General features: G+C 33.0%; 1 long non-coding RNA gene across 1 annotated transcript; it reads right to left on the reverse strand.

Annotated features, from left to right (window-relative positions):
* Positions 1–9,591: 9,591 nt before the first annotated feature.
* Positions 9,592–88,160, reverse strand: LOC116420565. Its single transcript, XR_004230921.1, has 3 exons — positions 87,825–88,160; positions 59,063–59,192; positions 9,592–9,967 (listed from the first exon to the last, which is right to left on the reverse strand). It is a non-coding gene; the product is annotated as an uncharacterized LOC116420565 (long non-coding RNA).
* Between the last annotated feature and the right edge of the window lie 56,019 nt (positions 88,161–144,179).

A 144,179-nucleotide genomic window follows, 5' to 3' on the forward strand; every position in this document is an offset into this window, starting at 1 on the left:
AGACCAGAACAATGAATTCATGGCCCTCAACTAAGGGAAGTTTGGGTAATAGGACCTGAGGAAGACAAACACTGACTGAATATAATCAAATAAGATGGACACTTAGAATTTATAGACAAACCTTACCTCAGAACTCACAAATAAATGTCTCTGAGCAAATCTGAATCACAAAAAATTTCTCTTGCTATTTCTACACTAAAATTTTAGGCATGGGATAAACTAGGGAAAGAACTGGATAGGTGGATAGGATGCTGATACAGGCACTGGACTGATGTAAAGTTATTTTTTTAGTTGTTCAGTACCCTATCTATAGTAGATGAATTTCTTTGTATATTAAATTGCTAATTTAGAATATGTGATCTCACCAATTTTTCCACAGTGACAATGGTTCCAAAAAGGGGGGAGGGAGGACATCACTACTTACCGAATATCCTCACTTTTAGTCTGTAGAATATTTAGGAATTAGAGGCTGGTTGCTTTTGCAACATCCCTAGCACACATACACTTGCATGCATGCTTACATACATAAAGAGAGATACATAAACATACATTTGTATGCAGACTAGAAAAAAAGCATAGTCAATAAGTAGAGATACCACCTTCCCCCCTTCCTTAAACTATTTTTCCTAGGGAAAAATGATGTCATATGTTACAAATTAGTAACTCAATACACAAAAAACACATCTACTCTAGAAAAGGTGCTGAGAATTTTTTTAAAAGCTTTACAAAAGCTCATGGGTATGAGTCCTCTATACACACACATACACACACACACATATATATACATACATATATTTCTGAAGAAGGGGTATGAAAAATGGGCTAAAGGAGAAGTGTGAGCTACAACAGAAATAAGCTGAAGCTAGATTGTATAGAATCTTGAATGATAAAGGAAATCTCTATTTCATTAGATAGGCAATGGAAAATCTCTAGAGAATTTTGAACAGTATTGTACCAGTATCAGATGTGTACTAACATTAACTAGGAAGCAACATGTTGAATGAATCCAAAGAGGAAAAGAGTGAAGAAAGAGATCCATTAGATACCTGCTTTAAGATATAGTACACATGAAAAGTGACATTAAGAAAAATAAGGAGGAAAAAAATTAGAGATATAAGGAAAGACTGATACCTTGTTATTACCGAGTTGTTCACTTAACTCAGTCAACTAGCCTATGTATTAGGCACTGTACTAAGCACAATTATACTTCATGTAATAAATCCAATTTTATCACTCCTTAATCTTACTTTTTATGTTTCATGATACAGTGACTGTATTTGGGAAGAGTCATTTTCTTTAGTGTTTTTTAAATATTTTACTATTAAAGTGAAACTCAAAATCACAAAAAGAAAACTTCTACCAATGAAGATCAATTTCTTCTCTTCAACTTAGAATAATAGTCTTCTGGAGGGCTGAGAGATGTTACTTGATTAGTGTAACACAACTTCTATATGTCAAAGATAGGACTCAAACCCAGCTCTTCCTGACTTCAAAGTCACTGTACCAAGATACTTCAAATGAAAGCAATTTCCAAAATTGGAGAGAGGAAAAAAAAATACTATCCATGACAAAATTGACAAGTAATTCCATTTTAATACACTCATTCCATGTCTGTATAAATACTAATAACCTAAACAATTAGTCAGATGGTGACAGAAAGAAGGAAGCTCTGACCATTTTAAATCACAGTTATCAATCATGAATTTAGTACATATTCAAGACTTATAATAATAATAATATGTATTATTATTATCTCAATATTCAGTAAGAAATCTATCATACTGGGTCACTCAACTAAATGAAATCTTTACACCTAAGACTATATGAGATTAATATAATCAGGTATTATCTTGATTTCCCCTTATCCCAGGAAAAAATATTCTGAAACATCTATCTATATCTGGAACTGTAGTATCACACCAACACCACTTTTCTTAAGCCCTACAACCCTAGAAGTACTGGGTTTCATGAACTGAGAGGTAGGAATTGAATTTGTCATATATGGGACTTTTGAACTACACTGAAGCAGACAAGAGAAGAATTATTTTGGTTTTCCAATTTAGAGAGAGAGAGACAGTTAAAAAGGCAGATTCTGATAAAGAAGAAAGCAAGTCAAATGGGCAGAAGACATATTGTTTTGAATCAGGATCAAGATACATCATTAGAGTAGCAATTTCAAGAACCAAAACGCATTTGCCTAGTTAACTTCCTGATTAAGAAATATAACAATTGCTTTCTCCATGAGAAAGAGAGAAATACTGAAGTGTTTCAATGTTTTAACTGCCTTTCTCTCTAGTTGAGAAAAAATGCAATTAGTCAAAAGTTTGTCTAATAAAAGCTGTTTTCTTCTGATTTGTTTCTTGAAAACTATGACATAACTATGCTTATAACATGAAACTATGATTAATTGAAATTGTCTTGCAAGGTATATAAGAATATTAATTATGCGTGGTGTTTGATGGAGTAAGAGGAGGATGTGAAATAAATACTGGAAATATACAGAAGTAGGACAAGGGGGAGGGAGAGGGAACAAGTACTTATTAAGTACCAATTATGTGTCTGGCACAGTACTGAATAAGCATTTTGCAAATATCTCCTTTGATCCTCACAACCCACTGGAGTGAGTACCATTGTGATCTCCATTTTACAATTGATAAAACTGAAGCAGAATCACGTGACTTGCCTGGTCACACAAGTTAGTAAGGATATGGGCTCATTTTTGACTTCAGATCTTCCTAACTACAGATTCTATTTATTTTTCTACAAACAACCTTTCCCAAGAATAGCAGTTACTACAAATCCCTAGGCTAATGAAGTCACTATTAAACCAAGTTCTAAGACAGCCTATATAGCTTTTAGGAAATCTCTAGATCTTGAGGATGGGAGGAAATAGAAAAGTGGAACAAAGAAGGTTATATCTCCTGCCAGGGCCTGGTAGGAGGAGAAAGGTAGCCTGAAGAAAATCTCCCTTACCCATTTGCCAAATGGGAGGGTTAAAATCAGAAAAGTGAGTATATTACCTTTGGTTTTACTTTCATTTCTAAATGTTTAAACATGTTCCAGATGGAAATACCTGCTGGCTGCATTACCAAAACTTTTTCTTACTATTTAATTTATTTTGCAAAGGACTATCTCCTTGAGAATTAAAAGGCATATCTTTTGACCAGTGCTATTTTCTGAACAATGAAGTGTCTTTACAAATGGTTATGAAATATTATTTGATAACACAAATATGGAAGAAAATTAAGTGACAGAAACCGATTTTATCTGAAAGGGAAATGGTCATCTGCACTGGTTAAGTATGGCAAAACAGTTCTATTGAACTGCAGCTGTGTGACCTCCCATTTTATATGCTAGAACTGTGTATTCCAATATACACAAGCTAAGAAAAAATGGGATTTTCACTTTGGGCATTTGGAAACTTCACCCTCAACATAGTGATTACAAACAGCATTAGAATATATAGATGGTAAGACAGGTAAGAACCAATATTATTGGCTTTCTTTCCCTTTGTAGTCTATGGTTAACAAAAAGAATACTCTCTTGTAAGCAGACACTTTTCTTTACACCTTCCAATTCTTTAAAACTGGATATATTCATGACTCATTAACACAGCTAATCCCGAAACCATTAGTAGAGTCATAAAATGAAAGAACAAGAGCAAAATAATGATAACCCTGCATGTTGATTTAGTTGTGAAACTTAAATGAGAGACCTTTGAACCTCCTCATATCTGGAACCAGAGAGTAACCACTTAGTGCCTGTGTGTCAATGATTGCATGTGTGGGTACATGCATGCCCCCATACACATCTTTTACCTTTAAAAAAAGAATGGAATAAGTGAAGAGGAGAGAGAGAAGTAAAATGGTGTAAAAGGACTAACAGACAGACATTACATTGTTATAAAAGCTTTTCCTCAAAGAGCTACATAGTAGGGTAGGTGATTTTTCCTCTTTTCTTTGGCAAGAGGCTTTCTTTAGGAAGTAGTTTTTTAAAGATTCAAACAATAACATCAAATAAATGAACAGCTCTTCTTGATACAATCCCCTTCTTGTTTCGACTTGTTTAGTAGTTGGTTTCATCAAAAACTAAAATATTTGAAGAATAGGTAAAATTTTAATCGAAATATCAGGTCAAAAATAACTAATTGGACTTTTATAATAAACTCCTACTTTGATCTTTCTTGGCTTCCTCTGTAATTGAACTATTCATTCATTTACATTCAACTTTCCAAAACAACAGTAACCAAAAAAAAATCTAGATTTTCACAAATCACTGAAATGCATTTGTTCTTCCCATAATTTTATCTGATTCACCAATATTTAAGTTTGTATTACTTTTAAGACAGTGAGGACATCACATGTCATGGAAATGACTCAGGAATTAAACTTTATTGAGGCCATGATCTACTCTTCCACCAAAATGTCTTCTATTTCAATGTCTTATCTCAGCAAGAGACTTAGGTTGGATTCTAAAAAGCCAATACAGGGAAGTATAAATTCTGCCAAATCCTGCCAGTTTGGTAAAACTTCAAATGTGAACACATCACAGATTGTATTTGTTATCCAAGTACCAGGCTAGCCAAGTTCAGGGAGAATAATCACTAGGTTAACTAGGATAACAAAATTTGACACAGAATCCCCCAAAAACTATTGCCTAAGTTCTAAAGGAGTTATGTTCAATGTCAGGAGAGGGAATGCCTAATACAAACAAAATTATCAAATACTCTAAAAGATAGGGATAAATATAAAGAAAAGGGTATAGGGGTAGAAATAGGGTTAAGGAAAAGGACAGAAAAATAATGACAAGGTTAGAGATAAAAATTGGGATAAAAAATTAGGGATAGAGATAATGATGGAGATAAACATAAGGACCTAGATTTGCAATATCATTTGGAACATACACCTTAGAGGGTTGCCTACCACAGGGCTTCTTAAATATTTTATATTTGCAAACCCAGGTAGATAGTTATATAAAATAGATATAAAAATCAAATCTCACCAATAATAAATCAAAATTTCATGATCCCTATATTCAATTATAAGACTCCATATAGGTTCATGAAACACAGTTTAAGATATTGAGGCCTAAAGCACTGAAAAGTTCAGTAAATGTCCCCAGATCACACAGATAATATGTGTTATAATCAGCTCTGAAAATTGTGAAAACATTTCTCCTTCAACTAACTTATATGTATATATGTACATGCATACATACAATTAATATTGTTATAATATATATTATATAACAGTAATATATGTGTAATTTTTGTCTTGCAAAAAGCTAATAAAGTATAATCTTGGCAGAGTGATTTAAAAATTATCTGTAACTTTAAAAGAGCTCTTACCAATTTACAAAATTAACCAGGCTCAGAAGCCTAATGTCAATTATTCTGATTCATTTTTTGATAACTCTAGTCAACAGATGTGATGCAGGCTAAACTAACCCTCATTATCTCAAAATAATACTATGCCTATACATATTCTTTCTTACACATGTCATGTCTTAAATTCAATATATCTTTTCACAAGGAAGTATATGTAACTTAGTAACTCATTGTAGAGGAAAATTAGGTGCTCTTTCACCACACGTTTCATCTCATACATGCTACTACTATTCCCCCAAGACCATACTGCTGCCCCCAAAGATATCTCAGCTATAACCATGGCTATAAATGAATCTCCCTCAGTGATGGCTGAAGAGGATACCTTTTCTTCTAAGTTCCTGTAAAACTAAGTCTAAAATAATGGAATAGATTAATTTAAGCCCTATACAGAATTGTATAGATGTGTATATATGTTATCTGCCCTACCAAACTAAAAACTCCTTGCAGATATGAAAAGTACTATTTTTTGTCTTTATTTGACAGGAACTTGTACTGAGTAAACAATAAATTAATGTTGATTTGAAAATTATCAATGCAAATAATTCAATGCAAAGTTTGGTCTATAAAAGTAATTCCAGAGTATAATCCAAATTTAGTGGAATAAAGTGAGCATTTTCCCAAGCTCAGCCAATATTCTCCTCAAAACAACTTTAAAAAAACATGTCAAAGCAGATTGTAAGCAGGAAAACCACCACCACCAACAAAAATCACAAGGAATCATTTTTTACAACCCAGAGCAGCTTATATAGGCAAAAAGAAGACTCCATGAACAGTCAGATGGGGGCTAGTCAAGAGTTTGGATCAGAAAAAGCTATATTTGCTGTGAGCTTTGTAGGATGCTCAAATGATAGGAGCACTTAGAATTCAGAGATAATTAAAGTATTGTATACCAGAGTAAAAAGTGATTATAGGATGATCCTGGAAAGACAGTGGCCTAGGTTGGCAAATTTCAAACTTTCCAGATTTTTCCCACAAATAGAACAAATTTGCACTTCAGTGTGGAAGATAGACTGGTGAAAAAACAAGATTTGGGGCCGAACAGGTGTCCTTCTGAAGAAAGCCCCCAGGCTGGCATTAACCCCTGTGTAAAGTGCAAAAACCTCCCAGGCTAGCAGGACAGAAACATCCAGTTAAATGGGGACCCCTCAGACTAGGTAGGTGTGGTTCTCAATAGGAACCACAGAGACTTTCACTTCTCAGATATTTTGCAGAGTCAGGGTTTGAGTAGGGAAACACTTAGTGAACCTCAACTGATTGGTAATACTAGGCCCAGCTGTGTTGCAGGGATGTGGATGTGGCCCTGGATGAGAAGGAACTAGAACACCCAGAAGAAAAGTAGCAGCAGGGCATTTACGCTGTTGGCTGTGGTCACTTGCAGGAGGGTGGAGCTCCTTGTTTGGGATTCTTGGACAGAGGGGAGAGCTGAAAGAAAGCTTGAAGGAAACCATTTCCATCCCACAATTAAATATATTTATATCAATAATTCTTATTAAAAAAAAACTGAACTTGCAGAGAACAAAAAAACCCACTACTGAAACATAACATGGGAACAAGAAAGACTGGGGTTCATCTTCAGAAGAGGTCACTTTAGTTTAAAAAAAGTTTCTACTCCAAAGAGTAATGTGAAATGGTTCCCTATCCAAAAAGAATTTATAAAAGAAATTTAAAAAAAAATTTTAAATCAAATGAATGATATTGAGGGAAAAAATTAAGTTAAAACCAAGAAAAACAAGATTATGAGAAAAAAAGTTAACCACTAGAAAAGAAGATAAGTGCCTCAGAGATGAAAAAATTCTTTGAAAATTTAGAATTGGGTGAGGAGAAGCCAGTGAATTTATGAGACGAAGAAATAACAAAACTGATTATAAAGAATGAGAAAATAAAACAGAATGTGAAATGTTTTATAAGAAAAACAACAGATCTGGAGAACAGATCTAGAAGAGAAAGTATGAGAAAAATTGGATTGCTAGAAAGAGAACCTTGACATAACAATGCAGGAAATAATCCAAGAAAATTGTCCTAGAGTTGAAAAACATGAGGAGAAAGCAGAAATAGAAAAAAATCCACCAGTCACCATTTCAAAGAAATCCTGTGTGGAAAATACATAATAATATTATTTCCAAATTTCAAAAACCCCAAGTCAAAGAGAAAATTTTGCAAGAAACAAACAAACAAAAATACCAATTCAAATATGCTGGAGCTACAATTAGAATTGTACAAGACTTATGAGCAGCTACAGTAAAAGGTCATGAAATCATATCTATTGACAATCAAAAGAGCTAGGCCTGTGACCAAAAATATCATATCCAGTTATTAATTATTTATATTATTCTGAATGAGAAAAAATGGACCATCAACAAACTTGCAAATTTTCAGGACTTTCTATCAACCAAACCTGAATTTAATGGAAAACTGAACATAGGAGAGCCAATATCAAAGATCAATTTTAAGCAACTCAGCATGGACAAACTGTTTAAACATGGACAAATTGTTTATGTTGGCTTTTTTTAAAAAAATGTTTAAGATTCACATCAACAACAGGGTAGCTCAAAAGAAAAATTGGCAGAGTTAAGGTAAAAAGGGTAATCATGTTATACAAATGAGGTGCAGAGGATGAATGGACAAAGAGACAGAGGGGAAGGAGGACTCATAGTTCTAAAAACCTACTCACATTGGGAATGGGTTCAATAGACAATACTACATATATCATGAAGGATATAGCATCTTCCAAAATCTATAAAGAAATAAGGGGGACATACAGAGTAAAACTAAAAGGCTGGAGCAGAATTTATTATGCTTCAAGTGAAATAAAAAAAGCAGGGATAATGATATTGATCTCAGATCAAGCAAAAGCCAAAATAGATCTAAATAGAAGAGATAAGGAAGGAAATTACATCTTGCTAAAGGGTACCACAGATAATGAACTAATAGCAATACTAAATATATATGCACTAAGTGACACAGATACAACATACAAGTTCCCAGAGGAGAAGTTTAGAGAGCTGCAAGAAGAAACAGCAAAGCTATAATAGTGGGGGATCTCAACTTTGATCTCTCAGAACTAGATGAGTCAAACTACAAAATAAATAAGAAAGAAGTTAAGGAGATAGAATTTTAGAAAAGTTAGGTTTGATAGACCTTTGGAGAAACTGAATGGAGACAGAAAGGATTATGCCTTTTTCTTAGTGGTTCATGGAACCTATATAATAATTGACCATATATTAGAGCACAAAAACATCAAATTCAAATGCAGAAAAGCAGAAATAGTAAATGCATCTTTTTCAGACATTCTGCAATAAAAAATTGCATGTAATAAAAGTCCAGAGGAAAATAAACCAAAAATAATTGGAAACTAAATAATTTGATCCTAAAGAATAAGTGGATGGAACAACAAATCATAGACATAATCAATAATTTCATCCAAAAGAATGACAATAATGAGACAACATACCAAAATTTATGGAATGCAACCAAAGAAAGCAGTTCTTAGGGGAAGTTTTATATCACTAGATGCTTACTTGGATAAAATAGAGAAAGAGATCAATGAATTGTGCATGCAACTAAAAAAGCTAGAAAAGGTACAAATTTAAAACCCCCAATTAAATATCTCATTTAAAATTCTGAAAATAAAAGGGAAAATTAATAAAACTGAAAGAAAAAAAAAAAAAAACCTTGTACCAATAAAGAAATAAGAGGGGAGGGATGGGCAGATGGGGAAGCCAAGGGTTAGGGAAGAAGATGGGAGGGATCCTTAAAGGAAGGTAAAATAACAGTAAGGTAAGTTATGGAGTAGAATTTAATTAAGCATAGTGTCAGCAGGAATAGGAAAGATGTGTGTATGTTAAGGTGTTGTGTGGAAGTATGTATATGTACATATCTACAAAAGTATATGTAAATATATCTTTTCTTAACTGTAGCTTCCTTGGGGATGATGGGAGGAATGAAAAGGGGAAAAAAGAATAAAATATAAATAAGGTGCCTAGCAGAGAACGAAAGAATGATTTATAAGGAAGTAAAGAAAAAACGGACATTCATGAATATAATGTCTTCTACTAATATATATACTTCCTTCATCTGGTAATTTGTTGTTATATATTTTTAATCCTCCCTGATGTTTTGCTAAGCAAATGACAATATTCTCTTTTGTTTTGATTTATTTGTTTTTATTCCTTTTCTGTTTTTCTTTTTTTTCTTATTCTGTTTTTTTCAAATAAAATAAGGGAAAAAAAGAAAAAAAAATGATTACAGAGTTCCCCCAAAAGGATGCCATATTTGATAATTTCATTGCCCATTGTCAAGTCCTGGATTAGAGTTCCAAACTGGAAAGAAGGGAACAATTACAAGGGAGCAAGAGTCTTAACCATGTAGGGGTCTCAGTTCCAAATTGGAAAGGAATGTTTATGGAGACAGGGAAGTAAAAATACTACATGAGGATCACTTATAGTTCAAGAACAAAGAAAGATTATGATCGCCAGAGATCTTACCTGAAGAAGAACCAGAACACAGATGAGGAAAACAGCAGACTTCTCCCCAAATCACACCACCTTTGAAGACTGAAAGCATATAGGCCCTTTGACCTCGCTGTGAAAATAACAGGAAATTAAAGGCTGAAATACAGTACAATTGCCATCTCTCCCTTGTCTTTATAATACGGCAGAGGTAAGATTTACTCAAATTTAATATAAAGTCCAAATTCAAGAAGTTACCTGGGAAAATAAACAAACAACAATAATACTACCTGCATGTATAAAGTTTTTAGCCTGAAAGGGAAACTCAATACACAGACTTAAAAGACAATAACCTAAAAACATCTCTAAGCAAAGTTTCAAAGGAAAATATAAATTGAAATATCCCAAAGAGATCAAAAAGAAAAAAAATGTACAAAAATATTTATGGTAGTTCTTTTTATAGTGGCAAAAAACCAGAAATTGGGTGTATGATATCAATTATATGTATGAAATCATGTAAAATATATTTCCATATTAGTCATATTCAAAAAAATCAAGAAAAATAAAGACAGTAAGAAAATTATACTCCAATTAACAATAATAGTTCATGAATTCTCTCTTTGGAGAGAGACTATTTTTTATCATGAGTTCTTTGGAATCATCTTGGATCATTGTATTGATCAAAGTCATCAAGTCTTTCAGTTGATCATCAATACAATATTGCTGTTGTGCACAATGATCTTTCAGCATTGTGTACTTTGCATTAGTTCACATGGGTCTTCCCTTGTTTTTCTAAATCACCTGTCTCCTCATTTCCCACAGAGCAATAGTACTCACTCACTAGGACATGAATATACTATTAGTGGAACTATGAACTCAGCCAATCATTTTGGAGAACAATTATGGAATTATGGCCAAGGAGTTATAAAACTGTGTATACCCTCTGAGCCAACAATAGCTCTATTAGGTCTATTTCCCAAAGTGATCAGAAAAAAGAAAAGGAACGAACTTATATATTCTCAAATATTTATAGCAGCTCTCTTTGTGATAGCATTGTGGGGATATCCATCAATTGGGAAATGACTAAACAAGTGTGATACATGATTGCAGTGGAATCTGTAAGAAATTAGTAGATTGATTAGAAAAATATGGAAAGATGTGCATGAAATAATGAAGAATGAAATGAGCAAAACTAAGAGAAAGATGTATATAGTAACAGCAATATTGTTTGAAAAATATCTGTGAATAACTAAGCTATTCTAAGTAATATAAATATTCAAATCAATTACAAATTGCTTATGAAGATGGTATGCCCTTCCAGAGACAAAACTGGAAACAGAAGTATGCATAATATAGTTTTACATGTCACCATTTTCATACTCACAGAAGAGCTTATATTTATCTATGTAAAATGTATACATAGATATATGTTTGTAAGTCCAAGGACATATAAGTGTGTGTATGGATATGTGTGTGTATATATGTTATATAAATATAAATATGCATGTATGCATGTGTATTTTGATCTATTGCTTTCTCTCTTCCCATCCAAACACACAAAAAGGTATATATGTGAGTCATATGGTCACAAAACATCATCATTTAAAACATCTGTAGATAGATGGATGATAATAGAGGATATGTATGTGTGTGTGAGAGAGAGACAGAGAGAGAGAGAAAGAGAGAGAGAGAGAGAGAGAGAGAGAGAGCCGAGCAAGTCAGAGAACCAGAGTGAGACAGAGAGCGAGAGCGAGAGCGAGAGCGAGAGAGAGAGAGAGAGAGAGCAAGAGAGAGAGGGGAGGCGGTGCCTTTTTTTTAGTGCACAATGAGGAGTAAAGGAAGAAGACACTTTGGGAATTAAAATTCAAGAAAAAATAAATTAAATTTTAAAACAGTACTCCCTCATAGTCATATGCCACAACTTGCTCAGTCATTTCCCCATTGATGGGCATACTTTCAATTTCCAATTGTTTGCTACCACCAAAAAAAAAAATAGTTCCCATAAATATTTTTGTACAAAAAGGTCTTTTTCCTTTTCCTTTGATATCTTTGGGATATAAACTTAGTAGTGATATTATTGATTCAAAGGTTATGCAGAGTTTTTAGTCTTGTGGGTATAGTTCAATTATTCTCCAAAACAGCTACTTCTATACAATTCCACCAATAACTTATTAGTGTACCTATTTTTCCCTCATCCCCTACATCTATCATTTCTTTGAGATGTGAGGTAGTATCTCAGATTGTTTTAATCTACATTTCTTCAGTCAATATATTTTATGGTATTTTATATGTTTTTTTGATAGTTTTGACTCCTCTTTCTGAAAACTGTATCCTCTAATCACTTACTGATTTGAGAATTGATTATATTTTATTATATTAATTTAATTTTTTCTATACCCTGTATTTATTTGAGAAATGAGCCCTTTTCAATATAACTTACTATAATTTCTTTTCATTTTACTCCAATGTCTTCAGAATGTTTTATCAAAATATAGTTTTCCCGATTATCTCTATTAATTAGGTCTATTTTTACTTTTGCTTCATCCAAGATCATGATTGCTATCCCTGTTTTTTTTTTGTTTTAGCTGAAATTTATTAGATTCTGTTTTAGTTCTTTTATTTTAACTCTGTCTTTATGGATTTTTTGACTGAATAGTATTTTTTCACTTACATGTAAAGATAATTTTCATCATTCACTTTTATAAAATTTTAAGTTCCAGACTTCTGACTTTCTCCCTTCTCTCCCCTCTCCCTAAGACAGAAAGCAATCTGATATAGGTTATACTTGCACAATTATATTAACTATATTTCCACATTAGTCTTATTGTGAAAGAAAAATCAGAACAAGGGGAGAAAATGAGAAAGAAAAAAACAAAGAAAAATGAAAATAGCTTCAATCTAAATTCAGACTGTAATAGTTCTTCATCTGGATGTGGATACCATTTTCCATCATAAATCTTTTGAAATTGTCTTGGATATTTGCATTGCTTTGAATAGCTAAGTCTATCAAACTTGATCCCAAACAATATTGCTATTGCTGCATACAATGTTTTCCTACTTCTGTTCAATTCATTCACCATCATTTCATGTATTTCCAGGTTTTTCTGAAGTCAATCAGTTCATCATTTTTTACAGAATAGTTTTATATTACATTCTTATGTCACAATTTGTTTAGCCATTCTCCATGTGATGGACAATTACTCAACTTTCAATTCTTTGCCACCAAAAATAGCTATTATTAATAGTTTTATGTGTGGTTCTTTTCCCTTTTTATGATCTCTTCAGGATACAGACCTAGTAATGGTATTGCTGGATCAAATTGTATGCACATTTTTAGCCCTTTGAGTATAGTTCAAAATTACTCTCCAGAATAAATACATCAGTTCAGGATTCCACCAACAATGTATTAACATTTTTCTAATATGTGCATTTCTACTTCAAGTATGTCTCTTCCAAGCAACATATTATTGGATTCCAGTTCCTAAACCATTCATTCTACTATCTGCTTCCACTTAAAGGGTAAACTTATTTCATTAACAGTTACATTTATAATTACCATATATTATTTCCTTCTATTCTATTTTCTTGCTTCTTCCTCTTTCTATTTTTATCTTGTTCCTCCAAAAAAGTTTATCTGGTTTCTAACTACTGCTTCTCTTAATCTGCTCTTCCTTTTATCATACTCTCCCTTTCTCTTATTCCCTTCCCCACCTATTTCCCTAATGGGTATATTTCATTTCTATAACAAGTGGATGTATATGTATATGTGTGTGTGTGTTTGTGCAATATATATATATATATTTTTTTTTCTTCCCATGTTGAACAAATTCTAATGAAAAGTTCAAATACCATGTGTCATCACCCATTTTCAATCTCCATTGTAAAAGCTCTTCATTGAATGCCATTTTCATGAGGAAATCTTCCCCACTGTAACACTCTCTTCCTTATTCTCCCAGAGCATCTCTCTTTTTCATGCTTTCCTTTTTTTTAGATCATTTCAATATAAGAAACTCATACCTATGCGTTCTATGTAAACTCTTTTAACAGAGAGTTATATGTATCATCTTCATAGTAAACCGTTTACTGACCTATTTATAATTATTCTTGCATATTTTAATTGTAATGCTTCTCTTGTATCTTGTGCTTAAATGTCGCATTTTCCATTTGATTCTGGTTTTTTCATCAAGAATGTTCTAAAGTTCTCTATTTAATTAAAGATCTATTTTTTCCTTCTGACAGGCTTCGCAAAGCCTTGTGCTACAAATTTTTTTCTCCCTCCATTCCACCCACCCTCTCCCTTAGACAGCAAGTAATCCAATCTATGTTAAATATGTGCAAATTTTTTATACAGTTTCCACAATTATCATGATGGACAAGAAAAATAAGATCAAAAAGGGGGGAAAAAGAGAAAGAAAACAAAAGGCAAGCAAAGAACAAAAAAAAAAATTAAAATACTATGTTGGGATCCACACTGAGCCCCATAGTCTTCTCTCTGGGTTCAGATGGCTCTTGCTATCCCAAAACTATTGTAACTAGCCTGAATCATCTTGCTGTTGAAAACAGTCACATCCATCAGAATTGATCATCATATAATATTGTGGCTGTGTACAATGTTCTCTTGGTTCTACCAGTTCATGTCTCTCTAGGCATTTCTGAAATCATCCTGCTGATTTTTTCTTACAAAACAATAATGTTCTATAACATTATTATACCATAATTTATTCAGCCATTCTCCAACTGATGGGCATCCACTTAGTTTTCAGTACCCAGTCACTCAAAAAGGGCTGCTACAAATGTTTTAGCACATTGAGATTCTTTTCACTTTTTATGATCTTTTTTTTTAATACAGGCCTAGTAGAGATACTGCTGGATCAAAGAGTATATACAATTTGATGGTCCTTTGGATATAGTTCCAAATTGTTCACAACGGTTGAATCAAGTAATGACACCAACCACAATGTAAATTAGTGTCCCAGTTTTTGCACATCCCCTCTAACATTTATCTTTTCTTGTCATCTGTGCCTATCTGAGAGGCATGCAGTGGTACCTCAGAGTTGCCTTAAGTTATATTTTTCTGTGCAAATTAAGACAACTCTGAGATACCACTACACACCTGTCAGATTGGTGTGTAGGATGACAGGAAAAGATAATGTGGAATGTTGGAGGGGATGTGGGAAAACAGGGACACTAATACATTGTTGGTGGAACTGTGAATACATCTAGCCATTCTGGAGAGCGATTTGTAACTATGCTCAAAAAGCTATCAAATTGTGCATACCCTTTGATCCAGCAGTGTTACTACTGGGCTTATATCCCAAAAAATGATGAACAGGATGATTTCAGAGAGGCCTGGAGAGACTTACGTGAACTGATGCTGAGTGAAACAAGCAGGGCCAGGAGATCATTATATACTTCAACAACAATACTATATGATGATCAATTCTAATGGACCTGGCCATCTTCAATAATGAACCAAATCAGTTCCAATAGAGAAGTAATGAACTGAACCAGCTACACCCAGGGAAAGAACTCTGGGAGATGACTATGAACCACTACAAAGAATTCCCAATCCCTCTATTTTTGTCCACCTGTATTTGTGATTTCCTTCACAGGCTAATAGTACACTATTTCAAAGTCCAATTCTTTTTGTACAGCAAAATAACTGGACATGTATACATATATTGTATTTAACTTATATTTTAACATATTTAACACGTATTGGTCAACCTGCCATCTGGGAGAAGGGGTCAGGGGAAGGAGGGGAAAAGTTGGAACAAAAGGTTTTGCAATTGTCAATGCTGAAAAATTATACAGGCATATATCTTGAAATAAAAAGCTATAATGATAAAAAAGCTATATTTAGAGCATTTTATCATGTGACTAGAATGGTTTCAATCTGAAGAAATTTTTAATGTGTTTAATTCACTTGCTATCTGCTTTCATTTTAGGAGAGAGCTCATCTCATTCACATTCACAGATAAAATGACTAATTCTTTATTTTCCACCACCTTATATTTCCCCAAGTTATATTATTCTGTTTCCCCCTTTCCCTCCTCATCAATATTTTGCTTCTGACCACCACCTCCCTCATTCTGTCCTTCCCTTTTACAGCCTCTCCCCCTTTCTTATTCCTTTCCCCTTCTACTTGTTATCCCTTCTTTTACCTTCTCCTTTCCCTTATCCTTTCTCCCTACTTCCCTATAAGATGAGATAAATTTCTGTATTAAACTAAATATGTTTTATGTTCTCTTTTTGATCCAAATCCAATGAGTTTTTAAGGTTTACACTATACTCATGGTCCTGCCTTTATTCTGTCAACTGTAACAGATCTTTTTTGCTTCTTAATGTGATGTAATTTACTTCATTTTTTCTCCCCTTTCTCTTCTTCCAGTACAATCCCTTTTTCATCTGTAGCTTCTTTTTTATATCATCACAGTAAAGTGAAGTTATACCTATATTCTCTAAGTATACCCTTAACAAAGGTAGTTCTCAAGAGTTAAACGTGTCTTCTTCCCATATAGGGATGTAAACAGTTTAACCTTAAAAAAAAAAAAAAAAAATATATATATATATATATATATATATATATATATATAGTTTTTTTTTTCTTATTTCATTTTTACCTGTTTATGCTACTCTTGAATTCTGTATTTGAAAATCAAATTTTCTGTTCAGCTGTGGTCTTTTCATCAAAAATAAATGAAAATCCCCTATTTTGTTGAATGTCTATCTTTCCCCCTTAAAAATAATGCCTAATTTTGCTGGATAATTGATTGATTCTTAGCTGCTGTCCAAGTTTCCCTGACCTTTGATCCTTTGAAGTGAAAACTGTTAGGTCCTAGGTGTTACTGTTTGAGATGCCTTGATATTTGAATTGTTTATTTCTGGCTGCTTGCAGTATTTTCTCCTAATTCTGTAATTGAGTCACAATATTCCTTAATATTTTCATTTTCTTCACTTTCTCTGACTCTTTTTCCAGAGCTCTCATTTCCTTTCCCCATTTTTCTTCTAGCTCTCTTTTAAGATCCTTTTAGAATTCTTCCAAGAGAGCCTTGTGAGATCAAACCAATTTATATCATTCTTTGAGGCTTCATCTGGAGATATTTTGCTTTTAGTGTCCTCAGGATTTGAGATCTCTTCTTCTCTGTCTCTATAAATGCTATTTATGGTCAGAGCTCTTTTTGCTTATTTGCTTATTTTTAGAGGTTGAGGCTTAGGGTAAAGGGGAGGTTGTCCCAAACTTCCTCTACAGACAAAAGAGGTTTCATGCTGCCCTGGGGCTGGTGCTGCTGTCCTCCTTCATGGGGTTCAGGGGCTCATTATTTGTCTCCTGGGTAGAGGTCTCACAGTTAAGCTGTTGATCCATTGGTTTTTGAAGAAACAGGACAAGAGTAACCAAGGGTGGTGGATGTATTTTGACTAAGATTCTCCTATTAGATTCCCCCAGCACCTGGAAGCCTCTCTATCCTAGGTCTCTCTGCACTGAACTGTGCTGTGCCTGCACTGATCTACAAACACTCCTCTCCTTTCCTCCCACCCCTACACCCGCCTCCAACTGTCCAATAGACCTTTATGGAAGTTATTCCAAAACATATTCTGCTGGAAATTTCTTAAACTCCAAATATTTGTCGGTTCTGTCACTCCAAAACCTATTCAGAGTTTTGATCTGGTGCTGAATTGAGGGAATCCAGGAAGAGCTCAGATAAAGGTCTGTCTACTCTCCACCATCTTAGCTTTATCTATACTCAGTTTTTCTAGGCAGATAATTGTAATTTGCCTTCCAGAATGAAATTTCCCTCTTCTGCTTTAATATAAAGTCATTAAATTTTATATGATCCTGACCACTGTTCAATAATATTTAAATAGTTGTTTCTTTGTTTTTCCCTGACTGCTTAAAGTATTTTCTTTTTGACTTGGGAGCTGTGGAATTTGACTAGAATATTTGTGGAGTTTTTCATTTTGGAATCTCTTTCACGAGATCTTTGGGGGATTCTTTCAATTTTTATTTCAATGGTGGATTATTTCAATTTTATTTTATCCTCTGTGTCTAAAATATTAGGATACTTTCCTTGATGATTTCTTGGAATATATCTAGGCTTTTCATTTTTTGTCATGTCTTTTAAGTTGTCCAGTAATTTTTAAATTACTTCTTCTTGATCTATTTTTCCTAATCAGTTGTTTTCCCAAAAAGTTATTATACATTTCTTCTATTTTTTTTCATTCTTTTAACTGTTTTATTGTTTCTTGATGTTTAATGGAGTCATTTGTTTCCACTTGCCCAATTCCAATTTTTAAGGAACTTTTTTTTTGGTGAGATTTTTGTACTCTTTTTTCTATTTGATCAATTGTGGTTTTAAAAGTATTATTTGCTCCAACATTGATTTGTGTGGCGTTGGGAGCAGGGGTGTGAATGTATGCCTTTTTTCACCAAACTGTTAATTTTGTTTTCATAATTTTATTTCAGCCTGATCACTTCTTTTCCTAATTTTTCCTCTATTAGTCTTTTTTTTTTTAACTCTTCCAGGATTGTTCAGGCTTGGTTCAATTAGCATTGTTATTTGAAGCTTTGCTAGCAGCTCTTTTCATATTATTGATTTTTTTTATTTAAGTCTTGTTCTTCCTATCACTGTGATTGGTTTTTAAGATCAACTATTAATTTGTTTTTTGCTCATCTTCCAATCTGTTTGGTGACTTTGAAATTTATGTTAAAGTTGGTTTCTGTTCAGTTGATGGGGAAATAGAGGGAGAGAAATACCTTTCTAAGTTACAGGTTTTATTATATTCTTATTTTCAGAGCTAGTTTTAGGAATCTGAAAGTTTTTGCTTTTAAGGTGATGTGAACCTGGGAGAAGTATGGTCATTGCTCTCTTGGTCTTTACTCTGATCTTTATTCAGGAAGGGACACTTGTAATGTTCTTCTCTAAAATATAATGTTCTCTGGGAACAGATTTCTTGGGGGGTTTTTGAGAGCAGCCTTAGTTTCAGCTCAAAGTAATAATCACCTCAAATTCAGCCAGGAGTTAAAGTCCAATTCCTTTATTGTTTCCTTTTAAATCTTGTCACTTTCTTGAGGCCCAGTTAGCTTTCTTAGAGGCCTATCTCTCTCCTTGGTTCCGAGAGCTCTTGCCCCTAGTCCTTTGCCTCTGCCAGCGTCAGCCTCTAGCTCCCTCCAAATCTCCAGCCAGCACAAAGGTGGAATATGGAATGAATCTGACCACCTCTGAGAGTGGGCTTGTGTCTTAGTAGGCTTGTCTTTTAGTGGGCTCCTCCTTATATATGCTCTCTTAAAGGTGTGAATCTTGTGGAACTCTAATAAGCACTAAGTACATTAGTGAACTAGAGAACTGTTAAGTACCATGCTAAATTATATAATTATTGTTTCTATCAATTCCACTCACTTAGCACCTTGTGAGAATTCTAACATCTTCTAACAGACACTCATGCCTTGCTGCCACAATTGCTAATTGCTTTGGAATTGTGATCAGGGATCTTGCTTCCTTGTGACTGACAACTAATTCTCTCTATCCTGGAAAGATATCCCATAACTGCATATAGGCAAGAGAATTACCAGTCACTATCAGCTGTATCCATAGTCAAGAAAGAGTCCCCTAGATATTATTTATTTTATTTTTCTAATTTTTATTTTTTAAATTTATGTATTTTTAATATACATTGCTTTATGAATCATGTTGAGAGAGAAAAATCAGAGCAAAAAAGAAAAACCATGGGACATTAAAAAAAAAACAGAAAAAAGAAGTGAATATAGCATATGTTGATTTATATTCAGTATCCATAGTTCTTTTTTATGGATGCAGATGGAATTTTCTGTCCAAAGTCTATTGGGATTACTTTGGATGGCTGAAGCACTGAGAAGACCCAAGTCTTCCATAAATGATAATCACACATTCTTGTGGTTATGCAGACAATGTATTTCTGGTTCTGCTTGTTTTGCTTGGTATCAGTTATATAAATCTTCCAGGTCCTTCTAAAATATCTCGTTCATGATTTCTTGTAGAATAATAATATTCCATTATCTTCATATGTGACAATTTATTCAGTTATTGCCTAATTTATGGGCATCTACACATTTTCCAATTCTTTGCTATCACAAAAAGAGCTGTTACAAACATTTTTTGCATGTGTGGGTCCTTTACATTCCTTCATGATTTCCTTGGGATATGGAACCAGTAAAGGCACTACTGATTCAAAGAGTATACACAGTTTTATAGGTATTTGGACACAGTTCCAAATTACTCTCCAGAATGGTTAGATCATTTCACAACTTCACCAACAATGGATTAGTGTCCCAGTTTTCACACATCCTCTCCAACATTTGTTATTTTCTTTTCTTGTCATCTTAGCCAATCTAAGAAGTCTGAGATTGTATCTTGAAGTTATTTTAATTTGCATTTCTCTAATTAATAGTGAGTTAGAGCATTTTTCAAATGACTACAGATGGTTTTAATTTTGTCACCTGAAAGTTGTCTGTTCATATCCTTTGACCATTTATCATTTGGGGAATCCCTAGGTATCATTTAAAAGTTTTTTGGAAAGCAATGTAGAGAGAGTCCAGCTGGGTTGCCTTCAATGCTCTATTCTCTAAGTCCCCATCAAATATTAAAATAAGTAGAAAATAGTTCCTTAAAAAATAGAATTGAGCAAGGGAAAGCTAATGACTATAAGATTACAAACAAAAACAATAAAAATTGAAAAAACTAGAATAATGATATAATATGAAATAAAGGAAAAATTAAACAAGAAACTATAACAAGAAATAATTAGGAATTACTGTACTACATGGAAGGCAAGATTAAAAATAAGAGGCTAAATATTATATTTCAGGTACATATAAGGAAAAACTGCCTCAATATCTTAGAATCAGAGAAATTTAGATGGACATTAATCCATCTAAAGAGATGCCAAAATGAAAACACCCAGAAATATTACCATTAATTCTTGCATGTCTATTTTATGTGAAATAATGTTCGCTCCCTCAATCTCACTCTTCCTTTTCCTCGTCCTCTCTTCTCCTCTTTTCTCTCTCTCTCCCTCTCCCTCTCTTTCTACTTCTCTCTCTCAATTCTCCCCATACCTCTGTCTCTCTCACCCTCTCTCAAAAGGTATATAAAGCCTATCCTGCCCACAGCAAAATAGAACAAGAAAGGCATAAAAGAAAAGGAGGAAGATAGTAAAAAGTAAGGAGGAATAAGGGAGTTAGTATCAAAAGAAAAACATATCATCCATAAAATGGAAGTCAATAGAAGAATGAATTATAAACCAAAATCCCAAAATATGTTGTTTGCAAAAGACACATCTGAAACAGAACCACTGACACGAAGTTAAAATAAGGGTTTAGAGCAAAATCTATTATGCTTCAGTTTGTGTATACAAGAAAAAAGAAGGTTAGCAATCATAATTCCAGACAAACAAAAAGCAAAAGTAGACATAATTAAAAAAAGAAAGGCAGGAAACTGATATATTGCTAAAAGGTACTATAGACAATGCATTAATATCAATATTAAACATATACACCAAATGATGTAATATCCAAACTTTAAAAGGAAATAGACAATAAAGTTAAATTAGTGAGGGATGTCTACTTTTACCTCTAAAACCTAAGATAATATTCATAAGAAAGAAGCTAATGAATTAAATAGAAATCTAGAAAAATAACATAAGATAGATCTCTGGAGAATACTTAATGGGAATAGAGAGGAATATGACCTTTTTCTCAATTCTAACTGTACTTTTATAAAAATTAACCATTTATTTGGGCAACACAAACCTCAAAAACAAATGTAGAAAAGCAAAAATAATAAATGCACCCCTTTCAAACCAAGATGCAATAAAACTTACATTTAATAAAAGGCCTTAAAAAGATAGACTAAAATTGATTGGAATAATTATCCTAAAAATGTGTTGATTAAAAAGCAAATAACAAACAAACAAACAAAAACAATTATTTCATTAAAGTTTACAACAATGAGATAAAATACCAAAATTTCAGGATGATGAAAAATAAGTTTTTGTTGTTCCTTAACTTTTAAATCTTAATGACTTTGTGGGCCATACTATTCATAAGAGTTTTCTTGGCAACGATACTTGAGTGTTTTATTATTTCTTTTCCCACTGGACTAAGGCATAAGTTAAATGACTTGCTCAGCATCACACTGCTAGTAAGTGTCTGAGGCTAGATTTAAAGTCAGGTTTCCAGATCCAGCACTTAGCCAGCTAGACATTACAGAACTTAGGAAAACTTTTGTATTCTTCAGCACTTACATTTAGAGAGAAAAAACAAACTGAAAAATTGGGGCATGCAACTAAAAAAAAATCACAACAACTAGAAAATACTATATGAAAACCTACAATTAAACCCACATAGAAATTCTGAAAATCAAAGAAGAGATGAATAAAACTGAAAAATGAAATTGGGAACTTGTTTTATCAAAAAAAAAAAAAACAATAAAATAAACAATTGGTTAATTTGACTTTTAAAAAGAAGAAAATCAAATTACCAGAATCAAAAATCAAAAACGCAAATATATAACCAATTAAGAGGAAAATAAAATAATTTGCCCAACATTGTGCCAATAAAACTGAAATTTTTGAATATTTGAAAAAAATACAAATTGGCCAGATTAACAGAAGAGAGATTGGGATATGTAAATAAGCCAATCTTAGGAAAATAAGTTAAATATGCCACCCATGAACTGTTTACAAGTTAATTTTACCAATTATTTAAAAAACAATTTGTTCACAAACTACAGAAACCATTTGAAAAAAAGTAAAGAACAATCCTTCCAATGCTATCTCTGACACAAATACGGTTTTAATCCTTCCAATGCTATCTCTGACACAAATACGGTTTTAATCCTAAAGCAGAGAGAGCAAAATCAGAGGAAAAGAAAAACTATAGATCAATTTCACAAATGAATTTAGACAAAAAAAATTAAGTAAAATATTAACAAGGAAATTACAACAATGTATCACAAAGATCATATGAGAAATACAGGGCTAGTTCGATATTAAGAACATTTTGTCTTCATTTTTGAGTCATTTCAGTCATCTCTGACTCTTCGCAAACCCATCAATTTAAACATAAAAAGGGTTATCATAAATAAATTAGAGAAGTAAGGTGAAAATTAATTTCAGATCTATGGATTAAGGAAAAACTCGTGATTAAATAAACACAAAAAGAGTTACAAGGAGGTTCAAAGAAAAAATTTTCATTACATTAATTTGAAAAGGTTTTTCAGAAACAAAAGCAATATAAGTGAACTTAAAAAGAAAGCATGAAACTGAGGGAAATTATAGCAAATATCTCTGATAAAAATCTCATTTCTTAAATATATATGGAACTGAGCCAAAGTTAGAAAAATAAGATCCACTTTCCAAATGATAAATGGTCAAAGGATATTAATAGATGGTTTTCAGAATAAAAAAATCAAAGTTATAAATTGCTATATTAAAAATGCTCTAAAATGTTTTTAAAAATTTAAATTAAAACATCTTTCAGGTACTATTCCATGCTTAACAGATTAGCTAACAAAAAAATGACAAATGTTGAAAGGTAATTTGAAAAATTAGGTACACTTCTGGAGAACAATTTGGAAATATGCCCAAAGGGTCATAAAACTCTGCATATCCTTTGACCCAGAAATACTCCTGTACCTCAAAGAGATCAAAGAAAAAGAAAAAAACAATATGTACCAAAATATTTATAGCTCTTTTTTTTGTGGAGACAAAGAATTAGAATCTCAGGGGATACCCATCAAGTGGGAGATAGCTAAACAAATTTTAGTATAATAAATTGTGGTATATGATTGTAATGGAAGACAATTCTACTATACGAAATGAAAAGTAAGATAATTTCAAAAATTATAGCTCCTGTCTTTCTCTTTTTTCTTCTTTTCTCCTTCCTTCTTCACTCCCTTGCTTCCTTCTTTCCTTTCTTCCTACCTTCCTCTCTGTACTCATTTATTGTTATTATCCATATTTATTTAACATATTCTAAAATTTTAATATAATGAAAATATCTATAGAACTTCATGACATGCTTGCTATATATTCACAAGCACATTTAAGTAAACACAAAAGAGAAATTATTGATGTAAATAATAGAAAAATACATCATGACTATCACTGAGGAGGTACAAAAATATGCTGAATAGCTAATGCCCTTAGCCTGTGATTGGAATGTGTATATATGTGTACATACACTTGTTTATATATATACATGCACACACTTACCCATAGTTACATGTGTATATCTATATGCATAGATATAGATATACACATGCACACATATATGTGCACACCTACAAATCCATACTTATAACACATGCACACATATATGTACACACCTACAAATCCATACTTATATATGTTTTTTCATGAATACACACACATAACCTTTCAGTAATACATCTATTGCATAAAAACAGATATAGTTATATTTGATTTATTTAACAATGTTCCTTGTTTTGATAACAAAGGAGCTGTATAAGAAATTAATGACATGGATGTAGCATAGAACTTGATAGAAAAGGACAAGTTGACAATCTTATGATTAGAACAAGGACTAGTTACATATGTTTCTTTGCTCTCATGATATATAGTAGTTACTATCACTAGAATAATTTCAAATTTCAAACCTTCTTGGTTTTCATCACAAACTTGATATAAGAAAAAGATGAAAAATCAATATTTTAATGTTCTTTATATGTGTGAAAAATAATAGTATGCCAAACTACTTTGACCCTGAGAGCATCCTTTATTTTGAGTGTCTCACCATCCCCTGAAAGATTGTCAGGTCTTTATCGGGGAGATCCTCCAAACAAACTAGCACATTATTAAAGTTACAGCAGCACAGTAACTCATGGAATGTATGAGTGATTAAAAGCCATGCAGTTGTGACAAGGACCATAAGGAGAGCTGAAAGTGAAGTAATATGTCTTTTGATAAAAAAAGAAAATACTGAAACTGGGATGATTTAACCTATTCTCATTTTAAATCTTATGTTTCAACTATAATCCAAGGGACCTTGAATGTTGGTGGATTTGAGGGAAATGTAATTACAAATGTATAGCTCAATCAAAATTTTCTAGGGAGGGGGGGGATTTATTGATAGTTGATATATATGACAAAGAAGTTTATGTGCTAATCTCCAATATCTGTATATAAAAAGGTATATATGCACACATTTCTCTTGTCTTTCTTTTTCTCTCTCTCTCATTTTTACATACATTGTTTCTATGTCACTATTCCTGGCTCTCTCTGGCTCTCTTATTTTCGTTCTGTTACACTTTATCTCTTTATCTTGGTGGGTCCTTCTCCTCCTACCGTAGTAAATTCATAGTCTACTACAGAAAATGTATTTTTACTGTAGAGTATGTTAAGGGTTAGAGTTTTACCACAGGTGTTAGAGAGAATCAAACCATAAGATTTTTGTCTTCTCACCATATCATATATCTAAAGGAATAATTACTTCAATGTTTCAAAGATCTATGATTTTTCCCATAATGGTGCTTCCTTCACTGATGCAGAACACAACTTCTCTATGCTTTAATAGATGGTCGGCATGGGTTGCTGTGGTTAAACACATTGATCACCTAGTAGCCAATTAATGTAACAAAATGTTCTGGCACAAGCCAGGCAGTAATTTCTACATTTACACGTGGCTGTAGATTGTAATTTCAATTAACTGGCTCACTGCAGGACCTATGAACTAATGGACATTATAAGATCATCTTTTCCATTTATTCAAATTTTCTTTATAAACATAGATTGGTTTTGTTTCCTGGATGTCTAAAAAGTTGGGGTAATGTAGTTGGTAATTGTTTTACAAAAGTGTTTTGACGATTTTCTCAAAGTTGTAAATAAAAGGGGAACACTGCCTCGGCAACACAGATATGCAATTCTGTATAATCCCCTGATGATATAAAAAACTACATATTAGTGAAGGAACTAAGTATAAAACAGAAAAATCTCAGAAAAATGCATAATTATATATCCAAGCAGGCTGTTCTTTTCAATTTATCTTCACATTTCTAGATATTTTTAGGCTATCTAGGACTATCAGGAGATATCAAAATCACCAAGCAAATGAAAATTCACTGAAAAGGAGTACTTAAATATTGTACTAGAGAGCAGGCATGTAGAAAGTTCAGGATAGCAGTTTATATTCATCCTCATGGATGCAAACTTCCATTAAACAAATGGCCTCTTTCTAGTTAATTGAGTCTATTACAATTAAATGTCTATATTAAAAATTTTGGGGGGCACCTAGCTGATGCAGTGGATACAGCACCAACCCTGAAGTCAGGAGAACCAGAGTTCAAATTTGATTTCTGAAACTTAACACTTCCTAACTGTGTGACCCTGGGCAAGTCACTTGACCCCTATTGCCTCAGCAAAAAAGAAAAATAAAAAATGGAAAGAAACGCATGTTAGTAAAAGACTTAAGGATTTCCCTTTCCTAATGAGTTATGAAAATAAAAATAATTAGACTTTGGCCTAAGATGATCTGGGAAACTGCATCCATCTTTCTCTCTCTGATTTTGCTTATGTTCACATTACCTTTTCCCAGCTCTTAAATTAATATAATGACTATATTACAAAGGAAGAAAAGAATTGTTAGAAAATTCCAAGATGTAGGATATGATAAGTTTATCAATTTATATGAAATTCTATGGCATTATCAACAAAAATATGCAAAAATAGTCATACCAATCAAACTCCCAAGAAACTATTTTACACATCTAGAAAAAATAATACCAAAGTTCATCTGTGTAGAGGGTTGAAACTCTGAAAAAGGTGTCCTTGTATCAGACAACTGAGCATTTAAGGTTAATTACCTATTCCATGTGAGAAAATGGCTCTATTAGCATCAGTTCTATTAGCTCTCCTCACTGTTTGGTGCTTACTGAATGTTTGGTGTTTAGACAATCATAGGCAAGGGCTGGAGAGGGGACAGAGAGACACTTTGCTGTAGGACAAGGAGGAGAGAAGTTGGTGACTTTGGACTCGAGAATCCAGGATACATCATTGGCAAGCCGCATGGCAGTTTGTCTGTCTCCTTTACTTCTCCCCCTAAAGACCAAGGACTTTAATTTATCCTGACTCTGGCTGACTCCAAAGAACTAACTTCACAATCTGGAAGAACAAAAGGTCAAGAATTTCAAGGGAATTCATGAAAAAAATGCAAATAAAGGTGGTCTACCTGTGTCAGACCTAGAACTATATTATAAAGCAGCAATCATCAAAATCATTTGGTACTGGCTAAGAAATAGAGTGGTTGATCAGTGGAATAGATTAGGTTCACAGGACAAAATAGTCAATAACTATAGTAATCTAGTGTTTGACAAACCCAAAGACCCCAGCTTTTGGGATAAGAATTCACTATTTGACAAAAACTGCTGGGAAAATTGGAAACTAGTATGGCAGAAACTAGGCCAGAAACTAGAAACTCTTTTTTGTAGTTTACTTGAATTTTATTTTTGTTTCATTTTCTATTTTAATCCCTTTGATTTATTTTTCTTATTGTAATACTAGCATTTCTAGTACCTTAAATAATAATGGTGATAATGGATAGCCTTGTTGATATGAAATCTATAATCTTTTTTTTAATAGCTTTTTATTTACAAGTTATATGTATGGGAAATTTTACAGCATTGACAATTGTCAAACCTTTTGTTCCAATTTTTCCCCTCCTTCCCCCCACCCCCTCCCTAGATGGCAGGATGACCAACAGATGCTAAATATATTAAAGTATGAATTAGATACACCATAAGTATACATGGCCAAGCCGTTATTTTGCTGTACAAAAAGAATCGGACTCAAATATTGTACAATCAATCTGTGAAGGAAATCCAAAATGCAGACGGGTAAAAATATAGGGATTGGGAATTCAGTGTAATGGTTCTTAGTCATCTCCCAGAGTTCTTTCACTGGGCGTAGCTAGTTCAGTTCATTACTGCTCCATTAGAACTGATTTGGTTCATCTCATTGCTGAAGATGGCCAGGTCCATCAGAATTGATCATCATATAGTATTGTTATTAAAGTATATAATGATCTCCTGGCCCTGCTCATTTCACTCATCATCGATTTGTATAAGTCTCTCCAGGCCTTTCTGAAATCATCCTGCTGGTCAATTTTTACTGAACAATAATATTCTATAATATTCATATACTACAATTTATTCAGTCATTCTCCAATTGATGGGCATCCACTCAGTTTCCAGTTTCTAGCCACTACAAACAGGGCTGCCACAAACATTTGTGCACATACAGGTCCCTTTCCTTTCTTTAAGATTTCTTTGGGATATAAGCCCAGTAGTAACACTGCTGGATCAAAGGATATGTACAGTTTCGTAATTTTTTGAGCATAGTTCTAAATTGCTCTCCAGAATGGTTAGATGTGATATCTATAATCTTATTGGGAAGGCTTCTAACTCATCCCTGTTACAGATAATGTTTGCTCTTGTTTTTAAATGGATATTGCTTATTTTAAGAAAGGTTCCTTTGATTTCTATACTCTCCAGTGTTTTGTTTTGGTTTTTTATTAGGGATGGGTATTATCTTTTGTCAAAAGCCTTTTCTGCATTTATTGATATAATCATACAATTTTTGTTGTTTTTGTTAATGATGTGGTGAACTCAGTTTTCTTAATACTGATGCAACCCTGCATTCCTGGTATAAAACCACCTGATTATAGTGTGTGATATTGATGATATATTGTCATCTCCTTACCAGTATTTTGTTCAGATTTGGGGGGGTTAACTCTTTAGAAAAATTGGCCTATTGTTTTCTTTCTCTGTTTTTCCTCTTCCAGCTTTAGGCATCAAAATTTTATTTGCATAATAAAATGAATTTCTTTAACTTCTTTAACTATTATTTTTTTAAATAGTTAAAATAGTATTATAAGTAATTGTTCTTTAAATATTTGGTAGAATTCATCTGATGTTAGGGACAATTTTTTTTTAGAGAATACATTTATGGTTTATTTAATTTTTTTCTAAGATAGGGTTTTTAATATTTGTGAAGTCTGGATTAGCACCCTGGATGCCTTAGAATCAGCTGGAGTCAGGATAAGGTCTTCATTCTTGGTCATTAGTGGGGGGAATTGAAGGGAATGGACAAAAGCTCTCCACTACCTCTCTTCTCCTCATCCACTGCAAAAGTGACCCTGGCTTATCTTACTCTACCATCCCTCCTACTCCCACCTCCACCCCCCCCCCCGCCCCTAGTCCCTCCTACAATTCTCTGTATACACTGAAAGATTGAGCCAGCACAGAATAGTGGGAAGGACCATTTTCCAAGCATATGCTAATAGAATATTGTCCAATAAGTAATTAGCCTTAAGTGCTCGGTTGTCTGATTCCAGTGCACCTACTCAGACTTTCGGTCCTTTACAAATATTCTACTACTACTTCTGTTAATCTAGGCAGTTGAGATACTTATAAATATTCAAACATTTCACAGACTGATTTAAAAATTTACAACATTTGTTTACTGGCATGAAAGTGGGTTAAATAATTTAACAAATATTTTAATTTTATCTTCTCTCATGATGTTATCCTTTTCACTTTTGATATTGGTAATTTGATTTTCTTCTTTATTTTTAACCAATTAGCCCATAATTTATCTATTTTTTGTTTTATTTTATTATTTCATAAAATGATCTCCTAGTTTTCTACATAAGTTCAATGACTTTTTTGAACTTTGAATATTATTCATTTCTCCCTTGATTTTCAGGATTTCTATTTTGAAGTATAATTGAGAATATTTAATTGTTCTTTTTCTAGTTTCTTTAGTTGCATGTCCAGTTTGTTAATCTGTTCTTTCTCTTTTTTAAGGTTAAGAATTTAGAAATTTAAATTTTTCCCATAAGTACTGCTTTTACTGCATCTCACAAATTTTCGTTGTTCTTAATATCGTTGTTCTTTTTAATGAAATTTTTGAGTTTTTTTCTCTGATTTATTCTTTGACTCACTCATTCTTAAGTATTAGATTATTTAGTTTCCAATTAACTTTTAACATTGAATGACCCTTTACTGAATGTAATTTTTATTGCATTGTGGTTTGAAAAGGCCCATATGACATTTCTACTTTTCTAAATTTAATTTTGAGATTTTTACACCCTAATACATTGTCAGTTTTTGTGAAGGTGCAATCTAAATGTGAGAAAAGGGAATGTTTCTTTCTGTTCCTAATGAGTTTTCTCAAGAAATCTATTCTAACTAAATTTTCTAAAATTATTTTTATCTCCTTAATTTTGTATTTATTTTACAATTTGATTTATCTAGCTCAAAGAGGGGAAAGTTTATACACACACACACTCACACACATAATAGTTTGTTTTTATGCTCTGACTCATTTAACGTTTCCTTTAAGAAATTTGATGCTTCAATATTTATTATTTACTATTTATATATTTACTATATATACTATGTATATATGTTTAACACTGATCTTAATCCACTGATTATGCCATTTGCTAGATGTAATTTCCCTGCTTATATCTTTAATTAAGGTCTATTTTCATCTTTGCTTTGTGTGAAATCATGAATGCTACTCTTGACATTTTAAACTCAGTTAAAAACATAATAGATTCTGCTGAAGCATTTTATTTTAACTCTTTGTGTGTTTCTTTCAAATATATTCTAAGCAGCATATTGCTGGATTCTGGTTTTAAATCCATTGTACTATCTGCTTCAGTTTTATGGATGAGATTGTCCCATTCATATTCACAATTATGATTCCTAACTGTGCATTTTATTTTTCTTTTTATCTATTTCTCTTTTTTTACCCTGTCCCTCCTCAAATATCCATTTTATTCTGACCACTGCCTCCCTTCTTTGCCCTCCCTTTAATCCTTCTTTCTCTTATTCCATTTTCCTTCTACTTCCCTGTTGGTTAAGAGAAATTTCTACAGCTAATTGAGCATATATAAATATTCTTCTCTCTTTGAACCAATTCAATTGAAAGTAAAACTTAATTTGAATTTTTCAATTTCTATTTTGCCCTCTGGAGCTAAATTATTGGAGAAATTTTCCATTAAGAGGTCTTGAAATATGATCACTAGGCTTCCTTTAAATGATGGTTTTTAGACATTCTAATAATTATAAAATTATCTCTATTCTATCTAAATTCCAGGCCAGTTGATTTTCCAAGGAAACATTCCCTATTTTCTTCTTTTTTAAAAAAAATTATTTTGATTTTGTTTGTTTCTTGATGTTTTATGGAGTTATCAGCTTCCACTTGTCCAATTCTAATTCTGATGGAATTAATTTCTTCTATGAGCTTTTGTGCTTTTTCATCATTTGGTCAAATCTGTTTCTCAAGGTGATTTTTTTCAGTGTTTCCTGTGCCTCTTTTACCAAGCTATTAATTGTTTTTCATAATTTTCTTTCATCAATTTCTTTATCTAATTTTTCATCTACCACTATTATTTTATTTTAAAGATCATTTCTTAGTACTTCCAAGAATTCTCATTGGCTCTGTATCCAAATCACATTTTTCTTTAAGGTTTTGTTTGTGACTATTTAGACATCGTTTCTTCTGAGTTTGTGTCTTGATCTTCCCAATAGCTTTTTATGGTCAAGTTCTCTTTTTCTCAGTATATCTTGACTTTGGACTTTATGCTAAAACTAAGTTCTATTCCCAAGGTAGGGATTTTTCAAACTACTGTTTTCAGAGTAAATTCAGGGGGGGTGGAGATGGAAGACTACTAAGTGGTATGATCTACAAAGATTTGTGGTTTCTGCTCCCTTGCAACCTCAAGCTATCTCTGCAGGACTATTGTTCCCCTGTGATTGTAAGTGCTCCATGTTGCCCTGTAACTGTAAAGTTATAGGCATCTGGTAGATATAGGCAATCGGATCGCCAGATGTCACCATGTTCTGCCTCTAGTGCTAGCTCAGAGGTTTGGAATAGTCTCTATACAATTGCCAGAGACCCTTACAGTCTCTGGTGTGAGTGCTTCCAAAACTAATGCTGTTGCTTTTGTTACCTCCAGTATTTTCAATTGGAATTGCCACCACATTCATTCTCAACCAGTCCCCACACCACTGTCACAAAAATCTCTTTCCAGTCTCCTAAATTGTCTTGAGCTGGAGAAATGTCTCACCCTGATGCTCTGTAAGGCTCTCCAGAATTCAATTTGAGGCACAATTTTAAAGTTTCTTAGTGGGGAATGTTAGGAGAACTCAACTATAATGCTTCTTCCACAGTGCCATTTTGGCTAGTGCTTTATATGGTTTTGGTTTTAGTTTTTTACAAATTAAAGCAATAGGAATGAGACTTATATATAGTCACTATGTAGGTTCATAATCAAAGCATTTCCAACTTGAGAAAAGTTAGCACTGTTTGGGCTCCACCAAGAGATTCTTTGGGAATATAGGATATCTTTTTTTAATCACAGTCAAGTATCAGTACAATTTAAATTTAAGAAGGGGTAGGAAGTATCATGCTACCAAGAGAATAATATGTATTTCTTAACAAATTAGTCTATAAATATTCCATTGTCTCCTTTGTTTCTGTTTCCCTCATGTGAAAATGATTCCGTTTTACACTATACCAGAACATCATGCAGTGATTCCATGCTCTCTTATGAATCCACAGGATGTTCTGCCTCACCAGGTTTTGATTCATTTTTATTTGTCTTAAAATATTATTCTTAAATGGCACCTTTTTTCCCTGATGTGGAGCCATTTTTTTTCTTTTTTTATTATTATCTTCCCTGTTGCTTTTTCTGCTTATGCTCCAGGTCTTTTAGTGAGTATTCTACCTCTCAAGAACTTTGGCAATTTCAGTCTTTTTCCTCTTTATATTCCTCCACTGCTTACTTTCTGTCACCTAGGGGATGTTATTTTCCTGGGGGCTGGATCTCAAAGATCTCTCCAGTCCCCCCCCAAATTCCACTAACCTTAGTCTCTGCTCAGATAAAATCTGGAAGGAGGAGGGGGAAAGGAGGGGTGAAAATGGGGATGGAGGAGGAATGGAATCAGCGTTAGCTAGATTTCAGGCCTTTTGTTTTAGACAAACTACCTTTACTCTGATTTCACACCCTACTTCCATTTTTTTTTCTTACTTCTGTATCTAAATAAAACTGCCGCAGAATCCTATAACAACAGAGCAAGCTTTTTGGTTTTGGTTTTCTAGACAGTAGAAAGAAAAGAAGTACAGTTGAATTCTGTTGCAAGTTCATAGTCAAGCTTCTACAGCACTGCCAAATTGTGGTGGACAGAAAAAGATGGAATGATTAAGGATTAGATTTTTGTCCATCTATCAGGCTTAATTCATTAGGCTTTCTGATGTCCCAGAGAGTAGAGACACCTAGAATTCTTTTCTTAATTAAATTTTCAATAGTATTTTATTTTTCAAATGCATAAAAATAGTTTTTAACATTCATTTTTCTAAGACTTTGTATTCCAAATTTTTCTCCCTCTTTCCCTTAGTTACCCTCTTCACAAGACAGTAAGTGAGTTAATATAAATTAAATATATGTAATTCTTTTAAACACAATTTCATATTATGCTTCATGTTATGAAAGAAAAACAGAATGAAAGGAAAAAACGACAAGAGGCAAAAAAAGGTAAAAATTATATGCTTTGATTCACATGCAGTTTCCATAATTCTCTCTCTAAATGTGGATGACATTTTCTATGCCAAATCTATTGGAATTGTATTAGTTCACTATATTGCTGAGAAGAGCTAAGTCTGTCATATTTGATCATAACATAAACTTACTGTTACTGTATACAATGTTCTGGTTTTGCACACTTCACTCAGTATCAGTTAATGTAAGATTCTCCAGGCCTTTCTGAAATTAGCCTATTCATCATTTCTTATAGAACAATCAAATTCCACAACATTTTTATTTCATAACTATTCAGCAATACCCTAACTGTGGGCATAGACTCAATTTTCATTTCTTTGCCACTACAAAAAGAATTGCTACAAATCTTTTTGCACATTTGGGTGCTTTTCCCTCTACTATGATTTCTTTGGGATACAGACCCAATGACATCTGAAATTCTTTATCTCATATATAATTTTCATTTTAAATAGGTTTGAGAAGCCATAAGAACAGTAAAAATATCTACTCGTCTTTTTATTTAATGATAAAGAGAGCTTTTCTTTTAAGCAGAAAAGTTACATAATCAGACTACTTTTTAGCTCAGACTTTATTGTCAGTTATATAGGGGCAGCTAGGTGGTACAGCAGATAATGTACCAGGCCTGCAGTCAAGAAGACTCATTTTCCTGAATTTAAATCTGACCTCAGATACTTACTAGCTATGTGACCTGGGAAAGTCATTTAATCCTGCATAATCAATATCCTCATTTATATTAAACTCAAAAAGGAAATGGAAAATTATTCCAGTTACCATCTTTGCTAAGAAAATTATGAATGGAAGTCATGAAGAGTCAAGTAAAACTGAAAAGTCCCTGACCAATTATGACGGGTTGATTGAAAAGAATCTCAGATGGTTCTGTGAGCCTATAATTATCCTAAGTTTGTCCAGAGCAGAATGGAAGTCAATTGTGAACTTTGCCTTGGTTTTTATCTACATACCAGTCTGTGGTTGCACCAAACTAAAGTATCACATGTCATGCCATAAAGGTTCCTTATTCAACATTACCAGAAAGAGTAAAGTAAGTTCTGAGGGAAATCTGGCTAAATTATTATTATAGGATCAAAAGAAATAAAAGTTCTTTGCAAACCTTAAAGTGCTATGTTAGATTTAGAAATGCTATTCTCACTAATGATGATAATCATAAAAGTGAGGCAAACTTCCCCTATTAATGTCACATTCTGATACTTCATTAGAGTGTAAAATAATTTTAGGTCTGATAGGCTAATGAGGCACAGTAACTTAAAGGTTCTTACAAGCTAGAAAGATGTGGAGTTTGGGGTAGCTGATTTCTGTTATCCTAAGACCAATCCAAATAAATTTGTATAGGCTTAACTCTAAGTTTAACTGTGGTAGTTTTCAACTGTAGCAATCTCAAAGAAAAACTATTGAATCATAGAGTGGTTGCAAACTCAATTGTAAAACAGTTTTCTAAACTGAGGAAATCCTGATAATTAATTTATTGTCATGATTTATATGCACTATAATGCATAAATATTATTCATTATGATATTTTACTGACTGGAATAGTCACTCCCTTAGGTACATTACCTCATGAATTTACCTTGTTCAGTGTTATGTTCAGTATATACAATGCATAACAGAATATATAAATGAATATGTGACATATGAATAGTATCTAAATATACAACACATGCAAAACATGTCAAAAAATGTCTGGAACTCAAGTGCTATGAAAGAGTCTCCATAATTTCTCAACCTAATAAGAACACAAATCACTATCAGTACTTGGGTTCAATTTAAATTTTTTTTCCTCATTTTTGTAAGTATGTCCTATGTTCCTAACTCTAAACCTATTTACTTGTTATATAATATTAGAAGAAGGGAGAAATTGTCTAACTATTAAGTTTTTTTTTTAGTAAGAAATATTAAGAAGAAGTAGGCCCCAATGTATAGAGAGCTAGATGCAGAACCAGGAAGATTTGAGTGCAAAAGCTAACATCTGTGACCCTAGGCAAGAAACTTAATTTTTCAATGCTCTAGGAAGCTCTCTCAAATTATAATCTATAGAAAAGGTACTGACATACATTTGGAGAGAGTTTATTCATACAGAAGTTGCTTGTACCAAGGAAGGCCTGATTTGATGCTAATTTGTGTAGTACCTGCCCATTTAGAGACTGAGATAATTAAATAATGTGTGGACATCATAAACAACTCTTTAAAAATCAATAACAACAAATACTATTTATTACTTTAAATGCAAGAAAGACTACAAAGATATTCTTAAATAAAAATGAACTTATTCACTTCAATGAACCACCTCTAAAGTTAATTGAAGGTTCTTCAAAATTATGCTATTTACTCAAGAGGTTAAAAAAAGTTACTTATATAAAAATGTCACTAGGAATACTAATGTATTTCTAATAGATACACTGTATATGAAACAGTTCTGCCTTCATTTTCGTTAAGGATATTAGGTATTCCCTTAATACATATAAGATGACTTTTCAAAGGCCTAAAGTTTAAAATACAACAGAATTCTCAATACATTTGACTAATAAATTTGACTAACAAAGCAATAGAGATATGTATTCAAATGCATCTTCTGATATTTACTAGCTATATGACCCACAGTCAAATTAGTCAAACACTCTGAGTGTCCATTTCCACAGCTAAAACAAAAAATAATATTTTTATAAACTACTCCACAATTTGTAATGTGAATTTAACAAAATAAATTATGCAAGTGAAGAATTATGCTAACCTTAAAATGCTGTCTTAATATCAATTAGCTAAGATATGAAGTTTGTATATCTGGAAAATTGGCAAATATAATTAATGGAAACTCTTGATAACATTATTAAGAGTAAATTTGTTTTTGATTCATCCTTCCTTAATTGGAATCATTACCAAAGCAGAAAATTTTCAATAAGCATACCCACTCCTAAGGGAGGTAACCCTTTATTATATATCTATTCTTTTACTGACTTTTATTTTATTCTCTTCTCAATAGTTTTTTTCAGATTTGCATCATATTAATTTCTTTTTTATTTAATTTTACCCTAAATATTTTAATTTATTCTTCTGAACTTGAGAAATATCAATAAATAAATCAAAAGTGATTGTTACTACTTAAAAAGAAGAAAAAAAAGGATTGTATAGAAAATGATTTGAAATTGTCTAATATTCAATATTTTACAGTGCATAATAAATTCAACATGCTAATTCCAAAGATGACTTGCCTATCTCCCTCTGAAATTTCTTCTGTTCTCTCCTGTGCATTTTTTAAAAAATTATTTGTTACATTTTAAGTTCAAAACTATCTCCATTTCTCCCTCATTCCCCAACCTCAGTCTAGAGAAGGCCACCATTTCTTATACACACACACACACAACCACATATATGTAAAAACATACTATGCATACTTTTATTTATCAGTTCTTTTTCTGGAAGTGAATAAAATCTTCCCTTGTAATTGATTTAAATATATCAAATATTCAGAATGACACAGTCATTCTAAATTGTTCTTCCCAAATTATTGCTGTTAATATGTTGTCTTGGCTCTACTCATTTCATTCTTCATTATTCCATACAAGTCTTTTATGGAAGTATGTCTAAAATCAAACTTCTCATCATTTCTTAATAGCACTGTAGTATTCCATCACAAAATTATATCAAAACCTGTTTAGGCATACCTTAATTGATACATATTCAATTTTCAGTTCTTTGCCAGCACAAAGAAAGTCTGTTATAAATATTATAAAACATATGGTTTATTTTTCCTTAGTTCTCTGATCATCTTGCGAAACAAACTAATAGTAATATTGCTGTCAATTATAAATTATTTATTTATAATATATAAAATATATGTATGAGCATAATTCCTGATAGCTTGCCAAAATAAAGGAATTAGTTCAGTTCTACCAATTATTATGAATGTTCCAAAATTGATTTCTTGCACTGAAAATTTAAACAGTTTATACCCTTAGTTCCATAAAATGAGAAATTCATTACTCCTTAAGTTATATTTTCCCCCTGTAATTAAACTAATATCTATCAGCATTTCTCCATAATATGAGTCAATCCCATATCTTTTCTTTCTCTCCCACAGTAGGAATGAGTTCCCTAGAAGAAAACAAAGTAACTTCTGGTATCTCACTGCATGGTCAACCGAGCAAAATGGAATCTAGAATCTTCCAACTTCATGAGTTTCCGAAGATTAAGTGAGCTTCCATGTCCTTCAAAATATCCTTCCCTATACCTGGCTCTAAAAACACTTGCAGAAAAAGACTTGGGGCTTTGAATATTGCCCTCTCAATCCCACAGTGAACAGAGGTCAAATTTAACATGAATTTAAAAGTCACTAAACAGGCTGGAAAAATGAGCAAACAACCAGGAAAAAACCACTCTAACTATGAAAAGTTACTATGTTTAAAAAAAAAAAAAAACTCAAAGCTTCTACATTAAAAGCCTCAAAAAAAAAAAAAAAAAAAAGAAAAAGAAAAGAAAAACGAAAATTGGTCTCAAACTGAAAAGAATTCTTAGGGCTCAAAAAATTTTTAAAATCGAAAAGGAGATGGAGGAAAATCAGAAAAAGTAATGAAAGTGAAGCAAAAAAAGAGACAACAACTTGGCAAAGGAGGGACTAAAAAGTACCAGAAGAAATATGAAGAAGAAAGAAGAAAAAGGAGAAAAGAAACAACAGGAGAAGGAGGAGGAGGAAGAAAAAGAAAAGGAGAAGGAGGAAAAGGAGGAGGAAGGAGGAAGAAAAAAGGAGGAGGAAGAGGAAGAAGAAAGAAGGAAGAAAAAGAAAAGGATGAAAAAAGGATGAAGGGAGAAGAAGAAAAAGAAAAGGAAAAGGAAGAAGAAAGAATAAAAAAGAAAGAAAACATGAAAAGGGAAGAAGAGAAAGAAAGAAAAAAGGAAGAAGGAAGAAAAAGGTAGAAGAAAGAAAAAGAAAGAAGAAAGAAGAAAAAGAAAGAAGAAGCAGAAGGAAAAAAGGAAGCAGATGAAAAAGAAGAAGAAAAAAGAAGACGACAAAATCCACTGAAGAGAGGAATTCTTAAAAAGCAGAATTGGCCAAATGGAAAAGGATATCCAAAAAGTTGCAGAAGAGAAGTCCTTAAAGTGCAGTACTAATCACATGAAAAAAATTGTACAAAAATTCACTGAAGAAAAATAGAATTAGTCAAAAAGAAAAAATGGTACTAAATATCACTGAAGAAAATAATTCTTAAAAATTAAAATTGGTCAAGTGAAAGCTAACAACTCTATAAGACATCAAGAAACAATCAAACAAAATCAAAAGAATGAAAAAAAAAAGAAGAAAACTTGAAATATCTTATTAGAAAAAAAACTGACCATGAAAATGGATTGAGGAGATAAATTAAGAATTACTGAATTGACTGAAAGCCATGATCAAAAAAAGAGCCTAGATAAACTCTTTCCAGAAAATATCAAGGAAAACTTCCCAGATGTTCTAAAACAGAGACTAAAACTAAAACTGAGAAAATCCATAAATCAATCACCTCCTGAAAAAGATCCCCAAATGAAAACTGCTAGCAATAGCCAAATCCCAGAGCTTCCAAGTTAAAACAAAATATTGCAAGCAATCAGAAAGAAACAATCCAATCCAAAGTCAGGATAACATAAAACTTAGCATCTTCTATATTAAAATGTCAGAGAGTTGGGGATATGTTATTTCATAGGACAAAGGAACCGGAATTAAAAACCAAAAATTATCTTCCCAGAAAAACCAAGTATAATTCTCAGGGGGGGAAAATCGCATTCAATGAAATAAAGGACTTCCAAATATTTCTGATTAAAAGACTAGAGCTGAATTTTTTAAAAAATGGCTTTGAAACACAAGACTTAAAACCTTAAAAAGGTAAACAGGAAAGACAAACCATAAGGGATCAATAAGGTTAAACTATTACATTCCTGGGAAAATGATACTTACAACTGCTAAGGACTTTCTCATTGGTAGGGCAATTAGGAGTCTATGTAGGCCATGAATGTGACTTGAATATGAATAATAAAATTCAGGAGTGAGAAAGAGGAATGCCCTAGGATTAGGAAGAATGAATGTTAGGGGGAAGGTAAATTATATTACATAAAAAAGACACAAAAGAGCCTTTACAATGAAAAGGAAGATGGAGAATATGAAAGGGGGGGGGCGTGGTTTAAGTTGCTTAGACCTTACTCTCATCAGAATTGGCTCAAAGAAGGAATAACATACACACTCAATTGGATATAGAAACCTACCTTCCACCATAAAAAAGTGGGAGGGGAAGAGTAAGAAAAGAGAGTAGCTATCCAATAAAAGGGAGCACACATTAGGAGAAGTGGTACACAAACAAAACACGAGGTTGGACAGAATGAAAAGACAACAGAAAGTTGAATACATGGGGAGGGGAAGAATAGGATGGAGAAAAATACACACTAAACATAACTTGAAACTTTTTACAGCAAGTTTCTCTAAAATTTATATAGAGACCTCAGTCACATTTATTAGGATTCATGTTATTATCCAATTGATAAATGGTCAAAGGATGTGATCAATCAGTTCTCAGACAAAATAATCAAAGCTATCTATGGTCACATAAAAAAATGTAATGTAAATATAAATGCTCTTAATCAGAGAAATACAAAGCCATTCTAATATACCATCCCCGGCTTATCAGGTTGGTTAATACGAAAGAAAAGAAAAATGACAAATATTGGAAGGCATATGATAAAACTGAGACACTAATGCATTGTTGGTGGAGTTGTAAATTCATTCATTTTGGAGAGCAATTTGGAACTATGGATAAAGGACTTTAAAACCATGTATACTCTTTGACCCAGACTATTAGATCTGTATCCCAACGAGATTTTTAAAAAAAAAGAAAAAGGAAGGGTAACAACAATATTGTATGATGATTAGCTGTGAATATCTTAGCTGTTCTCAGCAATACCATGATTGAAGACAATTTTGAAGGACTTATGATGAAAAATACTATCCATCTCCAAGAATCAATGAAGTCTTAATGCAGATCAAAACATCCTTTTTTAAATTTATTTTTTGTGGATTTGGGGGGGAGGGCAGTCTATGTTTTCTTTTGTAATATGTTTTTGTAATATGTTTTGGAAATTGGAAAATGGAAAACATATGTTTTGCATTGTGGTACATACATAACCTATACCAAATCACTTGTATTCTCAATCAAATGGGAAGGAAAGGAGAAACTTTGAAACTTGAATGTTCTTTTAAATGACTATTAAAATTTGTTTTTACATATAATCAGGAAAAAATTACACTAAAAAAGGATAATGAATATTGCATAATTCGATTTAGCAAGCTTGGTTCCAAAGAGGTATATGTGAAGCTATTTCCCCCTATTTCTTTGTGGAAGTAGGAGTGAAGGTCCTTAGGTATGCAACATAATGTCAAATTTCGGCTAAATTTTATTTCTACTTTTTGTTTTGCTTTTCTTTTTTTCTAATTCTTTATTATGGAGATGGCTTTCTAGAAGAGAGCAAAGTGAGAACAGGAAATCTATGCAATGAAAAAATTAAAAATATAGTGAAATCTATTTTTCAAATTGTAATAAATGATTTAGTAACATGATATAAAATATATAATTAACATGTAGAAGTTAAAAATATGGTAAGATACCAAAGATGAACATATGCATATTTATTAAAATGATGATGATTATATCATTAATAATTAAAACAGAATTGATTGATAATGATGATTATTATAAGAATGGCTAACATTTATAGAAAATACTAAGGTTTACAAGGAAGCAATTTGATTGTTCAATGGATATAGTTCTGGGCCTGGAGTCAGGATTATCTAAATACAATTCTGGCCTCAGACACTTACTATGTAACTTTGGGTAAGTTACTTAACTTTGCCTTGAAAGCAATTAGGTAATTCAGTGGATAGAATGCTGGATCTGGAGTCAGGAAGAACTGAGCTCAAAAATAGCTTCAGATACTAACAATGTGGCCCTGGGCAAATCACTTAATTTATATTTTAATCTACTGGAAAAGGAAATAGTATACCACTTCGGTAACTTTGCCAAGAAAATTCCATAGTCAGTATTGACATGATATGGTCAAGAAGAATCTAGACAACACTGAACTATTGAACAACAAAGGATTACAGTACTCTTCACATACATTGGTTTATTTGTTTCCTACTACAATTTTATGAAATAGAAAATACAAAGAGTAGATAATACACATGTTAACAGAATATTTATGTAGCTATTTATAAATCTATAGTTTGCAGAGTGTGAGATAAATATATCATTTATCTTCATAAACAGTACTTGAAGTTAGGTGTTATTATTATCCTTATTTTTACATGAGGAAGCTGGAAGGGCAAATACAAAATAATAGGCTAGAAGTTACAAAACTATTATTCAGACATTTGTCTGAAATATGATTTGATCAAGTTTTCATGATTTACTTTATTTGTGAAAAACTGAATGGCTTGCTTATGGTTATACATAATATAGTATGTCTCATAATGGAGTACTCTATGAACTACATGATATTCATTCATTCACTATTCATCAAATATTAATTGAGTATATACTACAAGTAAAGCCTCTAGTTAATGTTCTGCATGATACAACATGATGCAAATTGTTAAAAAGTAAATCCAGTTTATAATAAAGATGCTCACAGCTAGACTCTCTCTGTATAGTTATTTTGGAGCTAACAATATTCATGAGTATTGTCTGACTGATAGTCATCAACTGTAAATATCTATAATAAAGGGCAGACATGAACCAAAACATCTTTCCCAGGAAGTATAAGTAGGGTTCTTAAAGAAAAGTCCTCTACCACAATTTGAAAAAAAAATGATTGTTATATCTCTAAGTTATAACTTAGAGAAACAATTTATAAAAAGAAACAACATGCAGTCTATTTTTCCAAATTTATTACCTTATTTTTTCCTCCTGATCATGCTATCTAAACTCTTCTGACAAAGATTCAATTTTCTTTTATTTTCTCAAATCCTAATATATTCAATAAGTTATTGCTGAATGAAGTATGTGCTGTACATCTGAAAGGATATTTATAAGTAGTCAAAAGACCTAGCTTTAAATATCAACTTTATTTGTTGTGTGCCCTTTGGTAAAGCTCTATGACTCAGTTTCTTTGACTATAAAATGAGAAATCAACTAGCTATCTTTTATAGATTTAAAGATTCTTTGTCACTAAGCCTTATAACAATATCTCATTCTTTAGAGAAATGTTTTGCTATCATAGACTATATAGTAAAAACAAAAGCAAACAATTACAAATCTTCATCTGTTCTCCCTCTTATCTCAGTTTAATGCACCATATAGAAAAAAATATGAAGCTATGCTCATCCCAAAACTTTGATCCAACATTCTCATTCTACTTCATATTTTGTTTCCTATACATAATATCAACAATGAAAATTCAGTCACTCAATCTGACATTTATAATCTCCCAAGTTAAGTAATTTTTTAAAAAAATTTTACAGAAAATTATCATCAAGTATCTTTCCAGACTGAATATAAATTACTCTCTAATACATATTCTACTTTAGAACCAAACTGGACTACTTGGTATTCTCTATTCCATATTGATTTCCTAATTGTATGTTTTTTATATGCCACCCTGCAAGACTGGAATGCTCTCCCTCTTGAACTCTAGTAACCCTAACCTCCTTTCCAGGATGAACTTAATCATCAGTTTCTCTAAGGGATTTTTCCTGATTCTCCTAGTTGTCAGTGTCATTTTTCCCCTGAAAAATGGAAACAACAAAAACTTTCAAACTACCAGTACTGAAAATAGCTACACAAAAAAACCTGAAGCTTGAGACAGTGCCTCCTCACCTAAAGTGAAAAGAAAACAACTTAAATATGAAGTTCAATAGGCTGGACAAACAGAACATGCAAGCAATAACAACAACTTGCCCATAGAAAGTTACTGTAGTGAGAGGGGAGATCAAAACTCAGAAAACTCAGAAACTCAAAAGAAGACAATAAAATCAAAACACTTAAAGAAAAGTGAATTGGTATCAAGCCCAAAAAGAATTCCTGTAAAAGTTAAAGAAGGAGGTAAGAATAACTTCAGAGAAACTGAAAAAAGAAATGAGACTGATTAAACAAAATTATGAAGAGAAAATTAGCAGCTTGGCAAAAGAGGCACAAAAATACTGGAAAAGATAACACTCTAAAAAATAAAAATTGTCCAATGGTATAAACAAAAAGGCACAAAAGTTCACTGAATAAAAGAACTCTAAAAACATAGAACTGACCAAATGTAAAAAGAGATACAAAATCTCACTGGAGAAAATATTTCCTTAAAAATTTAGAACTTGGTTAGTAAAAGTTAATGTCTTCATAAGACATCAAGAAACAATAAAACAAAGGAAAAATAAAAGAAAATGTTAAATACCTCAATTAAAAAACTGACTTGAAAAATATGAGATGATTCAACTATTCTGGAGAGCACTCTGGAACTGTGCCCAAATGGCTATCAAACTATGTATTGCTTTTGATTTAGTAGTACCACTACTAGGTCTGTATTCCAAGGAAATTATAAAGGAGGGAAAAGAACCCACATGTGCAGAAATGTTGTAGTAGTTCTTTTTTTGGTAGCAAAGAATTGGAAAATGAGTAGATGTTCCAGACATCAATTGGGAAATGACTGAATAAGTTGTGGTATATGAAGATAATGGAATATTATTGTTCTATAAAAATAATGAATAAGATGATTTTAGAAAGGTCTGGAAGGATTTACATGAACAGATGCTGAGCAAAACAAGCAGAACCGGGAATATTTTGTACACAATAACAGTAAGAACATGCAATGATCAACTATAAAAGACAGTTCTTCTCAGTGGTTCAGTGACCCAAAGCAATCCCAATAGATTTTGGACAAAAAATGCCATTTGTCTTCAGAAAAAGAACTATGGAGATTGAATGTAAATTAACACATTATGTTAATTTTATTTTCCTTTTTTTTTTCTCTCCCATGACTTTTCCCAGTAAAATAGAAAAATAAAGGAGGGATGATTTAAGAATTGTTAAAAAATCTGAAAGCCATGATCACAAAAGGAACCTAGACAAAATAATTAAGAAATTATCAAGGAAAATCGTCCCAATAAATTAGATCCAGAGGGTAAAAGTGTACCAATCACCTCCCAGAGATCCCAAAATGAAAATTCCCAGGAATATTTTAGTAACTTCCAGAGCCCCAGGTCAAAGAGAAAATAGTGCAAACATCCAGAAAGAAACATTTCAAATATCATGGAGCCACAGTTAAAATCATACAAAATTTAAATATTTCCATATTAAAGGAGCAAAGGACTTGGAATATGATATTCTGGAGAGCAAAGAAGCTAAGATTACAACCAAGAATCATCTATCCTGCAAAACTGAGTGTGTTCCTTGAGTGGGAAAAATATAAACTGAAGGGCATAGATGATTTTAAAGCATTATTGACAAAATGACCAGACCTGAATAGAAAATTTGACATTCAAACAAGATTCAAGAAAAGCATAAAAATGTAAACATAAAAGAATAATAATAAGTCTCAATAAAATTAAATTGTTTGCATTCCTGTATGGAAAAAAATGATATGTGATTCCTAATAACTTTATCATTATTAGTTAAAAGAAGTTTACATAGATAGAAATCATGGATGTGAAGTGATCATGTTAGAATGATTTCCAAAAAAATTGAAAGGGTAAGAAAATGAGATGCACAAAGAAAAGGGGGAAGGGAGAGGTAAAAAGAGGAAACTTTTCTCAATAAAATTTCATTCAACAAATAGCTATTACAATGGAGGGGGGGAAAATCGGATGATGGCACATGATTCTTGAACACACATGCATATGCACACACATTCTACTATGAATAGAAATGTAACTTAAACCAGAAAGAAAATTGGAGTGGAAGGGAAAAAGAAAAAGGAGGAGTATAATAAAGGAGAGGGCAGATTAAAGTAAAGCATGTTTACAATCAAAATAGACTTTTGAATAAAAACAGGATAAAAGAGGGAGAGAGAAAAAACAGAAGAAAATGGGATAGAGGGAAGTACACAGCAATCATAACTATGAGTGGCAATGTAAAGATCCCACTCATAAAACAGAAGTAGATAGCAGAATGGATTAGCAACCAAGATCCAACAATATTATGTACTAGAGATGATCCAAAAAAGAAAGATGTACAGAATTAAAATGAAGGGCTGAAGAAAAATCTAATATACTTTTGCTGAGGAAAAAAGGCAATGATGATCTCATACAAAGCAAAAGTAAAAATAGATCTAATTTATAGAGATAACCAGGGAATTATATTTTGATAAAAAGTATCATAGACAATGAAGTAATGAAAAAATTTATAGCATTTTGTCCAATAAAGACTTTATTTCTCAAACATATACGTAATAAAAAACTGAGTCAAATTTATTTTAAAAATAAGTGCTAAAAAAATTAAAAAAAAAAAAATAAGTGCTATTCCCCAAATGATAAATAGTCAAAGGATACAAATAGGCAATTTGCAGAAGAAATCAAAGCTCTCTATAGGCATATGAAAATAAATACTCTGAGTCACTATTGCTTGAAGAAATGGAAATTGAAACAATTCTAAGGTACAACATTAAATCTATCTGAAATGACAAATGCTGGAAGGAATAAACGAAAACAGCTACACTAATGAACTACTGGGAGAGCTGTATATAGATCCACCCATTATAGAAAATAATTTGGAAGTATGCCTGAGGGACTATAAAACTATGTGTATTCTTTGATCCAGAAATACCATTACTGCTTTGTCTACCAAAGAAATCAGAGAAAAAGTAAAAGGACCTATGTATACAAAAATATTTACAACAGTTATTTTTGTGGTGACAAAGAATTAGAAATTAATGTTGTGGTATATAACTGTGATGGAGTACTACTGTGCTATAAGAAATTATGAGAGGGGTAGTTTCATAAAAAAATCTTGGTAACACCTATATAAATTGATACAAATCAAAGTTACATGAGTAAAATCAGATCACAGTGTACAGTAACAAGAATATTGTAATGATGTGAAAGATCTGACTGCTCTTGTTGATACAATGATACAAGACAATTTCACAAAGCTCAAGATGAAAAAATGTTATCCACTTCCAGAAAGAGAAATGATGAACTCTGAATACAAACTGAAGTATATGTCTCTCATTTTCTTTATTTTCCTTGCTTTTAAAAATTAGTAATATAGAAATATGATTTGCATAACTTCTAATGGATAACTGACATCATATTGTTTGCCTTCCCAGGAATTAGTAGAGGGTTGGGAGAGAGGGAGAAGAATTCTGTATAATATGAACTGAAGTATGCAGAACCAGCAAAACAATTTAACTAAGGCCAATTATAATGTTTTTTAAAATATGTTGAGAAATGTAAGAATACTATTCAAAATTATAGTTTTTATGTGGGTAATGTGGGTGATGAGCAAATCATAGATTTCCAAAGGACTTACTGATAAAGCATATTACTCCCCTCCTGATAGAAGATGGGCATGAGCTATAGAGATATACATTGTTGGACATAACCATGGTATGAATGTATTTTACAAATTAGTATTACCCTTTTCCTAGTTTACCTAGTATACCTGAGACACCTGATACAGAGTTTCATGACAGTACCAATGAAATAAAATAGATTTGTGATCAAAAGTTAGATGACATTTAAACAAAGTAGAAGGCATTAGATGAGAGAGTAGTCAAAGAATTCAGTTCAAATATATGTGGAATTGATGATTTCTAAGAATTATATAGCAGAATTAATTCATCTTGGAATTTTCTCTTTTCTGGTGTAAACTGGATAAGAGAAAGATCTCTTTAACTGTAAGCTGAGAAGGCTTACTAAGGAGAGTTCCAATACAGAAGGAGAATTATCCAATATAGAAGGAGTCATCATTCCAAGTATCAGGTGGCCATGGAGATATCAGAGTGAGTTAAGTGTTATTGTGGAAATGGCCTCTTCCCCTAAAGGTCTCTCTTCCACAACCCTGAAAATATAACTAACAAGTGACCATCCAGCACAATAAAAAATAATAATTATAATAATCGCTAACATCTGTATAATGCCTACTGTGCATGTGTCAGGCACTAGACTGAACACTTTACTATTACATCACATGATTTTCACAACAATCCTCAGAAGTACAGGTTAAATTATTATTTTAGAGATGAGAAATAGATAAATTTGTATTAAGTGGCTCACTCAGGATCACACAGCTAGTAAATATTAAAAGCAAAATTTAAACTCAGGTTTTCCTGACTACGGGCCCTGCAACTTATTCTCTATGTCACCTAGTTTCAAACATATGCTTCAAGAAAAATAAATTAAAAGCAAATATACTGCTAGAGCATTTTGAACTATAGTTTATAGAATATTCTGACCCACAAAATACCTTCAGCATATGATAGCTACCATAGTCAAAGGGCCTTCAAACTACCATTTCATAATTCAATGCACATAAACATATAAAAATTCCTTTCTATACCTCTATTATAATGCTTAGGAACATACAATATACAATATTCTGTCAAAATGCAATATACTCTCAATAGATCCTATAAATTTAGATTAGTAAAAATTTAATTCATTCTATTTTTCATTCATTCACTTAAATAGCTTCTCTCAGATAGCTGTATTCCATATTATACATGTGAGATTATTATTCTCTTTAAAACATATAGCACTAGAATTTAAAATTCACATTAGCAAAAGTAGTTGAGATCTTTCTATATCTTTTAATGGAAAATTTCTAAGATTCTGTCCTATGAAATCTTAAAAATAGGACTGGTCTTTTAAAAAAATAGTCCCAGATATGCTAATGTTAATAACACATAAACCATAGTGACAATCAAATGTATAAAGAGAAATATCTTCTCTCTTTCACATAGCAGTATTCTATCAGAAAAATGTACTTCAAGAAGAAAATGATAAAAAAATAAAATAAAATATATATAGGGCTGTAATGGGCTGAGGCTTGAGTTGATGCACTGAGGTCCCAAGTACGTGAGGCTAACTAGTAATTGGGCTATACTCTATTAATATACATGATTGGATAAAGAATGGTCCCTGCCCACTCTCCGTGCAAGTCCTGATGTGTTGTATAGGAAATGACGATTTTGGTGGGTGGAGGCAGAGAGAGAGACAGGAAGAGAAGCTGGGAGAGATTGGGCCTGGGTTCGAGACTCCGAGCTGCTGGTTGTGTAGCTGCTGGTCGAGCTATCTTCTTGACTTAGCTGCACACATTGCTATCGCTGATTCTCTTCCACCTCCGATCTTTCTTCACTGAGAATAAAGACTGACGATTTTCCCATTCCTGTCTCCTGCTGATTTAAAAATACACGATCTTCACATAGGGCCATGAAAAAAATCTTTTTTTCAGTGGTCCAATATCTACTTTTCAGATACTTCTTTCTCGTCCCCAGTTTAAACGTCAATTTCATTAGATTGGTAGTTTAAAGAATATTAAATTAGGAGTTAAAAGATCATGGTTTTAGAATGAGCTCTGATATGTTCTACCTGTGTGAATTTGGGAAAAAAATCATTCTATCTCTCTGAAACCCTATTTCTGCACCTACAAAATAGAGATTGTAATAATGGTACTACCTAACAGGTGTTTATACATGTATGACTAAAGCTCTTTGTAAACTGCAAGGGACTGATTAAATATGAACTATTATTTTTATTCTTAGAAAGCACTTGATAAATACTCATTTGATTCTCTCTATACCTCATTATGTGCTAAATCTACATAACTGCTACAAAACTAAATATTATTATTAGTTCTATATGATTTCATTAAGTGATAGGAAGGATACATTTCAGACTTAAAGATAATGGGCATGCAGAAAGTTCAGAAAGATTTGTACTTCTGAACAAGAGAGCCTTCATCTATAGTCAGATAAGGAATGTACTTTATAGTCTTATACACCACTTAGCTGCTGTAATCATAAGGTGGAAAAGTTCATATAACCTGTTGAAACCAGTTCTAGTTTCAGAAGACACTCCCTTCAGAGTAATTTAGCTCTGATACTACCACTCTTAATATGTCTTTAGCTTGATAACTAACAGAAAGATGGGTCACAACACTGATGACAGGAGGAGATAAGAAAACTATACAACTGCTAATGTTTTTTCCAGTTTATTTTACTTGGGGTTTTGTATTTTCTTTTGCAACAAGGCTAATATGGAAATATATTTTTCATGAACACACATATACTCATATTTCTTGCCTCCTCAAGGGTTGGGGGAAGGGCAGGAGAGAGAAAAAGAATCTGGAATTCAAAATCTTTAAAAAATTAATGTCAAAAAATATAATGTAATTGAGAAATATGTAATGAAATAAACTATTTAAAATACATATATTTTGTAGAACTTTAATAAGTAGTTCAAAGTCATTGATAAATCTTTCAATTAACTTTCCCAACACTTTGAAGAAAATTAAGACAAATATAAAAGAAATAGATCCCAAAAAAGATTATGTAGCTTTCAGGAGATCACAAAAATGTTGGTGGCAGAGTTGGAAGTAGCATACAGATATATCTCTTAACTTCTAGCTTAGTGATCTATTTAATGTTATATGAGATTTTCAAATATCCTGCCACCAGAATATTTATTTTGGACTAGAGATCATAAGTAAAATCATAGGATTCCTCACCCTTCATGTTCCCACCTACGCAGCCTCAATCTGTCTATGCTAGTCCTATAGGGCTATCTGATCAGGCAGTTGTAACACATTGAGCTTAGTATAATGAGGAAGTTTGTAAATATTAAACAGGAATACAAGAAAAACTGTGAGACAGAGAAGCAATACTGACTGCCTTACTTCCTGATTCACTTCTTAGAGGTGTGTGACAAAACTTTGCCAACTCCCCATCTGAAAACAAAAAAATCAATTTCTATACATTATTGCGTAATCTTCAATGTCAAGTTTTAAAATAATATTAAATGCTGGCTGTAAACAACTATGAAAACAGTATTGAGTTGTCAGTTGTTTTGAATGTGATTTTGCTATGTTTGCATAATATACAGAACATTAGTTTAAAAAAAGAAACAAATACACACAGAGAAGGAGAGACAGAGAGACAGAGAGACAAGAGTACAATTTTCCAGTTTTCCCAACATAACTCTAAAAAGCTTCTACAGAAGGATAGGAATTGTATGTTCTTATTTTTTAAGTTCCTTAGAGAGCTACTGTTCTAATAATCTGGTCATGCTCTCCTTACTTGATCACTTTTATTGACAGAGAGTTCATTACTATTAAAAACTCACTCCAATGTAAAACAGACCTACTGATTAAAATCAGTTGTTGTGTGAAATCTCTATCTAGAATCTTTACGTTCTGCTCATTGTTTAATAGACTTTCTTCTAACCCTACTCCCCAAGGGAAAAAACCAGTTGCTTTTACATGAGGTAACTGCTATTTAGACTCAAATATACAAGCAGGATCAAGTTTCAAATTCTGACAAAATAACTGGAGATTAAAGTGTATTCATATTAATGAGCCTTTTGGGACCACCCACTAACAGTATGATTATGGATGTAATCTCAAATGCAGAATTGAAGTAATAAATAGTCAAATCCTCCCAATTTTTTCCTTCAGAGATGATATATTTCATAAAACTTCTAAGTTAATCAGAATTATCAAAAGACTTAGGACTTAGATTCAAACACTGAAGCCATTTAACCAGAGGAGTCATTTAAACACAGTTTTTAACAGGGTAAATGAGAAAGGCAGATAACAGTTATACTTCCTATCTCATAGAAAAATACTTTACATATATATATATATATATATATACACATTACATATATAATATATATATATATATATTTACATTTGTTAAAACTTTTGAGTTACAGATTCTTTCCTTTCCTTTGTACCATCTCCCTATTAAGAAGATACATGTGAAGTTATGCAAAACATTTCCATAAAAGTCATGCTGCAAAACAAACAAAAAACCCCCCCAAAAAACCCTCAAGAAAAATAAAATTTTAAAAAAATCAAAGTGTGCTTCAATCTGTATTTAAACACAATCAGTTCTTTCTCTGAGCATGGATAGCATTTTTCATTTTAAACACTTCAGAATAGTCCTATGTTGTTGTATTGCTGAGAATAACAAAGTCATTCATAGTGGATCATTCTACAACATTACAATTACTTTGTATATGGCACAATTTACTTTGCATGAGCTCATGGAGGGCTCTCAGGTTTTTCTGCAAGCATCCTGCTTATTATTTCTTATAGAACAATAGTATTTCATCATAGTCACATAACACACTTTATTCATCCGTTCCCCAATTGATGGGAATCCCCTTAATTTTCAATTCTTTCTCTGAGAAAAGAGCTGCTATAAATATTTTTGTACATATAAGTCATTTTCTTTTTTTTTAATCTTTTTTGGGATGTTTGCCTATGAGAGGTATCATTGGGTCTAAAGATATGTATGATTTAATAGCCTTTTAGATATAGATCATATCTTTTGATCATTTATCAAGTAGGAAATGGCCCTTTTTAAAATAAATTGATTCAGTTCTCTATACTCTTGAGAAATGAAGTCTTCATCAAAGAAACCTACTTCAAAATTTTTTTCACAATTCCTATAGCTTTTCTCATCTGTGTAGTACTATTCTCTCTCTCCTTCCTCAAATATATTGCTTCTGACTTCTCCCTTCCTCACTATGCCCTCTCCTCTATAACCCTCCTCCCTTTTTGCATTCCTTTCCTCTCTTACTTTCCTGCAGGGAAAGATAGATTTCTATGCCCATATTGACTGAATATTTCCTCTTTGAGACAAATCTGATGAGAGTAAGGTTCACTGACTCCCCTTGCTTTCCTCGTCTTCTTCTCCACTATAAAAGCTTTTTCTTGCCTCTTTTATGGCAGATAATTTACACCATTCCATTTCTCCCTTTCCCTTTCTCCCAGTACATTGCCCTCTCACTCCTTAAATTTTTTAGATATCATCTCATATTCAACTTAAAACTGTGTCCTCTGTATACACTCCTCATTGACATAAAAATGAGTTTTTATGAGTTTCAAGTATCTTCCTCCCATGTAGGAATGAACATGATTAAACTATACTTTTAAGTCCCTTAGGATTTCCTTTTCCTGATTATTCCCCTTATTCTTCTCCTAAGTCCTATATTTGAAAGTCAAATTTTCTATTCAGCTCTGGTATTTTTTATCACAAATGCTTCAGAGTCTTCTAAGTTCACTGAATATGTGCCTTTTCCTTTGAAGGATTATATTCAGTTTTGGTGGATAGGTAATTCTTGGTTGTGATCTTAGCTCCATTGCTTTCTGTAATATAATCCAAGCTCTCTGATCCTTTAATGTATAAATTGTTAAACTTTATGTTATCCTTATTATGGTTCCATTATATTTGAAATAGTTCTTACTGGATGCTTGCAATATTTTCTCCTTGACCTGAGAGTTCCAGAATTTGACTATCATATTGCCGGAGATTTTATCTTAGGCTTTTCACAAATCTTAAAAATATGAGTTATTAATGATATCACATACTTCATAATTCCACAGTAAACTGCATATCCTGAGAAAAAAATATTATCAAAAGGGAAGTCAACACTGTTAATTGAGTGTTTGATCTTTGAAACCTTAACCTATCTTTTTTTAAATAATAGCTTTTTATTTCAAAATATATGCAAAGATAGTTTTCAACATTCACCCTTGCAAAACCTTGTGTCACAAATTTTTTCTCCCTAGCTTTCTTCTACCCTCTCTCCTAAACAGGAAGTAATCCAATAAATGTTAAACATGTATAATTCTTTTATGCAAATTTCCACAATTATCATAGTGCAAAAAAACAAAAAATAAGCAAACAATAACAAAAAAGTGAAAATGCTTTATTGCGATCAGTACCCATAGTCCTTCTGGATGCAAATGACTCACTCTCTCCATCACAAGTCTATTGGAATTTGCCCGAATCACCTGATTATTGAAAAGAACCACATGCATCAGAATTGATCATACATAACGTTGTTGCTATATACAATGTTCTTTTGGTTCTATTCACTTCACTTGGCATCAGTTCATTTAAGTCTCTCCGGGCCTTTTGAAATCATTCTGCTAATCATTCCTTAAAGAAAAGTAATATTCCATAACATTTATATGCCATAGCTTATTCAGCCATTCTCCAACTGATGGATATGCACTCAGTTTCCACTACAAAAAGTTTTTGCACATGTGGGTCCTTTTCCCTTTTTAATGATCTTTTTGGGAAACAGGCCTAGTAGAGACATTGCTGGATCAAAGTAAACTATGCACAGTTGGATAGCCCTTTGGGTGTAATTCCATATTGATCTCCTTGGTTGAATCAATTCACAGCTCCATTAATAATATTTGTGTTCCAATTTTCCCACATCCCTTCCAACAGTTGTCATTATCTTTTCCTGTCATCTTAGTCAATCTGAGTGAGAGGTGTGTAGTGGTACATCAGAGTTGTCCTAATTTGAATTTCTCTGATCAATAGTGATTTAGAGCATTTTTTAATAAGGCTAGAAATAATTTTTAATTTCTTCATCTTTGAAAATTGTGTTCATATCCTTTGACAATTTATCAATACAGGCTTGTATTTTTATAAATTTGAGTACATTCTCTATATATTTGGGAAATGAGGCTTTTATAAGAACCCTTTATCAGAAAAAAGTAAACATTTTCCCAGTTTTATATTTCCCTTCTAATCTTGTCTGCATTGGTTTTATTTGTATAAAAAGATTTAATTTAATATAATCAAAACTATATATTTTACATTTCATAATGCAATCTAAGTTCTTTGGCCACAATTTTTTTTCCTTCTCCACAGATATGAAAGGTAGACTATCCTTTGTTTTTTTTTCTAATTTGCTTATATTATTACTCTTTATATCTAAATCATGAACCCATTTCAAACTTATCTTGATATAGAGTATTAGCAATTGATCAATACCTAGTTTCTGCCATACTATTTTCCAATTTTCCCAGAACCTTTCTATCTAAATATGTTTGATATGTAGCATATTGAATATGCTACATTAATTCACAGCATTCCCCATTTTTATATGCCTTAGGTGTCACTACTATTAGTAATGAGAAATCACTATCACAATTGAGTTTCAAGCAGGACCTGGAACATTCCCTTTCATACTTAGAACTGCTAAAGTAGTACTCAAAGTGGAAAATAAATTCTAAGTCCACGTCTATTCAAAATCATAGCTCCCAACATGTTGACTTTTTCTCTGTTCTGTCAGAGGACACTTACATTACTATCTTATTCACAAAGTTTAGGTTCTTATCACTTTCACATAGACTTACTAATAGTCAATTACTAACTGACATTCTAATTACTATTGCTTTGTCAACATTTTCATTTTCTTTAATCCATCCTCTTTATATCTCATCAAAAGAACCTTCCTAAAGAGGTCTCACTATGTAACTTTCCTTTCTCAATAAAAGCAATAACTCACTTTATCTCTAAGTTTAAAATAAAAAAATATTCTGCATGACATTTAAAGCCTTTTATAGACTGTCTACAACTTATCTTTCTAATGTTGTTATTCAATATTCTTCTTCATGCATTCTACTATCCAGTCCAAGGACTTTTATTGACATGATTAACAAACAATACTCACTTATCTTCTCTCTATGCTTTGCACAAGTTGTCTATCTCCCTTGAAAAACATCCTTCCTTCTCTATGTCATCAGATCTTTAGTCTCCTTCAAAGATTACTTCAAACAATACCTTTTACATGAATCTTTAATTGGCCACCTAGGCTATATATGCCTCCCCCTAAAAAAGGGGAAACACTAATACAACATTTACATGTCAAAAAATTATTATCTCATTGAAATAGATCATAACTTCAAAAAATACAGAGATCACTGATCCCTGTTTCCTCCATAGGTGATATTTATGAGTTATTTTGCCTGAGAAATTCATTGTCCTGCTGCCACCATAGTGACAACAATATCTGAGCTCATCATCAGACAACACATCATATCAGTAATCAAGAATGTAAGGTTCTTAAGATAATGTATTGTTTTGTTTTTAATCTTTGTATGTATACTACCTAATACAACCTCTGGACAGAATAGTCACGTAATAAAATCTTCTTGAGAAACTGATTAAATAACATAGCATTTTACAAATTACTGATATTTCTTTTTTTTTCAATACAGGGGTCCAATGAAGTATGTATTAGCTGCAGGACATCAAGTTGTCTAAAAAATAGATACTTCTTTGCTGTAAACTATGCAAACAAGTAGTCAAAATGACAAAGTAGAAATAAGTGTAAATTAGCTGTCTCAACAAAGCTCCCTACAAAAATATAAAAAATGTGCCACACCTAATTCTGATCAATAAATCCAAAAGGAAAAAAGTCAGTGAGGTTTTTTTGCCTTTTTGCTATAGTTAGCATTCCTAGAACAATATAAAATAGTAATGGTGAAAAAAAGACATCCTTGCTTTACCCCTAATCTTCTTAGAAAAGTATCTAGCTTATTCTCATAACAGATAATGTTGATTCTTTGTACTTTAGATGGGTACTATTCATCATTTTTTAAAAATTTCATTTATTCCCATGCTTTCTACTGTTTTTAATATGAATAGGTATTGTATAGTCAATAGTTTTTTCCTGCATTTATAGTCACAATCATATTATTTTTATTAATATTGTCAATCATATTGACAGGTTTCCTAATTTAGAAGCAGCCCTGCATTCCTTGCATAAAATAGCCTTGTCATTTTATATGATCTATGTAATATGTTGCTATAGTTTGATTAATAAAATTTGATTTAAAACTTTTGCATCAATATTCATTAAGGATATTGATTTATAGTTTCCCTTATGTTTTGGATCTCCCTAGTATCAAACTCTCATATATACATTAGAAGGAATTTAATAGGACCCTTTCTTCTATTTTCCAAAAGTTTATGTAATATTGGAATTAACTATTCTTTAAATATTTAGTAAAAGAAATAACCACAGGCAAAGAGACTTATTTAAAGAACCCCAGAGTTAACTAAAAATTTAATGGAAATAATTAACTTCAGCAAAGATTTCACTTTTAAAAATAAATCTACATAAATTATCATCATTTCTGTACATTATTAACAAAATACAACAGGACGAGACAGAGAAATCCATTTAAAATAGCTTGCAGACAGCATAAACTACTTGGGAGTCTACTTCCTAATACACATACAGGAACTATATGAGCATAATTATAAAGCATTCTTTATACAAAGAGAGATTTAAATAATTAGAGAAATAGTCATTGTTTCTGGATAGATTGACTCAATATGATAAAATTCCAATACTATCTAAATTTACTTATTCAATGTCATACTAGTTAAACTACCAAAGAACTGATTCATAGACTGAGAAAAAAATAAAATAATTCATCTATATAAATAAAAGAAAATATCAAATAATTAATGAAAAATAACAAGAATGAAGAGGTTTAACAATACTAGAACTCAAACTGTTCCTCAAGGCCATGATGATTTAAAAAAAAAATACAGTACTGGGAAGAAAAGAGTGGTTTGATCCACGGAATAGATTAGGTGTACAATATATAAAAGCAAACAAGCAAAGTTGTATCCTAGAACTTATAAACCCAAAGATCCTTGCTCAAACTCAACTATTTTTTTAAATTAGGAAAATAGAAAGTATTCTTGCAGAAACTTAAATTTGAAACCTTATACCAAGATATGCACCAAATGGGTAAATTTGGATACAGTCATTATTACTATATTTATGATATTGTCATTGAGAATATATCATAAACAAATTAGAGGAACATATAAGAAAATGTCACAAATATGAAGGGAAGAGTTTTATACCAAACAAAAGATAGAAAAGTTCTCAGTAGGTTGAATGAGCAATTTCAATTATTTTTTTAAATCTCTGTACAGACAAAACTAACAGAGCCAAAATGTAAAACATGGCAGGAAAATAGGAAAAAATCCTTACACCATGTTTCTCTGATAAACATTTCAGTTCTAAAATAATGTACAGAACTGAGTAAATTTATAAGAATAAGAGCCTTTCCCAAAATGATATAAATATGAAGTTCTCAGAAGAAATCCAAGCTATCAATAGCTATATATATATATAAAACCACTCTAAGTCAAATTAGAGAGATGTACATTAAAATAACTCATAAAATACCGCATACATTTGTGGCTATGTGCAGCAGAGGAAAAAATGAAACAGGATATGCACAAGTTTGTGGAATAGCTGATATCCTACAAGGAGCTTCACTGGTCTTGTTTGCCCATTCGTTAATACATATTTTCATTGTTTGCTGTTAAAACTCTAGCTTTTTGTAACAATTATGCCTCCAAAGTATAGTGCAATTCTTTCGCACTATAAGCCCACTGAAAAGATTTTCAGTGATAGGGTTTAGCATTAGATAAGCTTCCTGCTGGCATGATTGCAGCCGTTATTACCCTAGCCAGACCAGCTGACTAACGAAGTCAAGGCTGCCAATTCCATCCTCAATTGTAGCCTCAAGCTACAAATGTATGAGGTTGACAATGGGAAAGTAAAAATAAAATTACTAATAAAATGTTAGTACTTAAAATTGCTAAAGTTAAACCATTTAAATGTTGAGGATTTAGCATTATCCTTTTTATTAAATTCTCTAAATTCTTAACCATTGACTGAATAGTTAGTAATTTGTTTTAAAAATATATTCCATTTTATTTAATTTCAATTCCAAATCATATTCCTCCTATGTCCCTCACCTACTGAGAAGACAAGTTAAAACAAAATAAATCCTGCATTAGATATGTTTAAATTTTTAAAAATTAATTGAAATTGCCCATTCAATCTATTGAATAAAAGGTCTGAAATTGTCCTATCTGGAAATAAAGTCACTGAGGCAGAACTCCAAATCAATAGCAGTTATTTAGTGTCCATGGCCCTTTCTAATGAAGTGATCCTTACATTTTCCTCATGATCTGAGATGCTCCTGGTCCCCAAGACCTTGTTTTGACAGGATTTGATGTCAGATTCAATACCTGAGTGCTCTGGAGTGGCTACATAAAATACAAAATCTCACTGGTTGACATATCTTCTTTAGAGAAACAAAAAATGATGCATTAGCTAAACAAATTAGCTAGGGAGTCAAGAGTTGGATGAAAGATGACTAACTGGTCATAAGATGGGCAAGGCAGAAGTCATCTCTGGTGACTTAAGTGGTGATAGGATGGTCATAAGATGTTCTCCTTCTCATCCTAGAGTGGGTAATCTGGAGGTGCAAAAATAAGTTGGGGGACTTTACAAGGAATAAATGCAGCCAACCCATGCAGTTAGGTCCTTATCAATCAGCACTTGGGCACTAATGGAATTTGGACACAGAATTTGAGCACAACAGTATGGAGATATTTTTGTCAGCATTCTTGTGGCTGGTAAACACATAATAATTGTTGGGATTAAAGTTTGAGGTCTACTAAAATTACCTGTCTTATCTAATCATCTCTATATTATTTATATAAACTGTAAAAATGATTAATACTGATTGAAATAGAATAGGGATCCAAATGGATCATTTCTCAAAGGAAGGTTACATATCAACTCACCTCTTCTATGCTCCCATACTCAGAGATCCTTAATAATCTCAAACAGTTCAGGAAGCAGACATCACTGACAGATTATTTCATGGGTATTTCACAGGTATGTCCTTCACTATCTCCAACGTCATCCATTAGCCTTAAAAGACAGAGTTTAAGAGGTGATGTTGAGACCTTTACAATCTTGGTGTATTCTAATAGCAGCAATAAAATTCCAGCAATCTCTCCTTTGGTTTTCAAAAGGCAACTAGAGAGCCTTATAGAAATATATAGTATAGTACAACACCCTCAACAACTATCTAACATAATAGAAGTCAATATTCAAGTTTTAAAATATTTTTAATAGTTTTATTTGCTGTACAGTATTTATGTTATGGTAAATTTTATATGTTATGAATAGTGAATATGGTCTGAAATTGATTTTTTTATCAAAATGTTAGCACAAAAAGTCAAAGAAATTCTAGGGAATTACTAGTAAGAAAAAATGTTTTGCATGTTACCAATTTTATTTTAAATACTGCATTTTTATGGATTATTTCATAGTTACTATGTTATGAAAAGGATATATTATCACAATCAATATTTTGTTATAAAGAATTGTATACAGAAGAGTATATTTTTAGCAATCTCTAGTAAAAGATTTTTATTTGAGGTAACCATGCAAATCTAACCCCTTATTTCCCATAAGTTCAACATAATGACATTCAAACTGTTTTCTTTCATGTCGTTTTCTAGGAATTGTTGTTCTAGGAAAAGTTGAAGACTGACTGTATTTTAAAAGCAGGACTGTTTAAATCAAGCCACAGGACTTGTTGCTATCCATGGTCCTGAGTCAGTTAGGTCCTTATCAATCAGCACTTGGGCACTAATGGAAAAAGTATCCTTTCTCTACCTGTCAATCATGATTTCCCCTCTCTACCCCTTGGCCAACATCAAAAGCATTCATACTGCAATCTATAGTCTATAAGAATCAACATGGGAACCATTTATAGATGGTCATTACCCATAACTTGCTCCTCAGAAGTATTCAGTTGGAAGCCATTCAGCTCTCTGTGTTTTGGCTTAGTTATCTAAGATGAAATGGTTGAAAATAGTATTATAGCCTTAGAGGTACATGGTACCATCTAGCCACACCTAACACTTTAATGGATCAGGAAAATGAGACCAAGAGATGTAAAGTGACTACATGAAGAAAAAGAAAAAAAAAAATATATATATATATATATATATACATCATGTAACAGAAATGGAATTCAAACCCCATCTTCCAACTGCAAACCCAATGCTTTTTACCAGTTAGTCTTTTAAAAAAAACTGTTTCCCATGTGTTTTGTGATTTGAATCTTTAGTCTCGCTATTATCAATACTACACATCTTGCCCTTCAACTAAGATGGCCTCCATTTCCCCATAATATCAAGACCCTTTCATATTTCTTTGTGTAGCTTCACTGTTTTGTGTGCATTGCTGTTGACTGCAGTGAATCATGACTGCTTCCTGTGGCAGCTGATCCAGGAGCAGGTTGGTTAAAGTTGGTGGATTTGTCAATTCCTAGATACCCAAAAATGATACAGTATATTTTGAGCCCTTATTCTTACATAGCAGTAATTGTAGATGAACGTGGGGATAACAGAAAGTCATCTACAACATAAGCCTATATGAGGTCCATATTCAAACTATGTTCATAAGATTCCAGGTCTTCTACTCATTTAAGTAATTACTTCTAAAAATAAGATCTTCATCTTTTTCATGATAGGAAATCAGAAGATTATAATATTTTGTCATAATGACAAATAGAGATGATAACTTTCAAAGGAGTATAAAAGAGGTTCAGAGGAAATATTAGGTTCTAGAAGATGTTATAGTAGCATCTTTTGTTAACAGATTGGACATTTTGAGTGAAGAATAATGATTAGTCCAAATTTCTCCAAAATTATCTTTTTTTTTTTCCTTCTAGAAGATGAATGATATAGTGACATTTAGAGGCAAGGGGAAATATCTTAACGGCTTTTCCCTTTTTCTAGCCTTTTTCTTACATTTTATGAAATTGCTGACAATATGAATTGCTTTATCCATAGAATATTCTTTAGAACTAAACTGAAGAGAAAATACTAGAGAGAAAAACAGCTTCGTGTGCTATCTGCTAAAAGGAAAACAATGCATAAAATTATTTTTTAAAACACAACTTTCATATTTTGATTATATTATAAGAAAAAAAGGGTTAAGCCTTCAAGAAGCACTTTCTATCAGCAGAGTCTACATCTATTCAAAATAATTTCAAATCCACTTTTCCATGCTATGTAATTCTGAACAAAAGGCTAAACACAGAATAGGAACAAGATAAAGAAAGTATAACTTTCCTGGCTGTAGCATAGGAACAAGATAAAGTCTAACCTTCCTGACTGTAGTCATGTTCAAGTCTGCCCCTTCCCTACTTCAAAATATTGAAGGTCATCTCCCATTGACTCCTAATCAATATTGTCCCTCATTAACATTTCATTTGGATCACTGGAGTAGAAGTCAATCAACACTTCCTCCTATTTTACCTATAATTCTCCTTCTTCTTATCATTAATATAAGAAATATAATTAACATAATATAATTACAATATAATTTGTAATGACCACATAATAGCTATTTCTTCAAAGAAGACAATTAAAGACTCATTTTTATTTCTCTTCTAAATATATAACTGTGGCCTACCTGGAAACTTTATACTTCCTTCATCCCCATTAGCAACTCCTGGCTCAACCTTCTTACTATCACAATGTTCCCTTATCAATCTTATTCATTTCAATATTCTGTGTCTGTTCTATCAGCCCATTCCCCTGCAGATATCTTTCAATGTTTTCCAGAGGGTGGTTCCTTCATTTATTCATCTTAACTAAATTTCAAATTTCAGCTGACAACAACACTTTTTTCTACATTACTGTTTAATAGAAGAATTATACCTTTCATTCACTCGTTTAAGAAAGGAGTTTGCTTTTTTTTTTTTTTTTTCACTACTTCTGGACAATTGTTTGGTCACCATTACCGAAGAAACTATTAATAGAAAACATGTCAATTGAACTTGGCACTAAAGTTTAATTCAAATTTCTGCCAGCAAGAGTATATGTAATGTCTGTATGGATATGCATTTGTGTGGTGCACGAGGAGGGGAGGAAGAGACAGAGAAACACAGACACACGGACACATACACACACAGAAACTAAGACAGAGACTGAAAGACAGAGATAGAGACAGAAAGACAGAGATAGAGACCAAAACAGAGACTATGGAGATGAAGAGGAAGAGGATTCTAGCATAAGGACTGAAATGCCTGGATAGCTTTGGACTAATTTCTTAACCTTTCTATAAAATATGGACTATTAATACTAGCATTATTTCCCCTGGCTTTAGTGAAGAAAGGATTTTGTGAACTTTCAATTCATTGTTAACAATAATGTACAAGCTAAAATGAGCTCAATTTGAGAAAAAATATTTTTTCATGTTTAATTTTAAAAAATCAGCCAGGTCAAGATAAAATATCAAATACATGCTTGTAAATATAAGTCTGAATTTCTGGAGAAAAGTAGCAACTGTATGTGTACATATGCACATATGCACATGTACACATGTGTTTTGTCTCTATGTATAAATACCTATAGTACCTATTATGGTATTTAAGCATCAAATCCAATGTCTATTTCCATCACTTTTAGCAGGTGACCTGGCAACATGACTTATTAAAATGCTTAATAATAATTGGTTTGGCCTCTTTAATTTTCCTCTATTTCAACCAATAATTGATACTAACCACCACTATTTTCTCTGTGAATTTGCCTTGTCAAATTCTTCTTTGTTCTTCTGACAACTCTCAACTTCAATGATCCTTCTTCTCTTTCCAATTCCTAATTTTTATCTTCTTCTTAATAATTAGCTAATTCTCATCAAAAAAGATACATATATAAAGATATGTACATAAAATTACTTTAGCAGGTCTTTGCTTTATTTTCTCATTATTGTACTAATTTAAACTATAATCACTTCATATCTGAACTATTTCAGTAATCTTTTACATGGTCTCCTGGCTTCTGGACCACCTCCTCTCCTCTCAGCTCAAAATCCAAATATATGCATGTGTATGTTTATATATATATATATATATATATATATGTCTGTGCATACATGTGTATGTGTGCATGCATCCAAAATAATACATGTTGCTATGAATGTCACTCCTCTACTAAAAAAAAAAAAAAAAGAAAAATCTCTGATATCTCCTCAACTTCCCTGAAAAATATCTAGAATCCTTAACCTGTCTTCCAAGACGTTCTGCAATTTGGCCCCAGTCTAAGTTTCTAGTCTTAATATATTTAATTCCCAAGAAAGGGATCTATATCATTCATTATTCCCTGAACATACACTATTCTTTCCTGCCTCAAAATTTTTTTCCATGTCATTCCCTTAAACTTAAAGCCTGTCTTCTCTCATTCATCTCCATCTAACAATCTTCTACATGTAACTTCAAGGACTCATACATATACCATTTTTTCCATTACATGTTCCCTAATTTATATGGCCAAAAGTGTTCACTGGATCACATAATTTTTTAATAGATCCCTTACTTTTCCAGGAGCAAGAAAATGATATACAAAACAGTTGAGTAGTATTATCTTCCTCTATGGTCCTGTATCTTGTATTTTATATTATTTATATGGTTTTTATATACTGATTAATATGAAAAACAATCTTAGTTTACTTGTATAATCCTTTACTAATCTATAAGCTACTGGAGTGCAGGGACTTTGTCTTGTACATCTTTGTATTCTAAACAATACCAAATACTGTAACTTTTTATTATGGATGTTCAATAAATATTTAGCGATTGAATTTTATCACAGAGCTTTTTAAAAAGGAAACTCAACTTAGTCTCTAGAAAATAAATATAGGAGGGAGTTAGTTGCATGTACATGATGCCCATGAGGATTATTTTTGGATTACAAAAAAGAAAAATAGAAATTTATGCTATAGCTCAGTTCCTTTTTTCTACATTTGATTGCAAACACTCACTGAATGCTAGAAAAGCCTAATACAACAATTTGACACCCAAATGGAAGAAATCATGTAGAGAGAGTTCAATTAATTAACCTGAAGGTTATTAGTTAGGAGTTTGTATGCTTTAAATTTTGCTCTATGTCACACTTCATATTAGCAACATTCAAAATTTGTGTTCATAATATTCAAAGAAATCTCAACTCTTGAGTTCAGGATGATATGAAAAGTCTTGTCATTAATATAATAAATGGCTAAAAAGAGATGCCACAATTCACTTGATATTAGGCACAGAGGGGACAGAAAAAATCACAGGTTCCTACAATGCTTTAGGACAGTTAATTTATTTCTATGGTAAGCCTTGCAAACCTCTTTTTTTCAGTACTACGAAGTTCTATCAGCATGTAAATGACAGCTGAATAAATAAGACAAAATTCAGGAGAGAAGTGTAAGTTATGCTAGGGGCGCAAAAATAGTTAGGACACCATCATACAAAATATGGGAAATTGTCTTCAAAGTGTCAGAACTCTTTCGCTTACAAAGATTTGAGATCATAGACTAAAGATACTAGAGTTCTATTTTCTCTCTTTCTGGGGGGTTGGTCTGGGTGGTGTAGTGGATAGAGTACTAGCCTTGGAGTCAGAACAAGTAGAGTTCAAATCCAGCCTTTGACACTTACCTCCCTTAATCTTCCCTTGCTTTTATCACCTTCTTCTTTTGTTTTAGTCTCTTCCTTCCTTCTTTCCAAGTTGGGTAGAATAAATTTCTAAAACCAACTGTATGTTTATATACTTTTTTTTTCTTGAACCAATTCAAATGAGAATAAGATTCAAGAATTGCTCTATCCTCTATCCTCTATCCCTCCTACTGGAAAAGACCTTCCCCGCATGTCTTTTTTAGTGTGGAATCAATTTTTCCTATTCTTCCTCTCCCTTCCCTCTTCTCCAAATGCATTCTTCTTTCTTTAGCTTCCATTCTTCTTCTGAGATCATCAAACACAATAGATTATATTTCCTCTGAGTAGAGTCTTTCTAAATATGCTAACAATAATAACATTTAAGTTAAATTTATCATCTTCCCATTTGGGAATACAAATAGTTTAATATTGTGGTATCATTATAATTTTTTCTTTCACATTTACCTTTTTATGTTTTTGAACTGTGTTTGAATATCAGATTTTCCAAGACTCTGGTCTTCCAATTACAAATGTTTGAAAGTCTTCTATTTCATTAAATATAAATTTTTCCCTTTATAAGTTTATAGTCAGTTTTACAGGGTAGATAATTCTTGGCTGTAAAGCTATATCATTTGCTTTCCAGAAAATCAAGTTCTAAACTTCCTGGTCCTTGCCTATAATAGAGCTAAATATTATATATAATCCTGACTGGGGCTACGTGATATTAAAATTATTTTTTCTGCTATTTACCATATTCTCTCCTTGAACTCTGAGAATGAAGAGGATTATATTGAGGTTAGGATAAATAATGAAGTTATAGGCTTGGGTAATGGGGAGAATGGTGGTACTTTTGATGGTAATAAGGAAGTTAAAAATAGTGAAGTATATGGTGGGAGGAAGGATAATTAATCATGTTTTAGATGATGAGCTTGAGATGCCCCTTTATGGGTTAGCTAATTTGAGATGTTCAAGAGGCAACTAGAGATGCATTTTAACTCAGAATATAAGAGCTAGATATATAGGTTTGGGATTCATTCACATAGACATGGTAATATGAGAACTGATGAGTTTACTAAGCAAAGTAACATATAGCAAGCAAAAAGAGAAGGCATCTAGGAAAGGCCGTTGAGAGACATACATTGTTAGTCTATATGATATGGATGAAGAAGGAGAAAGGGAACTTGATGAGAAACATTCAGCCAGATTGGAGAAAACCCAGAAGAGAATAGTGTCATTAAAAACCTTAAGAAAAGAAAATATACAGTAGGAGGTAACTGACCATGCCAGATATTGCTGGGAGTTTAAGGAAAGTGAAGATTGAGAAAAGGTCAAATTGGGAATTAAGTGAACTTTGAAGAGATCCATTTCACTTGAATAAAAAAAAGAAGCCTAGTTACAGAGATTTTTAGTTAAGAGTTAGAAAAGTCAAGGCATTAATTGTATGTGACTTTCTAATAGGGATTCTTAATTTGTATATTTTACTGAACTATCCCTTTTTACATATCCAGGGCCTAGCATGGTTTAGTCATAAAGGTGCAAAATACCCCAGAGATATAGCAGTCAGTTGGAAGAGTAGATGTTAAAATGTGATTCTAAGTTCAAAATTGCTCATCCAAGTTCCTCCACATTAACAATCTTATTGCTTTCATATACAAAGGAAAAGAAAATAAGTAAGGTATCTTGATTTATACAGAGAGTACTACTGCTATTAATAAAAACAGATAAATTTGAAGTCATTTTAAAATATCAAGAAATAAATTTCCAGAGGAAAAAAGTTAAAAGCAATACAAATACATTTTCAATCATATTTAAAAAGAATAAAAATATGACTTCTTAATAGCAAATAAATTGTTTCCTATCCTACTCCAAGTACAATGTTTTATTTTAAAGAAGCTGAAGCTGTTACATGATTATACTTCTGCAATTTGAAAATATTCCTCATAGAAATAACTTTATAAAAAAGTGATTATTTTCAACTTTTGTCATAAGACTGGGTTGGGGGTGTTTTTGAGTGTTTTTTTTTTAAGTGTGAAAAGCTTAGCATTTTTTTTTACTGCAGTTCTTGTTGAGATTCTACTTGGAAAACTCTAAATAAATATTAATAATGTGAAACTTTCTAGTAAAAATATTGTACTTTGTACATATCTGTGTGTGTTTGTGGTTTTACAGAAGTTGACAAGGCCATGGCAAAAAGTTATCTTCAAATATCATCTGACACTGCTGACTTTACTGTTAAGGCAGAGACTACATTCACTTCGAAAACTCTTTGCCCTACAATCTAAGAGGAATAATGTCCAGCTATCCCTAAAATAATAAAATATTTCTGCATAAGTTAGTCAATTTATTTAAACCTAATCATGGAACTACTCAGGTAATAAAAGAAGCTAGATAGAGGGCCTTAAGGCACCAGAAGAGTAGTATAATAAAACAGAAATAAAACGGCTTTCTACAAAATGAAACATGGTTCATGATTTTGGAGTGTCACTTGAATTTTCATTATTTTCTAATTCCAAAAGGACTTGATGGCACAATACTTTTTCTCTCTCCTTTTCTGCATGAACAAAAAAGTCTTTTTTTCAACAGCAAAGATCTGGAAAGAATAATTCGTGCATGCACCTATCACAATCAATCTGGAATACTTAATTGAACTTACATAGTTAATTCTAGGTAATCATCACCACTACAATGATATGTGGCAACCAGTTTCTTCTAAAGTACCACAATAAGATTTTGTACCTAAGATAATATGCTATAATTAGAAAGGCATAAGGCAAAGAATCAAGGGTGGGTAGAGAAAAGAAAGAGGAAGAGAATTGCACATATATAACTAGTAAAAATTAGCATCTTTTTATAGAGAGATATATCTATTTGGTCATTTCTTAGCTGATCTGGGATTAAGATTATAGTTATATAGTACTATTAAAAATTATTAAGGATCCCAGTTTTGTCTAAAAGATAATGATCAAAAATTAAGAAATAATTCTCCCATATTTTTCTATCATTGAAAAATTATCTAAATAAAATTCTTAATGATTAATAACTCCTACTTATTATTACCCCCATCTCTGCCTTTTGAAATTGTACCTATCCTCAAAGTACAAGCCCAATGTAACCCACTTCCATGAAAACATCAATGAAACTATTGCCTTACGTGATGACTCTATCCTCTTAATCATCCCATCACATGACACTAGAGGCAGTTAGGTAGTCCAGTAAATAAAGTACTGGACTTTGACTCAGGATTATCTACATGTTTAAATCTGGAGTCTAATACTTAATAGTTATAGGACCCTAGTCAAATCAGGACTGCTAAATGACACAATAGAGTTCTGGGTGTAGAGTCAGGAAGACTAATATTCCTGACTTCAAATATGGCCTCAGACAATAGTAGATACATGACTCTGTGCAAGTGACTTAACCCTGTTTATGCAAGTTAACTCATCTGTAAAATGAGCTGGAAGAAAAAAAAAAAAGCAAACCAAATTATCTCTACCAGGAAAAAAAAAAAAGCAAATGAGGTCATAAAGTCAGACATGACTAAAAAAAAAAACTGAACAAAATGCTAGTCATTTTTATTATTATTAACACCATTTGCAATGTTATTATTTGTGTATTTATTTACTCTTTATAAATTCCTTCAGAGTAAGAACTGTCTTACTCCTCGATCAAAACAGCTTATAGATATAGTAAACATTCAATAAACATTTGTTAAATTAAGTTGACACCTAATTAGTTCACTGTTTTTCTTACTTTGTTTATCATAAGTGAAATGATCTGACGCTTGATTTTTTTAAATTGTATTGACACTTCAATTAGTTTAGAATGATTCAAAATGGTTGCATTGTCTCATTTCATATGTGGGGACAGGAAGATTCATGTGGGTCATAAAAGTATGACTGTGATTACAGAGCTGTTATAATTAACTTTGTTAAAGGTTTTTTACTTCAAGGAAGTACTAGGAGGAAAACATTTGATGGTTAAGTTCACCTTTGCATGTACAATGCCATGTGCACATGTTCTAATAAAATAAAAGCTTATCGCAACAAAATACTAACAAAAAACTCATATAAAACTATATTCTACATAGTTCCCATTTATACCCTGTTATCAGTTTCTTTAATGCTTTTCTTCCTGTGCTTATATTAATTAATAAAAACTTTCAACACTAAAATATTCTCAGATGATGAAAAGTCACTGGCCTTTTTTGTAATGGGTTATCTTAAAAGAGTATTCTTATATAATTTGTCCTTCTCTTTAAATACTTACTGTATATTAATTCCATTAATGAAAGAAATTATGTATGCAACTTAAATTTTAAATTTTTTCAGATGTCTACAATAAAAACTTTTCATATATGACAGTGTTATATTTGAGTTGTTATAATTTCTCCACCCACAATTATCTAGCTATATAGATAAATAATAGATATCTGTAGATCTTTATTGTCACACAGACACACACACACATACACCTCAAGTTCCTAACCATATATCTACATAGACTATACATTCCTAAACACAGCCCTATCTATAACATATAATAACAAGAATTGGCTGTGTGTGTATATATATACATATGTATTGTATACATGTATATGCTTACAAATATCACACATGCATGTGAACATGTATCTGTATACATATCAAATCATACACATAAATGTATGAGAAGAAAAAAATTTCAGTACTTTGTTTCAGTCTCTATTATTTCATTGTGGCAGCATCCTTCACACCAACATACATTATGACCCTACTACATCTGCATGGTTTCATAAGTTGACATGATTTCCTCTCTGCCAAAGGGAAAAAAAGTCATTATATAATAACAGACCTTTTGGAAATGATTCTCTACCTCTCTAGGCTAGTCCTCAGACAACAGAGCTAATATATTGTCAAGCTTATGTATTTTGAGTTTTTCCCTATTTAGTAGGCTATAACAGAATATTGCGTCATGTTCATACATTTCAAGAACCTGGGGTTACCTCTGGTGCATAATAAGATTTCAAAATAGGACTTTAGTAAGGTTTTCCATTTGGAAGAGATAATAAAAACTATACTACACCTCATGTTCACCAAACTAATGTTTTGGGGTTTTTTTTGTTGTTGTTTTTTGTTTTTTTTCTGTTTTGAGGGGATTTTTTTTTAAAGATTGTTTTGGATACTTCCTCGGGGAATTATAAAGAAAGCTAGACTAAACCTGGTTTTCTCTATTTATGTATTTCCTTTATCCTTTAAAACTCCTTACATTCATTGATATATTTCATTATTTGGGGCTGATCAAATAAAAGTCCTCAGGAAGAGGCTTTCTAACTGCTTTCCTTGGATGTAATATAAAAGATTTCTGGTTAGTTACTGAATAGTCTAGGTGACCCATGAGATTGCTTCCAACAATGGATAATTGGTAAATGGTAATACAATTAATATTTTGAATACATTGTCTTAGATTTTGAGGTTAATGGACTAAATGGGGCGTGGTTTGTAGTAGGTAAATAATAAGTGTTTGTTGGATGACTAATTAAACTTGCCTTTTTTTTTTTATTTTCTTTCTACCACTATTCAAGTTCTTATTTTTCTATAAAACAATTTCTAATTTTATGTAATACTGACACAAATTATAATATCTTGAATATGAATATGCTAGACAGTTAATATCCTGGTGAGTTTTGGCAAACGTTTTTCTTCATTACTTTTTAAATCTCATTAAGTAGCAGAATGCTACACTTAGAAATAAATGTGATATAAAAACTAAAGATATCAGAAAAAATTACAATTTCAAACAAATACTTTGATTAAATAAGGCAAGAAAAATCACAGTAACTCTCATCCAAAGTAATAAGATATTCTTAAAAGTCAACATTCCTTCATTTTTCGTTAACATTTTCTCATGTTTCGATAGGTTTTGGAGGAAAATGAAGTTCTTCCTTAAAGTCCTTCTTTAGACAGTACTTGTCCAAAGAGAAAAGTATATATTTTATTCTATTATATTTTTTTCCTTTTTTTGTTGAAACTTTTTATTTTCAAAATATATGCAAGGATAATTTTTTATCATTGACCCTTGCAAAACCTTGTGTTCCAATTTCCCCCTCTCCCCATACCTCATCTTCTAGATGGCAAGTAATCCAATATATGTTAAACATGGAAAAAAAAATATATATATATGTAAATTCAATACATGCATACATATTTACACAATTATCTTGCGGCACAAGAAAAATTAGATCAAAAAGAAAAAAAATGAGAAAAAATAAAATTCCAGGAAATAACCACAAAAGAAGTGAAAAATGCTATGTTGTGATTCATACTCAGTTCCCACAGTCCTCTTTCTGGGTGTAAATGACTCTCTTCATCACAAGGAACTGGCCTGAATCATCTCATTGTTGAAAAGAGCCATGTTCATGAGAACTGATCATTGAAGAATCTTCTTGTTGCCATGTACATGTACATCTCCTGATTCTGTTCATTTTATTTAGCATCAGTTCATGAAAGTCTCTCCAGGCTTTTCTGAAATCAACCTGCTGATTGTTTCTTATAAAACAATAACATTTCACAACACTGATATACCGTAATTTATTCACCCATTCTCCAACTGATGGGCATCTATTCATTTTCCAGTTACTGGCCACTACAAAGAGATCTGCCACAAACATTTTGGCACATACAGGTCCCTTTCCCTTCTTTAAGATTTCTTTGGGATATAAGCCCAGTAGTAACATGCTGGATCAAAGGGTATGCACAGTTTGATAACTTTTTGAGCATAGTTCCAAATCGCTCTCCAGAATGGTTGGATCCGTTCACAGTTCCACCAACAATATATCAGTGTCCCAGTTTTCCTACATTTCCCTCCAACATTCATCATTTTCCTGTCATCTTAGCCAATCTGACAGGTGTATAGTGGTACCTGAGAGTTGTCTTAATTTTCATTTCTCTAATCAATAATGATTTAGAGCACCTTTTTATATGACTAGAAATAGTTTCAATTCCTTCAATATCACTCTTAATGTCTAAATCATTAACCCACTTCAACCTTATCTTGGTATATGATGTTAGGTGTGGATCAATGCCAAGTTTCTGCCATATTAATTTCCAATTTCCCAGCAGTTTTTGTCAAATAGAGAATTCTTATCCCAAAATATGAGGCCTTTGGGTTTCCCAAACACTAGTTTTCTAGTTACTGACTATTTTGTCCTGTGAACCTAATCTATTTCACTGATAGACTACTCTATTTCTTAGCCAGTACTAAATGTTTTTGATGACAGCTGTTTTATAATACAGTTTTAGGTCTGGCACATCTAGGTCACCTTCATGGCATTATTTTTCTTTCATTCCCTTGAAATTTTTGACCTTTTGTTCTTCCAGATGAACTTTGTTATCTATTATACTTTCATACTAATAACATTGATACATAGACGGACAGGTAACATTATATAGCTCTTTAAAGCTCACAAATCACCACACAAATATCTCATTTTGATCTTAAAAATCCTTCCTGGGAGGAAGATACTATTATTATGATATTTTAAATGTTAAATGCTATAGAAAATCTTAACTATTATTATTACATACTGTGCTTTAGCTCATTACAATGATCAGAATATTTTAAATTGAATCTATGGTGTCATCTCAAAGCTACAGAAGCAAGATATTAATCTCTGCACTATTTTATTATTTCAATAACTTTTCTTAAAATCTTCATGACATCTTGTTTTGCTCATTTAATCACATCCATCCTTGATTTATTATAATCATTTTCTAATATGTATTGCATGTCTACTATGTTCAACTGATTCCACCTTTCTATTTCTTATCTGGTAGTTTTGATAATTACTGCCTTATAATACAGTTTAAGATCTCATACTACTAAAACTCCTTTCTTTACCTTTTTGTTCATTAATTCCTTTAATATTCTTGACCTTTTGTTCTTCCAAGTGAATTTTATTATTTTAGCTCAATAAAATAATTTTAATAACTTAATTGGGGTGTCATTGGCTAAGTGAATTACTTTAGGTGGAATTATCATTTTCATTATATTGGCTCTGCTCTCCAACGTACAATATTAATATTTCTCTAATTATTTAAATGTGACTTTATTTGTATCAAAAAAGTTTTATAATTATATTCATGTAATCCTGGGCTTTTCTTAGCAATATACTTCCAGATATTTTAGATAGTCTATAATTATTTAAAATGAGATATCTCTTACTATCTCTTCTTGCAGAGTTTGTTGGTGATATATAGAAATGTTGGTAATTTGTGTAAGTTTATTTTATATTCTGCTACTATGATAAAATTGTTATTCCAATTAACTTTTTAATTGAAACTCTAAACATTTTCCAAGTATATCATCATATTTTGAGCAAAAAGACATTTGTTTTATTACCTCACTGACCATTCTGATTCCTTCCATTTCTTCACATTCTTTTATTACTATTGTTAAGATTTATAATACAATATTTAAAAAATATTGTTGTTAATGGGCATCTTTGTTGTATTCCTGATCTTATGGGAAGGCTTCTATGTTATTCCCCTTACAAATAATACTTGTTGATAATGTTAGGTAGATAACACATCATTTTAAGGAAAAATCCATTTATGCTATGCTTTCACATGTTTTTAATAAGAATGAGTATTGTACTTTGTCAAAAACGTTTTCTCCCTCTATTGATATAAGCATATGATTTTGTTACTTTTGTTTTTTACATTATCAGGTATGCCAGTGGTGTTTCTTATCTTAAAAATCCCTGGATTCTTTGTTTAAAGCTACTTGGCTACCATTTATCTTTGTGACATATTATTTTAATCTCCTGGCTGGTATTTTATTTAGAATTTTTGCATCCACATTTATTAATGAAATTACTCTCTAATTTTCTTTCTGTTTTTTCTGTTCCAGGTTTATCTGCAACCTTTTCTTTAATAAAAAATTAAAGTTACATTCTGTTATATAATTACTACAGCTTTGTGTAATTTTCCAGTTATAAATTATACTAAAATAGAAATTAATAATAAAGAAAATTATGAAAATTTTAAATTAAATGTAATTGTGAGTGTTAAAGTATATTTTAACTATTTCAAGGTCTCCCACAAAGTTCAGCAAAATGAGGTGGGAGAAGAGGAAGGAAAGGGAATAATATTTTCTAATGCCAGTATGTGCCAAGAATTGTATTAAGAGGTTTGAAAATATAATCTTCTTTAATCCTCACCCTGTGACCATTTTACAGTTGAAGAGGCTGAGGGTAAGTGATTTTCCCTAACTCCCACAGCTAGTAAATATATGAGACCAGATTTAAACTCATATCATCCTGAATCCAGACCCCAGTGCTCTATCAAAGTGTCTTATATTACCAGACTTAAGGAAAAATGCAGATTGAAAAGTGCTGACATAAGATACTTATTAGGAAATTTTATTTTCAGAGTTACTATTTTGAACATTTAAAATGAATTTTCAATTTATGTTGTTTGATAGGAACAAATTCCAGCTCTTAGTCTCATGCATCAGACAATTGACAAAAAAAAAAAGGAAAAAAGTCTTTTTCAGACAAGGTAGAAGGACATTTAATAGGAATATTTTATACAGGAGAGATGTATCACAGAGAGCACTGAATTAGCTAATCACCAAGTTTGAAACTCTAGGTTCCATTAAATAAGTATATAGTCATATATATGACACATTAAAGTTTAGGTTCCCCAAAAAGATATTATGCCATCAGTACATACATGAATGCATGCATAAATACAATGATTTTTATCATCCATGAATTAATTAATGGACTTTTCAGTTAATTTTCCTACTTTTTAACCAAGTATTCCAATATGTCTCAAGGATCACAATTCTCTTTAGAAGTTTGTTTTATATGGGAAATTTCATAATACTGATTTTCTAGCGATGAAAATGGACATCTGATTTTAGTGAAATTCTAATATGATTCACAAAAGAACAAATGATTCCCAAAGATAGATCTAAATGAATGGTTATAATTTCTTCGTAATTTTATCCAAAAAGATGGTGAAAATTAAACCTTTATATAATGATAAATTTAAAATGTGGAACCAATTTATATATGTTATTTGCCAGTATGTTATTTCAAAATGACAATGAATAATGTGAAAATTTTAACTTTTATGCTGCTCACAAGGATGAGAATTATTATGTCAGTGTTCATATTTGAAATCTATAAAACTCTGATAAACTGAACTCATAGAAAATGATGCAGCAAAGTATGGATGAAACAAAGCAGGATTCTGAATCAGAAGACCAAGGTTCAAATTTTAGCTTTTCCAGTTCTTATGTGTAGCATCTTGGGAAAACCATTTAATCTATCTAAGAGCCTCAGATATAAAGTGAAGGATAAAACTTGATGATTCCCAAAGTACTTCCTGGTCTTAAATCTAAACCTATTAGGCTAGATCTTTCTCCCTCTACATATACCTCCAAAATTACCTATTTGTCTAAGGAACATCACTATTCTTTCAGTCACCAAAAGTTGTATTCTCAGTATCATCCTTAACTCTTCCTTCTTCCTCACTCCCTAAATACCTGTTCTGGAATAATTTTTACACAATTTTTCTCCCTTTTTCTCCATTCATATGTCTAACACCTATTTCCAGCTCTCCTTACCAATTTTTTTAACCTGGATAAGTGGAACAGTATATTCATAAGATACAGTTTTTCCATACAGCTATCAAATCATCATCATCATTATCATCCTTGGGCACAGGTCTATGCTGATGCTACTCCAAAACAGTCAAGAGACTCCCGAAAAATAGTTCTTATCTAACTCTAAAGCCTTTTTCAACTCAGCTTCACATACACCTTTTTCCAACAAAAGTGTCCTTTTTGTTCTGCCTTCTAACTTCATACTTTGTGAAAATTCTTCCCTGTGCCTAGAGGTACATATTTACCTTTCCAAGTATCTAACTTCTTTCAAGGTTTGCTAGCTCAGATCCTAGGTCCTGAATCAAGTCTTCCCTGATCACACAACCTATTAGTGGTCTCTTCTTGAAATATTCCTAGAGGTCTTTGTTTTCTTCTTTGCATCCTCAACCCCTTACTCTGAATTATACATATCTATACTTGTGTTGCAACTCATTAAAATGTAAGTTCCCCAAAAAGATATGCCATTTTTTTTTTGTTTTGTGTTTATGCCATCCTCATAAAAAATAATGAGTAAAAATTGTTGAATTGATTTAATTGTATGATTTTATGCCAAGAAATAAATGAGTGATGGAATATCAATAAACTTATTTCCAAACTAAAACACTGTTGCCAAGTAGGATGCATAAGATAACTAGCAATAAAAATCAAGGTATTCACATGGACAATTTTTTAAATTTGATTAACAAATATCTATTATTATATTTGCTTGTAAGGAGACTATATTATTTTACTTTAAATATTAGAGTTAAAAATGCAAACATTCAAATATTCTGGATTAGAATCAGATTTGCCAGTACACAAAACTTTTATTTTATAATGGTTAGAAATGGTGAAAAGAAGTAAAATAGGAAATTTCAAATCTTCCAGCATAGCCACAAAAAAAGAGTACATTCAGGAGATCACTGAATGATGATCTTGTTCTGCCCATGATTTTTTTTTTCATGTTACTGAAGTCAGCCTGAGGCAGGGTTGGTATGCATCAGTGGGACAGGAAGAAGAAAAAGTCAGAGTACTGAAGACCAGACAAAAATAAAATAAAATACAAAGCACTTTTAAGTCTTTTTTCTTCTTCTTCTTCCTTGAACACTCCAGAGAGGGCAAAGGACATGGAAACATATTGTGTCTGAACAGAGAATTTAAGTGCTTTCTACCTCCCACAGCAACAAAAGAAAGCAAGAAAGCACATGAAATGGTCATCATGATTTTTTTTAATATCCTAGTGATGGCAATTAGTGATTTTATTTTTAATAAAAGAGAACGAGCCCCTATTTACCAATTTTTAATTTGGGTCTAAGTGAATACAGGGTAGAATGAGGATACCTACAAAGGTTCTTTAGAGAATCTAGGCAATCCTTTGAATTTGTAGAATCCCAAGTGTATTTCCCCAAATTGAGACAAATTCCCTATTTTTCTTTTTTTCTTTTCATTTTTCATGCACTAATAAATACTATGAGCACCATAAACCAATATTCACCAATATTTTTCAGTCCATAAAATACCCATAAATCTGTGCGGATGTTTCATTTCCAATTCCTCCAACTCTGTAATCCATTTTCAAGAACATATGTGTAGCCACAAATACAATCTAACAGAATCCCCTCTTCTCTGCACTAATCTTAATTCCATCTAAATCCTCCACTCATTAGACAATAGTAGTAAGGAAATCCAGACAAAAATTGTTAATGAGGTAGGTATTTGTGTCACAAAAATAAAATAAAATTAATGCTACCAAGTCTAATTGATGAAAATGAGCAGGAAATCATGTATTTATTTACATCTAAGAAAATACTGCACTATCAATGTAATACAGTAACTATAGATTAAGATATAAACATATGTCACCACTATAATTTGGTTTTTGATATATATAGGTAAGAAATATGTGTGGCTGCTAATCTGAAATTTTTTTAAAAATTGGGAATTCATTACAGACCACCTTAAATTTTAATACATTACATATAATTTTGAATATATACAATATATAATGTGTAATGTATTTAAATTTGAAAGTAGTTTGTAAATGGGTGTAAGTGTATGTATATTTGTGTATATAGTTATATATTGTGTATTTTTCTTAACTACAGAGATGAGAATACCAATGACCATATAAGTAGTTCAGAAAAAATATACAGTAATAATAACTCACATGTATAAAGAACTTTAAAGTTTGCAGTATTTTACATTCACTATCTCATCTGATTCGTACGATAACCCTGTGAGTTGAAAAACAAGGACACTTCAGTGATCTCTTAACAACCTGAAAATCCAAGAGCACAAATAAAGTACAGCATAATAGATATCATCATTCAACAGTAAGGAACATTATACTGTTATTCCAGAATCATAAGAAAAAACTCATGACTTAAAGATATGCATGCCAAGATTTACAAATTAGATAAAAAGATGGCTATTCCATAGCCTTTTTTTCCCCCCACAATAGCTATGACTATGATTCTTCCATTGTTTGAGTAGTAAGTACTATAATCAAATGTATTCTTATAACTATCAAAACTAAGAGAAAGACAAATATAGGGACTGCCTCAAAGACATAGCTAAGTATCAGAATTAGTATTCAAATTAATACTAATACATGCTAATATACAAGACTAGGGGCAGCTAATTCAAGTAGTAGAGAAAGCACCAGCCCTGAAGTCAGAAGGATCTGATTTCAAATCTGGTCTCAGACTCTTAACACTTCCTGACTGTGTGACCCTGAGCAAGTCACTTAACCCTAATTGCCTTAGCCACAAAAAAAAAAAAAAAAAAAAGGCAGCAAGACTGCCATTACAATCTATTGCCTTTCATTCAGTCTGTTGTCAATTGAGATGCTACATCACTAACAGTTAGTAGCAGTAATAGTGTGCATAGAATAGTCTCAAAATATCTACATATTAACCTAATAAAAATAATGATCATCAGCAATTTCTCACAGTTATCAAATTCTTTACCCCAAAAATATCACAACAATTTTAGAACTGATTCTTGGTATTATTCAAGAAATAATTTATGGCATCCCATCTAGAATATACCATGTATGATTAAGTCAATACTGCTTAAATTCATTTTGCTATAATTTTATTTTTTAAAGTTCAAGTTAATGTAAAAGTTATTGTTAGGAGGTGACTGTGCTAATGTTTGATAAACACAAAGACCTAAGCTTAACAAATGAATATGTAACAAAAATTGCTGAGAAAACTGGAAAGCAGAAACTAGGCACAGATCAGCATCTCATGTATCAAGATAAGGTAAAAATGGATAAATGATCTAAACAAAAAGAGTGATGGATATCATAAGTAAACTAGGGAGTACGGAAACATGTACCCATCAGATTTATGCATAAGAGAAAAGTTTATAACAATTAAAACTAATCAAATGAAGGGACTGGTTCAAGGACATAGCTAAGTATTAGAATTAATATTCAAACTAACTTCAAAAGCAGCAAGACTAGGGGCAAACAAAACAAAAACCACCAAAAAAAAGAGAATCATGTAAAGTAAAATAGATAATATTGATTACATGAAATTAAAAAGCTTCTGAAAAAAATAAAATCAGTGCAGTCAAAATTAAAAGGAAAACTGGAAATTAGTGTGGGAGTAGGATTTTAGAACATGTTTCTTTGATAAAAACCTCCTTTCTCAAACATAAAGGGAACTGAGAAAAAATGTATAAAAATAAGAGCTATTCCCCAGCTGATAAACGGTCAAAAGATAATATGACCAAGCAATTTTCAGAAGAAATCAAAGCTAACAATAGTCACATGAAATAATGCACTAAATTACTACTTCTTAGAGAAATGTCAATTAAAACAACCTGCTATACCACTTCATAGCTATCAGATTGGCTTACATGACAGAAAATAAAAAGTACAGTTAAATGGAATGTGGAATAATTAGGACATAAATGCAGTGATGGTGGAGTTATGAATTAGTTCAACCATTTTGAAAAATTATTTGCAACTATGCCCAAAGAACTATAAAACTGTGCCAATTCTTTGACTCACAATAGTACTACAAATTCAGCATTCTATAGAGATCAAAGAAAAGGGAAAAGTATTATACAGAAATATTTACCACAGTTCTTTTAGTGATGACAAAAAATTGGAGATTGAGGGGATGTTCATCAATTGAGGAATGACTTGATAAGTTATGATACAAAATTATGATTGAATATTATTGTGCTCTAAGAAATGATGAGCACAATGGTTTCAGAACAACCTGAGAAGACTTACATGAAATCATGTAAAATGAAATGAGAAGAACCAAGAAACAATTGCTAAAACATTGTTAAGGATGATTCCCTGTGAAACACTTAGCTATTCTGATCAAGACAATGCATGCATGAAGACAAACCAAAGAACTCATGTTGAAAAATTTTATCTAGTCTCGAGAAAAAATAAACCATCTCTGAATGCAGTTTAAAGCATACTTTTTTTTACTTTACTTTTCTTGAGTTTTTGTCTGTTTTTTTTTTTCAATATGGCTAAAATGAAGCTGTTTTGCATGACTTTATATGTATAATTTATATCAAATTGCTCATTGTCTCAAGAAGTGATAGAGACAGAAGGGAGAGAAGAATTTGGAACTCAAAAAAATTAATGATTATTCGAGGTATTTTTTAAACATGCAACTGGGAAATATTTGATGAAAGAAATAAAAATGTAGTGAATGAACAAGTAAATAATGAAATAAAGTTATTATTAGGCAATGCATCTGGGCCTGTGAGAAGCTTGTTGTGAGGATTATGAGTTTTACTACAAGTCAATAAGGCAGATGATTATGTGAAAACTGTCTGATAACTGTTCTGGAAAAGCACCAATTAAAGATTATAAACAATTAATTAGACGGTGAGTTGAATCTCAGTGTAAATCCATAATCAATGGATAGATATCTACTTTCAGATATGCTGTAATAGGAATTCTGTTTCAAGCAAGGATGGAATTAAATGTCTACATTGAACCCTTTCAGATATTAAATTTTGTTATAATAAAATGTTATAGATTATTAAGAAAAAACATTATATATATCAACTTCTACACATCAAATAATTTGAATCTTAAAATTACTGAAATTAAAGATTAATTATAGTTCAATCTTTTAGCCACAAATGAATCCCAACTAAAATATCCTCAGTAATGAATTCTAATAGAACATCACCAATGATGAGGAACTCATTACTTCATAAGTCATTCCATTTCATTTTTGGAAAATCTTTTTAAAAAGATTTTTCCATATATTGAAAAGAAAGTTGTTTTCCTATAACACTCAGTTCTTGGTCTTAGTTTTGTGCTGTAGGCAGATGAAAAAATTAATGTAATTGTTCTATTCTGTGACAAGACTTGGAATAGATGAAGGCAGCTACTGTCTACCTCATATATCTTCATGTTAAACACTTCCATATTGTTCATTCAACCTTCATATTGACAAGATTTTTAGTTCCTTCATCATTCTAATTGCCTCCTGACCTAGACATAGATTACTGTTTTCACTATTTCCACTAAAATGTTACATGCAAAATACTCCATATATTGTCTAACTAGGTTAAAATACAATAGAACTACAATTTCTCTTGTCTATGAAATTTCATTTCTATCAATGTGGTCCCCAAAAAAATCATACTTTCTAAAAGCTGTTTCATCATACAATTCAAAGTGAATTTAGAGTGTGACTTGTCGTTGCTCCCCTACCCCAATCCCACCATGAATTTTATCTGATGATATCTCTTCTACTATGTGATTATTAACTTAATTATCAATCATAATATTCATCCCCTTAAAATTTCATCAAATTACATTCAGTCCCTTTATTTGTTTGCTGAGACCTTAACCAAACTTGATTCTTTCAAATTACTAATTATCCAACATAGACTTGTGGACTCTATAGATTTAACAGTTTTCAATCTATGTCCACATTCACATTACTAGTAACTATGTTGAACAGGATGGTCCAAAAGATAAGATTCTGCAATACAACACAAGAGAATTATTATTTGTACTTCTAAGTTGACATCACTATAAATCCAGTCCTTCAAACAGCTATGGAACCCCTAAACTTTAGCATACAGCAACATTTCTCTATCCCTCTCCTAAATATATTCTGAATGGCTACTGTCAACTCCCTTCCTTAAATCGTTATAGTATACTTACAGACATTCTCTCATCTGCCAGTCTTGTAAACAAATGAAAAAAGGAATTAGGTTAAAATTAGTCATAACTAGCTCCTACTTGACTACAAGAGATTACCCCATTTCCTTTCTAAGGACTCACAAATGACAAAAGAAAAGGAAATAATTCATTCTAAAATTTTGCTAGAGAAGGAAAACATGCTAGTAGTAAAACATTTCTTCCTTTTTTTGGAAAACTCAGGAAATCATTGATCGTTCTCTAATCCCATAGAACACACCCCCTCCTTTATTCTATCCTTTCTTAGTATAACTTAAAACAGTTCAGCAATTATATCTGAAAACTATTTCTGCAACCTAGGATGTAATTCATTTGTGATATAAAATCATTTGATCTTTTTAGCTGTCTTGAACTTCAATTGTTTTTTTAATCACTGTCATTACAGGCCTTTTAGTGTAAATATTTTTCTCTATAACCAAGAAAATGAATGCAAAGTAAGACATTTGTAATTTCATGTTGTTGTTGTTGTTGTTGCTGTTGTTGTTTAGTCTATTATTTATAGTGAGCCATCTGCTCCAAGAAGTAGGTTTTTCTGTTGCTTGTTCACAACGAGGAAGTGGTGCTTAGACAAATAGTTGGTTAGGCTCAAAGAATCAGTAGTATGATGTGGCACCCAATAACCTAATGTGAAAGATGTCATCCCAAGAATAAGAAAGTGATAATTCTTACTGAATTTTGCGTTGGTTAGATGGTATCTAGAGTGTTATGTTTATTTTTAGGCACTACAATTTAGGAAGCCCTTGATAAAATGGAGAATATCCAGAAAAAGATATTTCAAGATGGTGAAGCACCTGGAATCCATGTCATAGGAGAATCAATTTAAATAAAAAGAGATGTTTAATCTGGAGAAGAGAAAATTCATGAGGAATATGATGACTATATTTAGTTTATTAAAAGACTATCAGGTAGAAGAGTAATTTAGACTTACTCTTTTTTAATCTCACAAGGAAATTACTAAGAAGGAAATTTTAAGTAGACCTCAGCGGGGGGGAAAACAAACATTAAAAAAACTTCTTATTATATTACTCAAAAAGTGTGATAGGCGGAATGTATATAAGTATACTGGGTACTTCATTATAGAAGATCTTCATTAAGAACATGGATGACCACTTGTTAAATGTGTTTTTGCAATGATTTTTTTTTTTTCCGAGGGAAAGAGATGATATGTTCTAGGTGGTTATTTAGATGCCATCCAGCTCTAAGAATCTGTGGTTCTGTGAATTCTTCTTAAGAGTGGTTCACAAAGTGTGGTCCAGGTACACTTTCATAGGACCCAGCAAATCAAAACTATTTTCATTATAATTCTAATATATTTTGATTTCTAAGATGTGTAAATAGCTGTAGATAAAACCCACATAAACTAAAGCTCTTTGGGGAGCTTTAAAGTTTTTTTGAGATTGTATAGGTTTCCTGAGTTGAGAAACTATTCTATATAACACTAATTATTTGTTGAATTCAATTGACAACACATTTTTAGAATTGTTCAAAAATAAGCATCATACAAAATACAAAAAAATAAACAATAACAAAAAAAGAAAACTGATTCAAGAAAAGAAGCCAGTATTCCCTAAGTCTGAGAAAAATAAATTCTTAAAGTTTCAGCTCAAGCAGGCATAGTGACAGACACCTGGCACATAATAAGCATGTAATAAATGTTTATTGATTCAATGTTTACTGACTATTAGGGAAACTATAATTGGTAGATTGCTTGAATTTGGGGGTTCTGGGCTGCAGTAAGACTAAAGTCAATCACATGCCTATTCCAGAATATGGTGAGGTCCCAAAAGAATAAATTGATCTAAGTTGAAAAAATGTCTCAGGTCAAAGCTTCCATACTAATCAGGAGTGGAATCAGATTTATGAATGGCCATGGTATTTCCATCATAGGAGATCCATTCTCAAAAATAGAAAATAAAATTCTGGATTAAAAGAACAGTGGTCACATGCTGAATTTTATATAAAGTAATGCTCCTTGAACCTACCATAGATATCACATCCAATATAACCATATTGAAGCCATTCTTTTGGACGATTAATTGTAGACCACTGGAATTGGAATCAGGAAGACTTGAGTTCAAATTTGGCCTAGAAACTTATAGAAATAGTCTTAGTTTCGGCATCTGTAAAATGGAGATAATAACAGCACTTATTTCCCAGGGTTGTTGTAAGGATAAAATGAGATATTTGCCAAACCCTGTGCAAAATTTAAAGTGCTACATAAATGTTAGTTATTATTATACTAATAGGCTACTTAACTAGTTCCTGTAAAGAAAATGATTGAAAAAATATAAAAGGGCTCATTGTCATATGCCAGGTTAACAGAATCACAGAAACTCAGAGGGCTAAGGCACTTTAAAATCTCTAGAATCCACTTTGAAACATCTTACCAAGATGAGCATCCAGTTCTAATTCAAAAACCTAAAAACCAATATCTCTGTTTCTAAGGAATTCCAGCATTCCACAGTGGTGCATCAGCTTATTTGAAGCTGTTTTTCAAATGGCAATGGAGTGATTCATTCTACACAAAAACATCAAAAAGACTAAGAACCACAGACTAACCACAGAAGCAGCAAATGGCAACCACTACAATCAGGGATCCTCAGATATTTACAAATGCAAAGGACTTCTAGTAATGCATAGTAAGGCCCTATTTTCAGGCTGGCCTTTAATAACAATTCATATTGTTCAAATATGAAAAGTTATATTTAAGGAAGGACATGTTAAAATATGTATGATAAGTCATTATTTCATGGCTATTTTTATTTTCTTCCTATTTGGTATATGTTTTATGCTATTAGTTATATTACTTATAAGAGCCATATAAATTAAGCTATCCATCAATAGGCAAGGGGGGAAGGAATAGCATTTATTTAGTACCTACTATGGTTCAAGCACTAAGCACATTTACAAATATTGCCTCATTTTATTCTCAAAAGAAACACGTAAGATAAGTGCTAATATTTCTTTTACTGCTAAGACTGAGACAGTCTTTATACTAGAGTCACACAATTATTAAGCATTAGATATCACATTTGAACTCAGAACTTCTTATGCTAGGTCAGGCACTCTATTCCTTGCCAAATTGCCTCTAAAATATGAATGCAATATACCATAGATATATCGTATTTAAATAGATTGCAAGAAAACATTTCATATTGTATTCTACTTCCTCTGACTTCCATTTCTACATGGGATCCATGTATATTTTGGTATACCAAGTTGCACCAGCCAGTTTTAAAGGGCTGCTGCTCACAATCAGGAAACAGATTCAAATATAGGTAAGGAGAGGCAAATATCCCTACTGCTGTGATCCACTGGCTCTCTCCAACGTAAGTGGATTAAAGCAAAAGGGAATGAGGGGGGCATTTACCCCAGCAACACTTCTAGTTTCTAGTGTAAGGAAACAATTTGATCCAGCACCACTCTTCCTATAGAAGAAATAAAAAGGGGCAATTGGGCCTACATGATCAAGTATGGAAGAATATGCTACAAGAAACACCTGGAATATGCTTCCTGAGAATAGAATCACAGATTTATAGGTCAGAGGGAACCTGGAGATCACTGAGTCTACATCCTTTATTTTGCAAATAAGGAAATTTATTTCTCCAAGAAGACTGTGACTTGCTTCCTGTCACAGATGTACTAAATAGCACAGAACAATTGTAAGAAAACAGTTTTTTTTAATTAACTGTGAATGTGAGTAGCAAAACAGTAGGCTATCCTGTAATGTGAATTTCTCTGGTTCCTAGATTGATGTTCCAGGAGGAGAAGCATGATAAATTGCCAAGAGGTTGGGGTCTTAAGGATATATAGATAAATAAATTCCTAGAGACCAGATAAAGGCTAATAAGAAGGCTCTACAACTATACCAGACACTAGTGAGTTGGTATATGTGCCACTAACAGCAAGAAAGGACTAGTATGTCTGAAGGTAATTAAATTAATCAATTAGGGTCAAGGTCAGATACCACAAAACACACTCTATAAATTCCTAAATTTCCAGACTATTAAGCAGTTTTACAGAATGACAAATCATTGCCATTCCCTTTTTAGTTTTTTAGTTCTAAAAGTATACCTCTGTGTGTATGCCACATACACAGGAAGATAGAGAGAAAGAGGAAAAGAAAGGTAGTGGGGTGTGTGTGTGTGTGTGTGTGTGTGTGTGTGTGTGTGTGTTGTATACAACAAGTAAATACTCTGTGAGTAATCCAGCTTTAGTTAACTGAGTCCTGACAAGGTTGATTGGAAAAGATGTAAGACAAACATTTGTATTGATTATGGATGATGACTAATGATTTAGGATCAAATCCTGTCTGGTTTTTACTATTTGTATAGTTATGAGCAAGTCACTTAAACTTGGTGCTTCCAAATTCCTCATCTGTTAAATGCAAATACATGCAGAATTTACCTCACAACTTGTTTTGGGAATCAATAAGTTAAATGCATGTAAACTAGTAAATAAAAGCCAGTCATAATAATTATTACTACTATTATCTTTGTCTCATCTTTATCATTATTAATATAACTACCAATGAAAAAGAAAAGAAATATGCAGTCATCCATATTTGATTTGTGGAGAAAGCATGGAATTATATGTGTGTATATATATATATATATATAAAACTTATAAATACATAGGAAGAAGAAACAATTCTTAGTAAAGGTATCAAAAATCAAATAAGAGGGAGATAATAGATTGTAACTTAGATGAGAAAGGTAACAAAAGAACAAGGGTAGCAACTACATATTGTTTTAAGACATCCCATTAACATTAAAAGTTTATGTAATTCTGCATTTTCTAGTCCTGGTTGATAAAATCCAAACTGTTAGTGAATTTTACTTTTTAAAGAAATATGGACAATAAGCCTTCCTACCAATGGACAGTGAGTTCACTGGAGGTATGCCTTAAAAGGTCCATGTATCAACACACACAGACACATATTCTTCTCATGGAATCCTAACATTTGGTCACATGGTGACTTACATCCAGGTAAGCACGTGATCACTATCCACATACCCGAGTTTAAATTTTTAAAAGGTGTTTCAAACTATGAGAAACTAAAGTATCACAAAGATATTACACATATATTTGATATACATACATATAGGAAAAGTTACATACAACCATGAAATGATCTAGTGGAAAGAAAATCAGACCATATAAGAAACAGATTTTAGCCTCTCAATTAGCCATATTACTTCCCACAAACAAATGGATTTCTTTGTACCCCAATTTCCTTATACATGAGGAGATTGTACTAAATGCTATGGAAGCAGATGGTGCCATAGTGGTCCTGTACTCGGAAAAACCTAAGCTGGAATTAGGCCTTAGACACTTACTAGATATATAACCATTGGGGAGTCACTGAACCTGTCTGGCTTAGTTTCTTCAATTGTAAAATGGGAATAGCAACAGCACCTGCTTCACAATATTTCTATGAGGATCAAATAAGGTATTTGTAAAGCATTAAGTATTTAATAAATATTTGTTCCCTTCCTCTAGATAACCTCTTTTGTCTCTGCAACATTTAACATCTGTGATTTTAAAAAATGTCTGTATTCATATTCAAATGCATTAAAGTCCACATATACATGTGTGTGCATAAAATATGATACATTATAAATGGTACTCTTGCCAAAAGCTCTTCCAAGAGCATTTCTAGGAGCTACTTGTGAGATGATAAAGTGCTTAGTGAAAGGAAAGGCAACTCTTGTCTTGGAAAACAGGCCTACCTGGTTAGTATCTGAGGGCCCCATACCTCTCACATCTTCACCACCACAACCTACGCCCCCAACCAGGCCCAGGCACCCACGTGCCCCTGCTCCTCCCCTAGACCAAAGAACTCCCCCAGCTACCCGAATGGCACGTGACTCACCTGCAGCTACCATTGTTCTTACCTCCACCCAAACAACCCAACTTTTTCTTTGCTCTGTTTTGCACTGGAAACATCTCTCCTCCCCACTCCCTTCCCCAAATCTGCTTCCTCCTCAGGGCCAGTCATGGGAGGGAACAAGGAAGGGTAGGCTCTAGTTACTGCGCTTACAACTGCGGACGGATCTGAAGCACACTGTGTAAACGTTCAGCCCCTCTTAGTAGGCTTCCCTTTCCCAAGTCCCAAGAAGGCAGACTGGGAGCTCCACGCAAGGCACGTGGGCTCAGCCCCCAGACTAGAGGAGAGCTGCTTAAAGCTCCTCACTCTGCTTCTACTGCAGTCCGATGTCCGGAGGAAACTCACCTGAACTGAGGAGTCGCTCGTTCCTTGGGGTTCAGGCGTCTCAATCAGCTGGGCAATAGCAGCGGCATCTCCCAGGAGTAGATTCCCCTACCCACCCCCGCTCCAACTGTGTCCAGCACTGCTCTTTTCTGGGTGGAAGCAGTTTGCAGTAACCTGGGGTGGGGGGATGGATTTGCGCTGAGGAAAAGCGCTGAAGGAAGGTTAAGTTGTTTCGTTCTTTCTCCTCTCCCCTTTCCTTTTTCTTTTTTTTTTCTTTCTTTTTTTTTTAAGTCTTTAGAAAAGATTTTACCATATGCTCTAGTGAGTATTAGCTTTGTTCAATGGCGACAGGGCAGCAGCCCGAGTCCTACGGACCGATCGATTTACTAAACAAACTGAAACGTGGGTGGGGATGTTAAACAGTAACTAGCAGTCTCAATGAAAACTGAAAGCTGCAGCAGTGGCCACTGCCGGCTCATTTCCCTGTTCCCAAGGCCCCTGGGCAAGTAGCGGGCGGGTCGGCTAGTTCCAACCCTTGCCTTCTTTGAAGGCTACGGCTCCCCTGGACCCCAAGTACTGTTAGTTTCCCTTTGCCAAGTGCACGGAAAGAGCTTGTCCTGGAATTGCTCCTCCCTGCTGCACCTGCCACCGAACATCGCCAGTCACTCCAGAATTCCCAACAGAACCGAAGTATGTGTCTGCTAGGGCATTCTAGAGCAACATTTTCCCATCACCGCTCCAAACTCCCCCACCTCGGTAAAGTGCTCTCACTCCCTGAGGGCAACCATCGCAGGCACGCCTCCAGGTTCAGCCCCGAAGTAGTGGCCCTAGGTGCATAATACGCTCGCCACTGCCCAGCCCACGTGAGTCATCGCTAGTCTAGTGATGCATTCGAAATTCTCTCGGAACTCTAGAGTGGTAGGAAAGTGTCTTTCGTCCTCTCTCTTGAGGCTGTTGGGGGAAAGGGGATGCCTGACATTCCCTCCCAGGTACCTTTTTAATCCCAATTCAATAAAGTCTACCACTATGGGAGTGGAATTGTCCATAAAAGGTATCAAATGGGGGCCCTGGAGACTAATCTATGATCTGACCCGCTGTTGAAGCTGAAACAAGGTGGTCCAAATCCACCTTAGGCCCACAGAATCGCCATTCAGCAGACATGCAAGCAGTCATTTTTCTGACAAGAATGGGTGGAGATTTTCCTGGGCCCATTCAGTCTTCTGAATCGGGTTATTTTGCAGTCTCTCTTGCCTATTCGGCTAATTACATGTCTGTTCTCTCCTCACCACCTTTGTTCGGAGTTATCCTATACTCAAAGAACCAAAGAAGTCCAGAAGGATTGCTCAGTATCAGTAAGAGATACAGATAGACTTTCTCATACTTTGTATAAAATGCCAAGAACATTGAGAAAACTTCACTATTTAAATGCGTGTTTGCAAAAATTAGTGACTTAAGGTCAAACGCGTAATTATCTTCATGAGATAAATAGTAACAAAATCCCCCAGATTTGTTTGGTTTCCCCCCACCCCCAATTTCGGAGGTGGATATTATTTTAAGTCGAATATAACAATGCCAAGTAGATCAAAGGATCAGAGGATTTTCTTTTTCTATTTAGATCAGGTTTACTAAACTTTCTCAGTTTCCTCCACTGAATCTCTTGCTGAAAGACTCTTAAAAACAAGTTGTTGGCTGTTTTTGAAATCAGAACAAAGGGGAGAGATCATATTAAGAACATCTGAACTCCTTAAACAAAACACATTCTTTGGTCCTTCATAACTAATACCTCCATGTGTATGAACTGTGATGCAATAGGGGCGGCTTTTCCATTTCGAGACGCCTAATAGTCGCAGGAGGGAAGTTGCAATCTTCAATGAAAATTAGCAACTTATATTTAATTATGGAGATCTTTAGCTTTTATTTTTATGGAAATGTTGTTTAAATATCTCTTGTTGACATTTTAGGTTTGTTTGTGTTATTGTTTGATTTGCTATTTCTTGTCTATTTGGTAATGAAATTAATGATGGGATGAATCCCAAAACGCAAAGGATAAAGTTTTCTATACAAAGCTACAAATCTAAAACCCATTCTCCCAATTTCATTCTGATATATACTTAAATGCCAAAAGAAGTCTGACTTATCCAGCAAAGAAATAGTTTTGTATTCGGATTGTTTCCATATTAGCATTTTGCTACGCGACTTTGGAAGACTAATTTTATAATGTATATTAGTATAGTCTTGTTATTTACTTGAGATCTATATCCATGCCATCTCACGTTCAATTTAGTGTCAATAAGTTATATACACAACACACACACACACACACACATTGAATCTAACTCTCCTAGTAGATTATAAACCCCTTGAGGGGGGTAACAGTGACGTTTTAAACTTTAAATATGACGGGAACTTAATTTTTAAAGGTGTTTAACTTATTTAAATTAGGGGCTAACTTTCAGTTTCTAGCACAATATTCTTCACCTGAACCTCTTAATAAAACATTTTGTTGTTGTTGAATGAACGTATTAATCCTTTTCAAAAAGAAACACCGTTTTGTTTGGTTAAAATTACTTTGATAAAACAAGTACAAATTTCACCCAATAAATTTACTGTAAGAATTATACTTATCAGAAAACTTAAAATTTAAGATGTAATGTGCATAGAGGAATTGGGTAATTAATATTTAAGGCGTTTACATTTCTTTAAGAGGCTAGTTTTCCATCCACTATTCGGGTGTAGCAAAAAAAAAAATTAAGTTTAATTTTTAAAAAAATTTGAGGGAAGTAGGAGATCATAGAATTGACACTGTGACAATTGGGAAAGCTGTAGACTGATCAGAGAAACAGCTGTTGTTTGCTGGATTTGGCAATTTCCAGTAAATAAACTAAGACCAAGTCACCCGCTGCCGATCATCACTTATTTCCAACCTTACAATAATTTATTACCACTCTAGATGGGCATGGGTGTAAACTGCAGCAGATGAAAAATCTTGCTCCCTAGAGAAAGCTGCACCTTGATTCATTTTCTTTAGGGAGGGGGAAAGGGGATGATTATTAATGGGAAAGATTTCCTTGAGGAAAAAAAAAATTAGTTTCTGGTTACTACTGGAGTTATAGGGGGGTAACAAAAAGCGAAACTATCTTTGACTCAAGTTGAGTCAAAATTGATAGAATCAAAATTTTCTGTTATTAAAAAAAACCACCTTGCAACTATACTTTTCATTTCAGCCTTTTTAGCCTATTAAATTTTTTTCCTTCTTCAGTTAGCCTTTCAAAAAGAATAGTCCAAGGGTCATCTCTTTTGATGAGTGCTTTAATTATTCTAAGAACAATTGAGATGTTAATTAAAATAAGATAAAGGGGAAAGGGTGAGTGTGTTCAGGTAATGAGACTCCAGGTGTGGAAAGGAGAGCGAAAGCATGATATACCCCTCGCCCTCCCACACACACATATTTGAAACTTAATCTCCAATGTATTTAAAATGTCTAGGACTATTGCCGCTTTATAAAACCGAAACATCGCAATCTCCCGATGATCTCAGCACCGATATGCCCCACCCCCATCCAAATAAATAAATAAAAGCACGGCAAGGAATGATTACACCTTGGCTGACCTTTCTCTGAAAGTGCATCTTAACATTTGATATCAGACTAACGGAAGGGTCAGTCACTGAGTGACTTGCTCAGTCTCAGATTATATGAATTACCGAGAACGTTTGTTTGGTACAGACACTGTCCTTTCCCGCGGGCGGGCTGGCTACTAAAGAGGTTTTCTCTGGACCACTTCAAAGGGACTTCGGTTTAATAGACTGTGAGAGGGGAAAGCCGCAGTGGGAACCAGATTGAAATTAACCAAATCGTAAGAGGTCTAGCATCAGGCGGTTCCGTAATGTAACGAATGGGGTCGTGTTTTGACCCTGGGGGCAAAGCGCCTAGTGAACCAGCTTTCGCGTGAATTTTGAAAACCCTCCTGAGGCCTCTGGATGTTTTATTCATCAGAGAGGGAAGTCAGAGATATCAAGCCACTAGGGGGGTGTGCTTTTGTTTCCCGAGTGAGGCTTTGGGGGATGGGGGAACAGTCAAAGACCACTTGCAGTCACGTTAAAACCAGATTACCTCGAATCTGGGCCGACCGCCCTTTTCTTCGTTGCTGTGAACAACTTTGTTGTGTCTCCCCTTATTCCCCTTCCCATAAATACCCAATCACTGCGTACGTGCACAAGACACATACATACACACAAATATACATGTACACATACATACAACATACATGCTACATATGCACCCGCTTTTCAAAAAATGATTGTGACTTTAACTTGAGAACACAGCCCAACTCGAAGCCTCTATAAAGCTCTACTCGCACTATAAAACTATCTGGCGCCTTTCACGTCTCTCCAGCACCTTGGTGACGAGGGCCTTGGGGCCATTTCCTAGGATCGGAATCCGCTGTAGTGCAGGGGCTCTCTGATCAATTGCCTCCAGCGAGCTCTTTATAGCCAGGTAGCAAGCAAGAGCCTGAGGCCGAAATCTGTGACTTGTGCCCAGGTCTTCTGGATTTCCCTTTCCCTGCCTCTCGTCAATCATTGATCTGGAGAGCCTTTCCCAGCTTGGTCACTTTTCTCTCATTAAATTGTATAATGTGGCAGAAGAGGGCTCGTTCCCATTGTTACGCACCGCTCGCTTACAGAACTGTACCCTGACCTAGTCGGGCCTTAACAAGACAGTAAACAGGAGTGGTCATGGCCTCCAAGGCAAGGATTCTTCAGCTAGGGGCTTTAGCCCTACTCCACACCCTTTAAACACTCATCCTTACCTAGCATACAAATAGAGCAGGAATCATCATGATAAGGATTGCCTAGGGCCACACAAATGTCCTTTATATAGTGTACCTGTGAACATGAATTCATAACCAGTACCGGAAATCGTTCCCGGAAACAATTTTGAATAGAAACTCTAAAAGGTTTTCTACATCAAACATAAGGAAAATGGACCATCAGTATCAGTGAGAAGTTCTAATACCCCAAACATATTTTTAAAAGCTTACAGTTGGAAAATAGGGGGGTGGGGGGGGGGCTTCTAGTAGGTTTTTCCTGCCTAAGAATTAATTGCCAAGGTCTTTCTGAAAGATTTGCAAACTTTTACAGTCATTTATGATACGGGTAATAAAAATGAGGTGATATGAATACGCTGGCTCAAGGTGTAATGCAAAGATGTATTGTGTGCCCTAGGCAACTATCTGTGGGTGCTGTTTGTATTTGCAGAACACACCCTTCTCTGAAATGAACACTTTTTACAATAGAAATTGGGACTTTTTATTTCCCATTCTCTAGTCCCCCCAAAGGAAGTCAAAAACCCTCGAGGGGAGACTAGCTACTTAAAGCCAAATTTTTAAAGCAGAAAACATAAAATGATAATCAAAATAGTACAGGTGAAAGAATAAACACTAATTTGTGTATTCCATGTAAGTTTTTTTTTTTTTCTGTTGTCATCAAAAAAAAAAAAAGTGAATCGATTATCAAGTTACAATGTAATCTCCAACCTCCCCTTGCTTAACAGGGATCCCCAGGACCTTACACTATGAAAAGATAAGAAGAAAGAGATTAGATGAATAATAAACACAGATTTGGAGCAGTCTTCCTCAAGAAAAAAAAAAGTTTTCAAGTCCCATAGGGAAATTATGTGCACATTTAAGCAAGGATTCCTTACAGATTTCAAGTTATAAATTTAGTGATGGAGACTAGTATTCCCAGCAGCTGTTTTTGCTCTTCTACCCCCAGATAGATATAACGTGAACTTAAAAGCTTTATTAGAAACTATATTTATCAGCTCCCCCCCCCCCCTAAAATGTAGAGAAGTTAGAAAACAGGATGCTGATTTCTGAAGTTACCAACTTTGAAAACTCCAATTTTTATGAATTGATTTAACCAAATCAGTTCTCATGTACAATTCTGGCAAAGCCAAGGTGACACGAACTCTTACTTGTAAAGGTATTTGGAAACCTATACATGCCATCTAGTGGGCATAAGGGAAAACACTAATTCCATCCTTCTCAAGTTACTCATCCTTTCCATGCGTTCACATGCACAAATCAAAGTAAATCTGGGAAATGAAAGGGAGGGGGAAAAATGTCTTCTGAAGCTCCAGTAAAGGAAATTAAAAAGGTATTAAAAAGCTATTATAGCTCTATTGTCCTTACAATCTAAACTTTCATTGTAAACATTTTCAGACTCACTTAGGCTCTTTCTCTTGAGCTCTTTATGATTATTGGGATAACTAAACATTTCATTCAATTTCGCAAATATTTATTATCCACATATTATAAACCAAGCAGCAAAGGTTCAGAAAATGTCAAAGGTGGAAGATGCCCCCTCTATGGGTAGGTTAATCTCCTCTTTACATTGATGAATGTCTTAATGGCATTAATAATGTATAGTATGGGACCACTGAATTAACCTTATGCTTATAAATGATCATACTAAAACTAATCCTTCTTTTTACCAAATTTAACATACCCTAACTTGTTTTCAAAGGCATTTCAAAAAGGCTTCAACAAATCTTTGAAACTACAGTGGATAAAAGTCTTTCTCATCAGAATTTAAAACTCCATTTATAGATAGTTTATGTTAAAGATAATCCAAGGTAATGTAGTGAGGTTGTTATATGAAGTAGCCATTTAATTTATTGACTATGTAAACAAATAATATAAAATACTTTAATTAATGTGCATTTGTAGAAATGCTAGAAATCATTCCAATCTGATCACCAGGTGATGAGTAAAATAATTTTTAATTGGCTGAGCAATTATTTTCAAAAGGACTAGATGACCTGAAAAGAGTCTTGGCCTCTTCTCTCTTGGTTATACTTCCTTCCTTAGTTTGATCTCTCTTCTTCAAATGACATCTTTTTTTTTCTTGATTATTTATGATGAGAAACAATACTAAAAAGAAGAAGCCTCAAGTCTTCTCCCCATCTGATGTCAACATATGAACTATGTATAACCTCTCAGTTCTTTGTCTAACTTGACCTTGATTCTTACATTTTAGGTGAAGGAAGTTGAAAGCTTTAACCTTGTGGGTTTCAGAAAATTAGGGGAAAAAAAAACTGTCATTTGGGATTTGAGGAGTCTGGGTTTCTGACAGTTTATTCTTACTAAATATTGGAGCTAGCTCAGCATCAATGACCAAGGAGCAAAGAGTACGCTTTCCAATGGAGCCCAAGTTAGCTGAGACAAGGACTTACTCAGGCAATGATATTGGTTTTAGACATGAACTTGGTTGAAAAAATGATATGTAGAAACTCTCTTGTTTGAGCCCACTCTCCTTAGGGACTAAAAATATATATATATATTTCTCAAAGTGTAAGTAGGGAAAATGTTTTTACTTCTGTTATTGTTGTTATCTATCTAAATTAAATATCCCTTTATGGAAGCTATTTATTATTATTTGGGTAAATGGAATTATGAAAGTAGATGAAAGTAGCTAACACATAGGATTTGTTGTCATTCAAGCATATCCAACTCTTTGTGATTCCATTTGGGATTTTCTTGGCAAAGATAATGGGGCGATTTGCCAATTTTTTTTCTCCAGCTCATTTTATAAATGAGAAACTGAGACAATTAGAATTAAGCAATTTGAAATCCAGGTTCACACATCTAGTATATGTCTGAGGCCAGATTTGATTTTAGGAAGAAATCTTCCTGACTTCAGGCCTAATACTCACCCACTGTGTCACTTAGTTAGGGTAGCAGACTTAGATGAAGCCAAAATCATTAGCGAAAACCCACTGCTTCTCTTCAGGGGAATTTCTAAGATATTTATGAAGAAATGTAGCTAATTTTACTCCAGGAAAGAGAGGTGCCAGAGAATACTCAGTAGCCCAGAATTCTACTGGTGTTTTGTGATCACAAGATTGAAAAACCAGTCTCCAAAGAACTTTAAATGGCAATGAAAAGACTTGTGGTGATTTTAAGTGAACTGTATTTTCTGACAAATGAAGGATATTGAAAAAAAATCAGTTGTCATCAGGGAAATGTATAATGTATAGAGAAGATGGTATGTGACAAGATAAAGGAATAATAAGTGGAAAATCCACATTCTTCACTGGCATATTCACTATGTCAAAAGGAATCAAGAAAGGACACAGAACTTTGGATGTATGCCCATATTGAAATTATAGGAGGATAAAGACAAGACTCAAACAGATTGGACAGGCATATGTGAAGTGTGCTCTTTATCTTTAGAGAGAATATCCAAATTAATGATAGAGACCTATTTGAATATCACTGACCTGTGAGAACTAGTGTGCTAGTAAGAGAGTGAGATAGCATTAATCTCAGAAAGAAATGGATTCAAAACTTGCTTCAGAAAATACTATGTGACTCTAAGTAGTTCATCTAATCTCTCAGAACTTCCACATAACTTCTAACACCCAAAACTGTAGAACAATCTGCATTCGTAGAGGCAGTCTTTTCTCCAGGAGCCCCTATCAGAAAAATCAGAAAGTTAGGCATGAATTATCCTAATTTTAAAATCACCAGCAAAATAAAATTCTTAATATTCTGTTGAAAAGTAAAATATTTAGGTATTTAATTATAGCAAGTATATGACTGGAAGTACTGCTTTTACATTCATCTGTTTGTCCCTATTTTTATCAGCATTTAAAAAATGCATAATTCTCTTCATTCAAATTTGACTTACAATTTTTGTCTAGATATAATTTAGCTATGAATAGTTACCTTTTTGTTGATACTAATCTGATTATTTACTTCTGCTACAAGCTCCCAGTTTTCTAATTATTCAGAAATATTTTCTCTCTGAATAAAATTAGTTTAGTCAGTCCAGGAATGTTTTCTCCTTAAATGACTCATATTTGTTTATTTGTTTATTTCTTATGCAAATTCTCCTATTTTGCTACTACAACTCACTAATCAAAGGTACAAAGTCTAGTTCTTTTAATTTTTTCCATATTTTCTGCTAATATTATAGTATGACATTCTTTCCACTTAAGTAAAAGAAGGCCATATAACAAAACTGAATTTCATTGAAGAAAAAAAATATTTTGTACCTACTTGGAGGATAATTGTTTTATACATATGAATTTACTTAAATGTAGAGATCTTAAATAAGAACAAAAGTTTTCTAAAATTTCAAGGCTAAATTGTGGAACATTTGTAACACAAGATTTTCCCTTTTAGATACAAATTTAGATAAAGAACTTTGTCCTTACTTTTCAATTCAGGTTCTTCTTTTAAATGACTAATATTCAGTTTCTTCAATCATCATATTTCTTGAATCCAAATATCATTGTTGTATGAAAAACAAAGGTGGTTTGAAAATTTTTGGTGATTTGTTAAGAGGTTTTCTATAGCACTATACTTGTTACTGTAACCACTGCCACTGTTGTGACTTTTGTTTTTATCCTGCTACTTTGTTTTATTTAAACCATTTAAGAAAGTTATATAGATTCCTTCTTCATAATTCCACTTATATAGCCATCACACTACTAGGAATTCATAAACTAGATCCTAAATTTTTGAAATAACCTCTTTATTTTTCTCTTCCAATTTCCCCCTTCTATTCCATTCTTTTTCATGAATGCCAAATTAGTATTCTTAAAACACAAGTCTGATTCTGTCATGGACTGTCTCAAGAAGATTCCGAGACTCTCTGTTGCCTCTGGGATAAAATACAAAATACTCTGACAAATTAAAGTCCTTCAGGATTTAGTTCCAACTCATCCTTCTTGATTTCACACTACTTCCTGCCCCCCTCTCTTTTTATATCTCTATAAAGTGAACTATGGAACTATGATCTGTTTTCTAATATGACATTCTATCTCCTGCTATCTCTTCCACACCCTCTTCCTTTTGTACAAGTTGTAGAAAATATAAGGAATTATCTTCCTCCTTATCTCTTAGAATCCATTTATCTTTTCAAGATCCAAATCAAGGATCTTTTCTTTTGCCAGGCCTTTTCCATACCTCTTCCTCTCCTCCCTATTTAATTTATCAACCTGAAATGACTGCTTTTGTTTATACTTATTTATCTTTGTGTCAATTGTCACATACCTCTTTCTCCCCATTATATAAGGCACTATGTGGCATTATGAATAGAGTACTGAGTCTGAAGTTAAGTAGATTTGAGTTCAAATCTTGTCTCAGGCACTTATTGCATGATTCTAACCAAGTCACTCAACCTCTATATGCCTCAGTTTCCTCAATTGTAAAATGATAATAATAAAAGTTTGTTGTGAAAATCAACTATGTGTATACTATGTGTAAAGCACTTAACATATAGTGGGTACTAAATAAATGCTTGTCTTTAGCCTTGAAAAAAATATGGTCTTTCTGAGTAGAATTCTTTTGTATCTATATATCCCTCTCTCTATCCAGCTATGGAAGTATCACTTTCTTACTAAAAAAGAGTGTGTCTTTTCAGTCTAAACTCCCCCAGTTCCTTCAATTAATCATCATATATCACAAACTCAAGTCCCTTAATTGTAGAGGGCTGAAACTCTTGAGTTGATGCACTGAGGTCAGGACAGCTGAGCTCTTGAAGCTAACTACCGATTGGACAATACTCTATGGGCATAAGCTTGGAAAATGGCCCTTCCCACTATCCTGTGCTGGCTCAATGATTGGTATATATAGAGAATTGTAGGAGGGAGTAGGGGGTGGAATAAGATTAGCCATAGTCACTTTCGCTGTGGACAAAGAAGAAGGAGATTGCAGAGATCCTGCTTCCATCCCCTTCACTTCTACCCCTAAAGACCAAGAATAAAGACTAAGGACTTTTGCTTATCCTGACTCCAGCTGATTCCAAGGTATCCTGGGTGCTAACTCGGTCATTTCACTTAATCCTCCCAGTTGTCTTTGTTAAATATTTGACATACAATTTGTCTTTTAACACTATAATACTCAAAACCCAATAAAATACTGCAGATGACTGATGGGGCAAAAGAGTGAAATTATCACCTTTTTAATTTTGAAAGTCATGCCTCATGCCTCTTTTAATATACCTCAATTTTCCTGATATTTTTAACTTCCAAATTATTCTTTTTATTCATATTGAGCTTGTAGTCCTCTAATATTTACAAATTATTTTTAGAATAATTGTTGTTTATCTGTAATTCCATCCACAATGAATTTATTATATTAAATTCACTTCAATGCTGGAACTTGTCAAAAAACCTTTTGGATATTGACTATCATCTGATGAGTCAGTTATTCTTCTCAGTTTTGTATCATTTCATAAGAATATGATATACCTTCATCCAAGTCATTGATTTAAAATGTTGAGTAATACAAGATCAAATACAGAACCTCTTGACATTGCACTATAGAACTTCTTCAGTATTGATACTTCAAACCATTAACAACTTATTCTTTGGACTCACCTCAACCATTTTGAATCCATCTAATTTTATTGTCATGGAATCTTTGTTTTTCCATCTTCTCCATAAGAATAGCAGGAGTTCCTTTATTGAAAGCGTTGTTAAATTCAAAGTATTGCATATCATTTCTGTAGAATTCTGCTCATCTACTAATTCAGGAAATACAATTATCTGGTTTGAAAATTATCATGATCAAGCCAAGTTGTCTCTGTCTAGATATTAAACTGATTACTTTACTGATACTTTGCAGGAGTTTCCCAGGAATCAAAATCTTAATAAGTGGCTTTTAGTTTATAGGTTCTTTTTCAAAAAAGCTTTTTAACTTTTACCCTTTTCCATTTTGAAGAATGACTTCCATTTTCCAGGATATTTCCAAAAGTCACTGACAGTGACTCAACTATCATGTATGTTAGTACTTTGTCTGGTCCAAGTGACTTGTATTTATCAAGGGCAGATAAATGCTTTCTTACTAGGTACTTAATATTATTAGAATCAACTCTGGCCACTTATTTTTCTTCTTCCTTTTTGAATGTAAAGGTAATTCTTTGCAGAGAATAAGAAATAGAATAGGAATTGACCAACCAGGAGTTACTTCCTTTTTTTGTTTGTTTGTTTTTGGTCAGCTATTATCATCTTGTGTCCACAAATTAAAGTACTCTTCCTTCTTTGACTTCTTTTTCTTCCAATAGGGGCCATTGCCAACAGTCTTGACATAGCTTGTCACTGGCCTCCAATGAGTCAGGAGGAGTGACTAAGACTGATAACTTTGCACAGCTCTGCCTTGTTTAAATTCATTTCACTTGTAAATCAAGACATAATTCACCTTATGTCTTTGGTCCTCTGAGAATGAAGTACCAACAACAATCTTTCACTGTAGTTTCACACACAGACACCCCCCCCACACACACACATACACACACATACAACTCTTTTCTATTATTAGTTTCCTTCCCTATTCTCAGTTAATTTTGGAAAATTATAAGTAACAAGGTTGACCCAAAAGAGAAAGTATGGAAAAACACCTCCCCTTCCTTCTTTCCAGAAGACTGAGTTGTGGGTGCAGAACATTGCATCAACAATGAGATTTTTTTTCCAGTAGATTGGTCAATTTGCTGATATTTATATTTTCTTCTTTTTCCTTTAAAAATGTTATAAGTAAGATGACAGGAAAAAATAATGATGATTGTTGGAGGGGATGCGGGAAAATTGGGACATTGATGCATTGTTGGTGGAGTTGTGAACGAATCCAACCATTTTGGAGAGTAGTTTGGAACTATGCTCAAAAAGTTATCAAACTGTGCATACCCTTTGATCCAGCAGTATTACTACTGGGATTATATCCCAAAGAGATTATAAAGAAGGGAAAGGGACCTGTATGTGCACGAATGTTTGTGGCAGCCCTTTTTGTAGTGGCTAAAAACTGGAAACTGAATGGATGTCCATCAGTTGGAGAATGGTTGAATAAATTGTGGTATATGAAAATTATGGAATATTACTGTTCTGTAAGAAATGACCAACAGGATAATTTCAGAAAGGCCTGGAGAGACTTACATGAACTGATGCTGAGTGAAATGAGCAGGACCAGGAGATCATTATATACTTCAACAACAATACTATATGATGACCAGTTCTGATGGATCAGGCCATCCTCAGCAACGAGATCAACCAAATCATTTCTAATGGAGCAGTAATGAACTGAACTAGCTATGCCCAGAAAAAGAACTCTGGGAGATGACTAAAAACCATTACATTGAATTCCCAATCCCTATATTTATGCACACCTGCATTTTTGATTTCCTTCACAAGCTAATTGTACAATATTTCAGAGTCTGATTCTTTTTGTACAGCAATAACGTTTTGGTCAGGTATACTTATTGTGTATCTAATTTATATTTTAATATATTTAACATCTACTGGTCATCCTGCCATCTAGGGGAGGGGGTGGGGGGGGGTAAGAGGTGAAAAATTGGAACAAGAGGTTGGGCAATTGTTAATGCTGTAAAGTTACCCATGTATATATCCTGTAAATAAAAGGCTATTAAATAAAAAAATAAAAATAAAAATGTTATAAGTGATTTGTTCCTGGAGAAGTGGAGAGGAAGAAAAACTCTAGGTAACAGAAAAAAATATATCAATTACAAAAACTTTTAAAAGAGAGGATGTGATAATTTAACAGATTCAGGTATTCTCCTTTTTTCCTCCCATCATCTTATAATAAAATGTTCATCTCATCCTATATTTACAAATTTTATTTTATTATTATTGTTTTTATAGTGAAGGTATTTCACTATACCTTCAAATAAATTTATCAAATTTGCCCAAATTTGGGCAAATATAAAATTTGACAAATTTAGTTTCAGAGATATAAAATGTAGTAGATTCTGCTTATGAAATTTAGACAATATAATAAATAAAATTTTAATTTGACAACTTTATTTGTTGTTAATAAATAAATAAAATTTGACAAATTTAGTTTCAGAGATATAAAATGTAGTAGATTCTGCTTATGAAATTTAGAATTACTTTGACTTTTTCATATTATAATAGTTTAGCTCTATGAGCTTACCCTTTGTTTCTAAGGTAATTTAAATTATTTCAACAATTGCCAAACTGCTCATTTATTTCCAGTTTTTCTTTTCTATTTTTTGTTGTTCATTAGATTCGTGAAAAGCATATATTTTAGGGGAAAGTATTGAGGATTTTCATGGGACTAAACTATGCTGTTCTTTTCCTCCACTCTCAACACAAAAGCACTTTTCCCAAACAAATCTTTTCACCAGTGCTTTCCCTTGCATGGAATATTAAATTATATAGGAATTGACTTTCTCGGGAATACATATTAAATACCTTGTTCTCTAAAGACTCTTTCACTTTTGCTACAAATATAAACAGGACATGGTATTTTGGGCAGCCATATGGTACAGTGGATAGGAGTACCAGAATATCTGAGTCCAAATTCGGCCTTAGACACTTATTAGTTGTGTTTTCCTAGGCAAGTTTCTTTCAGCAGTAACATTTTGGAGAAAACAACCGCAACAACAACTTTATTATGACCCTAATAGTAATTGCATTTGGTTTCTTTTCTTCCTTTTATTGCCTAATTTCTTTAACAAGGAATGTATTACTTTAATTTTGTCATTAACTCTTTAAATGTCTTATGTCTGACTTTTTTCCCCACCAGTCCAGCAAAACTGAATGTTTGAAGACCACAAGTGACTTCACATGTATTTTACAAATCAGCAATATTATTTGGGAGTCAGGATAGTGTGGTTAAAAGATTATTTGCCAACTCTACTGTCAGACGATCCAGATTCAGATTCTGGCACTTATGCTAACTATATGTATGAACTTAGACAATGTATTTCCTTCTCTGAGTCTGTTTTCTCATCTGTAACAAGAAAGAGTTGGATTCTCTCAATGCCAATTATAAATACTATACTATATATAAATACAATTATAAATACTAGCTCCTCCATGATATACCATCAAAGCATCTATATCTCCTATACTCTGGTACAGATGCTTTGAAGTCTAATTCTGTCAAATTTAGTGTCTCAAGTCACTTGTACTTTAGTAATATGGGTTACATGATCAATATAATTTTTTTTACCTTCAAACTTTTTAAAAATAATAGCTTTTTATTTTGAAAATATATGCAAAGATACTTTTCAACATTCACCCTTGCAAAACCTTGTGTTCCAAATTTTTCTCCCTGAGGGAAATCTCCTGGAAATCCCTTTCCCCCATTCCCATGTTACTTCTATACATATTTCCACAATTATCATGCTATACAAGAAAAATCAGATCAAAAAGGAAAAAAATGAGAAAGGAAACAAAAAGCAAGCAAACAACAATAAAAAAGGTAAAATACTGTTGCGATACACATTCAGTTCCCACAGTCCTCTTTTTGGAAGCAGACACATCTATTGGAATTGGCCTAAATCACCTCATTGTTGAAAAGAGTCATGTCCATTATTAATCATAGTATAATTTTGGTTTTGCTATACACAAAGTTTTCTTGATTCTATTAACTTCACTTAGCATCAATTTATGTAAGTCTCTCCAAGCCTCTCTAAAATCATCCTGCTGATCATTTCTTATAGAACAATAATATTTCATAACATTCATGTACCATAGTTTATTCAACCATTCTCCAAATGATGGTAATCCACTCACTTTCCAGTTCCTTGCCACTACAAAAAGGACTACTACAAACATTTTTTGCATATGTGGATCCTTTTCCCTTTTTTATGACCTTTTTGGGATACAGACCTAGTGGAGACATTGCTGGACCAAAGGGTATGTACAGTTTCATAGCCCATAGCAATATGCATAATTGCATATTGCTCTCCAGAATGGTTGGATCAGTTAACAACTCCAAACACGTATTAGTGTCCCATTTTACCTACATCACCTCCAGTATTTATCATTATCTTTTCCTGTTACCTTAGCCAATCTGAGATGTGAGCAATTTTATCTCAGAGTTGTCAATATGAATTTCTCTGGAATTTGGAAATAATTTGAATTCTCAAAACTATATTATAAAGCAGTGGTCATAAAAACAATTTTATATTGGCTAAGAAATACAGTAGTAGATTAGTGGAATAGGTTAGGTTCACAAAACACAATAATCAATGACTTTAGTAATCTGGTATTTGATGGATCCAGATTTCAGCTATGGAAAAAATAACTGGCTATTTGATAAAAATTGTTGGGAAAATTAGAAAATTGTATGGCAGCAACTAGGCATCAACCCAGATCTAACATCCTATCCTGAAATAAGACCAAAATGGCTTCATAATTTAAACATAAAGCAAATTAGGAGAACAAAGGATAGTTTATCTGTCACATCTGTGAAGAAGGAAGGATATTAAGGCTTTAGAAGCACTAGAGGATATTCTGAAATGCAAAATGGATAATGCAAAAAACTGGGGAAAACATTTTATATCCAAGGGTTCTGATAATGGCCTCATTTCTAAAATATATAGAAAATTGACTCAAATTTATAAGAATAAAAGCCATTCTCCAATTGATAAAGGCTAAATGATATGAACAGACCATTTTTAGATGGAGAAATTGAAACTATTTCTAATCATATGAAAAGGGCTCTAAATCACTATTGATTAGAGAAATGCAAATTGAGACAACTTCATACTTCTCAGATTGACTAAGATGATAGGAAAAATAAAGATTAATGTTGGGCTGAGATACTACTATACACCTCTCAGATTGACTAAGATGACAGGAAATGATAATGACCAAAATTGGAGGGAATGTGGGAAAATTGGGACACTATAGATTGTTGGTGGACCTGTGAACGGGTCTAACCATTCTGGAGAGCATTTCAGAACTATGCTCAAAAAGTTATCAAATTGTGCATACCCTTAAAGGAGGGAAATGGACCCACATCTTCAAAAATCTTTGTGGCAGCCCTCTTTGTAGTTGAAAGAAACTGGAAACTGAGTGGATGCCTATCAATTGAAGAATGGCTGAATAAATTATGGTATATGAATGCTATGGAATATTATTGTTCTGTAAGAGCTGGATGATTTCAGAGAGGAATGGAGAGACTTACATGAACTGATTCTAAGTGAAATGAGCAGAACCAGGAGATCATTATACATGGCAACAACAAGATTATACGATGATTAATTCTGACAGACATGACTTTCTTCAACAGTGAGATGTTTCAAACCAGTTCCATTTGTTCAGTGAAGAAGAGAGCTATCTACACCCAGAGAGAGAACTGTGGGAACAAAGTGTGGAACACAACATAGTATTCTTACTCACTCACTCACTCTCAAATAAAGGTTGTTATTTGCTTGCATTTTGTTTTCTTTCTTAGTTTTTTCTTTTTTTTTCCTTCTTGATCTGATTTTTCATGTGCAGCAAGATAACTGTATAAATATGTATACATATATTGGATTTAACATGTATTGGACTACCTGCCAATTAGGTGAGAAGGCAGAGGAAAGGAGGGGAAAATTTGAACAAAAGGTTTTGCAAGGGTCAATGTGATAAAAATTACCCATGCATATATTTTGTAAATAAAAAAGCTTTAATAAAAATAAAAAGAAGATAAATGTTGGAAGGGATGTGGGAAAACTGGGAATGTGGAAATATCTTTAGAAAAATTGCACATTTAAACTAAAATCAGACTACTTCTTGTCAAGAGAAGAGGAGAGATGGAGAGGGAGGGAGAAAAATATGCAACACAAGGTTGTGCCAGGGTAAATGCTTAAAGCTACCTTTGTATTTTGAAAAATAAAAAGGTATTATTAAAAATAAATAAAAAGTAAAATTAGTTTTTTTCATTAAAAAAAGGTTTTTTTCAAAAAGAAATACTTGACCAAATCTTATCTTTTTATGTGGAGATTAATTTGTTTAAAATATCATTTATTTCAATACACACTGCTTTATGAATCATGTCAGGAGAGAAAAATTAGAACAAAAGGGAAAAATCATGGGAGAGAAAAAAACACAGAATAAAGAAGTGATCATAGAATATATCGATTTACATTCAATCTCCATAGCTCTTTTTCTGTTTGCACATGGCATTTTCTGTCCAAAGTCTATTGGGATTGCTATGATCATTGAACCACTGAGAAGAACCAAGTCTTTCATAGTTAAGCATCCCACATTCTTGCTGTTATTATGTACAAAGCATTGTCTTGCTTGTTTTACTCAGCATCAATTCACGTAAATTTTTCCAGGATTTTCTAAAATCAGTTTATTCATCATTTTTTCATTGATAATTCATCTATAATGATAATATATTATTATAGAACAATAATATTCCATTAACTTCATATACCACAGTTTATTCAGCCATTTATCAATTCTGGGCACTATTGATTAGAGAAATGCAAATTGAGACAACTTCACACTTCTCAGATTGACTAAGATGATAGGAAAAATAAAGATAAATGTTGGGCTGAGATACTACTATACATTTCTCAGATTGACTAAGATGACAGGAAATGATAATGACCAAGACTGGAGGGAATGTGGGAAAACTGGGACACTGATAGATTGTTGGTGGACCTGTGAACAGGTCTAACCATTCTGGAGAGCAATTTGGAACTATGTTCAAAAAGTTATCAAATTGTGCATACCCTTTGATCTAGCAGTGTTTCTACATAATGTCTTTCCTGATTAATAAATCAAAAAAATTTTTAAGAACCTACTGTGACAAATACATAGTAGCATTACTCAGCACTATAGCATTCCAGAAAATTGCATTAATATAGTATTCCTAAAAATTGTACCACATTATAATTTTCCCACATCAGGAGAAGGAGGAGAAAGAGGAGGAGAAAGGGGTTTATGACACAATAGCAACAGCTTGTTTCTACACAGTTGTTTGTATGTTACCTTCCCATATTAGACTGAAAGCTCCTTGAAAGCAGTAACAATCTTCTGAGTTTTCATCTTCAGCATTTAGCACAGTGCCTGACAGGTTCTTAATACAAGCATATGTTATAGGCTAGAACTTTAAACAAGGTGCTAAGTCATTGGAATTGATAGAGACAATGATTATGTAATAGGTTCACATGTTTAGAGTTCACACCTTTAAGAGAGTTCAAACATTAGAGTTCACACCTCTAGGAGAGTATATATAAGGAGGAGCCCACTAAAGGACAAGTCCATTAGAGACTTCAGGAGATTCACAAGTCAGAAGCCCACAAGCCCATTCTCAGAGGAGGAATCAGATTCATTCCAACTTCCACCTTTGTGCTGGCTGGAGGCTTTGGATTCAGAGGGAGCTAGAGGCTGAAACTGGAAGAGACAAAGGAGCTGCAAGAGCTCTCGGAACCAAAGAGAGAGATAGGCCTCTAAGAAAGCTAACCTGGCTATTTTGAAGGAGACAATAAAGGATTTGGACTTTAACTCCTGGCTGCATTTGAGGTGATTATTATACTGAACTGAAACTAAGGCTGCCTCCAGAAGCCCCCCAAGAAATCTGCTCCCAAAGAGCATTATATTTTAGAGAAGAGAACATTACATGAATATATCTTTCTTTCTTTTTTTTCTTTTGTTAGTCAATTAGAGTCAAATGGCCTGTCCAAGGTTGTATAGCTAGGAAGTATTCCTCCTGACTCTATCCACTGTGTCATCTTCTGCCCCTATGGGAGGTGTTTAATAAATTAAAGACTTGTTGACTGATTACTTCTTTTCTCTTCTATGTCATCAGAACATTCAGGAATTATTATTTCCCTAATTAAACATAATTCAGGGCTCAAAACTATTCGATTTTTCAATTGCATTTTTCAGGGCTGTACCCAGAATGGACTTTGGAAATTAGTGCAAATTCAGCCTTATAGTCCAATTACCCAAAATGAGTCAAGTCTAATGATGCAGTTCCACATAAGCAAAGGCATTTATGGAAACAAAAGAAGCAACAAAACCTTGATTGCTCTCATTACATAGGCTTATACAAGATACAAATGAATGTAAACCAATGCTCAAAGTCCATTTGCAAAAGGGCCTCTTCTTTGGTGAAGATTGATTACTAATTGCACTGGGCTTTCTTAAGGGGAGGAATGGGGGAAAGCTTTGTTGAAGAAGGTTCTCTTCATCTTCTGGCTTTCACTTTTTAGAGAGAAGATGAGAGATGCTACCTACAAAATACATACAAGGTATGATTAGAATTCTGATTCCTGGTTGTTTGGATGTAGTTCTACATATTCCAAGGGCAAAGAGTAGAGAACAGCGATTCCAAGTGCAAAGAGTAGAGAAAGGACAGGAAATTGGGGTTTCAGTTTGAGAGACCAAGCTTTCAAAGTAACCTCAATCAGAGGGATGATATGGAACATATCATGTTGCACACTAACAATTTGTGAATGTGTCCAGTTGTATTCCAAAAGCTTTGGTTTGTTGATGTATCTAGGTGTTGTCCTCTAGTAGCTTTGTGTTAGTTTCCAAGTCCTATTCCTGGGAAGTTTGGAGTTTCCCTTAGGATGAGATTAGAGGATTAAAGTAGGTAATCTGAGTGTGCACATCTATTTAATAAAGATAAATGTGCATTGGGCTCTCTCCAGAGAGATCTTCATGTTCTGGGGACAGAGATGATAGAACCTTAATTTATACAGAATTTGTATAAAATGATTATGAGACCCTAATGGTTATTTGCATATGAAAGAAAATTCTTGGATAAACTAAATGGTGGGAGAGAGGTGAAAGAAGATAAATTCACAGTCTTAGATTAAATGAAATAATAATTGTAAAATACTTAGCATAATGACTGGCACTAGTAAGTGCTAAATAAATGTTAGGTATTTCTTATTAGTGATGGGGTCAAAGACTCCAAAAATGTTGGGGTCCCCAGATCAGTGTCACTGGTATAGTGATAGAATTCTCAGGCTTAAATCATCTCCAAGTTAATAGGCAAAGGTTATTTCACTATTAATAATGGGCTAAATTTCAAAAGAAATTACCAAGCAAGGAGTAAGCAATTAAATTTATACCAAAAAGTGTGAAATACCAGGTCTTTAGTCACTGATATGCTAATTTAATGGCTTAGAGGTGGAGCTGAAGAGTGACCAGGTTCTTACTTTGTGCTCAGTTACGTTACTCAAAGTTTCTTGGGCAGAACTGGGGGGGCTGGAGGAACCATCCCAAAATGTGCTTTGGACCTGAAATGTTACTAGGTCAAGTGAGCTTCCAGTTTTATATTGCACCTACATCAACTTTGGATACCTCATTATTGATACTCATTATTTTCATAAACCAGGTTATCACTGACCAGCTGGCTGGTGTCTTGACAGCTGACATTCTTTTGGGCTTAGCAACCTGGCCATGCAAGGTAACCTGAGCAAGATAACCTTAAATACAGCATTAGTTTGGAGTCTGCTTTACATCATTCCCAGGATCTGGCAGCACCTGGCATTCTGGGGCTTTTAATACCTGGGACCCGTCAGATAGCATTCCAGCAAATTGCATTAGTATAGTATTCCTAAAAATTGTACCACATTACACTTGTCCCACATCAGGAGAAGGAGGAGAAAAAGGAGGAGAAAGGAGTTTATGACACAATAGCAGGAGCCACTTTTTAATCTCTCCTGAATCCATTTTTCAGAAAACAATTTATTACATTTCATCTTTCATTTTGTACTTGTTTGATCACAGGCAAATTGCTTAGTCTATATGGACCTCAGTTTACTTATTTGTAAAATGAATAGATTGTACTAGATTACATATTTAAGTTCCTTCTAGTTGAGGTCTATGGTCCTTTTCAATATTTTTTTCTTTTGTATGAAGTAGGAACACAAAAATTATATGTCTAATAGGGCTTTCCTACTGTACCCATGGGAAACTCCACATTGGGGCTATATTTATTAGAAAAGAAAGAAAATTTATCCTCATCTCAAAGCTCCATCCACTACAGAATCTATTTGAAAATTAGACAAATCCTCAGAAATCAGATAGTAAAGGATTTAATGCTATCTTAAAGTAATGTAGCTAACAAGAAAAATGCAAACAAAAAAAATAACTCAATCCCCCCTAAACCAGTGAAAAAGAACTCCACTCATAGAATCCTTTCCCCCTCTCTCCAGTAGGGTAAAAACAACATTTTCTAGTGTTAAGAGTGGAGAAGGGATTCAAGCTACAAAGATAAACAAGCAGTCCAGTGTGAGAAATGGGCCTGGATAGTCTCTGAAATTCCTACCAAGTCTAAATTTATGAGGATATGACATTATATCTCAGAGAGTCATATTGAGTTTCTAGAGGCATTGCTCCCTGGGCATCTTCTTGTCTCCTCAGCTGTCACTCTCATTGGGCAAAGCTAGGTGGCCATTGATCATAATGCTCCACCTTCTAGCTTTCAGCAGTCAGTTTTCCTAGTGACAATGTTAATCACTGTCTAGCTAGGCCCTGAAGCCATAATTCAATCCTAAAGCTACTTCTTCCATTTCCCTCAGGCTTCTTTTGAAACTGGTTGGAGAATACTCATTCTACTTTTCTAAGCTTCAGGCAAGTGCTCTTTTAAATTTTTATCTCCCAGGCTATATACCGGGGAATAATGCTCACCCAGACCACATGCCTGGGGGCTATTCATCTCAGGTTTTGTTAGTTCTTTTTCTGCAGTTCTCCTAGTTGAATGAATAAAAGGGCAAAAACTAAAACATTTTTCCTGTGTACATTTTGTTTGTACACAAATGTTCCAAAGTACTTTTTTTTACCTTTTACCTTTAAAAGGTAAGTTCCTTAGGACCAGGGACTATATGTTACCTTTCTTTAAACCCTTATAACTTATTGTATATCTAATCTATAATAGTAGTGACCTAACTATGTGAAAAACACTGCTATGTGAAAAAGTGAAGCAGTATACTCAGCTTTTTAGCAGCTCACATTATAACCAAGGGGAATTCAAGTACATATAGATTTCTGTTACAAACTAAAAGAAAAGGCAACAATGTCCTTAAGGTTCAGTGTGGAAGCAAATAGTAACCTATCTTCTATAATATTATTTTTGTACATGAAATTATATCCATTTCTGATGTTGGCAGGACTTTGATGGGAAAAGACAATCTTTGGTAGTTGTTCTAAGATAGTCCTTCATTTCTTTCCACAGAGGGTCTCTAGCCCCAATTCTTTTTTGTGTAACTTGAATGACTTATTTTTAACAGCTTCTCCTGCTTAGTGAATGGCATCTCATCCATCCACTGTCTCCCCCTCTTGCATATATTCTTATATTGAAGTCAAGCCATGATCCTCTGGGCTACTCCCAAGATTATACTTGCAAAATAAGTTCTCTTAAATGAGGGCAAGCCCAGGCTCTAGGGTTCTATCATTTTGCTATTCCTATAAAGATTATTCATGAATGACTCCTGATGTCTTTTGACATTCAAAGTAAAGACATTTATTTAAATGACAGATTAGGAAAAGTGGCAATAAAACATCTGCCTCCCATCAAAAACAAAACAAGACACAACCAAAAAACTCAGAAAATTTTGGGACAATTTTCCTAACAATAAATATAGAGACTATAAGAAGTACAGTTGTTCATTGAATTCACAAATGGAAAATCACATAATGAGATCAAATGGTGTGTTGGACAGAGAGAAATAAAGAATTGATCCCTGAGGCATATAGGGAGAAGGCATTGATAGAAATCTTTTAGTTTCATAGTCCCAACTTCTGGAGAGGTTGTCCAGTCAGAAAGCCAAGTTATGTCAAATCCCTGAGTCCCACTCTCTGTAAGGGTCTTAAAGAAGCCTCACCTTGCCATGCCTTGTCAGAAATCCCAGTCATGTCCCTAAGGTTACATTTTCCCTATAAATCTACTTGTGGGCCCATCCCATGATTGCTGTCTTCCTTTAGGTTAGTCTACCACAGCATTCTGCCTCATGGTGTCTTTCTCCTGACCTCCCCCATGCCATGTGGTTATCTCCCCTAACTCCTTTATGCTTCTTAAGCCCACTTCTCCTTACAGCTAATTTTTAGGGTGCTAAGTCCCTGTCAGGATTTAGCTTTCCAGCTAAAGGCATGCTCCAACTCATGGAGTGCTCCCTTTCTATTGGGTAATTGTGAGTTCCACTGAGGAACTTGTTTTTCATATGCTGCCTCACTCTATTTCATATTGAATGGGAAAAGTTTGATATTTCATCAAAAGGAAACTATAAATTAATCAAGCTATGGGAGCAAGTTCTTGTTTTCCCCTGCCTTTTCTCCCTGGCAAATAATTCCCAGGATATGGGTTAACAGAACAATTCTGGGAATGTGCAGAACAAACTGACCTAACTCTTATCTACCCAGCCTATACATTGAGAACACATATCTCAAAGTCAGTGAGAGACATGAATTTATGTGCTGTTTCCCCATTCACTATTTGGAAATAGCTTTTGTGCTTAGAAGGTAAGGCCACATTCTCAGCCAATGAAGATGAGCCAGTGGAGGGGGAAGGGTAGGGGTGAGGTTAATGTTGCATCAGGGAATATATATATATATATATATATATATATATATATATATGTATATACGTTGCTTATACTGCTTATGCTCAGGGCCATGGTGAGAATGACACCTACTTCTCATGAGAAATGAATAAAACTTTTTCTTTATACCTTGAGAGATCTCTGAAATTTATTGGGTGGGTTACCTACATAGTATTTACCTTATCTGGTGTCTATTATATCCCTTCTGTTTGTCTGTAACTTCTTCCCCTAAATAAGTTTACCTTTTGCTAAAGAGAATGGCCATTATGACCTAACCCAAACTTTTGTAACTTTTACTGCTTACTGTTATCTGTGTCTACATCATCCACATCAGCACCATACAGTTTAGTCAATCAGTAAGCATTTATCAAGCACCTATTGCATGCCAGGCACAGAGCTAAATAATGGAGGCACAAAGAAAGGGAAAAACTATCCCTGCCATCAAGGAGCTCACATTTAATGGGATAGATAACAAATATGAACGAACTCTATAAATAGGAAATAGTCAACAAAGAGAAAGCACTAGAATTAAAAGTGAATGGGAAACACTTTCTGCAGAAAGTGAGGTTTTAGCTGGAATTTGAAGGAATCCAGGGAATCCAAGAAGAAAACATGAGGGAGAACATTCCAAGGTAAAGGGGAAAGCCATTGAAAATGCCTGAGGGAGAAAGATAGAGCAAGAAAATATATGTAGGTCAAGTCACTGTATCAGAGAATATGTGGAAATTTGAGTTGTGAAGTTTAAGACTGGAAAGGTAGAACAATGGGAGGTCTGAGTTATGAAAGACTTTGAATGCTAATGTGAGAAGGAGCCATTGGAATTTATTGAATATGAAAGGGTCACATCTCAGCTTTTGGAAAATCCCTTTGGTAGCTGAATAGAGAATGTAGTAGAGTAGGGAGAGACTTGTGGCAAGTAGAACAATCAATGGATTATTGCAGTAGTCAAGTATTGGGGCTGGCAGTCTCAGAGGGAAGAGGCACATCTGAGAGATGTTACAAGGATGAAATCTATAAGCTTTAATAATAGATTGGGTATAAGGTAAAAGGATGAGAGGATGAGTGTGAAGAATCAAGAGTGAAACCTAGGCTGGGGACTTAGGAAAATTGTAGTGGTAACTTCCCTCAGTTTAATAATGAAAGGAATACACAAAGTCAAGGTAACTTACATCTCTAGTGCTATATAGCTTTTTAAAGTCTTGAACTCATTAATCTTCCTGAGATGCCCTATTTGCTGAGCAAATTGTTTTATTGATCTCCTAAAAGGGGTGTGGGCTAATCCTTCAGACAGCAAATCATTGGAAGTTCCCTGTGTTCTGTCAAAGTCCTCTGGCCCCCTCGGCTTTTAACAAAATAACTATATAAACTTTTAAGGTAATTAAACTAATTAGATAGTTCTTTTATGCTAAATTTTGGGATGTTTGGGAAAAAAAAAAACTTCTAATTATCCTTTATACATATAGAACCCTATTTGTTGGTCTTTTGCAACCCTATGATCCACTGACATGCAAATGTTCATGAAGATATTATACATGAAAATGTTATTAGACTGAATGGACATTTTTATAAGAACATTCAGTAAAGTAAAAAAAAAACAAAAAAGAAAATTTTAAAAATGAAATAAAGACATTTACTAATCTACTAACAGAATAACAATAAGAGGATAAGTATCACATTCTCATAGTAATAAATAAACCTCATATTCATTTTCCAAAGCTCTCTTCACATCAAATTCAGGTGGTATTTTAAATATTATATTTTTCCATCTTACATCTAAGAAAACTTATTCAAGAAGGCTTGTGACTTGCCCTAAATCCTATATGTAATAATTGTTAGAGGAGTCATCCTAAACCAGTTTTCTGACATTAGAATTAGTTCTTTTTGTCTAAAAAGAAAAAGTAAAAAAATTCAAGCAAAAAATTAAAAATCTCAAACTCTTGACTGCTATTTTACCCTCAAAAATGCAAATTCCCATAAAAATACACACACACACACACACACACACATACACACACACTCAAAGTATTTTTTTACTTTAGAAATAAGAGTTCATAGTTCAAGCACCATGGAGACATAGAGCTATAAAACCATAAAGTTTTGAATTCATTTTAAATATTATCAGGACCAACCCCAATTATTTTGCAATGAAACAACAGAAGCCCAGAGTTGTAGAATCTCTTGTTCTAGGTCATAGAGGGCCAATATTTCTAAATATGAACTTATATGTTTCCACACCTCCCAAAAGTGATTGTAATTGTTGTTTTTTTAACAATTAAAAAAAGGAATAATCTCAAATATTAACCAATAGTTTTACAAAAAAAAATTTTTTTAAATGGTACTTTATTTTTTATTCATCTTTCTTAATTAACTAATAACTATAGCGTTTGGAACAAATTCATCTGAGTGAGGGGTAAGGAATGACTATATTTGAAGAAGATTGGAGACAGAAGTCTTGTTGAAGAGGACAGTCTTTAAGGGCAAGGTTTTTGAAGGAAACAGACATGATAGTGGTGAAGAAATTGATCCTAGAATCAAACATGTTAGGGAGGATGGAAGAATGCTTATGGGCTCATAAATAATAACTACATAGAACTGAAGACAATAGAACCAACTCTGAATGAGAAAAGGACATGGATGAGTGATAATGGCATTATCTGAAAATAAAAGGCAGAAGCCAGAAGTTTGCTACTTCCTCTTCACTGAAGATGTCAGGGTGTTATGACAGGGGAAAGAAAGAGGAACCAGCATGGAAGAGGATACCAAGTGATGTGGTGTCTTTAGGGAAAATAAACTAAATTTCAATGAAAAGGGAAATTGGAATGTGATACTCAAGAAAAAGCAAGGAGGCCAAGTACTGGCCACTCTATTCTATTTTTTTATTTCTCTGAAATTCCTTCTTTCTTTTTTTAATTATTAAAAAAGCTTTAATATTTTACTATTCAATAACATGTAAAAATTTTAACCTTTCTTTATAATATTTTTAAAGTTCAAATTTTCTTCTCTTTCTCCTTTCCCTCCCCCCTTATTGAGAGACCAAGTGATTTGATTAAGGTTATAAATGGGCAGCCATTCAAAGCATATTTTCATATTAGTCATGTGGTAGGGAAAAACAGTTAAAAAAAAATAAAAGTAAAATTAAAAAAAAAAGTATGCTTCAATCTGCATTCAGATTCCATTACATAAGTCTTTTCTGGAAGTGGATAGCATTTTTCATTTTAAATCCTTCAGAATTTTCTTGAATTTTTGTATTATTGAGATTAGCCAAGTCACTCACAATTAATCATTATATTATATTGGTGTTCTAATCCTACTCACTTCACTTAGCATCAGTTCATGTAAGTCTTTTTAGGTTTTTCTGAAAGCATCCTGCTCATCATTTTTTATAGATATATTCCATCCTAATAATAGACCACAATTTGTTCAGCCATCTCTCAATTGATGAATATCCCTTCAATTTCCAATTCTTTGCCACCACAAAAAAGTTGCTATAAACATTTTTGTACATATAGATCCTTTTCCGTTTTTATTTTTATTTTTCATCTTTGGGATACAGATATATTAGTGGTATTTCTGAATCAAAGGGTATGCATAGTTTTATGATTTTGAGAACAATTCCAAATTGCTCTCCAGAATGTTGGGAGTAGTTCACAATTTCATTAACAATGCTTAGTGTTTCAATTTTCTCACATGCCCTTCAAGATTTGTCATTTTCCTTTTCTGTTCCATTAGCCAATCTAAGAATTGTGAAGTAGCTCAAAGTTGTTTTAATTTCTGTTTATCTAGTCAGTAGTTATTTAGGGCATTTTTTCATATGACTACAGAGAACTTTGGTTTCTCCATCTGAAAACTATCAGTTTCATATCCTTTAGTAATTTATCAATTGGGGAATGACTTATATTCTTATAAATTTTACTCAGTTCTCTATATATTTGAGGAATGAGGGCTTTATTAAAAAAAAAAAAAAAAAAAAAAAAACTTCCCCTCAGATTTCTGTTTTCCTTCTAATCTTGGTTGCACTGGTTTTGTTTACATATAAACTTTTTAATTTAATGTAATGAAAATTATCCATTTTATATTCCATAATGCTTGCTAACTCTTGTTTGATAATAAATTCTTCCCTTGTTCTTATAGCTGATAGGTAAATTATTTTGTGCTACCCTAATTTGATAAAGGTATCACCCTTTATGTTTAAATCATGTACTAATTTTGACCTTGGTCCTATATCTAGTTTCTGCTAAATTCACTTTCTAGTTTTCCCAGCAGCTTTTCAAATAGTGAGTTCTTGTCCAAAAGTTTAGACCTTTGTGTTTATCAAATACAAGATTGCTAAGGTCATATCTCCTAGTGCATATTGTACCTTATCCAATCCACTGATTTACCACTTTATTTCTTAACCAGTACCAGATTGTTTTGATGATGGCAATTTGTCATACAGTTTGATATCTAGAAATATTTGGCTGTTTTCCTTCACCCTTTTTCATTATTTCTGTTGAAATTCATGACATTTTAATCTTCCATATGAATTTTGATATTTTTTTCTACCTGAATAAATTAATTTTTGGTAGTTTTAGTGGTATGGCACTGAAATAAGTATATTAAATTAGATAGAATTGTCATTTTTATTATATTGGCTCAGTCTACGCTAGAGAAATTAAATATTTTCTAGTCATTTAAATATAATTTTATTTGTAGAAAAAAAGTTTTACAATTGTGTTCATATAGATCCTGGGTTTGGCAGATAGACTCTAATGTATTTTATGTTGTTTACAATTATTTTAAATGGAATGTCTCTTTCTGGTTCTGACTGGTAGACTTTGTTGGTAATATGTAGACATGCTGATGATTTACATGGGCTTATTTTATATCCTTCAACTTGGCTGCCACTTTATTCTTAATGTACTTATCATTTTTTGCCTTGTATTGTGACTATTAAAATTCCTAGGCTATAAACTCTATGATTATGATTTATCTCTTGTACTAGAAGAAGGACAATGGGAAGAAGGGATCTAGGATGAAGGGGCATTTGTTAATAATAAAGTAGGGTTTCAGAGGGCACAGTAGCAATGGAGAACAGAAGTACATGGCAATTAGAGAATGCTAGGGCTGATAAGGACTACTGGGAATTTGGAGAGAGAGACAGAGAGACAGAGAAAGGAAGAGAGAGAGAGAGAGAGAGAGAGAGAGAGAGAGAGAGAGAGAGAGAGAGAGAGAGAGAGAGAGAGAGAGATTGAGAGAGAAAGAGAAAGGAAAGGGGATTTTCACCTAGGTAGAAGGAAGTTATGAATCATAAAAATCAGAGGAGCAAGAGATAGGAATTAGCTAGCCAAGGCACATGCTAAGGATCAAGTAGAAAGAAACTAAAAAAGATTCCAATGTTCTAATTGGGACAGTGGGCAAGCACTTTTCCTGGTCTTTGACTCCAGCCTTCATGTGATTGCTTTGAGAATTAAAAGAAGGTAATGGAAGTCTGGGGGTTATTTCTTTGTCAAGAAAGATTTAAAGTCTTGAAAATAATGAACCAAAACTATATTAAGTGCTCACTCTGCAGGTGACTGTGCTCAATAATATGAGGAATAAAGAAGTGTGAGACAGTTTCCTCCCATCTTAAAGAGTTGAGAGAGACAGTGAGTGGGTGGGTCATTGATAATTGGAGTTGATGAGTGTTCCTTTGCCACTGATTCCTGATATCAAACCCAGTTAAGTAAAGTCATAAAACATTTATTAAGTAAAGTCATAAAACATTTATTAAGCTTCTATTTTAAGCTTCAGGTACTGTATTAAGTGCTAGGAATAGAAAGAAAGACGGAAAAGTCCTTGCTCTCAAGGAACTCACATTTATAATGAGAGAGAAAATACAAACAACTATATACACAAAGGATTCTAGGATACATTAGAAATAATATCAGAGGGAAAACATAAAAATTAGGGAGGACCTTAAAGGCTGTTTGTAGAAGGTGGCACTTTAACTGAGACTCAAAAGAAATCAAGGAGTCAGAAATGGTAAGGGAGAAAGTTCCAGGAATGGGAGGGAACCATTTGAAACACTTGAAGTGGGAGGATGGGATGGTGTTCAAAGAATAAGGAGGCCAATGTCACTGACCACTCTTGTTTTTAATGTACCTATCATCTTCTGTTTTGAATTGTGGCTTTCACACAATGTTCTTTAAGCTTCATGAAGCCACAGACTGTTATTTATCTCTCTATACTGTACACATACTACAATACTTGGCACAATGTGATGCTCACACTGAAAATTTCTTTAAATGCCTTGAATAAAAGGATAAATTAAAGCTTTCTATAGTGCAACAAAGACTTGAACTTTTTCTAGAGACTGGTCATTGTATGCCTGAATTATGAACAACAACTGAATATTTATAGAGTACTTTATCTCATACAAGTTCAGCAATCTGTGAAGTTCGCATCACTACACCCATTTAACAAATGAGCTAAATAATGGAAACTGAGAATGATTACATGACTTCTCCATGGTCATACAGTTACCAGGTTTCAATAGTAGATTGGGAAACAATGGTAGTATGAGAACTTAGATCTTTATTGACTTGAGGTTCTACATTCTCTCCTCTACGACATTTAATCTCTCAGAATATATTTGTATGATTCACAATAAATTGCCAAAGAAAAGTCAGGAAATGTGTAGTTCTATTCTTGAGGCAGTAGTATTAGAAAGACAATAAATAAGAGAAAGTTTACACTTTTATAATTCTCTATTGATGCAAATAAATCTGTTAATAAAGATGACACATTCTGCATAGCACTTTTCAGATATTACGCTTTGTCATGCAGCATTCAGTGCACATCATGGGAGCTAGATTCTCCTCTCACCAAACATCAGCAGAACATAAATTGGTAATTGTGTGGTAACTATATAATTAACTCATGTCACCACTGTACCTTTTCATTAACATCACCAAGACTGGTATTACCCTCTCAGTGACCTCAGTGAAAGTGATAATATCCTTTGCTGTTAAAGTGAAGAGGAAAAAAAGTTAATTTAATGTTGCAAAGGAGGATGGACTGACAGCCTTGGAAAACAAAAGACCTCTTTCCACCAACACAGCAGAAGTAGTAAGAAACCAAGCCTTTCCTTACAAACTCTTTAATCCTGTCTATTTGTTTCTGCAAAAAAAAAGAAAGATGATCTTTCCTTTTACATCCCTCCTTTCTCTTCCTCTTTCCCTACCCTTTCTATCCCATCAATGTGGGGGCTTTGACCCACTATATTTTTCAACTTTCACTTCTACTTCCTAAAGACTCACCAGGTTGATGTCTTAGTTCAAACATGATATTAACCCATTACTTGAATCACTTTTTGGTTGTATCCCAACTCCTTCTGAGCCCAGTTGGGATTGTCTTGGCAAATATACTGCAGTGGTTTGCCTTTTCCTGCTTTAATTCATTTTATTAATGCTATTCTTTTTCCCTTCTCCTTATGAAAAGAATTGAGTTTGAGAACCTTCTGAAAAAGAAGAAAAAAAATAATAGGTTTGTGACCAAAGGCAATTCTTAACCTCAGTTTCCTTATATGTAAAATGACAGTTAGAAAATTTCCATTACTTACCTTTCAGTCTCACCATGGAGAAAAAGCTTTGCCAACCTGCAAAACACTATTAAAGCATATGCTATTACCACTTGAAAATTCATCCTTTTATTCAACTTAAACCATTCTTGTGGAAAGTCCTTTTCAATTCATAAAATTTAAGAATAGAAGGCACATTAAAAATCATCTAGTTAAATTCCTCTATTTTACAGTAAGAAAACTGAAGCTAAGGAAAAATGATCAAGGCAATGCTGCAAAGAATTTGAATCTAAATTGGAAGGGACCTTATGTGACATCTGGTCCAATTCATATCTAAATAAAAATCTTTTCTATGCTATGTCTAAAATCTCTTCAAAAAGCTTTTGAATATCTCCAGGGAGGGAGATATCACTTACCCTTGGAAAATTATTTCCATTTTTGAGTCACTAATTGTTAAGAAATTTTTCTTTATAGCAAATTTAGATTTACTTCTTTGAAAAATATACTAAATTTATTTCTGTGGAGCCAAACAAAACAAGTTATGCCCTCTTTCATATTGATATACGAATCTTAATTGCAGGGTATCATTTCCCACTAAGGGTTCTCCAATTAAACATCCCTAGTTCCATATGTCAATTTTTATATCGCATCATCTTGAGGGTTTTCACCTTATGCCACCATGACCACTATCTTCTGGACATTTCCCAGTGATACATGTCCCAAACAATAATTATTGATTTTGATACCACAGGGCATATAGCACAAAACCTGCATTCAAATAAAATTTTGAGACAAATTTAACTGAATAATGGGTGGGAGTGAAAAAGGGAAAGAGTGAGGGAAAATAGAAATAGAGAGGGAGGGAAGGAAGGGGAAGAGAGAAAAGGAAGAGAGAAGTAGAAAAGGAAGAAGGGAGAGTGATAGAAACAGAAACTCAGAGACAGAGACAGACAGAGAGATGGAGACAGATAGAAAAATAAAAAGAGACAGAGATAAAGGAGTGAGAATGAGAATAAAATACATAATGAAGCTACTAGGAAAACTATTTCCCTGGAGGTTGGAGGAAATAAATGTCCTACCTTATACATAATGACTCTGGACAAATCATTAACTCTCTCAGTACTCTAGGCAACTTGAATATAATCTGCTTAATAATATGTTCCTACTTTATGCAAAATGTGTTCAATTTTGGGAATACAAAGATGAAAATATGACATTTACTGCCAATAAGCAACTTATATTCTGCAATTGGTCTCATCTTAAAATCAATGATTCTGTGATGTTATGACAAAGGCAGAGTGTGTTGGGACTATTATATACATGGTCCCAATAATTCTGTCTCTTTTAAGATGAAGAGCAAGCTATTTGGCTACTATGTTATAGAGCTGGAACAGAGGCAACACTTTATACTTGCAGGAGAGCCAGCCTAGAAATTCGGAAACTTTGAGTCTCATCTCAGACACATATGGACTGGTTTGAGCCTCATTTCAGATACATATTGACCTGTACAAATCACTTAATCTTCCTGTGCTAGAGTCACCTCTTAAATTATAGAAATGGTGTCTCATTGCATCATTAGGGAGAGTTTCCTCATCTGAAAATTACTATACAAGTCAAATCACAAGTTCTGTCCTTATCTTATTTCAAAGGTGACCCATATTGAGCTTGTGGTTAACTAAAACTGGCCGATTTTTAAAAATTGATGATCAGGCATGTTTTGTTCATCTTGTATTTGGAAACTTGATTTTTTTGACCCCAAGTGTAAGATAATACATTTTTTCTTCAATTTTAATTTATTATAGTCATTTCTACATTCTAGTCTGTCAAGATTTTTTGGATGTCACCTCTCAATCTAATATCTTAAAACTATTTCAGTTTAGTAGAATTTATGGATTTCATAAGCACAAAATCTACATATTTAGAATTTATCCTAGAATAAGACACTTAGAGCTGAAAGAATTCTCAGAATCTGTCTAAAGACCTTCATTTCACAAATGAAGTGAGAGTAAGAGAGGTTAAGTAACTTGTTCTGTGTCAAATAGATAATAAACCTCAAAGATGGAAGTTGAACTCATGACCTCTGACTTCAGAGAAAAGGATCTTTTTTTCTTTACAAGAATAATATGAATTCAACATGAACAATAAGAAAAGATGTCAATGGCAGAGAATTGATAACTATACCTGGAAAAAATTTGGCTTCCAAATTATAGAATTATATATATATATATATATATATGTGTGTGTGTGTGTGTATTATGGATACATTATATGTATATTTTATATATAAATGTACAATATATATATGTGTATATATGTATGTATATATTTATATTTATGTATATATGAATATATTTGCATATGTATATTCAACATTATGTATAAACATTACATATGTTCATAGATAAAAAAACAAAAAAGAATACCAAGACCTATTGTCCAATATAGAAATGGATAGTATTTAAAAGAAGATTTGCGAGTTATAATCAAAATTTTTCTTTTGTTTATTGTGCATGCATTATTACAGTGGCATTCATATTTACATATAATGAAGCAGTCCTTTCTAAGACCCGTGTTCAGGCATGTACACATACACACATGCACTCCCATTTAGATACACAGACATATATACAGAGTTCCTGCCATACAACCAGCCCCTCCCCCCTTCATATCACTAGGAGAACACAAGGGCTGGGCCCTCCTTTTGTTTATTTGTTTTTAAAAGAGTTTTTAAAAAATAGATGATGGAGTGTTCATTTGGCCATTGCAATGCTATTTTAGTTCATATGTGTTAACATATAGGGCTCTTTACATTCTAAAGATTCTATAATTCTGTAAAGGTTTTCAGTCAAAACAACATTCCCAGCTTCAGTCATATAGTGGCTTTTGACATTATCACTAGGGTTCTCCCTTAAAACAATTCAAGTCTATGTAAGTGAAGTGAGGCACAATTCATATTGGTGGAATTTAAAAAAAAAAGGGATGAAGGCTGGTTTTAGGGTTCTTGATGCTGGGAAAATGGTTTTGACTTAAATCCACTGGGAGAAAATCCACCTGATAACCCCCTTCTAATCTGCTTAGGACTTTGTTTTTATTTTATCTTATTTTATTTATTTTTGCCATATCTAATAACATTTCTATGAAAAAGTTGGCAAATTCACATTTTAAAGTTCGATAGATCAACTATTTAAATGAAAACATTTACAAGAGTTTCCTCTCAAGCTGAAACAAAAACACAGCACATAAAACAACACTGCTGCTTTTCAGAGAGACCACTTCCAGAGCCGCAAATGCATTCTGGATATTTGTGATTCAAACAAAGAGGAAATGCAGTATGGTTTTGTACCTCTTTCCAGAATCCTTGTCCCATCTTTTTCATCACTACAGCAGTATTGGATATTACAGACAACTCCAACACACGTTTGGCAGCTCCAGTGATGAATGATAGTCAAATCTTTGTGGCAAGACATTTTCTTGTGCAAAATTGTATACATTTTGCATGTGTTCTTGTACAAAATGATTGACTTTTTTTTTCTTGGTGCAAAATTGTACACCTTTTGCATGTTTTCTTGTACAAAATGTTTGACTTTTTTTTTTCTTGGTGCAAAATTGTACACCTTTTTCATGTTTTCTTGTACAAAATGTTTGACTTTTTTTTTCTTGGTGCAAAATTGTACACCTTTTCCATGTTTTCTTGTACAAAATGTTTGACTTTTTTTTTCTTGGTGCAAAATTGTACACCTTTTGCATGTTTTCTTGTACATAATGTTTGACTTTTTTTTTATCTTGGTGCAAAATTGTACACCTTTTGCATGTTTTCTTGTACAAAATGTTTGACTTTTTTTTTTTTTTTTTCTTGCAGTAGACGAACCAATTCCAAAGATTCAGGGCATTCTGTAAAAAAGGAATTTAAAAGAGGTGCAGTTAAAAGTCCTTGACTTTGGTTGTTTAATAGTTTGATCCCGTTTGTCATGATCCTTGATGACACAATCTGGATATTCTGATAGTTCCTCCAGATATTAGGAATCTGTCAACATTATCCCATTTTTCTTTAAACTACATTTTTCACTTTCTGAAAACACTCTCCATCTATGGAACATTCAAGCGGTTGAGATCATCATAGACATCTTTGAATTCCTCTTTTTCTAGTTATTAGTCTAATGGAAGCATCTCCACCAGCAAATATTCCACAGCCTACCATGGGTCAGTAGAACTAGCAAGATGCTCACGTGCCACACTGGCCAGCGAAGGACAGCAGAATGCGCGGCGTGGGCGCGACGCCGATGCCAATGGCACAGTTGTTCCAGGGAAATTGCGATATGCTCCAGCGTGGCTGACCGGGCAGTCCAGGATCGCGCATGCGTACCCTCCGCGCTGTCCCCGCGCTGACATAACTCTTAGATCTGGAGCTTCTTGATACGGCAGTTCATGCTACTGTTAACAAGCCCTGCTCAGCTCCGCCCCTCCTACTGCTGCTGCTGCCCCCTATAATCAAACATTTTTTTTTGCTGAATTTGTTGATTGCTGAAAACCACCAATTTTAAGATAAAAGCAAATTAAAACAAATCTGAGATTTACTTCACACCAAACAAAGATGTAAATAATTAAGGGTGACTAAAGAATAAACAAACACAATACTGTATGACTTGTGAATTGGTCCAATTGCGGAAAATAATTTAAAATTATGTAAGAAAAGTAACTTTGTGAATTGGTCCAGCTGCTTAGGAAAATAATTTAAAATTATGTAAGAAAAAGTAACTTAGTTGCCCATACCTTTAGACTTAAAGATTCCACTTCTGATACATATATACTCTTAAGAAGATAAAAGAATTAAAATACCATTTTTTATGTTAGCAAATAAAAGAAAAATGGGAACAAAATTAATCATGGGAAAATAAACAGTATAAAGTGAGATCTCACACTTGGAGTACTTCATGTCCATCATATTATAAGATCTTTGAAGACATAGACTTGTCTTTTCCTTCTTTTTTGTATCACCATCACTTAGCATAATGTTTGGCATATATTAACTGTTTAATACATATTTATTGATTATTAATATTTATAGCTTGGGTACTTCTATTTTCTTCCATCAAATAGATTATGGGAGAGAAAATAGAGAATCAATTGCCTTGGAAGTTATAAATGCTGTAAAAAGTTCTTGGTTGAAATGCTTGACAATGATATATATTCCTTTATGTTTGGGGCAAACTTAATTTCCTTTAGTGAGCAGTTAAAATAAATTTTTTAGAAAATGAACTTTTGGGAAAAAAAATACTATGCTTCATTCTGCTCCTCACCTTTACCATGTTTTATGGCAAAGCTACTTAAATTGTGAGTTGCATACCCATATAGGGTTGCATAACTGAATGTGGGTGTTATGAAATTATAATTTATTATCAGTAAATGTTTGATTGATATATCTATTTTATATATCTATATATCCAGGGTCAAATAAAAATTTCTTGGGGAAAAAGAGGTCTTGAGTGGCAAAAGTTTAAGAAGTCCTGCTCTATCATATAAATAGTGCTTATATTCATATTAGTTAAGCTGTCAGGTTTAGAAATAAAATTAAGATTCTGAAAGATTAGGAAAATGATTCTATGTGAATTTAGGATCCTATCCTAGAAATGTTTAAAATTCTTGCTTTATAAAAAAAAAAAAATCTCATGCAAATTAGTGGAAGAACTTTAGAAATTCTGCATTTAACAATCTACAACTATTACTGTAAATTCTGCATATTTGTTTAATTAATTTTAAATATTGTTAATGCACTTGATCTTATGAACATAGTTCCACAATGTTAAAAGAAGATAAATCTAGTCACTAAAGTTCAATTTGAGAAAAAAGATTAATTTTGACATTTAACTCAAGAGTTAACAGAAGTGAGCTAGGACTGTAAGGGGAAGAGAAAAATCTCTATCTTTCTGGAGGTTTTATGTGGGTTCCTATCAGCAGGAATCTTTCATATTGATTTTACAACCATTCTCACCTTCCTGTTCACACAGTGGCCACGACAATTTAGGTCTTGTTAATAATCTCTTTCTAATGTGATAACCTCCTAAATTGTCTCTCTGACTTCAGCCTCTACCATCTTATATTCATCTTCCAAGTGTCTGCCAAAATGAACTTCCTAATTTATGTGTCTGATAATGCTGAAGTTCAAAAGCTATCAGTTCTTCTCCATTGTCAGCTGGATTAAGTGCAGACTTCTTTGCAAGGCCATCCGGAAAATTAGGTCCAACATATATGTACAGTTTTATTTGACAGAAGTCATTTTATCCACTCTCTTCCCTGATTTCATTCTTTCTTTTTTTCTGCATCTATAAAAAATCATAGAGGCAGAATAGAGACAAAATGATGAACTTGGAGTTAGGAATCTATAAAATCAAATTCTTAGTAGCTATGTGATTTGGCAAATTAAATAAACGGAGTTTCCATTTTTCTCATTCATTCATTCATTAGTTCAGTCAATAAATATATGTTAAGTACCTACCATGTGCCAAGTTCTGGCCATTCAAAAAAGGAAAGAAAAGAAAGTAGTCTTTGCTTTCAGAGAGCTTACCATCTAACAGAGGGAAGACAACAACAACAACAAAGAAATAAAGATGTGAAAGGCATAGTGGCAATGGGGCATGGTGGAGTATAGGCTAAGCAACACTGATGATGGGAAATGAAGAGCTGTCTTCTCTGTGAGGCTTCTTTAAATGGAAACTTGGGAGGAGCTCTTTGTCCTATTCTTCAATTAGCAAGAGGGGCAGAAAATATTGAATAAGTATGAATACCAAAGCTAAAGCAATCTTACATGTCAAAAAGGAATAATAATACCTTGTGACTTTGCTTAGGCTCATAGATTGTAATGATGCAGAAATGAGATTAATGTGTTCCTAGGGTTGGAATGCACTACCTCTTTATGTGCATTACCTCTTTTTTTTTTTTTAATTTTTATTTAATAGCCTTTTATTTACAGGATATATACAGGGGTAACTTTACAGCATTAACAATTGCCAAACCTCTTGTTCCAATTTTCACCTCTTACCCCCCACCCCTCCCTAGATGGCAGGATGACCAGTAGATGTTAAATATATTAAAATATAAATTAGATACACAATAAGTATATATGACCAAAACATTATTTTGCTGTACAAAAAGAATCAGACTCTGAATTATTGTACAATTAGCTTGTGAAGGAAATCAAAAATGCATGTGTGCATAAATATAGGGATTAGGAATTTAATGTAATGGTTTTAGTCATCTCCCAGAGTTCTTTTTCTGGGCATAGCTAGTTCAGTTCATTACTGCTCCATTAGAAATGATTTGGTTGATCTCGTTGCTGAGGATGGCCTGATCCATCAGAACTGGTCATCATATAGTATTGTTGTTGAAGTATATAATGATCTCCTGGTCCTGCTCATTTCACTCAGCATCAGTTCGTGTAAGTCTCTCCAGGCCTTTCTGAAATCATCCTGTTGGTCATTTCTTACAGAACAGTAATATTCCATAATTTTCATATACCACAATTTATTCAGCCATTCTCCAACTGATGGACATCCATTCAGTTTCCAGTTTCTAGCCACTACAAAAAGGGCTGCCACAAACATTCGTGCACATACAGGTCCCTTTCCCTTCTTTATAATCTCTTTGGGATATAATCCCAGTAGTAATACTGCTGGATCAAAGGGTATGCACAGTTTGATAACCTTTTGAGCATAGTTCCAAACTACTCTCCAAAATGGTTGGATTTGTTCCCAACTCCACCAACAATGCATCAATGTCCCAGTTTTCCCGCATCCCCTCCAACAATCATCATTATTTTTCCTGTCATCTTAGCCAATCTGACAGGTGTGTAGTGGTATCTTAGAGTTGTCTTAATTTGCATTTCTCTGATTAATAATGACTTGAAGCATCTTTTCATATGACTAAAATAGTTTCAATTTCTTCATCTGAGAATTGTCTGTTCATATCCTTTGACCATTTTTCAATTGGAGAATGGCGTGATTTTTTTATAAATTAGAGTTAATTCTCTATATATTTTGGAAATGAGGCCTTTATCAGAACCTTTGACTGTAAAAATATTTTCCCAGTTTATTGCTTCCCTTCTAATCTTGTCTGCATTAGTTTTGTTTGGACAAAAACTTTTCAGTTTGGTATAATCGAAATTTTCTATTTTGTGATCAGTAATGATCTCTAGTTCTGCTTTGGTCATAAAGACCTTCCCCTTCCACAGGTCTGAGAGGTAAACTATCCTATGTTCCTCTAATTTATTAATAATTTCATTCTTTATGCCTAGGTCATGAACCCATTTTGACCTTATCTTCGTGTACGGCGTTAAGTATGGATCAATGCCTAGTTTCTGCCATATTAGTTTCCAATTTTCCCAGCAATTTTTATCAAACAGTAACTTCTTATCCCAAAAGCTGGGATCTTTGGGTTTGTCAAAGACTAGGTTGCTATATTTGTTGACTGTTTTGTCCCTTGAACCTAATCTATTCCACTGATCAACTAATCTATTCCTTAGCCAATACCAAATGGTAACTGCTGCTCTATAATATAATTTTAGATCTGGTACAGCTAAGCCACCATCATTTGATTTTTTTTTTCATTAATTCCCTTGAAATTCTTGACCTTTTGTTTTCCATATGAACTTTGTTGTTATTTTTCTAGGTCATTAAAATAGTTTTTTTGGGAGTCTGATTGGTATAGCGCTAAATAAATAGATTAGTTTAGGTAATATTGTCATCTTTATTATATTTGCTCGCCCTATCCAAGAGCATTTAATATTTTTCCAATTGGTTAGATCAGACTTAATTTGTGTGAAAAGTGGTCTGTAATTTTGCTCATAAAGTTTCTGATTTTCCCTTGGCAGATAGATTCCTAAATATTTTATATTATCAGTAGTTACTTTAAATGGAATTTCTCTTTGTAACTCTGACTGTTGGATTTTGTTAGTGATATATAAGAATGCTGATGACTTATGTGGGTTTATTTTATAACCAGCAATTTTGCTAAAGTTGTGGATTATTTCTAATAACTTTTTAGCAGAATCTCTGGGGTTCTCTAAGTATACCATCATGTCATCGGCAAAGAGTGATAATTTGGCTTCCTCATTGCCTATTCTTATTCCTTTAATCTTTTTCTCAGCTCTTATTGCTATAGCTAGCGTTTCTAATACAATATTAAATAGTAACGATGATAGTGGGCAACCTTGTTTCACTCCAGATCTTATTAGGAATGGTTGCAGTTTGTCTCCATTACATATGATGCTTACTGATGGTTTTAAATAGATGCTGCTGATTATTTTAAGGAAAAGTCCATTTATTCCTATACTCTCAAGTGTTTTTAATAGGAATGGATGTTGGATTTTATCAAATGCTTTTTCTGCATCTATTGAGATGATCATATGGTTTTGTTAATTTGGTTATTAACATGGCCAATTATATTGATAGTTTTCCTAATATTGAACCAGCCCTGCATTCCTGGTATAAATCCTACTTGATCATAGTGTATTATCTTGGAGATGATTTTCTGTAGTCTTTTTGCTAATATCTTATTTAAGATTTTAGCATCAATATTCATTAGGGAGATTGGTCTATAATTTTCTTTCTCTGTTTTCAGCCTACCTGGTTTAGGTATCAGTACCATGTCTGTGTCATAGAAGGAATTTGGTAGGACTCCTTCATTCCCTATTTTATCAAACAATTTATATAGCATTGGGGCCAATTGTTCTTTAAATGTTTGGTAAAATTCACATGTAAATCCATCTGGTCCTGGGGATTTTTTCTTAGGGAGTTGTTTAATTGCCTGTTGATCTGGTCCTGGGGATTTTTTCTTAGGGAGTTGTTTAATTGCCTGTTCTATTTCTTTTTCTGAAATGGGACTATTCAAGCAATTTACTTCCTCCTCTGTTAGTCTGGGAAGTCTATATTTTTGGAGGTAGTCATCCATTTCACTTAGGTTATCAAATTTATTGGCATAAAGTTGAGCAAAATAACTCCTTATTATTTCTCTAATTTCCTCTTCATTGGTGGAAAGTTCTCCCTTTTCATTTTTAAGACTATTAATTTCATTTTCCTCCCTCCTTTTTCTAATCAGATTTACCAAAGGCTTATCTATTTTATTGGCTTTTTCATAGAACCAACTCTTAGTTTTATTAATTAGTTCAATAGTTCTTTTACTTTCAATATTTTTAATTTCTCCTTTTAATTTTAGAATTTCCAATTTAGTATTTGATTGGGGGTTTTTAATTTGGTCTTTTTTTAGTTTTTTTAGTTGCAAGCCTAATTCATTAATCTTTTCTTTCTCTGTTTTATTCAAGTAAGCCTCTAAGGATATAAAATTCCCTCTTATTACCGCTTTGGCTGCATCCCACAAATTTTAGTATGATGTCTCATCATTGTCATTATCTTGAGTGAAATTATTAATTGTATCTATAATTTGCTGCTTCACCCAATCATTCTTTAAGATGAGATTGTTTAGTTTCCAATTACTTTTTGGTCTATTTCCCCTAACTTTTTGTTGAGTGTAGTTTTTATTGCATCATGATCTGAAAAGAAAGCATTTACTATTTCTGCTTCCTTGCATTTAATTTTGAGGTCTTTATGTCCTAATATATGGTCAATTTTTGAATAGGTTCCATGAACTGCTGAGGAAGAAAGTATATTCCTTCTATCTCCATTCAATTTTCTCTCAAAGATCCAACATACCTAATTTTTCTAATATTCTATTTACTTCTTTAATTTCTTTCTTATTTGTTTTGTGGTTTGATTTGTCTAATTCTGAGAGTGCAAGGTTGGGATCTCCTACTATTACAGTTTTGTTGTCTATTTCTTCTTGCAACTCTCTTAGCTTCTCCTTTAGGAAGTTGAGTGCCATACCACTTGGTGCATATATGTTTAATATTGATATTGCTTCGTTGTTTATGCTACCCTTTAGCAGGATGTAGTTTCCTTCCTTATCTCTTTTAATTAGATCAATTTTTACTTTTGCTTGATCTGAGATAAGGATGGCTACCCTACTTTTTGACTTCACCTGAAGCATAATAGATTTTGCTCTAGCCTTTTACCTTTACTCTATATGTATCCCCTGCTTTAAATGTGTTTCTTGTAAACAACATATTGTAGGGTTCTGACTTTGATCCAGTCTGCTATCTGCCTCCTCTTTATGGGGAGTTCATCCCATTCACATTTACGGTTAGAATTACTAAATCTGTATTTCCTGCCATCCTAATAACCCAGATTGTGCTTTACTTATCCTTGCCTCCCCAACCCTCTTTCCCCTTTTAAACTTATGTACCCCTCTTGTATCACGACTCCTTTATAATCCCTCCCTCCCCCCTTTGAGTCTTTCCCCTTCCTTCCCTTATTACTCTTTTCTTTTCCTTTTCCTCTCCCCGTTTTTTAATGAGGCGAGAGAGAATTTTCTCTAAAACAAATGTCAATTATTTTTCTTTGAGCCAACTCTGATGAGAGTAAGATTCACACAATGTTTCTCCCCCTCTCTAAATTCCCTCAGATATGATAAGTTTCCTTAGCCTCTTTGTGGGATGTGGTTTAGCAGTCAAGACTATTTTTGAGGCTCGATATAATATTGATAAAGAGGGTAAGAGAAGAGCTTAGAAAGTCGTGTGTGTCTTCTCCGCCTTCTTGGCTCCGCCCCATGTGCATTACCTCTTATGAGATAATGAAATATCTCTTTTCTTTTAAGTTTTACCATAACATCTTTTCTGATCCTCTTAGCAGAAAGTGGCCTGTCCTTCCTCATAATCAATGGATTATAAATGAGAAAACTTTGCATTTTACTGCTTATATGATCATGGATAATTCTTATGTGTAAAATGAAATAATTAAACCAGATAATCTATAAGGAGCTTTCTAGTTCTAACTCCTATGAAATTCTTTATATAATCTATAACAGATATTTATTGTGTTAAGCAGGTCACTTCCAAAAAGAGGAGATACTGTTCCCATCTGGTGGAATTTTTAAAATAATATTTTATTTTTTTCCCAACTTGAATGGAAAAAAAATTAAACATTCTTTTTCTTTTTAAAGTTTGAGTTACAAATTCTATTTCTCACTCCCCTTTTCTTTTTCCAATACTGGTCTGCTCATTTTAAAGACTCGGCCCATTTTTCTCTATGCATCCAAGGAAAAGAGGCTTCTGCCATCTAAAGGAACACAAAACATCTTCCCACAGAAGCATATTCTTACTGTCTCCTACACCAATCCCTCCATCTTAGGTGGTCTGTTACAAAGCCCTATCTAGGGATATACTGGAGGCAATTGTACTGGTTCACAAGAACTGAGTATTAAATTTGCACTGCACGCATTTATTTCGGAAAATCACCAAATGCTGCAAATAAGAGCTTCAGTTATTGCTTTATTAATTGTATAGATGTAAGAAAGGTTAGCAAATTAAACATAAAAGCATATTGTACATATATTTTTCTTTCTACAACCAGTTGTAAAACATTTATCAGTACATGTTTTACTCTATCTTGCCTTTTCCTTTATGCATTCTACATTCTGTTTTGTATCATCTATTTTGTGTACATATGGTCTCCCTGTATTAGATTTAAGTTCCATGAAACGAGAAAATGTATTTTTTAAATTAAAAAAAAAAAAGAAATTCTAGCATCAATCACAGTTCTTTGCACATAATAGATAATTCATTTTTCTTGAATTAGGGTAGAGTCTAATTCTATCTTGTCTTTGTATTCCCCCCAATCCAATACATAGTAATTATTTTTATAAGTACTTTTAAAATTGTCCCAATATCAATAGTCAGAGTGTTTTATAAATTAAGATTTTCTTAGATTTCATTTCAATTTAATTCTTCTTTAAATGTAAAGAAGCTCTTGATACTAAGTAGAAGATGTGATTATTTTTAGATCAGACTTCCAAATTACAGCTACATCCTATATAAAGCTGCCTTAGATTTACTGAACTGTATATGGATTTCAGATCTTCCAAGCATATCACACACATTATAAATCACATAACTCTTTAAAACAACTATATGAAGTAGATTGTGCAAATATTATTCTTATTTTGTTTATGAGTAAAGTAAGGCTTAGAGAGATTAGAATATTTTTAAAGGTCAAATTATTAATGATAGATTCAAAATTTATTCCCAGGGACTCAGATTATAAATCCAGAAATTTTTCTCTACTTTATCTTGTTATTGTTGTTGTTTGGTTACTTTCACTGTGCATGATTCTATGTGAGCTCATTTGTATATTTGTGGCAAAGATGTTTAAGTGGTTTGCAATTTCCTTCTCCAAATCATTTTACCAATGAAGAAACTGAGACAAACAGCATTAAGTGACTTGTCTGGAGTCACGTAGCTAGCTAGTAAGTGTCTGAGTTCATATCTGAACTCAGTTCTTCTTGACTTAGGTTTAAGAGCTCTATCCATTGCACTATCTATGGGCCTCAATACATCATGCTCCTCCTTTGACAAAGACATTAGGCTTTAGCCAGTCCCAGAGTGTAGCTGAGCTTAGTCCTAGTATCTATTTTGAATTTTTGATTTTAAAAGCCATTAAATATAATTGACAGAAACTAAGCTTTCTATATAAACATTTCAAGTATGAGGGTTTTGCTCTTATTAAAAAACAGTTCCTTCCATCCACAAATTAAAGTGCCAGATAGTTGATTGTTATACCTAGATATTTGTGAAATACAAAGAGAAAAGATTAGATTGATTTCCTTCTAAATCCTTACCTTCTCCTTTCTCCCCTTTTTCTCCCTCCCAGACAAATAACAAATAATTTTCTAAAAAGAAAAGAAATACCCTATCAACATCAAACAGTATATGCAGTGTCCCACACCTGTGGTCATCAACCTCTACAAAGAAGTGGAGCAGTGAGGGAGGGAGAGAGGGGTATTTTCTCATATCTCATCTTTGGGGCCAAGTATGATCTTTATAATTTTGCAACATTGAGTTTCAATTGTTTTGTAGTTTTCTTTTCCATTTACAGTGTTGAAGCCAGAGACTATTTTTTCGGTAGGCTCTTATTTTCTTCTGCATCAAGGCATATAAAATCTTTCCATCCTTTTCTATATCCATCATTTCTTATAGTGCAGTGATATTCTATTATTTGTATGTATACCAATTTGTTTACCTATTCTTCAGTTGATGGGTATCTATTCTGTTTACAATTATTTACTAGCACAAAAAGTACTGCTATAAACATTTTGATGTATATGGAGACTTTCTTATTGTCTGCTTGAACAATTAAATTGAAGTAGTAAGAAGTTTCAAGGAAGTAGAAAATAAGACTCATCAATAGAACTCACCTTTCAAACACACACACACACACCCACACACACCCACACACACACATACACACACATGATTCCCTCCCCCACTTTTCTTTCCTCAATACTCCTGATATTATTTTTAAAAAACTGCATTATATGTCTGTATTTCTATTCTGTTACCTGCTCTCATATCGTTTTTAGCATGTTTCTTTTTCAAGTTAATTTGGTAAATTATATATCTACATATGTCTCTAGACAATTCTTTTTCTTTTTTTCATGAAAAATGAAAATTGTTTCTTTTTGTGTCTTTCAGATACTTCATACTTGTAATAAGTTGAATAAACAAATGTATTATGAAAAGCAAAGTGAGCAGATGTACTTACATTTCAAAAAACACTTCAAGTAAGTCCAATATTATTCAATGCACAAAGCATCTCAGATAATATAAATGTGAACTCACTTAAATGTGCTGATTTTAGTATTCCTGAGGGACAGAGTAACTTCCAAGTCATGTAGCCATTAAAAACAAAAACAAAAACCATTTCTTATTTAAATACTTTCAACATGTTACTGAAAACAACAATAAAAAAATTAGGCCCCACATGAATTTAAGTCTTTGACTCTCCTAATAGCATCTTATTTTATTTTATTTTTCATCATTTCCTCATTTCAATGGGCCCATTATGGATTTCCTCAAGGTAAAGTTAAACTGGTATAGTTTATGTGGCCCAATGTTTAAAAAAAATGTGATAGAAACATTTATCAAAAGTTCTTAATTCCACTGTTAATGAAAGCTCCAAGAAGAGCTCTAGAAAAAAGGAAGTGTTCATGGTTACTGTGGAAATTCACAGCAAAAGTAATTTTGGTGGCAGAGACAAGAGTTGGGATATTTATGTCCCTGCAGTAAGAGGGAAGGACAGAGAAATCTTTTTTTCTTTCTCTTCTTGTTTTGTTCTTGTTTCTCTTCTGATTAGTATCCTTCTCTTCCCCTCTCTATTTAGGGGTAATGAAATGATCTTTATATTCCATGGTCTAATAACTTCACTTTCTGAAGTATAGGCGAATGACCAGAGACATAAGGGGCAGTAGGTATTTTCAAGGCTGAATTTAAGCAAGAGAATTTCAGAACTAAGCCTCAGGCAGTAATGTCAATGAAAGGGCATCCTTTCTTCCTCTCTTGAGAGCACCTTGCGACTTCAACTCTCTCTCTCAAATCAGTACCGTGCCTCAAACCCTAGAATGCAGTACACTTTCTACTTTCTTCTGAGATGTACTTCAAAAGAACCATTTCATCCCCTAACCTGGGGATCTGAGTCACATTGAAATATCAGGGATCAGAACAGTCTGAAATCAGGGAGGAACAACAGGGACAGGGGAGATCAGTGAGAAATCAGCCACTGATAGGGAATCAGTGTTGAAGCCCTTGCCCTCACAGTAACAGATTAATTTAATTTTAGCTTAATTAAATTGAAATTTAATTAATTAATCGACAAAATAAAGACAATATCCTAATATTTACATTACATTGTCATTACATTGTGCTTGGGAGGAAAGTATTTTGCAAATTGTATAGAGCTAAAAGTATGACTCCAATGTATCATGATCTCATCTGGTTCTAGAAATCCTACTGAATTCTAAAGAGCAACACAAGTTGAAGAGAGATATGTGTTATTTGAAACGGGACACAATATGGTTTTTCTAGAAAAAGTATTTCCTAGTTTCATAAGGATCAGGAAATATCCTTAGACCTTATGGCTGGCCTTTGAGGCAACTAGGTGGCATATTAGGTAGAGCTCTGGATCCTGACTCAGGAAAACCTGAGTTCAAATCCAGTCCTGGACACTATGACCTTAATAGTTTGTAAACCAAGGTGAATAACAACAGTTTCTCTCAATCTTTTCCAAGATAACTTCAAATGGGGTCCCAAAGAGTCAAAAATGACTGAACAGCAATGATTATCATTTAGAAAGCATTTATTTATTTGAAATATGGGCAAACTGGAGCTGTTAGTAATTATATTTGTTCAGTACCATGGAATTTGATAGGGTATTTGATCAAGAATTTTGACATCAGGATTCTAATCTTGGATGTTTCATTATTAATTATCTTAACTGAATGTAATGTTCTTGTGAGACATAATCCAGATTGAATTGTCTTTTGATTATTCTCTGTAGGTCTTCCTTCATACTGAATATTAATTAATAATAATAACTAATATTTTTATAATGCTTTAACATACTTTACAAATATTTCATTTGATCCTTAGAACAATCTTGTATGGGAAGTATTTATTATTAATAATTACCCCCTTTTTTCAGATTAGTATACTCAAGGAGGCAAAGGTTAAGTGATTTGTCCAGAATCACGCAGGTGACAAGTTTCTGAGAGAGGATTATTCTTAATAAATAATTTTATTAATGAAGAAAATGAGTGTATAATTTTAAAAAAGCATTGTCAAAACAGATAGTGATGTTTGGAGAATCTGAAATAAAGATCATCATTCCATAGTACTAGGGTAAGGATATGAGATTGACAGAAGAGTGACTGGTTTTAACAGTCAATTGTGAGAAAGTATATAATGGAACTTTAGTGATTCTACTGTGTAAATCTTTAGAAACTACTCTCATTAAGAGGGTTTGCACTCAATTTACTGTTTAGGGCCTGTGAAGACCGAGTTAGCACCCTGGATACCTTAGAATCAGCTGGAGTCAGGATAAGCAAAAGTCCTTGGTTTTTATTCTTGGTCTTTAGGGGTAGAAGTGAAAAGAATGGACACAAGCTCTCCATGACCTCCCTTCTCCTTGTCTACCACCAAAGTGACCCTGGTTTGTCTTACTCCAGCCCCTATTCCCTCCTACAATTATTTGTATACACCAAAAGATTGAGCCAGCACAGAATAGTGGGAAGGGCCATTTTCCAAGCATATGCTAATAGAGTATTGTCCAATCGGTAGTTAGCCTTAAGTGCTCTGTTGTCCAACCTCAGTGTACCTACACAGTTTCAGCCATTTACAAGGACCAAAATCTTTTTTGATCTCTCTCTCTCTCTATTATCTTCTTTTTCTTATTTAGACATGACTACAATTGTGTTCATTCCTTAGGCACTGGAATATAGGAAGAGAAAATTATATCTGTGTAACTAAATAATAAGAAATTATGATAGATTTATCAGAAGGAATATTTACTTTCATATTTGAAGGGTCTTTTATTTTGTTAATGAGGGCAAACTGCCCACAACTGACCAGATATAATCTCTCTGCCTTTAGCTCCCTATTAGTTTTTCTTTGAGAGTATTATGGTCTTTAAAAAATTGACTGCAAACCCTATATTTTGGTAAACTTAGTTCTGAAAACAAAGCCTCTTGAAAACTGTTTATTTTTATGGAATGCTTTTAATACCCAAATTATTTAGAAGCAACTAAAAAATATCTGATTTCCAGCGGTAATATGCAAACATATTGTTTCTCTGTAGAAACTTATCTCCTTTAATGGCAGGAGCTGGTTTTCCCTGATAGTTAGCAAAGTACCTAGTACATATACAAAACTTAATGAATGATTGTTGATTAATTGTTTGATACAGGTGATGAGTTTCTTGAATTTAGTACCAGTCCTTAGGCAACAGATCTATCACTGGCCCACTATTGTCAAGGCTTTGATGTTTCATTGTAACATGGAGATGACCTTGCTCCTTCCCATAAATCTTATGTTATGCCCATCCTCTGAAAATGGATTTGCCTTAAGTGCTAACATTGCTACTTATGACTACTAGTAGTTATGACAAGTAGCCTGTGAGTTGAGAAAAAAAAATAGGCCTTGGAAAGCACTGATAGACAGGAGAAGATATGTCTTCCCTAGGAATAAGTAGCATATAATGTGGCTGATGGACACAAAGTATGTCTTGTTAGAGAATAAGATTTGTGATGTAAAGGGTACATTTGAACTGGAGAGTCAATAATGAGGATATTCAGAAGCAGGTACATTAGGATAAAGGAGAGAAGAGTCTCAGAGAGAGAGAGAGAGAAAGAGAGAGAGAGAGAGAGAGACAGAGAGACACAGAGAGAAACAGAGAGACAGAGAGGCAGAGAGACAGAGAGAATTGGAAACTAGAATCTCTCAGGTGAGGTTGAGCCAAGGAATAATTGCAAAGTAAATTTAATCTTGCATTTCTTAAAAATGGGCAAAAAGCCACTTGGATGTCTTTTCTATACAGAGAAACAGTGTCCTTAGCTATCATTCCTAACTTCAATCATATATTCATTTACTTTTATTACAATATTCAACTGAAGGCAGTCATTTTTATCCTATGAATTTTGCTTGCGAGCAAACCAATACAAATTGAAATTGGCCATAATCAGGTGATATTAAAAGAAGTGTTGAATCATTGTTATCCTTTGAACAAAGTCAGTATCTTTTGGTTTTAAAGTCAAGATGATCTCAAGGAGTATTAATTGTTATTATTTTTTATTTTATTTTAATAAGTTCCTGGTTCTTTCCACTTACATTTAGGTCAGGGTAAAGGTTGCCTTAATCTCTTTCATTTTGTTTTCTTTTTCTAATTCTCTGAGCTTAAAAATGATTTTTTCCCCTTAGAATTGAGAACACTACTCTTTTCTTTTAACCATAGCCTGGATCCATTTTTAAATAGTAATTCAATTTTCAAAGGACATTGTATTTATCTATGATAGGAATTACATATACCTATATGTATACACATACACAGATATATCTCTCTATATATATTTTAGAATTCAATATTTCTGTTGCAGATTTATGCCCATATATTCTTAGAATAATGCAGGGAACAAAAGAAGATAGGACATATTGTTAGTAAGAGGTGTGTAGGCTATAATAATATGGGTTTGAACTTTTTTCTATTTAACCACATTCCAGGAACACTTGGGGAATAATTTAAATGAGGAAAAGATCTTTTATAACAGCTTTTTATTCTATTGTATATCATTTGTACATAGGGCATAATATATGTTTAATAAAGCATTTTACTAATTGATGTTTTATCAATAAAATATATTAATCAAAGCACAAGCCTTTATTAAGTAAAAAGCACATGCCAATTATTTGTGCTAGGTTTTGGGGATATAAAGACAATGCAAAAATAGTTCCTCCCTTTGGTAACTTATAGTTTATCTGGAGAGGCAATGAGTATATATGGAAATGTATACACACACACACACACACACACACACACACACACACACACATATATATACATCAGAAAATTCCAAAGACCGTAGATGTGAGTCTCTCCTCAATGGTGGAAATCAATATCCTATACCTGTATGAAGGGAAAGACAGTTATTGAGAAATGCAGAACAGAGAGCTTTATTTCTTCATACTCTTTGGACTCTGCCATTTTTTCAGGTACTTTTGACTTTCAGAGAGAGAAAATAGAAGATACCAAATGTAATTTAAGTTATTGAAAAAGACTCTGGGAAGAAGCCAACATGAGAGAATTGGCAGACTCTCATATTTGTATCCCCAGCTTGCTTCACTAGAAACTTTGAGGAACTTCTCCTTGGGGGAAAAATTAAAGAAAAAGAAATAAGAAGATATATACTGAAGAGAGTATATACCAGACACTACAGAATAAAGGAACATTTCTATTGCATGCACAGTAACCTAGCTCAACCAAGAGATGAAGGCAGTAAGCTCACCTAAGAGAAGAGACTTGATTCTGGATCACTGTTTCACCAATGTTCTTGCATTCATTTATCAGTCACTTTTTCTTGTCATTGCATACACAGACAAAAAAAGCTATATTTTCCTTAGTGGGTGGTCTCTAGAATCAGAGGAAATAACAGAGAACTCACCTAATCAGTATTGGCAATAGTGATTTGTAAGTGATTTATTTCTCTGATAGCTATTTTAAAAATACCCTTGCCAGGTTGTGCCAGAGAGCTCAAATTAGAAAGAGAGCTTATCGTTAAATTTTCATTTGACAAACACTATGAATTAGGGCTTAATTTATTATTTTGCTGATTGTCTACACTTAAGGAAGTGATGGAGAAAATATTCAAAATTAAATTAAATTTAAAATTATGTTGTGAATTTTTTGGGGGAAACTCAGTTAACCATTTGCCAATATAACCCTTTTTATAAATATTTTAAATAAAATTATTTTATTGCATTTATTGCTCTCCCGAGGCTCTCTTACTGTTTAGCATCTAGTATTTCTAAAAGAAGAGATTAAATGCATTTAAAAAAAACTATGCAAGACTACTTTTTTATACCATCTAGCTGATTTAAATATATCTAGAAAAATAATATTTTTACTTTCAGGGTTTTCATTCATTGTTCTTTGTTGTATTTACTAATCTTTCTCCATCAGATTGCATGATTAAACTCCATCAGAATGGTATATACCCTTAGTTGGCCAAAAATATGTTCTCCATTAGCTCCCATAAGTTGTCAATGTACTTCATTAGGGATACTTTTGTTTTTATTTTTGAATTTAAATAGCAAATCAGTGCACATTTTGCCTAGGATCATCTTTCTAGGAAAATAGTCATTTTTAACTAATAGCACACAAAGTCTTGGGTGCTCATAGAGGATTTACTCAGCATTTGTAATATTGTAAAATTGTATTATTAATAAAATGTTTAATGTATAACTCTTAAATGTTTTGCCATTTTATTACAATTCTTCATTACAGAATAGCGGTATCCCTGGACTCCTAAGGTTAGAAGGATAGAGTGGAAAACAAACTTTAGCAGGATCTACAAATCTGAAAAGGAACCTACCCAAAAAGCCTTTAGATACAGGCTTTACTACTTCGGTGTGCCTCTTATCTGAACCTCAGTGTGGTTAGTTAGTGAAGCCAAACTCTAAGGCACATGGGGGAACATTGTACAGTGAAATAGAAACAACTGATTCGGACTCAAATGGTCTGGATTCAAACCCCACTTTTTCCATTTTTTCTCTCTCTCCCCATATACATACATACATATATGTGTGTGCATGTGTAACCTTAAATGAATCAACTTTTCTGAACTTTAGTTTCCTTATCTATAAAATGAAAGAGTTGGATTAAATGACTTCTAAGATCCTTGTTTAACTCTATATCTGTGATAGGTGATTCTACAAACTCAATTTTCCTTTGTGGGATTAGAATACCCTTAAGTTTCCTTCAGGTACTAAATCTATGCTTTGTTTTATTTTTTTTTTGACAAAGCCTCTTCTGGAAATGATAGAAGATACAGTAATGAAGGAATTTGTGACTGAAGAAAGTACCTGCAGCAAAGAAATCAGAGATCCTTGAAGATCCATGCAACAGTAATTAATTTTTAGTCTTTAAAAAAAAGTTTTTGTTCATACATATCAGGATGATCACTTCCTTTTAGGAAACTGGAGCATTCTGTTGACAAATTTGGCCCATCATTTACAATAACCCCCGAATCCCTTTCTCCATATGTTGACATGTACTACTCAGGCATTTCCTTTCTAGATTTATACAGCATGCTTTTCCTCCCAACGTTTATTCCTCTATACTTTTCCCTTCAAATTTTGTTCAGTATATTCCCAAATTTTTCTTCAATTCATTATGGTTATATTCCTTTCCTCTCTTAGAGCTTTTTGGTAGGGATGTCAGTTCTTAATACGACAGCAATTTAATTTTTTTAAAAATTACATGTATAATACAGCATTTGATAGTAATATAAAACATATCTTATCTTGTGTAGTTATATTTATTTAGCATCATATATGATTATAATTTTCCTTTTGTGCTGATTTCTGATACTTTTCAGCAGCCAGTTATAACTATGCTAGTTTATATTTCGGTTCTTTTATCCTTATGCCTCTTTGTCTCCTCTACAAAACTTAACATGGTTCCTTGTCCATGGTGTGCAATGAAAGACATTTCAATTGATTAATTTCAGGGAAATATATGCCACTTTAAAATGTTAGCCTACAAATGTCAAAATTTTAAATTTTTAGTAAATCACAAGTTCAAATATCATGGAATATATTTTACATGATATAATGCAAAGATTGTGTATACTCATTCACATGATATAAATATGCCTTAATTAGCTGCAAAATCCTCCTCTACAAATTCTATTTTTAAAGTAGAGCTTGAAATAGATTTCTTTATATTGGCATATATTTCTGGTTTGCCTTTTAAAAAAATCAGCAATCAAGGTAATAATTCACAAAATTCAATTACAAATTTTAAAATCTCTTGGCCTCAGTTTCCCCATTTGTAAAATGATGGTTTGGCTTATTTTTCATTCTAGTTAAAAACTGCAGTGATTCCATATTAGATTTGAAAATGTTTTCCAATAGATTTGAATGGAGTGAAGATAAAATTCAGAAGCATTTCCTCCAGTAACCACCAGATGGCCATATGTGTCCTTTTTCTTTTTAGAAGTACCTACCTACTAAAAGGACACATTTTAATTTCCTTCAATAGTATTTATGAAGTTCTGAAAGATTTTATGTAGTCCCATCTTTGAAAACTGCTCTGAAAAAATGTAATGAACTTTCAGGTAAGGTCAATTTGGTATTAAAATGTGTAATAGTTATAAACCCTCAACATGCCCACTGTTTTATATCATATTTCATGGAATCACCCTGGAGAAAATCTCGAACAGATCCTTTCATTTTGCAGATGAGGAAATGAAGGTCTATCAAAAACTGTTTCTTGTTTTAGGCTGTATTTGTATGAGTGAGGATAAGATGTTAAGAACTGATGGGAATAATTGTAATGAGACTGGGCTAAAGGGACCAAGGGAAGCCTGGAAGGAGAGGAAAATAGGCTGTTAAAGAAAAAGGAGAAATCTTTATTCTGAATTATTATGACAAGTCTATCTGCATTAATCAAATATCTTTAACAATTGTTTAATTTTCCATTTTATCTACTTGACTTTTTTTTTTTTCTTGTTGACAAAGCTAGAGGGAAAAAGAGCCAAAATAAAAGGAAGACTGGGGAAATTTTTGGATAAAACATTTTGGCAGGTACTATAATAAAATATAATTTTTGAAGAATAATCATATATGCTACTACCAAGTGATTTATTATTAAATGATAAGTGCAATATAATAAGAGCAATGTAACTTTATTGGAAATATGTATCCTAAGAAGAATCTATCATTCCCCCATATGCTCATGTGTTTAATTTCAAAATTAAGAACATTGTTAACTGAGCCTCATGCTTATTATAATGACATATAATGTATAATCTAATCAGTTCATATAACTCACCCGACAAAATCAAAATTGATTTTAATTGGAACTTTTTTTAAAAAAGAATACATTAGATTAGAGATTTTTTCTGATTTTATTCTTAATTTCATGAGTGTATATTCATTGAGATTTTTTTCCCCATTGAGATGGTTTTGAATGCACTTTCAAATCATTATCAATTAGAACAATATAATTTTATCCAGTGATCCTTCATTCAACATCTTTTTTTTTTTTAATGGAACATCAACTATAAAAGAGTCTTTCTAAGACCTTTGACTTTTATAAGTAAGGAGGAAATGCTTCTCATTTCTGGAGTATAGAACTGCCACATGGTAATGATACCTAATACCTTCTTATGAAGCTATGAGACTGGCTGTGCCAGACAGATATAAACAATACTCTTAAGAGCGATCTGGTAACAATGCTCTTGTATAAAGGCTACACTTACCAATAAACAGTTTTTCTGTCACTCAACTGTCATGAGTTTCCAGACTGCTTTTTGTTCCTACTAGTCAGGAAGAATGATAACTTTCTAGGTCCTAGAATTCAGAAATTTATATGAAAGAAAGATTATAATTCATTTTTAAAAAACATATATATTATAATCATTTTAAAAGTTCATTAAATATATATTATAATGAACATAAAAGATGTTTATATATAAAGTAGAAGAGGATCATATGTTAGTATGTGATTACTTATGAATCATATGAAGAGTTTGTTTTAATAGTCAAAAATATATCTTAACATATTACTTTCAAAGTTATCCTTATTGTCTGTATTCCCTTTTGAATTCCTTTTGTGGGGCGTTTAAAATGATTCAGTGACTTCTTTCTTCCTCCCCTGAAATATAGAACATTATTGTACTACTGCTAGCTCCCTTCTAACTGTCCCTCTGAATAACAACCATAATCTTTGTGGCAAATAAGCATAGTCAAGAAAAACAAATCCACATATTTGCCAGATATATGTATACACACATATGTATCTATGTATGTATGAATGCACATATATGTGTGAAGTTGGATAATGTATATCATCAATGTTTTCTTGGAG

This window comes from Sarcophilus harrisii, chromosome 1, assembly GCF_902635505.1.
Source record: "Sarcophilus harrisii chromosome 1, mSarHar1.11, whole genome shotgun sequence".
In the NCBI taxonomy this organism is placed as follows: domain Eukaryota; kingdom Metazoa; phylum Chordata; class Mammalia; order Dasyuromorphia; family Dasyuridae; genus Sarcophilus; species Sarcophilus harrisii.